Below are 128,196 nucleotides of genomic sequence, written 5' to 3'. Positions count from 1 at the left end.
CAGTTTCTGTTTACTGAAGCTACATGTCTTATATCACAAACCACGCAGTTTAAGAAAGTAAAGGCATGAAGGAGTAAAAAAACTCAACACAGTCTGAAATAATGTTTTTTTATGAAATAAATGCTCGTACACCACACGGAGCATGCCGGTTGAGTATCTAAGCATTAAATGTGTTATCAGCCACTCCGAGCGCTCCCTACGGCATCACCCTCCTGAGCAGCGATGGCTCCTCCTTGACCATCGCCTGGAAGAGTCCCAAACACTGCGGCGGCTCCAAAGTCAACGCTTACTACATCGACAAGAGAAACGCCGACACGTTGGTGTGGAAGGAGGTCAACCTGCAGGCCGTCACCGAGAGGATCTGCACCGTGAGTGGCATCGACCACACACATAGTCTAGGAATCCACACCTTTTAGAGCATACTATTATTCTATTTATCAGCGCAATCTTCACTTTAAATCTCCTTTTCTACACTTTCAGATTGATAATCTGACTGAGGGAAATTTCTACGAGTTTAAGGTCCAGGCCGCTAACATGGCTGGCGTCGGCGTGCCCTCAGCTCCCAGTGCCCCCATGAAATGTGAAGCTTGGACCATGGAGGAACCAGGTAGGGAACCATCTCAGCCTCTGATTCACAAAAAGTGTGGAATACAGAGAATGTTGGGATTTCCTAGTATTTCCCATTTTAAGAGGATTTGCTAGGCTTTTTTGTTCTTAGATTGTTGTGCGGTTCACTGTCTCCTTTTACTATTCCTTCATAAAGACTTTTTAAGCATTACGAACTAAAGTTGAGACATTACTGTTTTCCTCTGGTCCTCATAATACCTGCTCTTTGATTCCATTCCAGGCCCTGCTTATGACCTGAGTTTCAGTGAGGTCAGAAGTCACTCCCTGGTCCTCCTGTGGAAAGCTCCGGTCTACATCGGAGCGAGCGCAGTCACCGGATATCTTGTGGACATGGCCAAGAAGGGCTCATCAGACTTTGTTACTCTGACCCAGGAGGCTGTGAGCCACCGTTACCTGCAGGTACTGGAACAAGATTCTTCAGACTGAATTCACGAGTCAAGTTTTTGATTCATTTTTACACTCTGCAGAAATGAAGATGTTTACATGTTTTCCTCCAGGTGTCCAGTCTTGAAGAAGGAGAAAGCTACGTGTTCAGAGTCCGTGCCGTCAGTGCGAAGGGAGTGGGAAAACCTTCCCAGGTGTCCGAGCCCGTCTGTGCCAGAGCTCTGCCAGGTAACAACATTAACACTTCAGATTTGTGGCCATTAAAGAGTTTCTCGATAGCAATGCAGTGTTCTTTTCCAGTGCATTTAAGTTCTCCACATTTGTACTGGACATAAATGGACACAGCAAAGTGAATCAACAACACATAAGCAGAGACAACAGGACCACATATATCCGGCTTTGAGCAAAAGATAAAAATATTTCCTACTGCTTTTTCTGCCAAGATAAAACCTACTTTTGACACTAGTGTGTGATTAGAGTCTGGGGCCAACTAGATCCAGAAGTGAAGTTAGCCCATCAATGACTCTTCAACAGTTTGGGCACGTCTCCAGAAAGTGGAAAGTCTTTGGCAGCAGACAACAACTTTAGGGCTCTTATTGTCCTTTTAGCGATGGGAGAAGAGTTGTATGTCCTTCTTAAAGTACCGGTGGGCTTTCTGCAGCACTCCTGTACGGACGGCATTAGAGAAAGGAAAGAAAACCCTTTTTACTCGTCCAGCCAGCTGACTGTGCCAAACTTTCAGATCAAGCTGGGACCACAAAGCACACAGTGGGAGATTCTGCTATGGCGGTGGAAAGGCAATTGAAAGTCTGCAGGCGATGAAATGGCCATGGTGTAAGAGTCACAGCAACTTTTATCACCAGAAGGACCCTTTGGTTTTCCCTTTGTCTCCTCCAAAGAGGAAAACGCGTCTTTTTCACACCTTGTGTGAAGTGCTGCAAGGACTACTGGGAAGATGAGCCTCTCAGGCATCATGGCTCTTTGTTCATGATTAGCCTCCAAAATTGGAACAACTCAGGCTTCAGAAGTGTTGTGGAGGCCGAGTCTTTGGATGGTCCCAACAGCATAGACAGCTTTTAACCCCTTAACGCCTGTTGTATCATATTTGATACATACTTTTATGATACCTCTGTCTAATCAATATGATCATAAATGACTAAAAAAAGCTTCTGAATTCAATCTAATAAATGATAAAAATGCCCTCAAGTGGATTATCAGTTACAAAAAAAAACACCTAATGTATCAAATTAGATACAAAAAATATATATGTGTTAAATTTATGGAAACCTTGATTTTTTTGGATTTCATTAGAAAGTGAAATAAACATTTCAAGTACCAAAAAATTAGAATTTTCTGACTTTAATTTGTGTTTTCAGGCTTTAAGGAGTGAAACAAAAATATCTATTATTTTGCAGAAAATGAGTTTGTCCATATCTATGTGTTCCTGTAAAGCGTCCTTGGGATTCTTGAAAGGCGCTATATAAATTCAAGATATTATTATTATTATTATTATTATTATTATTAATGAAGCCAGCAATAAAAGATTGTATGACTTAATTCTTTAATCTCTTTAACTATCATATTTTGCATTACTTAAGGCAAAACACTTTTAAAAATCCAGAGAATGCAAAAGAAAAAAGCCTCTTAAATCAATTGAATGCATGAAGAAATTAGGCAGGAAAACCTCAGGATCGCCTTCCTCCAAGGGAAAATTGAAAATTATTGGGGCGTGCCAATGGCCTAGCGGTTTAAAGGGATATTTCAACATTTTGGCAAATTCGCCCATTGCCATAATCCCTGTAGTCTTACTAATAGGTTTGTTACCTTTTGTTGTCGGTGCAAGCTATTTTTAGATCGGCGGTGCTGAGTTAGAAGCTGCTCTGCCAGCACAATGGATTCTTATGTTATCCTGGCTTTCCCTCCTCAAACTCCTCAAATACACAATCCAACAACTCCAAAACGCTCTTGTGGACCTGCACGTTCACCACGCTATTAGTTAATATAACGTAGAATTATGTAACATTACGACACATGAAGCAAATACTCGGAACTATTTCTTGAGTAAACCACTGGGCGGAGTGACACAGTGCAGCAGCCGTGTCTGGAGTTTAGTTCTGGCTTTGCATTTAACCCTTTACCTACTGAGTCTAAAAATGTTGATTTGGACATATTTTGTTATTTTAGCTGTAAAATAGTCAGGAAATGCCCTAAGTCTGAGAGCTTTGGTCCCTTTTCCCAGGAGTACTTGAACTTGACTTTTCAACATCTGGTTAATGATTATTGCTCATTATATGGAATTGTCAGCAGTTTAAAAGAAGAAAAACACAAAAACAGATTTGTTTCTCATGGCTTTTATGAGAAGAAATGTTGTTATTGCTCATGAAGTTTTGATTTGACATTAGAAATGTGAACCTATACATGTTTAGAACAATCAGCAGTCATTTTTTGAGTCAAGGACTCTGGGTGTGCAGAACACAGTGCAAAAGATAACTATACACATAGGCAACAATTAGTGCAAATGAAGGTGTAAAAATGCATTCTCAACATTCTCAGTAACATATTGTTATTGCACATGACAGACACGCACAAATGCCACTATCTAACACTATTTTTGAAAACTAAACACCACTCTGGCTCGCTCTCCTTTTACTCTCTTCCTTCACTCTCCTTTTTCACTCGTCTTCTGCCAAAGCTGCCATTTTCATGGTGCTGTTTGACATTACCGTAATATATATACCACACATCATATATTGGCGGAAAGCACAGATTCTCAGCTCTCTGTCAGCGTTAGATTTTTTTTTTAGATTGAGCAAACTTTCAAGGAGTTACAGTGTTGAGAATCCATGTAGCGGTCTCGCGATGCTTGGTGTCTTGACATGAATGCCCACGTCATATGGTTGTGAGTACCGTAATGAACCATATATGTGCGCATGCCCACAATTCTCAGCTTTCCAGCACCGTTGGAATTTTTCTGATCGGACAATCTTTAACAGAGTTACGGTAATAATACTCCGGACATATAAAACACAGCGCCGGTGCTGGGTCAGTAGGTAAAGGGTTAACTTTAAAACGCCTCAATCTCGTAATGTTCCATGATTATTTCATAGCGTGCTGAATGTGCAGGTCACAACTTGTCCACCAGAGTGTTTTGGAGTTGTTGGATTGTGTATTTGATGAGTTTGAGGAGGGAAAGCCGGGATACCATAAGAATTCATTGCATTGGCAGAGCAGCTCCTAACTCGGCACCACCGATCTAGAAATAGCTTACACCGACAACGAAAGGTAACGAACCTGTTAGTAAGACTATAAGGATTATGGCAATGGGCGAATTTGCCAAAATGTTGAAGTATCCCTTTAAGGTGTGACCTATGTATGCGGGCAGCTCAGGTTCGAATCCGGACTGTGGCCCTTTGCCACATGTCTCTCCCCATTCTTGACTCTATCCACTGTCCTCCTCTGTCAAATTAAGGCATGAAAAGCCCCCAAATAAATCTTTATTTAAAAAAAAAGAAAAGAAAAATAAAACTGAAAATGTATCTCTGCAAGAATTTATTACAAGAAAATTTCAGAGGTCTTTGAAATTGTTGATGAATCAGAGCCCTATCAAGCTGTGAGCTCTTGTTTTGTATCCCCTCTTTATTTGTATCCTGTTTTTAAATACATCATTGGAAAAATCTAAAGTACAAGGGAATACCGGAATGATCTAACAAAGCATTCCTGCTAAATATGAACCCAAGTGTGATGTGAATTTTATATTTTGGCATCTCTCTCTGGTATAGCTCAGTGGTTTTTTGTCATTCATGTTCCCAGGCACTCAGGAGATCGTTGCTGGCGTGGACGAGGAGACCGGAGACGTCTTCCTGTCTCTGGAGGCCTGTGAGATCAGTGACACATCCAAGTTCATCTGGTCCAAGAACTACAAACCCATCGGAGACTGCCCTAGAGTCGCCGTGACAGCAAAGGGCAGAACGTAAGTGGCAACATGGAGGCCCGAAGTTCATTTCCCTGTAAACGTGCTAGATACTGGTAACCATTTTTCTAATAATTGCATTTCAATTTAGAAAAACATGAGGCCACTGTGGCTTATAGTGGGGTTTTTTAAAGCTATTTTGGCATTGCAGATATGAGCAGAAGAGAACTACAGCAAATATTAAACATGACCCCACCTCTGAGCCACCATGTAGGAAAGAGAACGATGGGAGCATCTAGTTCGGATTAAACCAGGAAAAAAGCAAAAAGCTCACTCCCAAAGAGTTGATGACTACAAAAATGTGAATGGACCTTTGTTTAATATTTTCTCACTGCTTTTGTTTTCCAGTTCCAGACTGACTTTCACCAACCCCGATAAAGATGATTTGGGAAAATACTCTGTGTTCGTCACCGACACAGACGGAGTCTCTGCCAGCCACACGCTGACCGAGGATGGTGGGTTGTTAGATTCACAGACTTCATAAACAGCTAACAGACTGAATCAGTCTGCTGTGTTTTTGTCCTGCACTGATGTTTTTCCTTCTTTCTTCAGCTCTGAACACCATGCTGGAGCTCAGCTACGCCATCAGACATCCCGGTGAGTGTTTCTGTGTTTGTAGCAAAACCTTTAGTCTGAATATAATACACTATTTTTCTACAGATGTAGTTCTTACCTGTCCCTTGTTTCCATGCAGTCGTTCCTCTGAAACACGGCCTTAACTATGAAATCTTGGAGAAGGGTCACGTTCGTTTCTGGCTTCAGGCCGTCAAACTGACACCATCCGTGTCCTACAGGTTCGTCGTCAATGACAAGGAGGTCAAGAGTGGAGAGGTAATCCTTCATTTCATACGTCTAATGTCTTAATTCATACTGAAATTTATCATTCCTTATTTGCTGTAAATTTTTGATAGACTTTTTATATTAATCTGTTATAGAAAACAGCCCTGCCATTTCAGTCTTTCAGTCCACTGGTTGGTGTATTGGTCTGTTGGTTGGTGTATTGGTCTGTTGGTTGGTGTATTGGTCTGTTGGTTGGTTGGTTGGTTGGTTGGTTGGTTGGTTGGTTGGTTGTTTTGGCTGCTAATAATTTTTGGGGGGCTTTTCGTGAAGGAAATGGTAAAGAGAGAGGATGGGGGTATTGACATGCAGGGAGGGAGGCACCAAAACCCTTTTAGTCTGCCTAAAGGAGTCTACAGTAGCCTCCATTCATGCGGAGCAGCTACCCACTTGGCACCCAGATTTCTTGATTTTTTAAAAATTAACTATAAATATTTTCCCTGTTTCTCTGTAGGGGCAAAAGATCAGTCACGACGTGGCCACAGGAATCATCCAGATGACTGTTGATCATTTCACCAGAGCCAACGAGGGCACGTACACCGTCCAGATCACCGACGGAAAAGCCAAAACTCAGAGCTCCTTGGTTCTGGTTGGAGACGGTGAGTGTTTCTGTAATAATACATAAGGTTTCATCTGATGGTCAACAAATCACTAAAAAATCAAACTTTAGAGCAGATAATATGACTTCAGATAAAATATTCTTCAGCCTTGTTGCAAAACCAAAATACAATGTCAGCTACAAGTCTCACTCAGGCAAACATGTTTGAGTCTTAAAATCATTTAGAAATATCAGGATGTCACACCAAATGTTGACCACGTTCTACTTTCATTAACCTCGACTCTGGTTCTGTTTCAGTGTTCAAAGTTGCTCTGAAGGAGGCCGAGTTTCAGAGGAAAGAGCACATCAGGAAGCAAGGTAACAGACTCAAACACTCAGGGTCTTTGGGGTTAAACACTTATTAAAAGAAGAACAAAGAACCACACTTAAGATCTTCTAGGGGGAACAGATGTTTGGTCTGTTATTGTGCCATGTAGTTCACTCCTTGTTAGCAGCACATGCCCACTACTTCATATGTTTTGTCGCTCTGACTAGCCTATAAAGGAATAAGATACATAAAATATTTGTCCAATCACCCTCTGAGTTTTGTTTTTAAAGCTTCTGCCTTTCTCAAACACAGACAGAGAAATATATTATGAGCTATAAATATATAGCTTATAAACTCCAGAAACTGTTTCTCATTATAAATATAGATGGAGTGATGATGTGCTTTGTTGCATTTGTCATTCAGGTCCACATTTCTCTGAGTATCTGTATTTCACTGTCACTGAGGACTGCACTGTCATGCTTGCCTGCAAGGTAACGTTCAAATCACTCACTCTTTTACCCCTTCTTCTGTTTTCTTTCAATAAAAATACCTTTTCTTATGTTTTGTTGGTGTTTTTAGGTGGCTAATGTGAAGAAGGAGACTGTTTTCCACTGGTACAAAGAGGACGATGAGATTGTTCCAGATACTCCTCCAAACGTCATGTCTGGAGCCTGCGCTCTCCCCATCCCTCTGGTAACTATACGAGCATTGGCAAACTAACAGTCATATTCAAGAGTGAACAAAATACCTGAGGAACTAGCATGCAAATGAGAGATAGCATTATTTTGTGATTTATTTTCCATCTTTTTATGCCTTTATTTGAAGAGAAGGGCAGTAGATAGAGTAAGAAACATGGATGAGAGAGCAGGGAAAGGAGCTGCAGGCCAAACCCGGGATGCCTTCATGCATGAGGAAGATTTATTTGAATTTGGTGCTGAATTCGGTGCTGCCCTCTTCAAACTGCTCTTGCAGTTTGAAGAGGGCAGCATGAGAGTGATTGGCCAATAGCGTGCTTAGAGGAAACCAGCTGGCCATCAGCTGATGAGGGCTTGCACTTGATTGGCTTATTTAGACAGAGCTTGACTCCATGGCCTCTCCATGGTCTGTACTAACGCTAAACACTTGATTTAATGGCTGAAACTATGACGTACAATACAGCAAAACACAAGCTCCACATTCAAATGTGGACCATATTTCATTTTATTTCTAGAGGTACATAAAAAAATACACAATTACAGTAATTTGAGTGAAAGTGGTTAGTTACTTTTCACCCCTGCTCCTTAATAGAACCAAACTATTAGCAGCCAAACGTCAACACTGGCAGGTAAGGCGTCCATTAGAGTGATGAGGTGAAGGTCAAGTCAGTCAAAGGTCTATAGAATGCAGACCAGACTGCTGAAATAAGAAAACTTTGTCACAAACCATCCCTCTTTTTAACACTCTCATATATATTTTTATTTGTCCAAAATGATGGTGATATTTTTACGTTCCTGCTGCTTGATGATTCTGTTTGATGTTTTTTAGTTCTCCAGAAAGGATCAGGGCATCTTCAAGGCCACGCTCAGCGACGACAGAGGAAAGGACACGTCTGTGTTCGATGTTTCAGGCCAAGGTTCTTTAACTTTCTTCACTTTCCTCTGAATCTTCAGTGGTATTTTTAATATTTACCATCTTATGACATGTTTTCTGTCTTTATCTGCAGTGTTTGATGACATCATCAACGCCGTCGCTAAGATCGCCGGTAGGTTTGACGCAGCTACTCCTGCTCCTTTGTTCTAACAGAACAGAAACGTCTTGAACACCTTTAAAACGATCCTAGAGATATTCGTTTAAAGGCCTCATATTCTACCCTTTAAGACAAGTTTATATCGTCTCAGAGGTCCCAAAACATGCTTGTGACGTTTGTTGCTGTAAAAACACTCCAGCTTTGGATTTTTGAATGACTAAAACCCCCTCTGTTTCAGCCCTGCGCAGAACCAGCTGTTTCTGTGTCTGTGGCTTTAAATGTTAATGAGCTGTCTGACTCCGCCCCTCTCAGGAAATACATGTTGCTTAATGGATGTGGCTCTCCCGATCTTTTCAGCTATGAGCTGAAGGATCGGGAGAGGAGGGCGGAACTTTCCTCCAAGCGAGGAGGGCCAACCAAACCTGGGGGCGGGGCTAACTCCCAACATGACATCATGAGGGGAAAATCTGAGAATGGCTTGTTTCAGCACACATTTTCTGAAAGGTGGAGAAAGAGAGGGGTGGAGGGAATGGATATTTCTGATCCTTGGGGGGATTGTGGACAGGACAGGGACACATATTTTTGTTAGAAAAAAAGTTTATTTGGCATAATGTGTCCCCTTTAAGTAAAGCCATCAGTGCATAGTCTCCTGGCTAACGTTCATCTCTGATTGGCTTTTATTAACTTTATGTAGTGTAGTGTTTGTGTTTAAAGTCGTGGTTGAACATAAATGTAGTTTGTTGATTTAGCTTAAGTTATGTCTTTGCTAGCCTTTGCTTGCCAGGCCTCAGCAAACTTTCACCTTCCCCTTTTTCTTTTGTTATTCACAGGATGTTATTGAGGCTTTCTGGCGTTTTTTTAGGTGCCAATGATAAAAGCATGTTTCCTTTCGAACTTTATCACCTGGATTTACAGTGAATCCAGTACAAGCGCTCTGCTACGTTCAGCTGTAACATGTTTTAGCCTGCAGGTTTGAGTGTCTTTGAAAAATGTGCAAGATAAAAATGTTATTTAACCTTTAAAGAAGAGCTGAGCTAGGGGAAAATTCAGCCTCAGGGACTCGTTGTGGATTCGTAAAGAAAACATGAGAGCGGAGTGTTTTAGAAAGGTGGCAGAGTTTGTTGAAGGGTGCAGAAAAACTGAATAATAATAGAAAGAGAAAGACTGCACATAGACGGAAACCTTCTGCAGAGAGAATGAAAGATGGAAACGTGTATTTCTCATGTTTTCTGATCCTGTTTGATGTGTTTGTGTCGTTCAGGTGCGTCTGCCTCAGACCTGGTGCTGCAGTGTACTCCAGAGGGCATCAGGCTGCAGTGCTACATGAAATACTACACAGAGGAGATGAAGACCGTCTGGAAACACAAGTACGCTAACACTTAGTGCTCTATCCAGCTCCATCTACTTCCTTTACAGCAAGGGTTTCTCAACGTTGGGGTCAGGACCCCATCTGGGGTCGCGAGACACTGAGAGGGGGTCCCCACATGGCTAAAAAAACTAAGAACAGTTTTGGCTTACACTGTTGCTACTTTACACAAATTTTGCCTGATTGAAACCCATTTTTATCACCTTTTCCCACCAATTTTGCCATTTTTAACATATTTTTGCAACTTAAAACCCATTTTGTAATTTTAAACCCTTTCCACCACTTTTCTTCTGCCTGTTTTTGCCACTTCAAAACCAAATCTTGCAACTCTCTGCCTATTGTTGGCTCTGTTGACACATTATTGCCACTATTAACTACTCTGCCATTTTTGACGCCACATTTTACAATTTTCAATTTGGTATGCCCATTTTTGCCAGTTGAACTAATTTCTGCCCATTTCTGCCTCAGCTAACCCTTTTTTGCCATTAAATTTATCAATTTGCATCCCATTTCACCAAATTTCCACCTATTTTTGCCACTTTAATGTCATTTTAGCCACTTTTGAATCCCTTTTACAACTTAATATGCCCATTTATGCGACTTTTGTCTAGTTTTTGGCATTTCTAACCCATTTCTGCTACTTTTAAAATCTAGTTTCACCACCATTCCCACCATTTTTTGCTATTAATAACCCATTTTACTGATTTTTAACACATTTTAATTCTGTTTTTAACAAAAGGATTGACATTTTACGAGGGCTTCTTACTACACTAATGAATTAAACATTGTTTCTTTGATAAAAGTGGTTACTGTTCAGGTTAAATATAAAATACCCTAGTTTAACTTGCTTTATTGGTCTCAGGATATTTGACTGGACTTCTGTCCTTATCCCAGGGTACAAGCACAAAGAGAATGGCTTTATTTATGGTGGTGGTCAGCTCCACTTTGGTAAATGCCATATGGTCCCTGCCTCCCAGTTTCTTACTATTAGAGCTCAGGCCAGTCTGACCAACCCCAGCCTGTCCCATCCCATTCACTCTATTTACAGGCCCATGTATGATTCAAACCCAGCATTCTTTAATAATCTGGCTTTCATTTTAAAGTTTAAACTATACTTGCATCTGTTTTTAAAGACATAGATCTGTTATGATGAAGCTTTTGTTGCAGAATTGTTCTACTTTATAGTTTATTATAATGAGGATGAGGAGCAGACGCACAGACATTACTGTGCAAGCAGCTCACAGCTTTTTCAGTGGTCTGTCTGGTTTGGTCTATCTGTTCTGGTCTGTCTGTTCTGGTCTATCTGTTCTGGTCTGTCTGTTCTGGTCTACCTGTTCTGGTCTGTCTGTTCTGGTCTACCTGTTCTGGTCTGTCTGTTCTGGTCTATCTATTCTGGTCTGTCTGTTCTGGTCTACCTGTTCTGGTCTGTCTGTTCTGGTCTACCTGTTCTGGTCTGTCTGTTCTGGTCTACCTGTTCTGGTCTACCTGTTCTGGTCTATCTTTTCTGGCCTTCCTGTTCTGGTCTATCTATTCTGGTCTGCCTGTTCTGGTCTACCTGTTCTGGTCTAACTGTTCTGGTCTATCTGTTCTGGTCTGTCTGTTCTGGTCTGTATGTTCTGGTCTACCTGTTCTGGTCTACCTGTTCTGGTCTACCTGTTCTGGTCTATCTATTCTGGTCTGTATGTTCTGGTCTACCTGTTCTGATCTAACTGTTCTGGTCTAACTGTTCTGGTCTATCTATTCTGGTCTGTATGTTCTGGTCTACCTGTTCTGGTCTACCTGTTCTGGTCTATCTATTCTGGTCTGTATGTTCTGGTCTACCTGTTCTGGTCTAACTGTTCTGGTCTAACTGTTCTGGTCTATCTGTTCTGGTCTATCTGTTCTGGTCTAACTGTTCTGGTATAACTGTTCTGGTCTAACTGTTCTGGTCTAACTGTTCTGGTCTATCTATTCTGGTCTGTATGTTCTGGTCTACCTGTTCTGGTCTACCTGTTCTGGTCTATCTATTCTGGTCTGTATGTTCTGGTCTACCTGTTCTGGTCTAACTGTTCTGGTCTATCTGTTCTGGTCTATCTGTTCTGGTCTAACTGTTCTGGTCTAACTGTTCTGGTCTATCTGTTCTGGTCTATCTGTTCTGGTCTAACTGTTCTGGTCTAACTGTTCTGGTCTATCTGTTCTGGTCTATCTGTTCTGGTCTAACTGTTCTGGTCTAACTGTTCTGGTCTAACTGTTCTGGTCTAACTGTTCTGGTCTATCTGTTCTGGTCTATCTGTTCTGGTCTAACTGTTCTGGTCTATCTGTTCTGGTCTATCTGTTCTGGTCTAACTGTTCTGGTCTAACTGTTCTGGTCTATCTGTTCTGGTCTATCTGTTCTGGTCTAACTGTTCTGGTCTAACTGTTCTGGTCTATCTGTTCTGGTCTATCTGTTCTGGTCTATCTGTTCTGGTCTAACTGTTCTGGTCTAACTGTTCTGGTCTATCTGTTCTGGTCTATCTGTTCTGGTCTATCTGTTCTGGTCTAACTGTTCTGGTCTAACTGTTGTGGTCTATCTGTTCTGGTCTATCTTTTCTGGTCTAACTGTTCTGGTCTATCTGTTCTGGTCTATCTATTCTGGTCTAACTGTTCTGGTCTAACTGTTCTGGTCTATCTGTTCTGGTCTGTCTGTTCTGGTCTGTCTGTTCTGGTCTATCTGTTCTGGTCTGTCTGTTCTGGTCTGTCTGTTCTGGCCTGTCTGTTCTGGTCTGGTTTCACTGATCTCTGTCAGAGTTGGTGTGAGGCTGCAGTTTTAAACAGTGCCTAGCATAAAGCCACCAAGGTTCATGTGTCGCCTGCTTGGCCTCTTTCCAGACGTTCTCTGTCATCTGTCAAATGAAGATTCCTTTTGCTGATTTACAGTTTGATGTTTGGGTTAGGAGATGTTGAACTTCCTCATTAGCCTGCAGTAAAACCTGCTAACCTACTAGAATGTTCTACTGCATACACGATCCTCTGGACATGGACAAACATCTGACGTGTTCCAGATGTGACTCTACTGAGATCGACTACCAGAGGGTTTTTAGTTTACCTTAATCTGAATCTTCAGTGAAACCTGAGAGCTAAACTCCGTGTCTTGTGCTGTAAACTCTACAGGGAGAGTAAGATCGCCTCCTCAGAGAAGATGAGGATCGGAGGAACCGCTGAGATGGCCTGGATGCAGATCTGTGACCCATCCGACAAGGAGAAGGGTCACTACTCCATCGAGATCTCAGACGGCGAGACGACCCACACCAGAACCTTCGATCTATCTGGACAGGGTAAAAATACACCACACCTTCTTAATTTCTCACTCTCTCTTATTACTCTTTGGTTTAAATATCTACATATTTAAAAGTATTTTGGCTTTCAGAGGCATTAGATGTTTTTTCCTTCTTAACCTGAGTGATGTTAAAGCTTTGGAAAATTTAAAGGTCACCTATTCTATCCCTTTAAGACAAGTTTATACTGGTCTCAGAGGTCGCCAAAACACGCCTGTGAAGTTTGTTGCATGTCTAAAACTCCTCTGTTTCAGCCCTGCTCAGAACCAGCTGTTTCTGTGTCTGTGGCTTTAAATGTTAAGGAGCTGTTTGACTCCACCCCTGACTCCACCCCTTTCGGGGAAATGGGTGTGGCTTAAAGGAGGGTGGAACTTTCTTCCAAGTACGGCCTGGGGGCGGGGCTAACTCCCCACATGACATCATGAGGGGAAAATCTGAGAACGTCTTGTTTCAGCACACATTTTCTGAAAGGTGGAGAAAAGGAGGGGGGTCGTGAACAGGCCAGGGGCCATTATTGTTAAAAAAGCCTGAGAAAGTGTTTTTGCATTAAACGTGACCGTTAAAAAATAAAGTCCTGACGTTGTTTTTCTCTCTGCAGCCTACACTGATGCCTATGAAGAGTACCTGAGACTGAAGTGAGTTCTCTGACAGCACTTTTAAACATTTATCATAAATATTTTCTAATTTATGTTAACATTACCTTTTTATTCTTTCAGGGCAGCTGCATTTGCTGAGAAGAGTAAGTACATTAATGTCTCTTAGAGATGAGAGTTCACATTTTATTTGAGAAACGTGTGATTTTGAATCAACAGGAATAGTAATAATAGGTCTGTTTGACATCACAGGGGCTAGTGAGCATGCTCAGAACACTTAGGCCAGTTTGAGTCTGATTGAGGTGTTTAAGTTGATCTCCAACCACATTCGTTGGGTGTTTCTGTCTGATTTCAGTCAGACTGATATGTTTAAAAGTCCAGTTTCAGTCAGACTGCGTGTAAACGTCCTGACTGACGGACATATCTGCTGTCAGGGCATCAGCGTGGACGAGCAGGCTGCTGCCTTTTGTTGCACCACACATGCTAGTGATGCTAACGTTAGCAGCTCCGTGTCCTCAGAACAAGCTTCTCTTTGATTCCACTCACAATAAACCAAACTCATCATCGCTAACTACAGATGAACGCCCTCCACTGACTGTTCCTCTGGTCATACGCCTTTACATGTGTTTATGTCATGACAGTGCTTAGCAGATGCAGCCAAATATGCTGACTCATGGATAGTTAGAAGGAATCAAACACTAGAGCTGCTGTTAAACTTTAGTTTTCATGGACCTGGATTCAGAAATAAAGGAACCAGAGCTCTGAGCAGTCATCAGTCATGTTCTATAGCAGTGATACTCAACCTGTGGCTCTTTTATGTCGTACTTTTAAACATTATTCCCAAAGAAAAACTTGAAAAAAGGCCATCTTTTTGCCATTTTTTTCCAATTTTTGCCCTTTTCCACCACTTTTTTTTTTAACCACTTTTCACCCATTACACTTCCTTTTGCCTTTAAATACTACTAGTTTCCTATTTGTTTGCCTATTTTTGCCCTTTTTAGCCACTCTTAGCCCATTTTTGCCCTTTTTACCATTTTTTGCCCATTAAAGTATCCTTTTTCTACTAATTTTCACCCCTTTTCATGAATTTTTGCTGCTTTTTGACCATTTTTGCTATTCCTTTTTGCCACTTTTCCAATTTATGCCCCTTTTTACATTTTTTGCCACTATTTGCCCGTTTAAGCTACCTTTTGCCATTAGATATCACTTGTTTTCTTTTCCCCCACTTTTGCCTCTTCTTTTAGCCATTTGTTCCAATTTATGCCCATTTTTTGCCTCTTTTCGCCCATTATGCTGCCTTTTGCCATGAAATACTACTAGTTTCCTATTTTCTTTGCCCATTTTTGCCACTTCTTTTAGCCATTTTTTGCCCATTAAAGCATCCTTTTGCCACCAAATACCACTTGTTTCCTCTTTTTTGCCCATTTTTGCCTCTTCTTTTTGACATTTTTTCCAATTTTTGCCCTTTTTTAGCAATTTTTTTGCCCATTAAAGCATCCTTTTGCTATTAAATAACACTTGTTTACTATTTTTTGCTTGACTGCTTTTTGACCATTTTAGTAACTTTTCACTCTTTTTTTGCCCTGTTTTTGCCACTTTTGGACCATTTTTTGCCACCTGTAACACACTTTTTTGTAACTTCTCACCCATTTTTGCTACTTCCTGACTATTTTTTAACTTTTTCTACAAATTTTCACCCCTTTTCATCAATTTTTGCTGCTTTTTGACCATTTTTGCCACTTCTTTAACTTATTTCTATAGCTACTTCAAGCCATTTTTTGCCACTTTTGACCACTTAGATTGTGGCTCTTGCAAAGGTATTTTTCAACCATGTGGCTCTTTGGTTGAGCAGGGTTGAGTAACACCGTCCTAGGTTTATTTTAATGAAGTTTCTATGGTTTATAACGTAATAGAGACGTTTTCAACAACCCCTCAGGCAACATTCTGGTCATTATGTGACCTTGAAGGCGAGTTATTTCCTCCCAAGGCGAAGTACAAATCAACATTGTTGTCTGAAAGTTCAAAGATTTAGAGCTTCACATTCCTCCTCTATCTCTGAAAATCTTCACCTCGTAAAATCTGTAGAAGGTGGAGTCTCCTAAGATCTAACAGAGCAAACACTGAGATATTTCCAGTAGGGACACTGTAGTGAGAGCAGGAGTAACCAGAGGTTGTGTTTTGTTTCCTCAGACCGTGGCAGAGTGGTCGGTGGTCTACCTGACGTCGTCACCATCATGGAGGAGAAGGTGAGGACCAGGTTTCACTCTGTTGAGCCCAAACTGGATAATACGAGTCATCTCTATCCATCTAAGACCTAGTCCAAACCCACTTTAAAGACCCCCCCATGTCACCAATAGTCTGCCCCACCAACCTGACCTGGAACTGGTCCAGACCAACAGCAGCCCAGCAGCATTATTATTAGGATTATCACAGGTAGGAAGAACTAGCCCAGGGGTTTAAGGAGCTGCACAGCCCCGGCAGCATTCCTGTGACCCAGAACCACAGTGACAAATGAGCTGTCACTGCCTTTAAAGGTATAATACGTAGAATTATTGCTTTGAAATGCCTACGTTAGCCAAAAACCAAAGTTATTAATCAGCTAGTCGAGTACTTATGTGTCCTGAGACGTTTTCAAACCCAGAGAAACCCTTCATTTGGACCCTGGTAATGGAAATATGTTGTCATGGCAACCATCATGGCAGATATGACATGGACGTCAAAGACAACTACATAACACATGAACGGCCGCTCTGTTGCTGTATCTCATTTATGTTTAGTGCTGCTGGCTTGTTATAGTCGATGATGATTTATGGAGGTGAGCTCAGGCGACAGAACTGCAACTGATGTCAGAATAATCGTGATCCAGCACAAGACAGCTGCACAGAAAAATAAGGAGATTAACTGTGTTAGTGCTGGTCTAAGACTAGAGGATTTTAATAAAACTTTTAAATCTGACACTCACTCACATCTAAAGACAATTTATCAGCAGGTCGCTGAGATTTCAGTCACAGACTAAGATTTTGCTAAGAATAGGGATCTTTAGAGTCTCTACTGCAAGACTAGAATCAGATTTATATACATATATTAGGGCTGTCAAGATTAACCAAGTTGAGCACAGTCAATCAGGGCCCACCATTGGAGCAATAATTTTTCAAATTGCCATTATTGCTTATTTGTCCCTTTCAGTACACTTTAGCATGGGACATCAGCCTCTCCCTGCAGCCGCAGTGATGAATAAGTCCTCCACTGCTCCTGTATGTCTCATATTAGCTGACTAAATTGGCTGTCATGGCCAGGACACTCTTGAAAGAGAGATTTTTAATCTCAATGAGGCTTTCTCCTGGTTAAATAAAGGTTAAATCAAATAAATACATAAATATATTACTTTAAAAACTTTACAGACAGCTCAGTGGAAGTCAGAGTCATCTGAACCTTTTTAACGTTCACTAATTTTATTTTTCAATCCCCTACAGGTTAATTTTTCTGCAGTTAAGTTCATGTTAAAATCAACCAATAAGGGCAGATATGTTTCTAAACAGGAAGTCATTTACCCCTAGTTTAAGACAGTAGAAATAATAAACAATGACACAAAAACAGTTTAAAGTGCAACTAAAAAGGGTGCAATTATTCGTGATTAACTACAGAGATTCTGGGATTAATTGCGATTAAATTGTAAGTGCTACCCATCGGTCTGCAGGGTTGACTTGTGGAGGCAAATGGTGGATTAGGGATTTCTTCTCTGAGCGCTGGTCCTCTTTCTAGGGCACAGGTATCTAGTGTTTAATCAGAATATAAACAGGTTTGGGGAATTCAGCTTTTATAGACGAATCGTACATTAAAACTGGTGCTTGGTTGATATGAGAGGCAGAGAACGAGAAGGAGATCATATGTAAGTTAATATCGGTCATATTTGGGTGTACTTGAGACTGACCTGAAGTAGAAATAAAGGAAAGTTTAGCACAGATGGAGAGAAAAACCGTAGCAACTCTGCAAGTTACTGTAGCAACGTAAGCATTATCGCTTCAGAATAAAAGCACCGTGTGAAAACACACCTAGTCTCACCACAGAAACAAATTAATCAGGCTTTTACTTTGAAAAAAAACTATGGAGGTACCGTTCACATCAGCTTGGAATGAACTGACAGCGGTACAGAGATCTGACTGCATCTCTTCAGGCCTGAGCGGACATTCAGCTTCAGACTGAGCTACGTTCAGGTTTGAAAAGTCCACTGTTCTAACACGCTGATGCACAACACTTGCTCCTATTGGTCGCAGATGATAGTCCCGACATTGAAAACAGGATTTGCATGAGACAAGACTGACGGACTGCCTTAAAACTGCTTAGATCAAGTTCTGTGAACACCTAAGGACTGAGATCTCTCAGAAAGAGAACAGCGACTTTAACAAGACTCACCATTTTACTCCGACTCTGGAGTTTTGTCTGCGACCCCACATAAGTGCATATTTCTTACTCTGGATGTAGAATTTAAACATGCTGAGCTCAGATATAATAATAATAATAATAATAATGTTTATTTATATAGCACTTATCAAAACCAAGTTACAAAGTGCTTTACAAAACGTCAAAGTTCATCAGTGAAAAACAATAAAAAGAAAATAATCATCGATAAAAAAAATTAAAGAATACACCAGCAACAAGTCTGACAGACTAGATATAAGAAGAAAAAGAAAAAGAAAAATTGGATGTAATATTAAAAATCTTGACCAATGAAAAAACAATGACATAAACAAGGGATCATAAGTAAAACACAGTTCACAAGAAGGCTTTCCGATAAAGATATGTTTTTAAAAGGGATTTAAAAGAAGACACTGATGTAGCTAGTCTGAGATCCTCAGATTTTTACCTGAAATCATCAACAACACTAAATATCTCTAACATTTGGTCACTCTTAAAGCCTAAAAATATCTGAGTAATTGCTGACTCATTTCCTGTCCCCCTCCAGTCTCTGAGCCTGACCTGCACCGTGTGGGGCGAGCCGACACCTGAGGTCACCTGGTTCAAGAACGAGCAGGAGGTGGCCTCCACTGAGCACACTAAGGTCACGTTTGACGGCGGCAAGTTCGCCAGCCTCGTCATCAACAAAGTCACCCCGGAGGACTCGGGCAAGTACAGCATCAACGTCAGGAACAAGTACGGCGGCGAGTTCGTGGAGATCACCGTCAGCGTGTACCGGCACGGCGAGAAGATCCCCGAGGCCAAAGTGGGACAAGCCAAAACGCCCGCCGCCACCCCTGCATCCACGCCTGTGCCGCCTAAGTCTCCAGCTCCACCCTCCAAAACCCCGACCCCTACCCCCAAGGCCCAGACCCCGATGTCCATGAAGAGCCCGACCCCGGCATCCACCCCCGCCTCCACCCCCGTCCCTAAATCTCCAACCCCAACCCCCAAGTCTCCAACCCCGACTCCATCCCGCGGTGTCAAGTCTCCAACTCCACCCAGATTCATGAAGTCCCCAACCCCACCCAGGAAGTAGACGGTGGCGTTTGAGGGTTTTTCTGTTAGCATGAGTGTGAAACAAAGTTCATGTAGAGGTAGCCGCTGTGACGTCCTTCTGCAGAAAATCACCTAAAAGACGAGGGGCTTTCACCGCGGCCGCTAACCTTCAGTAGATTTCCTGTCCAGTGGCGTCCTTCGACTTGTCTCTGTGGGAGAAAACTAAAACAGGGATCATAAAGACCAGGGTAGATGCTGATCCTCAGAGTTTTAAAAGCTGCACCTTCCACTGCGGGTGGAACGCCTGTAAACATAACCAGGATGTTAGAGAGGGATTCTGGGTAATCACAGAGTCCGTTAACTGTCCTCCTTTTATGAGACGCTGCTTCAGTCTGGAGTAGCTCCCATCATTTAGAGAATAAGTCTCTTCATACCCTGGTCTCGGTCTGTCTGTGTCCCTAAAGCTTTGAGATGCAATAAACGTTATCACGCTCTTCCTGCTGTCTCTTTGAGTCATCTTTCCTCCCCCGCCTCACCCACCTCACCCCAGCAAGCCGCCGCTCGGCTTCTAGTCCAGAAGAAACTCCAGCTGTAAACCTGTCTGGAGGGATGTGGAGTAGAAGTACTGATACTGAACTCAGGAAGACTTTTAAGGTGAGGGCTTTAGGCCCTGCAGCTTTCTAAAATTAGAAACAAGAATACATCATTAATAAATCCATCCACTTCAGCATAAGAAATATATTTTTACCCTGAGGGAGAATTTGAATATTAAATTACTTTATTACACAACATATCACCACATATTAATAGAAATTAAGCAGTATGGGGTGTATGTGGCCGAGCATGGAGGTCAAACCTGTGGCTCCCTCATCATTGGACACTAACTCAGTGGATAACTTCACTCATGGTGCAAATGTGGCTCACGTCAAAAACATGTCTGTATGTATGTGCTCCAGTGAGAGTAAAAGGATAGTTAGTCTGGTTAAAGCGTATTTAAGCAGAAGTACTGATTTCAAAATGTACTTCAAAGTACCTGAAAAAACTGTTCAATCACAGAAACCAGAGTAAATGTTAATCTGATGAAAAACACAGAAATTCTGCACCACATTTAAATAAATTCATGGATTTTTTCCATAAATGGAAGCATTTTGCAAATGAAAGATTTCTTCATTTTGTTAATCAGGTGAACTCTTAATGAAGATTTTTCATTAGTTTTTTTTTCTGTTGCCACCGTCCCAGGTTTTTTGTAAACATGTTGCAGACATCAAATATGAAAATGTCAAATATTTCACTTCATATGAGTTTTGAGTGTTTAAAATGGTCCTGGAGGTCAGCTGGAAAAATCAAATCAGTGATAACAATGAGGGTAAAATAATTTTCTAATTGCATTAAGAAAATCTGCAAAACTCAAAAATATTTCTAAAATATTTGATGAGGAAAAATTTATCAGATGAAATGTATTCAGAAAAAAACGAAAACATTTTAACAAATATCAAAAAATAGAAAAACACTGCGATTGACATTAAAGAACAGTTTGTGAGGCAAACACTTTTTACAAATGAAAAATAAAAATTTCATGACCAAAAAAAATGTGAAAAATTAAAATTGTAAAACAAGACAACTTAAAATGGTTTAATAAAAAATTCATGAAATGTAAAAGCAACAACATTTTTCAATGCAAAAAACCTGATAAAATACATAAAAAAAAGAATCATTAAAACACAGAAAACAGTCCATGAAATGCAAAAATATTTTTAAAAATTAATAAAACACAAAGGCATTTAATAGTACAGGATTTCCTGAAATGAAAATGCAAAGTGTTCTGTGGGGAAAAAAAAAATCGGCAAAATACAAGAAAAAATTTGGATGAAAAAATATTAAAACAAATTAAGAAAGGTGCCTCTTATAATGTTTCAGTGAAGTAGCAATGTTTTTCTATTTTCTCTAAATGATGTGTAACAGCGGTTTACCAGTGTGAGGCGGGCCTCCCCTGGGGGGCGCCACAGAGCTTCAGGGAGGCCGGAACCATAAACCAGAAAAAAGTGATTTGCTTTTCTAACTTCTGCATGGAATAAAATTATAGACTTATAGTTATTTTAAGGCAGTGATACTCAACGTGTGATTATTGGTGGCTCTTTGGTGTCTTCATTTTGAATATTATTCCCCCAGAAAACCTTAAAAAATGGAAACTTTTTGCCCCTTTAAACCATTTTTGACACGAATCATCCAATACCACTTTTTTCCTATTTTTTGCCTATTTTTGCCACTCTTGACTTCTTTTTATCCAATTTTTTGCCTTGTTTTTGCCATCTTTGGACCATTTTTTCACCACCTGTCACTCATTTTTTTGTTACTTCTCAACCATCTTTTTTCACTTTTTATCCCCATTTTTGCCCATTTTGCGCTTATTGACCATTTTTGCCATCTTTGACTTAATTTTATTGCTACTTTCGGCCGTTTTAGCCACTCTCCACCTCTTAGGTTGTGGCTCTTGCAGAGGTATTTTTCAACAGTTTGGCTCTTTGGTTGAGTAACGCTGCTTTAAGGACTATCAGAGCAGAATAATCAGGTAGTATTGGCAATAAATTCATGACTGAAACCAAATAACTGATTACCTGGTAAAGACGGATGTTTAAGAATATTTGCAGACCAAAATGTCAAAGATATAAAAATGTTAAAAAATATTAAAAATTAGACATAAATGTTTGAAAATATGGTTACGGGGTTTTTTTCAGTCTGAATCTTTATGTGGGTGGGGGTCCACTGAATGAATATTTCACTCTCACACACTTTGAAAACCCCTGATATTTAACTATTTGAAATCTTGTTTACATCAAATTCATTTTACATTTAGTAAAAACTGTTCATTTTCCTCTAATTATTTTCTACATTCTTAACCATTTTAAGCTACATATGAAACAATTTTCTACTTTACAAAAATTTTATTTCAATTGCATAAAAAAGTTTTTGCTTATCACAAAATATTTTCCCTAAATGTACACTGTGCTTTTTTTTTTTTTTTTTTTTGCAGTTTACCTGTTGGGCCACCGTAGTTAACAGTCTCGGCTGAAATCATGTCCTAAGTTAGTCTGCACGTGTTAATCAGTGTAATTTCTTAATGATTGCAGTATAACTGTGGTATCAAATGTCACTGAGTCACTAATCTCTCCCCACGTTTACGTGGTTACGTCATCAGCTCTAGTTTAGGACTACAGTGGACTTCTGTCATCAGGGTTTAACAGATTTGTCCTCATAGTTCCTTTAATCAGGAGATCATTTAAGTTTACGCCACAAATCCTCAGCTGTTTTACTGATTCAGTAGATCTTCTTTGTCCTCCTGAGTAAAGACTGAGTGCAGCTGCTGTTCCCAGCCTCGATCAGGTAAACAAACCTGCTCCTGCACCAGGTGAGCCGAGGTGGGCGGGGCTTCTTACAGTAAGCGGCGCCAACAGGGCAGGTAGGACCAGATCTCCGTTTGCACAGGCAGTTTCACATCCACACCTTCAGCTGCTGCAGCAGGGAGAGTCTGGAGGTTTCTCTCTGGGGGTTCTGGAGTTTCAGGTCCGAGCAGAGGAGGAAAACCACGACATGAGGTGAGTGAGACTCCAGGAGGGTTGAGACCGTTGGGTTCGGTAGAGAGGGGAACAGGTCTAAGGTCTAGATTAGCTGGAGGAGGATCAGGTCTAAGGTCTAGATTAGCTGGAGGAGGATCAGGTCTAAGGTCTAGATTAGCTGGAGGAGGATCAGGATCAGGTCTAAGGTCTAGATTAGCTGGAGGAGGATCAGGATCAGGTCTAAGGTCTAGATTAGCTGGAGGAGGATCAGGATCAGGTCTAAGGTCTAGATTAGCTGGAGGAGGATCAGTCAGGAGTTTGGGTGGGGGGTTAAAGGAAACTTTATCAGCACAGCTGTTTTGAGCAGCTAGGAGGAAAATGAACTACAGGAAAGGCTGGAACACAGATTTGATTGGACCCTGCTGATTAATGCATGTATGAATTAGCATGCTTTTATTAAGCTAATGCGTTTGTTTGGACTTTAAGGGCACATTTAAACAGTTTGATAAACAAGTGTTGAAAATCTTTAGACGTATGCATGAAGTCATTTTGCACAGCCTGAGAAAGTGGGACATGTAAACCTGTAAAACTGGTCCTAAAATCAGAAATTACAACAAAAATAAAGTTCTTAGAGAGTCTGAAGAATACCGGCTCTGTCTGCAGAGATGGAGGCTCGTTGTTTTACTGGCAGCTTTTAAAATTCATGCAAAAACTGCTCTGGATGTATTTCATCCTAATAATACATGCCTTTAACTAAACTGCATTTTATATCTGTTTATTTAAAGATTTCTGATTTAAACTTTAAATGTTAAACTAAACATTCCCCACAGATAAGCTGATGATTCGGTTTCCTCTAATTCACCTCAGAGATAAACCGGTCCTAAAGAAAACAAACCCTGCTGGGCTTTAGAGGGTTAAAACTGTAGGGAGCTCCATATATGCAGCAGCTACACTGGAAACCTACGGTGGCCCTAAGAGTCAAATGCTTAAACATTCAAAACAGCACTGAAATAATTTTGTGGGATATTTCTCCCTTTATGAAACGCTACGGCAGTTCACTGAATCTGCAAACATAATATTCCACAAAAAATAATCTATACAGCACCCACAACAAGTGTTCACCCTTTTATTGATTTTATGAATCAATCATGGTAAATATAATTTTGCTTTTTGGACAAAAAATTATCTTTAATGTCAGAGGGAAATCAGATTTCTCCAGAGTAATGACAATAAAATAAAAATCTGTAATGTCAAATAAGTGAATGCATAATTATTCCCCTTCTTTAAAGTGACTGACCTAATTCAACAGCAGTCCAGTCACTGGTTCATCAGTATTCCTGGCTACCATTACACCATGAAGACAAAAGAACACTCAGAGAAAAGGTTATTGAAAAGTCTAAGTCAGGGGGCATCTCCAAGTCTCTGAACATCCCCCAGAGTTCAGTTAAATCCATCAAGAAGAAATGAAGGAATATGTCACATGTGTAAATCTTCCCAAATCAGACCGTCCTCACAAACTGAGGGGGCGTGCAAGAAGGAGACTAGTGAGAGAGGACACCTAGACTCCTATGACTACTCTGAAGGAGCTCCAAGCTTCAGCAGCTGAGATGGAGAGACTCTGCAGACAACAACTGTTGGCCGGGTTCTTCACCAGTCAGAGCTTTATGGGAGAGTACAATAATACGATACAATACAAGAACGTTACTTATCCTTGAAGGGAAATTTAATCGTCTGGGAGTCTCATCTGTTTAATTTAGAATTATACAGTCTAATAGCTGATGGTATGAAAGATTTTCTAAATCTTTCTGTCCTGCAGCGCAGGGATAGGAGCCGTCCACCACCATTTTCTTTGCTCATCGAGGGAGATATGAAGTGGATGATCCATGTTTCTCAGAATGGCCTCCACCTTGCTCAGTGAGTGTCTCTCCACCTCATCCTCCAATGAGTTCAATTTGATTCCGACCACAAGTGGTGGAGTGGCAAAGAGAAAGACACTGTTGAAGAAAACTCAGATTCAATCTGGACTAGAGTTCACCAGAAGGACTGTGGGAGACTCCATGGTCAAGAGGAAGAAAGTTCTTTAGTCTGATGAGACCAGAATGGAGCTTTGAGACCATCAGACAAGACGCCAAACCAGACATCACCACAAACACACCATCCCCACTGTGGAGCACACTGGTGGCAGCATCATGCTGTGGGGATGCTTCTCAGCAGCATCATGCTGTGGGGATGCTTCTCAGCAGCATCATGCTGTAGGGATGCTTCTCAGCAGCTGGTCCTAGAATGCTTGTAAAGGTAGAGGGAGAAATGAAGGAGGAAAATATAGGAAAATTCCAGAGTCATAAATTAAAGAGTCTAAAATTTACAAGACCAGAATAGCAGTGTTTTTCTCTGAAAGTTGTAAATGTACCATAGCAAAGGTTTTGATATTGTAAAGCCGAAAATCTAACCAATGTTTTCTGTTTGCTTTATTGCTAATTTTTTTTGCATATAAATCCTTAAAACTTTTGAGTTTCTATTGTCAAAATTTACGATTTTTTCACTTTAGAAATTTCACGTTTATTCTCGTAAATTTATTATTTTTTAAACTTTAATACTCTGAGTTTGGTTTCTTGTACATTTATGGCTTTTTTTTAATTTGACTTTTTCCTAAAAAATTAGCAGATGCTCTTTCTTCTTTAACCCTTTAAGTTGGCCCTAATGCCCTGCCATACATTATGTTTCTATTTTTATAAGAATACATGCATCTCTAATTTAGACAACATCAGAGCAGACTGGGACCTGTGCCCAACCTGGGATCTTTAGCCCCCTCCTTGGGGTGCCCAGACCCCAGGTTAGAAGCCACTGCTTTAATGCATTTTAATTTAAACTCTATGAAACGAGCTAACAAGCTCAGTTGAGTGAGGAAAGTGGAAGAAAACTAAGGAAATATTCCTGTCGGGAGTTCCTGGTCCCTTGTCATCTCCCTGCTTCGTTGTTCCTTAATCCTATCAACAGGAGCGGCTGAGGGAAAAACAGGAATGAGGCAACAGAGGGAAGAGGTTGCACAGCATCATGCTGCACCCCTGTGATCTGTCAGGATATTACAGCAGGAATCAGATCAGGTGCTGCTAGCACACGCTGTGAGTCTGGTTCTGCTCCAGGTTTAAGGGAGGTTTTCTCTCACCACTGTTCCTCATTGTGATTATTGTTTTGTCTAGTAGATAAAGACAGTTCTGGGTTATAGCTACCTGATAATGATTGTTTTGATCTGACACCTTCTCTCTATCAGTGGACTGATTCGAGTGGCTGTAGGTGATGGACGGTTTCTCCCTTATCATAAATAAACATGTTCTTCTTCATTTTTATGTTTATAGAAGTTAACGTCAAACTTGTCCTCCTCAGGTGAAGCAGAGATCTGACACCCATGGAGTCCAACCTGTCACTCATGTCCTCCCTCAAAGATGAGGACAACCCCGTTTATGTGCAGCCTCATTATAAGGAGACGTACCGGCTGGCCATCTACGCGCTGCTCTGCGGGGGCCGAGAGGCCTACGAGGAGTTCCTCCGGGCCGAGCAGATCAGCCACTTCCTGTCAGATGAGGAGATCCTGTTCATCCTGGAGAATGGAGAGATTTCTGCTGTCGACGAAGACGAGGACCCGGAGGAGAGGAGGCTCACGGATGAGAACGGAGCACGGACCTCCACGTACTTCCCCACAGAGTCGGACGAGGAGGTGCCAGACCTGGACCTGGGCTGGCCCGAGGTCTCCCTGGAGGGGACAGACACCAGCATCAGCCTGCTGTTCCACCCGCCCCGGGAAAACACGCCGAGCATTAAAGAAGTGGTGCGCAAACAGATCCAGGAGGCGAGGCAGGTGAGGAGGAGCAGACATGAATGAAACAGGAGGAAGTTCTTCTTCTTCTGTGTTTACTGAGCACGTGTTTGAGATTACAGAGACAGGACCATCCACACAATGACAGGCGTTGTTTAGCCTTTCACTGCTGCACATATTTCTGCACACACAGCACATCATGTGTCATACAGGCCGTCTCTAGGCTTTGGCTTTATTTCTCATTAAGGCATTGATCATCAACTGGTGGCCCGGGGGCCACGTCAGGCCCCCCAAAGCTTCCTGTCCAGCCCCCGACAGATCGTTAAATTCAGAAAAGGAGGAGAAGAAGTGTTACGGACCCGTCTAGGGGGAAGGTACCTAACATAATATAGTTAGAAAAAGTAAATGTTTTTTCCCAGTCCCCAAACTAACAGTCAGAATCTAAAGAAGTGTAACAAAGTTTATTTACAGTATTTTAAATTAAACAGGCCACTCAAGAGACTATGAATTCAAACAAAAGACTGGATTCAAACTAAGGAGGCGATCTAGCACTCAAAAGTAAAATTTATCCGAAAAAATAATACAATTACCAGAAGGGGCTAACTAGGAATACAAAACAAAATCAAAGCTACGGCTAAACTATTCTGAAATGCAAAGATACACAGTTAACTCTAAGGTTTTGGAGGCTGGGAGCAAACAACGGGGTGCTGCTGTCACTCAGGCTCTTCGTCAGCTGCAGGCCGCCGTATTTCAAAGAGTGGAGAACCAATCAGCGCCGCGTCTCTTTGCCCCTACCCTAGCAACGAATTACGCATCACCACCTGTAGACAACAAAGATCCACTCACACGACAGACGACACACTCACAAACACATAGGACGGACAGAAGACTTACTCTCACACGAAACAGGACAGAGATCCACACAGCAACAGAGCACTCACTCCCACACAAAAGAACAGAACAAACTACAAAACACAGCAATACAATAACTCTACAGAATACAGCCACAGCCGTAACAAGAAGATTTTAAGAGTATCTTTTGGCTTTGAATGTCTTCAGCTGATAAATCCATCCCACAAAAAATAACATTGAAATAGTTTTAGAATGACTAACATTTGATCTGTTTTTTCAGAGATTTACTGTCATAATTAGTAAGTATTTAAAAAAGGGTTAAGGTTGGCAGAAGTGCTGCAAAAATGACCAGATAAAGTGGTGAAAAGAGGTTAAAATGTGGCAAAAAAAAATGGTAAAGGAGGAAAAAAGGCACAAAGGAAGAGTTTTCTGAAATCTTTTTAGACTCATTTTTTTCACAGATTGGTGAACCTCTGCCCATCTTTCCTTCTGAGAGACTCTGCCTCTCTAAAATGCTTTTAAACCCAGTCATGTGACTGACCTGTTGATAATTAACCTGATTAGTTTTTCATTAGTTCCACTTACTTTTCCAGCCTTTTGTTGCCCTGTCCCGACTTTTTTGAGATGTGTTGCTGCCATCAAATTCAAACTGAGCTAATATTTTCATGAAATGGTAAAATGACTCAGTTTAACATCTGATATGTTGTTTCTGTTCAGTTGTGAATCAAATTTGGGTTTTTTAGATTTGACAATCATTGACTTCTGATTTTATTTGTATTTTACAGCGCCCCAACTTTTTTGGAGTTGGGGTTGTATTTTAGCATTGTCTCCTTATTTCTTCAGAGTGTGATTCTATGACAAAGCAATGCTCTTGTTGCCTCTGTGATACTTCAGGAGGAGATTTAGGAGCAGATATCCTCCATATACCCTCTCTAGACCGCTGCACAGCAGTCGTCTTCTATTCTCAGGGCAGTGTGAGCACAAAGCCCTGAGCAGAAAGATCTGTGATGTTTATGCAAAAAAACCATGTTGCTATGACTCAAAACGACATAAAAAGGCCCTCTGTACCAGTGAGGCTCTGGTTTAGATACACTTTCTCCTGCATCAGAAATCAAAAGTCACAGTTTGTGTGATTTTTCAGCGTGCGTTCTTCATGCAGCATCACTTGAGGCAGCTTCATTCTAGTAAAACATGCAGAAACAGATCTGAACATTAGTCCGGATCTGACTCAGTCCTCATGTGAGGACATGTGCCGCCGTCAGCCAACACGTGAGAGCGAGAGCTGGCTCCGTGGAATAAAATGATAATCTGTAGATAAACCTGATGATGCTGCAGGAGGTTTAATCTGTCAGATGAGAACAAACGAACCAAACGACACGGTTAAAGCCTGTTGACATGAAAACAGCTCCGCTGTGGTTCAACAGAAACAGGGAGCAATTATAGAGTGGTTCTACTGCTGCACAGCAGAGAGAGAGAGAGAGGATAGGTGGTGACCTTTGACCTCCTGTGTCTGTGACTGACATTAACGATGTTGAAGAGTGCTCATAAATGTCTTTTTGTTTTTTTTCTCTACAACACCAAAACGATCATCAGACATGAAAACCAGACGACCTAATGATGACGAGGTTCGTCCGTAAGCGGGAAGCGTCCGTAAACGAGAGTCGTCCGTAAACGAGGAGCGTCCGTAAACGAGGAGCGTCCGTAAACGAGGGTCGATATGACTCTGAGGGTTAAAAAACTGGTGCTGGATCAGTAGCTTTGGTGTTAGCATCCTCGCTAACATGTCCCTCATTCTGGAGCTCAAGTTAGAATCATTTATTCGTGACGTGTTTAACTCCTCTGTTCTGTCCATTCTTGACTTTTTATTTACCACTTATCAAAGTTTTTGCCTCTTTTTATCCGTTTTGCTGCATTTTAACTTTTTTTGTCACTTTTTTTTGCCACTTTCTGCCTATTTCTCCTTCTATTTTATTACTATATCCATTTTTGCCACTTATTAATCCATCTCTTGCCATTTAAACTCATTTTGACACCAGTTAAACAGTTTATGTGTCTTTTTTGCTTTCTTACCATTTTTATGCCACATTTGAGCCATTAAGCTGCTATTTTTAGCCCTTTTCACCATCTTTTCTGCTTTTTTTGCACCGTTTTAATCTTTATTTGCCAATCCGTTTATTGTTGTCCATGTTAACTGAATTTTTGCCACATTTAACCCTTGATTGCAAATTTTAACCTGTTTGCCACTGTTTAGTCCTATTTCACCATCTTTGCTGCACATTTTGCCACTATTCTAGCCTTACCACCACTTTTTCTGCTGGTTTTCTATCTTTTGACCCATTTTTGTTACTTCTTACCAATTTTTTTGCCACTTTTAAGCCATTTAGCCACTATTTCTTGCCCTTTTCTTCACTTTTTCTGCCTTTTTTGCCCCTCTTTAACCAGTACTTGCCAATCCACCAATTGGTATCCATGTTAACCAAGTTTTTTGCCACTGTTTAATCCTATTTCACCATCTTTGCTTCACATTTTACCACCAGGTTTTCTGCTGTTTTTGTATCTTTAGACCCATTTTATTTGTTATCCTATTTCATGACCTTTACTGTCCCTTTTTTCACTTTTTCCCACATTTACAACCTTTTCACAGCTTGTTCTGCCACTCTTGCAATTTTTTAAACCATTTCCACCACTGTTTCTGCCTGATTTTGTAGCTTTTGACCCATTTTTGCTTCTTCTTACCAATTTTTTCGCCATTTTTCAGCCATTTAGCCACTATTTTTTGCTTTTTTCTGCCTTTTTTGCCCCTTTTTAACCAGTACTTGCCAATCCACCTATTGGTATCCATGTTAACAAAGTTTTTTTGCCACATTTAACCCATTTTGCCACTGTTTAATCCTATTTCACCATCTTTGCTTGACATTTCTCCAGTATTCTAACTCTTCCCACTATGTTTTCTGCCAGTTTTTGTATCTTTTGACCCATTTTTGCCACTCTGCCTATGTGTTATCCTATTTCATGACCTTTACTGTCCCTTTTCCACCTTTTGGCGATTTTGTCACATTTAAACCCTTTTCCACAGCTTGTTCTGCCAGTTTTGCACCTCTGTTTCTGCCTGATTTTATATATTTCGACAAATTTTTGCCACTTTCTGCTTCTGTTTTTTACCATTTTTGCTACTTGTTCAATCTAATTCACTTTTCACTCATTTTAACACTGGTTAAACCCTTTCCTCTGCTTTTTCTGCCTTTTATTTATCTTTTGACCCCCTGTTTGCCAAATTGGCACATTTTTCACCACTTGTAATGCCCATTTTCACCAGTTTTAACTTATTTGCCTTGTTTTGAGAAAATGGTGAATTGATTTGAGCTTTTATAGTGCTTTCTTAGTCATCTGACAACTCTGGTCACACCTCCCCATTCACTCACATGTTCACTCACTGATGGCAGAGGTTGCTATGGAGATCTGGCCATCGGTATTAGCTAATCCCACACCACACTACTGAGGCAGCAGTGGGAGCAAACTGGGGTTAAGTGTCTGCCCAAGGACACATGGATATGTGACTGCAGGAACAGGGGATCGAACCCACAACCTTCCAATTATGAGAGGACGTCTCTACCTACTGCTCCACAGCCGCCCCAAGAAATGGGGTTTATATTTAGAAGAAGGGCACAAAAATATTTGCTGCTTCATCAGGAGAGATTACTATTCAGTTTAAAAAAATCTGGTTTTCATAGCTTCACATTAAAATGGACTGTGATCATGTGGACCTCCAGTTCCACCAGGTCCCACAGCGGCCTCCCCTGTGTCCCGCTTACGGACGACCTTGTGATTTCAGTAAAAATATTTCTGATACCGTGGTAAAACTAAATCCTTCCATAAAGATCTGTTTGTTTTACCAGCAGCCTGCAGGGATGGAACAGGACGGTAACGGGACACACACCGACACTTTAGCGGTAAATCACTGGGTCCAGTGGTTATAGGATTTGATAGTCAACCCCTCTTCAGCTTCAGTATTTTTTCTTCTATAAGCAGCAGGATAACAGAGGTTTAGTAACAGATCTGTGAGTTTATGATGACATGAAGGAAAAAGTGAACACCTGAGGCAGGTAACCACTCCTCTGACTGCAGGGACCAATCCTGCCAGTGTTAAAGCTCACATACACACACATGTTCATCTTCAGAGTCCTACTCTGACACATCTTCTAGATCTAAAGGTTATCATGGAGGTGGTGTTTCATGTTCAGTCCACGGAGCGTGTCTCAGCCTGAAACCTCTTCATGTTCTCACAGTAGCGGGGCGTTTCAGAGTCTCTGTCTGAGTGGGAACCAGCTGGAGTCTACACATTAGTGATGTTTAACAAATAAACAGTCTTGATCTGTTTTATAGCCAGTGTTTATTGCAGTCAGCAGCCCAGTCTGATCTGCTTTTCTGCTCTGAGCCATCGTTACAGGGCTGTTTCCCTCAGAGCCACTCCAACAGGTTAAAAATGTAGAGGACAGAGAGTCAGACCAGCATCTGGATCAAAACGGGGAAGCTCACACATTAAATTTAACTCGCTGACAGTGTGACTGTGAATTCTTCTAGAACCTTCAGACCTCCTGTAAAGTTCCTCTGAGGCTGTATCAATATTGTTTTTATGTAAATTCTCTCCAAATGTTGACTATGCCTGCAGGTTGTTGCCATAGCGATGGACGTCTTCACTGACGTGGATATATTCAAAGAGATCATCAGCGCCACGTTGAGAGGAGTGGCGGTCTACATCCTTCTAGATGATTCTCAGTTCAAGAGCTTCCTCACCATGTCGCTGCGAGCCGGCGTCAACATCCAGGACTTCAAGGTAAGACGGGAACAACACCTTTAGATAGTCTAAAGGCTCGGTCTGTCAGGAGACACCTGGAAAATGGACATTTAGTATCAGACCTGAGGGGGTTTCTGCCTCTAGTGAACATTTAATATCAGACCTGAGGGGGTTTCTGCCTCTAGTGGACATTTAATATCAGACCTGAGGGGGTTTCTGCCTCTAGTGAACATTTAATATCAGACCTGAGGGGGTTTCTGCCTCTAGTGAGCATTTAGTATCAGACCTGAGGGGGGTTTCTGCCTCTGGTAAACATTTAATATCAGACCTGAGGAGGGGTTTCTGCCTCAAGTGGACATTTAATATCAGACCTGAGGGGGGTTTCTGCCTCTAGTGAACATTTCATATCAGACCTGAGGGGGGTTTCTGCCTCTAGTGAACATTTAATATCAGACCTGAGGGGGTTTCTGCCTCCAGTGAACATTTAATATCAGACCTGAGGGGGGTTTCTGCCTCTAGTGGACATTTAATATCAGACCTGAGGGGGTTTCTGCCTCCAGTGAACATTTAATATCAGACCTGAGGGGGTTTCTGCCTCTAGTGGAACATTTAATATCAGACCTGGGGGGGTTTCTGCCTACAGTGAACATTTAATATCAGACCTGAGGGGGGTTTCTGCCTCTAGTGGACATTTAATATCAGACCTGAGGGGGTTTCTGCCTCTAGTGAACATTTAGTATCAGACCTGGGGGGGGGTTTCTGCCTCTAGTGGACATTTAATATCAGACCTGGGGGGGGTTTCTGCCTCTAGTGAACATTTAGTATCAGACCTGAGGGGGGGTTTCTGCCTCTAGTGGACATTTAATATCAGACCTGGGGGGGTTTCTGCCTCTAGTGAACATTTAATATCAGACCTGGGGGGTTTCTGCCTCTAGTGAACATTTAATATCAGACCTGGGGGGGTTTCTGCCTCTAGTGAACATTTAATATCAGACCTGGGGGGTTTCTGCCTCTAGTGAACATTTAATATCAGACCTGGGGGGGTTTCTGCCTCTAGTGGACATTTGAGAAGCTGCAGTTTTTTGCACCTTTTATTCTGGATCCCTGACAGACCCTCTTTGATAAGAATAACAGAGGGTTTACAGAGAGCTGTTTGTTGTTTTTTCACAGCGCAGTTCAGTGCTCAGGTACCAGATCTGCTCAGGTACCAGATCTGCTCTGAGTCAGATGGTAAAATGTCACTGGACCAGACGTGGGCTGGATATACTCCAATTTTCAGCCCAAGTTGGGAAAACAGGTCTGCCCCTGTGTCTTTTTGCACTATGGAAACCAAGTGATTTAGGCCCAGATTCAGCTCAGAACTGGTCTAGCCTGTGCCAGCTTTGAGTCTGATCTGGGCCGAATTGTGCCAGCTTTGAACCAGATCTGGGCCGAATTTTGCAGTTAGTGGTAGTTTCAGTAAAATCCAGAAATTCATCATGTTAAGTTTTGGCACCAAACAGACAAGCTGAGTGTCACCGTGCACTAAAACATGGAGCTGGAAGCCTGAAAAACACCTTAATCTCCCTCTAATGCAGGGGTTCTCAACCTTTTCAGCCAACAACCCCCAAAATAAAGGTGCCAGAGACCGGGGACCCCCATTGTACCTGAAGGTGGTTGACCACAGCCATGCACATTCTAGAATAGTCCTGTGGAGACAAGGCCGTCCATTAGGAGGGAAAAACGGAAGAACATTCTGGGGCCCAGCCAAACTGGGGGCCAGCAAAATCATGGTCCATTGTAAAGTTAAGCTGGGGTATTTTATATTTAATCTGAATAGTAACCACTTTTATCAAAGAAACCAAATTTTATTCATTTGTGTAGTAAGAAGCCCTTGTAAAATGTAAATCGTTTTGTTAAAAACAAAATGAAAATACGTTAAAATGGCTAAAATGGATAATAATGGCAAAAATGGTGGGAAAGGTGGTGAAATTAGATTTTTAAGGTAGAAGAAATTGGTTAGAAATGCCAAAACTTAGACAAAAGTGGCAAAAAGAAAACAAAAAATAGCAAAAATGGGTTAAAGTGGCAAAAATAGGTGGAAATTTGGTGAAATGGGATGCAAATTAATAAAACTGATGGCAAAAAAGGGTTAGCTGAGGCAGAAATAGTCAGAAACTGTCAAAATAGGCTTTTCAAATTGTGAAATGTGGCTTAAAAAGTGGTAAAAGGGGTTAATAGAAGCAGTAATGTGTGAACAGAGCCAACAATAGGCAGAGAGTTGCAAGATTTGTTTTAGACGTGGCAAAAACAGGCAGACAAAAGTGGTGGAAAGTATTTAAAATTAACAAAAAAATGGGTTTTAAGTAGCAAAGATGTGTTAAAATTGGTGGGAAAAGGTGATAAAAATGGGTTTCAATCAGGCAAAATTTGTGTAAAGTGGCAACAGTGTATTCAAAACCGTTCTTAGTTTTTAAGGCATCTGGAGACCCCCTCTCAGTGTCTCGCGACCCCAAATGGGGTCCCGACCCCAACGTTGAGAACCCCTGCTCTAATGTGCACCAACAACACCGACTCTAAACAAATCCTCTGCCAGCCACCTGAGGAGGTTTTGTCTGATTGAAGGACCCATGGATCAGCCTTTTGTGTGTGGATAATGCAGAGATGATTACGCAAAAAACACAACAATGCACGAACAATGATGGTGGAAAACCAGCAGACGTAAACGATGCATGATCAATGTCTTATATAAGGATGCACAGTGTGTTTTAGTAAGAAGTGAATGTAAACAGAAACTCTGCCTCGGTATTATTTCAGCTCTCTAACACCTTGTGGACTGACAACACTCCCTTTTTATTCAATTACATGAGTCAGAAAGGTGAGCAGAAACAAAGCAGGCGCTATTTGTCTGCTTATGATCAGGTTTCTTCTTCTTAAAAACACAGAGGGTTTAAAGAGTTCTAGATCACCAGTGAGGGTAGGATTCAAGGCTGCTTCACAGATTCACGCCTCAGCTCCTAAGTGCGATCAGCTGTGAATGATTTCTGCCACTTTTAGAGGACAAAAACAGCCCAATGTTTGCAGATGTTTGGCCGTGGCACGACCTTTCTTCTATTGGCAGAAGCATTTAGTGGATTAAGGCTGACATTTGCTCCACGCCCTGGTGAACTGGCTGTCATTTACCAGCACTCCCCTGCTGCGTCTGGGCCCGTCATTACCATGAGACGAGGCGAGCGCTGCAGCCGTAGGACAGAGCTGTCGGCCCGTCTGGATTTTCCTGTCGAACGGCATGGAGACGACGTTTCAGAGCGTTCAAACAACAAGTCATCAGAGCAAACAGGGACGGCTGTGTCCCGTCTGGGTGAATTATTTAGCCGGTAGCCACATCAAAAACCAGCCCCACATTTTACCACAGACAGGTCTGATCTTGTTCAGTAGAACAGAGCGTGTCTCCATCCTGGGTGTCTGTCAGAGTCAGAGCGATTAACGGAAACGCTACCTCCAATTTCATGTTCCTTATTCTGATGCTGCGCTCTATCAGTGTTTTTCTGTCCTGAAGAACAAAAGACAAGAGGTCAGAAAGACCAGATTTGGATCATTTATAATGGAGACACATGGAAAATAAAACCAACAGTTAAGAGTTAGAATCAGCCTCAACAACACTGCAAAAAAATCAGATCAAAGTTTGTCTGATCTCAGAACAGAATCCCTTATTACACAGGTTAATAGTCTAATACAGCTACTAGCCATTCTAGATTTTCACTAGCCACAGTTTTGTTGTTGGAAAATTACAGCCAATTTAGAGTCACCAATTAACCTAACAGGAATGTCTTTGGTGGTGGGAGGAAGGCGGAGTACCAGGAGAAAACCCAGGCATGCACGGGGAGAACATGCAAACTCCACACAGAAAGGCCCGGACCAGGAAGTGAACCGAGGTTAGGGTTAGACCTTAGGTTAACAAAAATAGATCTGTGATGACTAAAACTAGACTGAAACTAACAAAAATAGATCTGTGATGACTAAAACTAGACTGAAACTAACAAAAATAGATCTGTGATGACAAAAACTAGACTAAGACTAACAAAAATAGATCTGTAATGACTAAAACTAGACTGAAACTAACAAAAATAGATCTGTGGTGAATAAAACTAGACTGAAACTAACAAAAATAGATCTGTGATGAATAAAACTAGACTGAAACTAACAAAAATAGATCTGTGATGACTAAAACTAGACTGAAACTAACAAAAATAGATCTGTGATGACTAAAACTAGACTGAAACTAACAAAAATAGATCTGTGATGACAAAAACTAGACTGAAACTAACAAAAATAGATCTGTGATGACAAAAACTAGACTAAGACTAACAAAAATAGATCTGTAATGACTAAAACTAGACTGAAACTAACAAAAATAGATCTGTGATGACTAAAACTAGACTAAGACTAACAAAAATAGATCTGTGATGACTAAAACTAGACTAAGACTAACAAAAATAGATCTGTGATGACAAAAACTAGACTAAGACTAACAAAAATAGATCTGTAATGACTAAAACTAGACTGAAACTAACAAAAATAGATCTGTGATGATGAAACAGGACTTAGACTAACAAAAATAGATCTGTGATGACTAAAACTAGACTAAGACTAACAAAAATAGATCTGTGATGATGAAACAGGACTTAGACTAACAAAAATAGATCTGTGATGACTAAAACTAGACTGAGACTAACAAAAATAGATCTGTGATGACAAAAACTAGACTGAGACTAACAAAAATAGATCTGTGATGACAAAAACTAGACTGAGACTAACAAAAATAGATCTGTGATGACTAAAACTAGACTGAGACTAACAAAAATAGATCTGTGATGACAAAAACTAGACTGAGACTAACAAAAATAGATCTGTAATGATGAAAACTAGACTGAGACTAACAAAAATAGATCTGTGATGACAAAAACTAGACTGAGACTAACAAAAATAGATCCTTGAGTCACAGGGAACATTTGTGAAAAGTTTGAAAAAAAATCTAATTTGTCCATCCTTAGGCTAGGGTGGATATTTATCTGAAATCTGAAGAAAATTCCTCAAATGCTTTTAATTTATCATGTTTACAAGGTGTAGTTCTTAAAGTGTCCACTCGGGGCTGGGCCCTAAAGCCCAGAGGTTCCATTGACACCCATATTAAAATGTGCACTTTAAAGCAGAAATAAACACGTTTACAGCCTGGGTCAAGAACCCAGTCTGGTCACAGAGTTCATGTCTCTATCAGGACACTCAGTACAGGGAATAATTTATAAAAACTTCTCTTTTTGATTATTTTAATGCCCAGACTTGTGCAGACTTTCTGATCTGACTGGACTGGATTTATCTGTTTATGAGGAGACTCAAGCAAAAAGATCAGGCTGAGGCGAGCTTTGTTTCCATGTTGACTTTGAAACGGCATTTCCAATGTGACCACCGTGGTTTTACGTTATCTTTTGGTTGATGCCACTGAGATACGTCCACGTTTCATACAGGCCGTGGTGTTTCACGCTGTCTAACCAGATCTGGTTACAGCTGATTCTGGAATCAGGAACACCACCCAGTATTCGGGTTATTGTTAGCTTCCAAACTGGTCAAACCTGACACGGTAAATTCAATAATACTCCCACGGTTTACCATTTCATTGAGGTGAGTCGTTCTCTGCTCATTCCTGGGTGGATGTTCAACTGGAAACGTCACATTCCAGTGACATTACATCATCAGCTTGATACGTGTTTGCACATTCAGCACAGTAATGGATGGCCTTTAAAAAACAACATTACAACTTTATCATAATAATGTATTTTTGGACAAGATTTTCCACCTTTTTAGGCCTCCACACTGCTTCATTTCTGTGACAGTAAGCAGACTTTTCATCACCCACTGCTGCTCTCAGGTTGTTGTCTAGGAATAAAGTTCTTGTGCTATGACCCTGGTTGCTGATCTGTTCAAAATATGTTTTTTTATGCTGTCTCTTTTTTCCCCAGCCTTAACTCTGTGATTTTTTGTCTTTATTCTCCATCAGAACATCCGTGTCCGAACGGTTCAGGGGCAGGAGTATCGCTGTCAGTCGGGTGTGAGGTTTCATGGAGGTTTGGAGCAAAAGTTTCTACTGGTGGACTGCAGAACCGTGGTGTACGGGACCTTCAGGTGAGTTGGTCTTCTGATATCCTAATCAGGTGTAGATTAAAGGTGGAAACACGTGCAGAAACAACATTTACTCTAAAAACTAAAGCTGTTAAATGATGGCACAGCACTCAACTACACCTAAATACACAGTGTTTTATATTCGGCCACCAGAGGGCTCTCAATCAAAGCGAGGGGAATAAAGGGGAGAGCATGGGGGTCAGCTAAATGATTTATTTTTAGCCAGAATAAAACCACTCTAATCAAAGCAATGATAAAATATTGTTTTTATTTTATTTATGCAGGAGTACAATATAACCTTTATAAAATGTAAACCCTTCTACTTAAAACAGAATCACCTTTTTATTGATGATGTTAATGGGAACACTGACTAAACTCTTTGGAAGGTAATGTTAGACTTCATAGCAAGGCCACAATGTGCACAAATGTAAGTCAGGATACCAGAGAATAAAGTAGAAGGAACAAACAAAACTCTCAGGGAAAATGCTTTAATCATTATAAAAAGAGACAAAAAGGTGAAAATTGGCAAAAACAAAACAAAACAAAACAAAAAAAAGCATTAAAAGTGGTAATAGAGTGGCAAAAATGGAAATGGGTTCAAAGAAGCCAAAAAATGGGCCAAATGTGACAGGAAAGGCAAAAAAGGGTCAGAAATTGGAGGAAAATTGTGAAAAGCAGTTAAAAAGTGGAAAAATTGATAAAAGGTTTCAACAATGGGCAAAAACAGGTAATAATGGGAACTAACATGAGATAAATGTGGCAAAAAATTGTTTTAAAAGGAAAAAAAGGGCAAAATAGAGCAGAAAATGGTGAAAAGCGGTTAAAAAGTGGCAGAAATAGGTAAAAAGTAACAATGATGTGTTACAGGGGCAAAATGGGCAAAACTAGAAATAATGGGTGAAAAGTGGAGATAAAAATGTCAAATATTTGTAGCTTTAGTGGTGAAAATGTGTTTAAAAGTTTCAAAAATAGTTTAAAAGATTCAAAAACAGTTTCATCCCTTCTGCCATAAGAACACTCAATCAAGCCATGGACTAAATATGCCTTTTGTTGTACTGTTGTATGTCTCATGTTTTTGTCTGTTCTGTGATGACACAGTTCATGTGAGTGTCTGTTTCAACTGCTGTACCAAAAGCAAATTCCACCAAATTGTTTGTGTGGTCATTAATAAAGATTCTGATTCTGATTCTGAAAAGTGGAAGAATGGTTGAAAATGGCAAACAATGGCAAAAATAGCAGCTAAAGTAGTGTAACACTCCATGGCTAAGCCATAATATACATAACATAACAGTGGACAGCTGTGAAAAGGGACAGAAAAGGTAAAAGCTAGCAAAAGTGGGGCAAAAAGGGACAAAGAATTGGTAGAAAAAAAAATATGATAAGTGGTTACAGAGTGGCAAAAATGGGCTGAAAGAGCTAAATATGAATCAAGAAACTCTAAAAATAGAAATTCTGAAGTAGTTAAAATGGGAAAGCAAAAAAGGGCAAAAAGAGGCAAAAATATGGGTGCAGTGGTCAGGTCTGGTAACATGTATCCAGGTAGACTGGGTTCAAGTCTAGCCTTTCACATGCCATTTCCCAGAAGACCATCTGGACCACTTGATCCAACATGTATAATTGGAATCATCAAAAAAAATCACACCTGTGGAAAACCATTCTCTGGGTTTATCAGGGTCCATTCTCTGGATTTATCAGGGTTCATTCTCTGGGTTTATCAGGGTCCATTCTCTGGGTTTATCAGGGTCCATTCTCTGGGTTTATCAGGGTCAATTCTTTGGGTTTATCAGGGGGCCATTTTGGGAGGTTTATCAGGGTCTGTTCTCTGGATTTATCAGGGGCCATTTTCTGGGTTTATCAGGGTCTGTTCTCTGGGTTTATCAGGGTCCATTCTCTGGGTTTATCAGGGTCCATTCTTTGGGTTTATCAGGGTCCATTCTCTGGGTTTATCAGGGTCCATTCTCTGGGTTTATCAGGGTCCATTCTCTGGGTTTATCAGAGTCCATTCTCTGGGTTTATCAGGGTCCATTCTCTGGGTTTATCAGGGTCCATTCTTTGGGTTTATTAGGGTCCATTCTCTGGGTTTATCAGGGTCCATTCTCTGGGTTTATCAGGGTCAATTCTTTGGGTTTATCAGGGGGCCATTTTGGGAGGTTTATCAGGGTCTGTTCTCTGGATTTATCAGGGGCCATTTTCTGGGTTTATCAGGGTCTGTTGTCTGGGTTTATCAGGGTCCATTCTCTGGGTATATCAGGGTCCATTCTTTGGGTTTATCAGGGTCCATTCTCTGGGTTTATCAGGGTCCATTCTCTGGGTTTATCAGGGTCCATTCCCTGGGTTTATCAGGGTCCATTCTCTGGGTTTATCAGGGTCAATTCTTTGGGTTTATCAGGGGGCCATTTTGGGAGGTTTATCAGGGTCTGTTCTCTGGGTTTATCAGGGTCCATTCTCTGGGTTTATCAGGGTCCATTCTCTGGGTTTATCAGGGTCAATTCTTTGGGTTTATCAGGGGGCCAGGTGGGGAGGTTTATCAGGGTCCATTCTCTGGGTTTATCAGGGTCCATTTTCTGGGTTTATCAGGGTCCATTCTTTGGGTTTATCAGGGTCCATTCTCTGGGTTTATCAGGGTCCATTCTCTGGGTTTATCAGGGTCCATTCCCTGGGTTTATCAGGGGCCATTCTCTGGGTTTATCAGGGTCCATTCTCTGGGTTTATCAGGGTCCATTCCCTGGGTTTATCAGGGGCCATTCTCTGGGTTTATCAGGGTCCATTCTCTGGGTTTATCAGGGTCCATTCTCTGGGTTTATCAGGGTCAATTCTCTGGGTTTATCAGGGTCGTGTCTCTGGGTTTATCAGGGTCCATTCTCTGGGTTTATCAGGGTCCATTCTCTGGGTTTATCAGGGTCCATTCTCTGGGTTTATCAGGGTCCATTCTCTGGGTTTATCAGGGTCCATTCTCTGGGTTTATCAGGGTCCATTCTCTGGGTTTATCAGGGTCCATTCTCTGGGTTTATCAGGGTCAATTCTCTGGGTTTATCAGGGTCCATTCTCTGGGTTTATCAGGGTCCATTCTCTGGGTTTATCAGGGTCCATTCTCTGGGTTTATCAGGGTCCATTCTCTGGGTTTATCAGGGTCCATTCTCTGGGTTTATCAGGGTCCCTTCTCTGGGTTTATCAGGGTCCAGTCTCTGGGTTTATCAGGGTCCATTCTCTGGGTTTATCAGGGTCCATTCTCTGGGTTTATCAGGGTCCATTCTCTGGGTTTATCAGGGTCCATTCTCTGGGTTTATCAGGGTCCATTCTTTGGGTTTATCAGGGTCCATTCTCTGGGTTTATCAGGGTCCATTCTCTGGGTTTATCAGGGTCAATTCTTTGGGTTTATCAGGGGGCCATTTTGGGAGGTTTATCAGGGTCTGTTCTCTGGATTTATCAGGGGCCATTTTCTGGGTTTATCAGGGTCTGTTCTCTGGGTTTATCAGGGTCCATTCTCTGGGTTTATCAGGGTCCATTCTTTGGGTTTATCAGGGTCCATTCTCTGGGTTTATCAGGGTCCATTCTCTGGGTTTATCAGGGTCCATTCCCTGGGTTTATCAGGGTCCATTCTCTGGGTTTATCAGGGTCAATTCTTTGGGTTTATCAGGGGGCCATTTTGGGAGGTTTATCAGGGTCTGTTCTCTGGGTTTATCAGGGTCCATTCTCTGGGTTTATCAGGGTCCATTCTCTGGGTTTATCAGGGTCAATTCTTTGGGTTTATCAGGGGGCCATTTTGGGAGGTTTATCAGGGTCTGTTCTCTGGATTTATCAGGGGCCATTTTCTGGGTTTATCAGGGTCCATTCTTTGGGTTTATCAGGGTCCATTCTCTGGGTTTATCAGGGTCCATTCTCTGGGTTTATCAGGGTCCATTCTCTGGGTTTATCAGGGTCCATTCTCTGGGTTTATCAGGGTCCATTCTCTGGGTTTATCAGGGTCCATTCACTGGGTTTATCAGGGGCCATTCTCTGGGTTTATCACGGGCCATTTTCTGGGTTTATCAGGGTCCATTCTCTGGGTTTATCAGGGTCCATTCTCTGGGTTTATCAGGGTCCATTCTCTGGGTTTATCAGGGTCCATTCTCTGGGTTTATCAGGGTCCATTCTTTGGGTTTATCAGGGTCCATTCTCTGGGTTTATCAGGGTCCATTCTCTGGGTTTATCAGGGTCCATTCTCTGGGTTTATCAGGGTCCATTCTCTGGGTTTATCAGGGTCCATTCTCTGGGTTTATCAGGGTCAATTCTTTGGGTTTATCAGGGGGCCATTTTGGGAGGTTTATCAGGGTCTGTTCTCTGGATTTATCAGGGGCCATTTTCTGGATTTATCAGGGTCTGTTCTCTGGGTTTATCAGGGTCTGTTCTCTGGGTTTATCAGGGTCCATTCCCTGGGTTTATCAGGGTCCAATCTCTGGTTTATCAGGGGCCGTTCTCTGGGTTTATCAGGGGGCCATTTTTGGGGGTTTATCAGGGGCCATTCTCTGGATTTATCAGAGGCCATTCTCTGGGTTTATCAGGGTCTGTTCTCTGGATTTATCAGGGGCCATTCTCTGGGTTTATCAGGGTCCATTCTCTGGGTTTATCAGGGTCCATTCCCTGGGTTTATCAGGGGCCATTCTCTGGGTTTATCAGGGTCCATTCCCTGGATTTATCACGGGCCATTTTCTGGGTTTATCAGGGTCTGTTCTCTGGGTTTATCAGGGGCCATTTTCTGGGTTTATCAGGGTCTGTTCTCTGGGTTTATCAGGGGCCATTCTCTGGGTTTATCAGGGTCTGTTCTCTGGATTTATCAGGGGCCATTCTCTGGGTTTATCAGGGTCTGTTCTCTGGATTTATCAGGGGCCATTTTCTGGGTTTATCAGGGTCTGTTCTCTGGGTTATCAGGGTCCATTCTCTGGGTTTGACAGGGTCCATTCTCTGGGTTTATCAGGGTCCAGTCTCTGGGTTTATCAGGGTCCAATCTCTGGTTTATCAGGGGCCGTTCTCTGGGTTTATCAGGGGGCCATTTTTGGGGGTTTATCAGGGGCCATTCTCTGGGTTTATCAGGGTCAATTCTTTGGGTTTATCAGGGGGCCATTTTGGGAGGTTTATCAGGGTCTGTTCTCTGGATTTATCAGGGTCCATTCTCTGGGTTTATCAGGGTCCATTCTTTGGGTTTATCAGGGTCCATTCTCTGGGTTTATCAGGGTCCATTCTCTGGGTTTATCAGGGTCCATTCTCTGGGTTTATCAGAGTCCATTCTCTGGGTTTATCAGGGTCCATTCTCTGGGTTTATCAGGGTCCATTCTTTGGGTTTATCAGGGTCCATTCCCTGGGTTTATCAGGGTCCATTCTCTGGGTTTATCAGGGTCAATTCTTTGGGTTTATCAGGGGGCCATTTTGGGAGGTTTATCAGGGTCTGTTCTCTGGATTTATCAGGGGCCATTTTCTGGATTTATCAGGGTCTGTTCTCTGGGTTTATCAGGGTCTGTTCTCTGGGTTTATCAGGGTCCATTCCCTGGGTTTATCAAGGTCCAATCTCTGGTTTATCAGGGGCCGTTCTCTGGGTTTATCAGGGGGCCTTTTTTGGGGGTTTATCAGGGTCTGTTCTCTGGATTTATGAGGGGCCATTTTCTGGGTTTATCAGGGTCTGTTCTCTGGGTTTATCAGGGTCCATTCTCTGGGTTTATCAGGGTCCATTCTTTGGGTTTATCAGGGTCCATTCTCTGGGTTTATCAGGGTCCATTCTCTGGGTTTATCAGGGTCCATTCTCTGGGTTTATCAGAGTCCATTCTCTGGGTTTATCAGGGTCCATTCTCTGGGTTTATCAGGGTCCATTCTTTGGGTTTATCAGGGTCCATTCTCTGGGTTTATCAGGGTCCATTCTCTGGGTTTATCAGGGTCCATTCTCTGGGTTTATCAGGGTCAATTCTTTGGGTTTATCAGGGGGCCATTTTGGGAGGTTTATCAGGGTCTGTTCTCTGGATTTATCAGGGGCCATTTTCTGGGTTTATCAGGGTCTGTTCTCTGGGTTTATCAGGGTCCATTCTCTGGGTTTATCAGGGTCCATTCTTTGGGTTTATCAGGGTCCATTCTCTGGGTTTATCAGGGTCCATTCTCTGGGTTTATCAGGGTCCATTCCCTGGGTTTATCAGGGTCCATTCTCTGGGTTTATCAGGGTCAATTCTTTGGGTTTATCAGGGGGCCATTTTGGAAGGTTTATCAGGGTCTGTTCTCTGGATTTATCAGGGGCCATTCTCTGGGTTTATCAGGGTCCATTCTCTGGGTTTATCAGGGTCCATTCCCTGGGTTTATCAGGGGCCATTCTCTGGGTTTATCAGGGTCCATTCCCTGGATTTATCACGGGCCATTTTCTGGGTTTATCAGGGTCCATTCTCTGGGTTTATCAGGGTCCATTCTCTGGGTTTATCAGGGTCCATTCTCTGGGTTTATCAGGGTCCATTCTCTGGGTTTATCAGGGTCCATTCTTTGGGTTCATCAGGGTCCATTCTCTGGGTTTATCAGGGTCCATTCTTTGGGTTTATCAGGGTCCATTCTCTGGGTTTATCAGGGTCCATTCTCTGGGTTTATCAGGGTCCATTCTCTGGGTTTATCAGGGTCAATTCTTTGGGTTTATCAGGGGGCCATTTTGGGAGGTTTATCAGGGTCTGTTCTCTGGATTTATCAGGGGCCATTTTCTGGGTTTATCAGGGTCTGTTCTCTGGGTTTATCAGGGTCCATTCTCTGGGTTTATCAGGGTCCATTCTTTGGGTTTATCAGGGTCCATTCTCTGGGTTTATCAGGGTCCATTCTCTGGGTTTATCAGGGTCCATTCTCTGGGTTTATCAGGGTCCATTCTCTGGGTTTATCAGGGTCTGTTCTCTGGGTTTATCAGGGGCCATTTTCTGGGTTTATCAGGGTCTGTTCTCTGGATTTATCAGGGGCCATTCTCTGGGTTTATCAGGGTCCATTCTCTGGGTTTATCAGGGTCCATTCCCTGGGTTTATCAGGGGCCATTCTCTGGGTTTATCAGGGTCCATTCCCTGGATTTATCACGGGCCATTTTCTGGGTTTATCAGGGTCCATTCTCTGGGTTTATCAGGGTCCATTCTCTGGGTTTATCAGGGTCCATTCTCTGGGTTTATCAGGGTCCATTCTCTGGGTTTATCAGGGTCCATTCTTTGGGTTTATCAGGGTCCATTCTCTGGGTTTATCAGGGTCCATTCTCTGGGTTTATCAGGGTCCATTCTCTGGGTTTATCAGGGTCCATTCTCTGGGTTTATCAGGGTCCATTCTCTGGGTTTATCAGGGTCAATTCTTTGTGTTTATCAGGGGGCCATTTTGGGAGGTTTATCAGGGTCTGTTCTCTGGATTTATCAGGGGCCATTTTCTGGATTTATCAGGGTCTGTTCTCTGGGTTTATCAGGGTCTGTTCTCTGGGTTTATCAGGGTCCATTCCCTGGGTTTATCAGGGTCCAATCTCTGGTTTATCAGGGGCCGTTCTCTGGGTTTATCAGGGGGCCATTTTTGGGGGTTTATCAGGGGCCATTCTCTGGGTTTATCAGGGTCTGTTCTCTGGATTTATCAGAGGCCATTCTCTGGGTTTATCAGGGTCTGTTCTCTGGATTTATCAGGGGCCATTCTCTGGGTTTATCAGGGTCCATTCTCTGGGTTTATCAGGGTCCATTCCCTGGGTTTATCAGGGGCCATTCTCTGGGTTTATCAGGGTCCATTCCCTGGATTTATCACGGGCCATTTTCTGGGTTTATCAGGGTCTGTTCTCTGGGTTTATCAGGGGCCATTTTCTGGGTTTATCAGGGTCTGTTCTCTGGGTTTATCAGGGGCCATTCTCTGGGTTTATCAGGGTCTGTTCTCTGGATTTATCAGGGGCCATTCTCTGGGTTTATCAGGGTCTGTTCTCTGGATTTATCAGGGGCCATTTTCTGGGTTTATCAGGGTCTGTTCTCTGGGTTATCAGGGTCCATTCTCTGGGTTTGACAGGGTCCATTCTCTGGGTTTATCAGGGTCCAGTCTCTGGGTTTATCAGGGTCCAATCTCTGGTTTATCAGGGGCCGTTCTCTGGGTTTATCAGGGGGCCATTTTTGGGGGTTTATCAGGGGCCATTCTCCGGGTTTATCAGGGTCTGTTCTCTGGATTTATCAGGGGCCATTCTCTGGGTTTATCAGGGTCCATTCTCTGGGTTTATCAGGGTCCATTCTCTGGGTTTATCAGGGTCAATTCTTTGGGTTTATCAGGGGGCCATTTTGGGACGTTTATCAGGGCCTGTTCTCTGGATTTATCAGGGGCCATTTTCTGGGTTTATCAGTGTCTGTTCTCTGGATTTATCAGGGGCCATTTTCTGGGTTTATCAGTGTCTGTTCTCTGGATTTATCAGGGGCCATTTTCTGGGTTTATCAGGGTCTGTTCTCTGGGTTATCAGGGTCCATTCTCTGGGTTTGACAGGGTCCATTCTCTGGGTTTATCAGGGTCCAGTCTCTGGGTTTGTCAGGGTCCAATCTCTGGTTAATCAGGGGCCGTTCTCTGGGTTTATCAGGGGGCCATTTTTGGGGGTTTATCAGGGGCCATTCTCCGGGTTTATCAGGGTCTGTTCTCTGGATTTATCAGGGGCCATTCTCTGGGTTTATCAGGGTCCATTCTCTGGGTTTATCAGGGTCCATTCTCTGGGTTTATCAGGGTCTGTTCTCTGGATTTATAAGGGGCCATATCATGTCACCCAAAACATCACTGTCTAGTAGCATGAAAATGCAGCATAAAGATGCCATTATGTGGTCAAATCGTTGTCATGTAAACCTGGACTTACCTTTGCAGCACTGATTTATTGATGTCCTTTTTTATTTCAGCTACACGTGGACGTTTGAGAAGATCAACCTCAGCATGGTCATGGTGATCACAGGTCAGCTGGTCTGCACATATGACGAGGAGTTTCGGAGGCTGTATGCCCGCTCTGTAGTCCCTGTGGTACAGCCCAGGAACAAGTTTACAATCCAGTACCTGAGAGACATCGCAGCAATGCAGAGCCCAAACTCCAGTCAACTCAACCTCAACCAGATCCAAATGAGGTCCAGGGTGATGCAAGGCACCAGAGGTGCTCCAGATGAGAGGTTTAGCAATCCTGCCATGTTAACGCGGGGACTGAGCATGCAGGAAAGACTGCATCAGTCCCACTGTGTGGACATGGGGAACCTGGTGAGGGGGCACAGCTATGGAGGAGAACTCCAGAAATTAAACTCCATGACCCGGCTCAGGATGGGGACCAAAGACTTCCCTCTCCCTCATGAAAGGACTAATCTGAGGGTTGGCGGCGACATGCTAACTAACAGGTTGTCTCAGCAGCACCTAAGGCACCGTAATCTCTATGGAGCGGACCAGAATCTGATCCCGTTCAACTCGGAGACATCCCTGCACAGGTGGAAGATGGACACATACCTCAACAACAGCGACATGCCTCTAGATGCTTCATGTGACGCAATATCCCCGATGGCATCGCCATACAGCAGCCACACGGGCTTGAACGAGTACCAGTCACAAATGATCCACAGCAGGTCCCGGGACATCAAGACCAGGATGGAAGAGATGAGGCAGAAGAGGCTCAGCTTGCAGGAATATACCAATCTGAGACAGAGTCAAGAGTCTTTAAGGTCTATGTATCCGCCTCTAGACCGACATAAACCGCTGACTTCACTACGAGGTCTGGACATGAGGCAGAGCATGATAGATCTAGAGCCGAATATGCAAAACGGTTGGGGCCTTGACCCAAGTGAGTCAAAGAAAGAAGTTGACAAAAGAGAGCAAATTCTCGACGATGGACACCGCTCTGCTTCTCATAGTGATGTCAAAATGGCTCCAGATCGAAGGACGATGCAGGCCTACGACTGGCGTGAGCCTCTTTCCAGGACTACCTCTGCTGCAGACATAGATATGAAACTAAATGATCTGTCACTGAAGCTCCCTCACATGCAGCCCGGCGGTCTCAGTCTCAGAACGATGGAGTCTTTGACTGAGATCCCTGAAGAGAAGGAGGGTTCAAATTCACGTGTCAACAGCTCAGACTCTGCATTTAAAGAAGGAAATGAAGAGATTCAAAAAGAGGAGAAGGTGGTCCAAAAAGAGAGCCCTGGGAAGTCCGGCTTACCTCCAGAACCACAGCGTCAGGAGCAACGTAGAGGCAGCCACGGTTCTGTAGGGAAAGTAACAAAAAGCACTGGCTCGACTACTCCTAAAGAAGTCAAGAGATCGGTGTCCAATGAGATGAAAACTTCCAGAAAGAACTCGAGCACTTCTTCAGGATCTCAGCTCACAATAGACGGTAAGATCAGCCCATCAGAAACGGGATCAACAAATCCAGAGGAACCCAGCCTGCAGCGGAAGAACTCCATGAGAAAAAAAGTGCACTCACTGCTTACATCCGATGACAAGAAAGCCTCCAAAAAAGAGGAGAAGTCACTCCAAAGAAAGGCCTCGCTGAGATCATCGCATCCTTCAGCCAAAGATCCAGCATCTTCAGAGGGGAAATCCTCAAAGAAGGGCTACTCGCCGAGTCTGCCCAGGTTGCAGAGCTCTGCCACCAGTCCAACAGAGCCAGAGAAGCCTAAATCTCCATTCCCGAGGTTATCTCCTCAGCGTTCAAGCAAAAGGAAGACGGGTCATTCGTCCGAGGAGGAACGAAGCGGAAGGAGCATTCCGGACAAGGATGGCGCGGCCGTCTACCAAAGGGAGAAGGTCTACAGTCGGTTTGAGTACTTGCTCAGCACTGAGAGTATTCCTCGAGATAAAGACAAATACAGAAGTGCTTCTCTGAGCAGACAGGACGCTAACTCTCAAGGATTCCAGACTCAAAGTGGCGCTGAAAACAAACTGGGGAAATTCATGCAGCGAGTGGGAAATCTGATCAACAAGAACAAGTAGAGCTGCAGAAGAAAAGGTGATAGGATTGACTTAATCAGGTATGAAGGCACAGATAAAATGGGTTTGGCATGGGGCTTTTCATCAGGGACGACATTAATCACTCAGGCCTAAACACAAAGATGTAAATCAGGGGTTTTCAAAGTGTGTGAGAGTGAGCCTCCCCTAAGAGAAAATCATTCAGTTGACCCCCACCGACAAGAAGATTCAGATTTTAAAAAAAATCTTAACCATGTTTTCAAACATGTATGTCTAATTTTAAATATTTTTTAACATTTTTTATCTTTGACATTTTGGTCTGCAAATGTTCTTAAACATCCGTCTTTACCAGGTTATCAGTTATTTGGTTTCAGTAATTAATTTATTGCCAATACTACCTGATTATTCTGCTCTGATAATCCTTAAAGCAGCGTTACTCAACCAAAGAGCCAAACTGTTGAAAAAATACCTCTGCAAGAGCCACAATCTAAGAGGTGGAGAGTGGCTAAAACAGCTCAAAGTAGCAATAAAAGATCAAAGATGGCAAAAATGGTCAAAAAGCAGCAAAAAATGGGTGAAAATGGGCAAAAATTGGGATTAAAATTGGAAAAAAGATGGTTGAGAAGTAACAAAAAAATGAGTAACAGGTGGTAAAAAAAAAAGGTCCAAAGGTGGCAAAAACTAGGCAAAAAATTAGTAAAAAAAAAAAAAGCAGTCAAGATTGAAAAAATGGGCAAAAAGTAGGAAAAAAGTGGTATTTAATGACAAAAGGATGCCTAAATGGGCGATAAATGGTAAAAAAAAACATTAAAAAGGGCAAACATTGGAAAAAGTGGCGAAAAGAAGTGGGAAATGGGCAAAAATAGGAAAAAAGTGGTATTTAGTGACAAAAGGATGCTTAAATGGACGATAGGTATAAAAAAAATGGTTTAAAGGGGCAAAAAAGTTTCCCTGTTTAAGGTTTTCTGGGGGAATAATATTTAAAATGAAGACATCGAAGAGCCACTAATAATCACAAGTGGAGTATCACTGCCTTAAAGTAACTATAGTCTATTCATTTTCCTCCATGCACAGCAGAAGTTAGCAAAGAAAAACACTTTTTTTCTGGTTTATGGTTCCGTGCCTCCCCTGAAGCTCTGTGGCGCCCCCCAGGGGAGGCCTGCCTCACACTTTGAAAACCGCTGATGTAAATCATCAGGTATCTATTCTTAACGAAGCCTTATTCACATGGGACCAGTAGTTCCTGAAGATCTCTGGTTATATGGGAACAGCCCATCAGTGTCAGCATTTCATACGCCACATTCTCACTGGGACAGAAAAGTCTAAAATTTACTGAAACATTCTGACATTATGGTTAAAAACATCATGGTGTGGCATGACACCACCTGGTCTCTGGACAGCAACTGGAAGAGCTTAAATCGGGCTTAAAATGTCCATCCCAACCCTACCTGAGCCTCTGCACATTCTCTCTAAACCCATTCAACTAATCTATCATGCAGTTATTGCTGTTATCAATATTTGGTGGTATGACTGTTCTGGGATCTCCCTGCCCTTTCAAAACCTTAAGTGGAAAGCTTCAAGCAAGAGCAGAGCGGGCATAAATGACAACAGAACGACACTGATAAGTCACATGTATAATAAATGAGGAGCTGGGGTGGAGGAGGATTGCAGAAGTAGCTTTCAGAAGGAGAAGCAAAGAAAAGGCAAACGAAAGCAGCTTGAATAAGAAGGCATGATGGCATTTAGTCAGCTGGACACTTAGCCTCATCCACATGGAGACGAATTCAGGAGTATATGCAAAAGTTTTTGTTGTATTGGCATTTCATCCACATGGAAACGGCGTTTTGGAAGGTCGTAAACACTGCTTTTTTAAACTGGGTCCCAGAGTGAACAAATCTGTAAACGCTTACCGTTTCGTCTCCGTGTGGACAGCCAGCTGCATCTTTCTCAAAATGATTACGTCACACTTAGCGTAGCCCACTTATCCCTCGTGCACAAATCGAACCAAAAGAACAACGGCGGACTACAGGGCTGTGTTTGTGCTGCCGAAGCTACTGAGATTATTGTGGCTTTGACAGCAAAATCTGATGCTCCTTTACCACCACTGAGAACAGCAGACACCAGACGTTCTAAAATCCACCGCGGAGAACAACCAGAAAGGCACCTAGAAGAAAGTTTGTGGCAGTTTTCTGTGATCTTCTTCTCTTTTGGTGCATTTCCGTGGCAGCGGTACAGCGCCACATACAGACTTGGCATACAGCGTTTCAGAGGTTCCGTGGTTATATGGATATTTCCTGAAACGGTCCCTGAAACAGGGATATATTGTTTCATCCCCGTGTGGACAAGGCCTTAGATTTGAACATTTTCTGTTTATAGAATTAGCACATGGGGGTAAATACTTCGAGTCTCATTCTATGGCTGTATGAGACTTCTGCAAGGGATGAAATACAGCAACGCTGGATCAGCGTGTCAGTCAGAGATTCATGGTTGTAAGGCAGAAAACCCTCCAGGATATGAGTATCCTTCTCCTTAGGAATTAGGGACAATCTCAGTGTCCAGGTTGTTAATAATGCAGTTATACTTCTCAAACTTTACCTTACTATACTTTTTTTCTTCTTTACAAAATACAAACATGTTGATTTGGACAGACGTCCTGTGCAAATTCAGAGGCCTCCAGGAAATACTGACCCCATGCGAGTAAGGTTAATTTCATCTGTCACCTTGAACTGGGATGCAGGGCTGATGTGGAATTACTGGAAGTCATTATTTTTATCAATGCAGTAAGCTCAGCCTCAGTGTTACATAAAGCACTTGTAGATAGGAACACAGTCAGCATGCAGAGTCCTTCATTGTGTTGAATATGTTTTGTTTTTTCAAGGTTATGCAAAAGAAAAATTCAACTGCTAATGCCAAATCCAACAGAAAGACCAACAATAACTGAAACCAACCAATAATGAATGTCTTTTTATTTACTGAACATCTTTTCTACATCACGGAGCTCTGTTGTCCTAAAACTACATGAATTAATAAAATAACCAAATTATTGTGATTATTCTGACTGTAGTACCATCCTACTGCCCCAGACTCACTACAGCACTAAATATGGATTAATCCGCCATTTAAAATAGTCCCTGACAAAAGCACTACTCCTCTGTTTCTGGTAAATTTAATGGACTCGATAACCATGAGCTGTTTTAGGACAACAAACCCAACTCTTCTGTAAAATAAGACTCTGTTGTATTTTTAACAATCAGCCTGTTTATGAGGAATGAGTGGGTTTAGAAATGGAAGTACTGCTGTTTTTGCTCATTTTCTGTTGGTATAAAACTACCAAAAAAGATAGAATATCTCCTTCTGTAATTATTTTTTTCTCTTTTCTTATTTGTACAGCTTTTATTATGACTTAATGTACTTTTAACATTTGTCTCCTGTGTTTTCTTGTAAATCATTGAAGACATTTATGTGTGAAGACCTTCAGGCTGTAAATCTGGGAAAATCTGACGTTTATTAAAACAGTTTTACCGTATGAATGATGAAGAATCGTTTCATTAGCTCTGCTCACAGTGAAGTCAAAGGTAACGTGAGCTGAAGCTGCTCGAATTCATGCATTTGTAGGTGCAAATGAAAAAAAAACAGAGTTACTTTAAAGCTGTAAAAACATGTCAGACAGGTATATTTATGATTTCATTTCTACATTTTCTGAGGAGTAGGGAGGTTGAAATGAAAACTTTAGGAGGATGGTATTAAAGGCGCCCCCTAGAGGTTGGTATTTCTAATATTATCATCAAGCACTGATAAGTTTTTACAGAGCCCCAGACGTTACATGGTCAAAAAAAATTAGTTGGGGCCACAATATGGCTAGAACGTGCACGAAACACTAATTTGTGGACAAAATGCACTGTTCCACATTATTAAGCACAAAAGAGTTAAAAAAAAAAACATTTTATAGGTTGTAAAGAAGTGAAAATGGTCATTTGTTGAATTTGCAGCATTAGGAGATCATATTTACTGAAATCAAAGCTATTTCAATCAAAAACATCTTAACAGGACAAGTTCCATGTTAACATAGGAGCCCTTCTCTGATATCACCTTCACTATTCTTGCATCCATTGAACTTGTGAGTTTTTGGAGAGTTTCTGCTTGAATTTGTCAGAATATCCTCCCAGAGCTGCTGTTTTGATGTGAACTGCCTCCCACCCTCATAGATCTTTAGCTTGAGGATGCTCCAAAGGTTCTCAGTAGGGTTAAAGGTCAGGGCAGGATGGGGGCCACACCATGAGTTTCTCTCCTTTTATGCCCATAGCAGCCAATGACACAGAGGGATTCTATGCAGCATGAGATGGAGCATTGTCATGCACGAAGATCATTTTGATACAGAAGGCACGGTTCTTCTTTTTGTACCATGGAAGAAAGTGGTCAGTCAGAAACTCTAGATACTTTGCCGAGGTCATTTTCACACCTTCAGGGACCCTAAAGGGGCCTACCAGCTCTCTCCTCATGAATCCGGCCCAGAACATGACTCCGCCCCCTCCTTGCTGACGTCACAGCCTCATTGGGACATGGTGGCCATCCACCAACCATCCACTACTCCTCCATCTGGACCATCCAGGGTTGCACGGCACTCATCAGTCAACAAGACTGTTTGAAAATGAGTCTTCATGTATTTCTGGGCCCACTGTAACCGTTTCTGCTTGTGAGCATTTCACTTACAGCATTTTGTTCGGCCTTAAATGACAGACATCGTGAGACCTCAGAACAGTTCCTGTGTTTATAGATTTGTTTCTGAGTCATTTTCCAGCACTTTATCTGCAAATACCTATGCACTTTCTATAGTACTGTTTGTTTTTAACTTATTGTTGTGATCTGACACTGAAATGTATCATTTATTGTGACGTGTGCTGCTGACCTCTTGGCCAGGTCGCCCTTGTAAAAGAGATCTCAATCTCAATGGGAATTATCTGGTTAAATAAAGGTGAAATAAAAATAAATAAATGGGGGGCTGAATAGTAGGTTTATACACGACTGCAAGCCTCTGGAGGATCCTACACCTTGAGGTTGGTGGGACTCCAGAGGCACCAGCAGCTTCAAATACCTGTTTGCTGCTTTGTAATGGCATTTTAGCATCTGCTCTCTTAATCTGATGAATTTGTCCGTCAGAAACCTTCCTCATTATGCCTTTATCTGCAGGAACCCGTCTGTGCTCTGAATCAGACACTAATGTCTTCACAGTATGATGATCATACTTAAGTTTTCCTTAAATATCTCATGTTTTCATTCCTTGTCCAGACATTGCACTATTTGAGGCTTTTCAGCAGCAGAGGTCCTTTCTCTTTGCTGTATTGCTGAAACCTGTGGCTTGCTTAATAATGTGGAACGTCTTTCTTAAGGAGTTTTCCTTTAATTGGGCTCACCTGGTAAACTAATGATCACAGGTGTCTGAGATTGATTTCAGCGATCCAGAGAGCCCTGAGACACAAAACCATCCATGAGTTTAACCTCCTGAGACCCGAGCTCTGGTTTGGAATGCAATTTCCTTTAAAATTCTGATAGATTTCCAAAACAGGAAACAGACTGCCTCAAATTTCCTAACAAAAAATTCAGTGAAAATTATTTAAAGGTTTTTTTTTTTGTTGTTGTTGTTTTTTAAATCACATAAACTATCCTAAATATCCTAAAACATTCCTGAAACATTCCAGTAAACCTTTCTGGGGAAAAAGCCTTCACATTCAGAGATTTTCCCCCAAATTTCAGGACAATTCCAGAAATGTAAATTACCACAGAATGTCAGCAACAATGATGGAAAATTTGCAAACAAATTCCCCCAAATTTCCCTAAAACTTCAGGAGATTTTTAATGGGAATCCCTCCCCCCAACCCTCCCAAATTTCTGTAAAAGTACCTCAAAAATGTTTAAGCTCATGTAAATCTCTCCAGTTCATGTCCCCAAAAAGTTAGAGGAAAAATTTGTGAAGATTAAAAGCAACATTTCTGAAAATTCCCATAAAAGTACCTCAAATTTCCTAAAATCTCAAAACAACCTCTCTAAAATTAACAAGCATATCCCCAATCTTTTTAGGAAAAAATCCTGAAATTTAAAGCAAAATTTCCCCAACATTCAAAGCACATTACTTTAGTGTCTGTGGACCCCTGGTTGATCATCTAAAATATTCTTACAGCAGAATTTATTAGTTGTAATAAAGCCAGAATGTGATGTCCTTGTGTGTACAGGATCAGGAGGTTAATTGAAAAACAAAAAATGAATGCGTATGACACTAAAATCCAATTTGCATAATAATTTGGAATGCGGTGTAGGTCGAGTGTTGCAGAGCGGCGAGAACACAGCTGTTCTTTATGTCACCAAAGAAATACATGTAGACAAAAACACTCTTCTGCACATCTTAGATGAAGTTTATTTAAAGTTTTATTTGAAATGAATGAAAAATACTAATTTCTATGAAAATATATCAGCAGGATGTATAAAACAAAAAGGCTGTTTTTGACATTTTCATGATTTTATTAATTTGTCTCATATAAAAAACAAACAGATTTTAAATGAAGTACTCGAGGCATTTGTTCCTCTCATCATCCAGTTCTTGGGTTTCAATCTCAAACTTCTTCATGGCGATAAAATACTGAACAAACGGCTCTCCCAGGGCGCTGCGGATGACGTGATCATCTCCCAGCGCCTCCAGAGCGTCGTCGAGCTTCACGGGGATGGCGAACTCCTTCTGCTGACTGGGCGCTTTGTTCAGACTGCTGTCGACATTCAGGTTCCGTCTGATGCCGTCCAGCCCGGCGGCCACGGTGGCGGCCAGAACGATGTACGGGTTAGCCATGGCTGAGCCCAGCTTGTTGTCGATGTGCGTCTCCCTCCCGCCGTGACACTTGATGTTGAAGGAGCTGCTGTTGTCGTTGCTGCCACAGGTGGCACACAGCACTCGTTTGGGGTCTTTGACGGTCTTGGCGATGTGGCTTCTGCAGCCCAGGCCCGGTGACATCAAGCAGCTCAGCGCGGCAGAGTGGGTCAGGAGCCCAGCCAACCATTTCTTACCAATCTCAGACAACTCGCCTGCTTTCTCACCACTGTGGAAGAGGCTGCGCCGCCCGTTAGCATCCCACAAACTGTGAGAGAGCACGCCAGCATTGTACAGGCCGTCGTCAGTAAAGAAGCTAGCAATGTAGCTGTGTTTACGAGCCATTTCTTTGATGCCGGTGCGGAAGGTGAAGGCGCTGTCTGCAGCCGCAATCCCAAACTCCGGCCTCAGGTTGATCTCCATTTGTCCGGGGCCGCTGGCAGAGGCGATGCTGTCGATGTCTGCACCCATGCAGTACATGCTGTCCACCAGCTGCTGGAAGAACGGCAGGTCATGGTTACTGAGCAGGGTAGTGGCCGGGAACATGAGAGTCTTTGGCCCGATCCGGTCCGGTGCTCCGAGGACGCAGCATTCATACGTAAAAGACGAATGCAGAGAGAATCCCATGGTTTGAAGCTGGCCGAGGAGCTGCTTGGCGATGAGGCGAGGGGAGGTGCGAAGGGGGCTTCCTGTCACTGTGCAGGGGTCACAAATGACCCGTGCTGTCTGCTCAGCCCAGGGTAGGACCCTGAAGGTGGACAGATCAGGGATCAGGAGGACATCACTGCTGAAGTTGGCGGTGTTGGCGTGGTCCACTTCGTTGCTCTTTGGACTGAGTGTCAGCTCCAAGTAGCTTCTCGGCATCGGTATCCCATAAACTGCTTTCTCCTGTGGACACAACATTGTCAGTTTAACAATAGTTCAACACTTTGGGGAATTCTCTCTGGTGCTAAGAATTAAACAGATATTACATGTCTCAAAAACTGAGGAATAAATTATTTTAAGAAGCTCAGCATGACACAAGAACAGTGTGCATAAAAAAGCAGTATGTTGGCTGGTGGTTTCAAACAGTCATATTCTTCTTGCCATTTACTCCTTAGCAAATTAATTATGAGCTGATGTTAGCATTTAGTCTAAAGCATGTCTTTGATAAACAACAGACTTCTTTAACTTGGTCTGTCAGAGTTCTGCAAGGGATTAACCCCAAATACACAGCAGCTATGAACCATGATCGGAACCAGAGGCCCTCCTTGATGGATGGATGGATGGATGATGGATGGATGGATGGACGAATGATGGATGCATGGATGGACGGATGGATGGATGGATGATACATGGATGGGTGGCTGCATGGATGGATGGATGGATGGATGGATGGATGGCTGGCTGGCTGCATGGATGGTTGGATAGATAGATAGATGGGTGGATGGATGGATAGATGGATGGGTGCATGGATGGATTGATGGATGGATGGATGGATAGACAGATAGATGGGTGCATGGATGGATGGATGGATGGCTGCATAGATGGATGGATAGATGGATGGCTAGATGGATGGCTAGATGGATGCATGGATGGATGGATGGATAGATGGATGGATGGATAGATGGATGGATGGATGGATGGATGGATGGATGGCTGGCTGCATGGATGGATGGATAGATAGATGGATGGATGGATGATAGATGGATGGGTGCATGGATGGATGGATGGATAGATGGATGGATGGATGGATGGCTGCATGGATGGATGGATGGATGGCTGCATGGATGGATGGATAGATGGATGAATGGCTGCATGGATGGATGGATGGATGGCTGCATGGATGGATGGATAGATGGATGGATGGATGGATGGCTGCATGGATGGATGGATGGATGGATGGATGGACGGATGGCTGCATGGATGCATGGATGGATGGATGGATGGATGGATGGATGGATGGATGGATGGATGGCTGCATGGATGGATGGATGGATGGCTGCATGGATGGATGGATAGATGGATGGATGGATGGATGGCTGCATGGATGGATGGATGGATGGATGGATGGACGGATGGCTGCATGGATGCATGGATGGATGGATGGATGGATGGATGGATGGACGGATGGCTGCATGGATGCATGGATGGATGGATGGATGGATGGATGGATAGATAGATGGATGGATGGATGATAGATGGATGGATGGATGGATGGCTGCATGGATGGATGGATAGATGGATGGATGGATGGATAGATGGATGGATGGATGGATGGCTGCATGGATGGATGGATAGATGGATGGATGGATGGATGGATGCATGGATGGATGGATGGATGGCTGCATGGATGGATGGATAGATGGATGAATGGCTGCATGGATGGATGATGGATGGATGGATGGATGGGTGCATGGATGGATGGATGGATAGATGGATGGATGGATGGATGGCTGCATGGATGGATGGATAGATGGATGGATGGATGGATGGATGCATGGATGGATGGATGGATGGCTGCATGGATGGATGGATAGATGGATGAATGGCTGCATGGATGGATGATGGATGGATGGATGGATGGCTGCATGGATGGATGGATGGATGGACGGATGGCTGCATGGATGCATGGATGGATGGATGGATGGATGGATGCATGGATGGATGGCTGCATGGATGGATGGATAATTACATGGAAGAAGCGGACAGGTACTGTCTTGGACCTGGACACCCCGTGGAGGTCTGTGGCCTCAAACCGCACAGGCACATAAGGTGAGTTTGATCTGCTCCATGGCAGGAACTACATACAGATCTTGAGTTTCTCATTTGTTACCTGTTAACTGGTAGATAGCCATTAGAGTTTTATTTCAAACACCAACTTCAGGGATGGTCTAACTCTTGGAGGGCCATAAACTCAGAAGTTTAGTCCTTCGGAGTGGAGCTAAAAGCAGGAACTACATACAGGGACTTGGTTTCTCATTTGTTACCTGTTAACTGGTAGTTTGTCAGTTATTTGTTACCAGGTAGCTGTGCTGATATCTATGTAGGTTCATTAGCTGTTAAGGCAGAAATCATTTCCTGGTTACTAGCTGTTACAGGTCCAATCATGCTAAGGTTAACTAGCTAGTTAATGCATACATTTCCTGGTTAACTGGTAGTTAAAGGCTCTTTCAGTCCCAAGTTAACTTTCAGTTAGTTACACATTCATTTCCCAGTTATCTAGCTGTTAGTGACCCAGTAGACTCAGTCATTGCCTGGTTAGCTAGCAGTTAGGTATACATCTGTTCACTGGATATCAAGCAGTTCTCCATGTTGTCCATGTTTGGCCACCAGGGAGCGCTGCATGGGATCTATTTAACTGTCCCTACTCACTCAGGATGAACCCACATCACAGTTTAAGAAAACTTTGTGAACACAAAACATTAAAAAAAAAAAACAGAACTCTTTTAAGACTGCCATGTAGGGTTTTTTCCACAACTCTGCATTGTCAAACAGGGAACAATACTGAGTGAAAGCAAGCCAAAAACAAGCAGGAACCCTTTGTTCTTTATGCTGATAAGAGTCATAGAGATCAACTTTTGTAGGTACGAGAATCGACACCAAGTTAATCTGACCAGATGAGAGAAGACCACATAATAAAATGGTCAATGTTCTAGTCAAACACTGAGTCTACATCCAGGAAACACATGGAACTGAATGATTGAAGATCAAGATTTCAAATCAATAAAAAGGAGGTGAAACAGAAGCGATAGAGCCCCATCCCAGCGACTTCTAGGAGTCTAGGTCTGTGATGGATTTTAGCCTTAAGCCCTTTCCCTTGTCACATTTTTACCATCAAACCAGAGCGTCACTAACCTGTGTGAGAAGCTCCACTCTCTCCCCAGGAGCCGCTGATCGTGTGTGTGTGAGCTCGAACTCCAGGCTGCCTATTTGTGTTGGCCTCAGACCTGAACGAGCTGGATGAATCCATGTTGGGTGGCTGCTGAATAGACGTGCTATCACTGGGCCTGGGCCCCCCTCTTCTGGAAGCTTCATGGTGGGGTTTGAAGGTGCTGAACGCCCTGTTGGGGTTGGCATCATCCTGGCGTCCGTCGGGCCTGCCACCTCCGCCTCCTCCTCCACCTCCACCTCCACTTCCACTGCTGCTGCCTCCATGGAGATACGTGTACGGACTCCCCGGCTTCCCATCATCTCTTCCTCGGATGCTGAGCAGAGGACTCTCCCTTAGGATGGTCTTCAGCTCCTCCATGGTCTGACGGGGGACTCGGCCCATGCCCATCTCGCCGTATGACATCCTTCTTTTCGTGGGCGTCTCTGTGGTCCAGTCCTCTGTGACGGATGCTTCGTCCATCCTCAGATCGTCCACCCGCTCGTGTGACCTGTGAGGCAGGGGGCCGATGGGGATCACAGTGGGGGCGTCTGGAGGCAAAGTGGTGCTGGGTGGGGAGTGGATGATGCACGGACCTCCTGCTCTGCTGCCCCAGTCCAACGGAGGTACATACTTCCCCGTCACCCTCACTCCCTTTCTGTTGTTCAGGCTCATTCCCGTCCCGTCTATCTGGTCTTTGCTCCGGCTCTGAACTCCCTCCTGGAAAACACACAAGGACTCTATCACAAGGATGGTAAGAGAGGGTCAATCTGCATGAAAAGAGTGCAAGAAATCAATCCAACAAAGCTTGAAAAGTCATAGAAAATGAAGATAGACATTGTTACCTTGAAATCTTCCGAGTCATTCATGTCTTTGTTTACACTCTTTCATAAATTTTCATTTGGAGTTTCATAGCCCTCATGTGAAGGCAAAGCTTCACCGGCACATTAATTTTTATAGACAATTGGTACAATGGTGATCGATTAGAAAGTTCTCCAGCAGCCACGGGAGTCCGACTGGAAACTGGCAGCGACCAGGCGCTGCTAGACTCTGAGCGTCTGCTGCTGCTTCCAGCTCATTGGCTGCTCGTCCAGGACAATTCAGAGCTGCTTTTGTGTCGGAACGTGCAGAGCTCAGCAGCTGCTGGTGCTTCCAGAAAGATATGTGAGCAAAAGTATTTATTCCAGAGAGATGAGAACACACAACTATGAGGACAGACAATGGCTGAGCTTGGTTAGGGGTGGTGTGTGCATGAAATAACTGAAATAACTCTGCAATCAGTAAAAAAGGAGATGCATGAATGTTCATCAGATCAGGTCATTTCTGGACTAAAACAGGATGACATCCTGCAGGATTTCCTCAGCAGATCCATGAATAAAACTGTAGGAGACACTGAAACAACTGAAAACACTCTACCACAGAGGAGCCGTTGATGTTTAAGTCTGATATAATGAAGCAGAGCCCTGTAGACCAACATCACTGAGACTTTTCTGTCCCAATCCACAGCTTCCATGTGACGTCACAAACTCCACATCTGTTTTCACGCTGCAAACTGCTTTGACATACATGCCCTAGTTCCAAAATAGTTGGGACAATGTGTAAACATGAATAAACAAATATTTGTAAATCATTCTCAGACTTTATTCAACTGAATACAGCACAAAGACAAGAACTTCAACAGTCAAAATCATACAATTTCTTTCTTTTTTATATATATAAATATGTTCTGAATTTGAGTCCTGCAAAACATTTCAGTAAAGTTGGGACAGGAGCATGTTTACCACTCACCTTTCCTCTTAACAACACGTTTTAGTTTAAGTATGAAAAGTGGAAAAAAGGTGGGAGATTTGGATGAAAAGCAGCAAAGAGTAGCAAACATCTGACAAAATGGGAAAAAGTGGCATTTAATGGCAAAAGTCAGCTTCAATGGACAAAAAATGGCAAAAATTGTCAAAAAGTGCCAATAATGTAGCAAAAAAATACTCAGGGGAAGTAGGGGGAAAATAGGCATAACATGACAAAAAGTGGGTGAAAAGTGGCAAAAAATGAGAAGTTCCCCCAAAATGAGTTAGAGGTGGCAAAAAAAGCCTAAAAACAGCAAAAATGTGGCAAAACATGAGTGTAAAAGTGTAATAGGCAAAAATGCTGAAAACAATGGCATTTAATGGCAAAATGCAACTTAAATGGGCAAAAAGTGGCAAAAAAGGGAAAAAATTGCAAATGGCAAAAAGCAGAATAAAAGAGGCCAAAAACTGGTGGCAAAAATGGGATAGAAGTAGTAAAAATGGGCAAAAAGTGGCAAAAAGAAATGGCAAAAGTGGGCTTAAAGCAGTAAAAATGGATTAAAGTGGCAAAAAAATAATAATAAAGGAAATTGGACAAAATAGTAAATAAGGATTTAAACTGATAAATGTGACTTGCAATGGATAACTTCTGAGGTTATAGTTTCCCTTAATAATGACACTAATAAGAAAGAAAAATAAATAAAACACACTTTAGGGGCCCTCCCTACTGTGGGCCCAGGTAATCAGTACCCTTTTCCCCACTTGCTATGACCCTGCCCACACCACCGCAGATGTGACAGTGACCCATGCCATGGGCACTAATACACCCCCACACCATCACAGATGTGTATGTGACCCATGCCAAAGACACTAATACACCCCCACACCATCACAGATGTACTAGTGACCCATGCCAAAGACACTAATACACCCCCACACCATCACAGATGTGTATGTGACCCATGCCAAAGACACTAATACACCCCCACACCATCACAGATGTGTATGTGACCCATGCCAAAGACACTAATACACCCCCACACCATCACAGATGTACTAGTGACCCATGCCAAAGACACTAATACACCCCCACACCATCACAGATGTACTAGTGACCCATGCCAAAGACACTAATACACCCCCACACCATCACAGATGTGTATGTGACCCATGCCAAAGACACTAATACACCCCCACACCATCACAGATGTGACAGTGACCCATGCCATAGACACTAATACACCCCCACACCATCACAGATGTGACAGTGACCCATGCCATAGACACTAATACACCCCCACACCATCACAGATGTGACAGTGACCCATGCCATGGGCACTAATACACCCCCACAGCATCACAGATGTGACAGTGACCCATGCCATGGGCACTAATACACCCCCACACCATCACAGATGTGACAGTGACCCATGCCATGGACACTAATACACCCCCACACCATCACAGATGTGACAGTGACCTGTGCCATGGGCACTTATACACCCCCACACCATCACAGTTGTGACAGTGGCCCATGCCATGGGCACTTATACACCCCCACACCATCACAGATGTGACAGTGACCCATGCCATGGGCACTAATACACCCCCACACCATCACAGATGTGACAGTGACCCATGCCATAGACACTAATACACCCCCCACACCATCACAGATGTGACAATGACCCATGCCATAGACACTAATATACCCCCACACCATCACAGATGTGACAGTGACCTATGCCATAGACACTAATACATCCCCACACCATCGCAGATGTGACAGTGACCCATGCCATAGACACTAATACACCCCCACACCATCACAGATGTGACAGTGACCTATGCCATAGACACTAATACATCCCCACACCATCGCAGATGTGACAGTGACCCATGCCATGGGCACTAATACACCCCCACACCATCACAGATGTGACAGTGACCCATGCCATAGACACTAATACACCCCCACACCATCACAGATGTGACAGTGACCTGTGCCATGGGCACTTATACACCCCCACACCATCACAGTTGTGACAGTGGCCCATGCCATGGGCACTTATACACCCCCACACCATCACAGATGTGACAGTGACCCATGCCATGGGCACTAATACACCCCCACACCATCACAGATGTGACAGTGACCCATGCCATGGGCACTTATACACCCCCCACACCATCACAGATGTGACAATGACCCATGCCATAGACACTAATATACCCCCACACCATCACAGATGTGACAGTGACCTATGCCATAGACAGTAATACATCCCCACACCATCGCAGATGTGACAGTGACCCATGCCATGGGCACTAATACACCCCCACACCATTGCAGATGTGACAGTGACCCATGCCATGGGCACTAATACACCCCCACACCATCACAGATGTGACAGTGACCCATGCCATAGACACTAATACACCCCCACACCATCACAGATGTGACAGTGACCTGTGCCATGGGCACTTATACACCCCCACACCATCACAGATGTGACAGTGACCCATGCCATGGGCACTTATACACCCCCACACCATCACAGATGTGACAGTGACCCATGCCATGGGCACTTATACACCCCCACACCATTGCAGATGTGACAGTGACCCATGCCATAGACACTAATACACCCCCACACCATCACAGATGTGACAGTGACCTGTGCCATGGGCACTTATACACCCCCACACCATCACAGATGTGACAGTGACCCATGCCATGGGCACTAATACACCCCCACACCATTGCAGATGTGACAGTGACCCATGCCATAGACACTTATACACCCCCACACCATCACAGATGTGACAGTGACCCATGCCATGGGCACTTATACACCCCCACACCATCGCAGATATGACAGTGACCCATGCCATAGACACTAACACACCCCCACACCATCGCAGATGTGACAGTGACCCATGCCATAGACACTAATACACCCCCACACCATCACAGATGTGACAGTGACCTATGCCATAGACACTAATACACCCCCACACCATCACAGATGTGACAGTGACCCATGCCATGGGCACTAATACACCCCCACACCATTGCAGATGTGACAGTGACCCATGCCATGGGCACTAATACACCCCCACAGCATCACAGATGTGACAGTGACCCATGCCATGGGCACTAATACACCCCCACACCATCACAGATGTGACAGTGACCCATGCCATGGGTACTTATACACCCCCACACCATCACAGATGTGACAGTGACCCATGCCATAGACACTAATACACCCCCACACCATCGCAGATGTGACAGTGACCCATGCCATAGACACTAATACACCCCCCACACCATCACAGATGTGACAATGACCCATGCCATAGACACTAATATACCCCCACACCATCACAGATGTGACAGTGACCTGTGCCATGGGCACTTATACACCCCCACACCATCACAGATGTGACAGTGACCTGTGCCATGGGCACTTATACACCCCCACACCATCACAGATGTGACAGTGACCTGTGCCATGGGCACTTATACACCCCCACACCATCACAGATGTGACAGTGACCCATGCCATGGGCACTTATACACCCCCACACCATCACAGATGTGACAGTGACCCATGCCATGGGCACTAATACACCCCCACACCATCACAGATGTGACAGTGACCTGTGCCATGGGCACTTATACACCCCCACACCATCACAGATGTGACAGTGACCTATGCCATGGGCACTAATACACCCCAACACCATCACAGATGCCTGCTTTAGACCTGTGCATTGATAACAGTCTGGATGGTCCTTTTCCTCTTTAGTCTGGAGGACTCCATGGCCCTTATTTCAAAAACAATCTGAAATGTGCACAGCACACTTTCCCACTTTAGGTCAGTCCCCCTCAGATGAGCTCAGAACCAGAGAAGTGGGCGGGGCTTCTGAATGTATAGCTTTCTCTGGACTTCCACTGGGTCCATCTCCAATTTGTCAGGACTGCGCTGCAGTCATCCGTCAGCACCCACCTACTCCTTTTTCAGTTCATGTTACTACACTAGAACAGTTGAGATATTTCTATTAGAAACAGGCATGGTAGTTATCCTATGAGACAGAATATAGAGACAAGCTAAATGATATTTGTGTGAAATGACCCTTTAAAACAACCTTTATTAGGATTTTCCCCCTTATTTGACTGTATGTTCTATCAACCACGGATAATACACCAGTTTCATCGCTAATGATTTGTTTGATGGTTTTCTGTGTCCTCTGCCCGCACGTGGTCCCGGGGTCCAGCCAGTCCAGCGCAGCCTCAGCAGTGACACCACCGCCCGACCTGTGCAGCATGGAGGGAGAGATGTCTGGGCAGAACACCTCACATTTTTCAGGGTGGGGTTTTAAACCGCTGCGTCAAGCTTGTCATACATCAGTATCGGAGGTTCCGGGGACTTCCTGCGGTTCTCTTCAAAATAAAGCTCAATCTGTCTTCATGGTAAATGTATAATAAGCTCAGCCAGGCTAGATAATAAAAAGTAAAAACAAAGAGAACCTTTGTGCATCATAAGCAAAGCTGAGTTTTGTGAGATGACTCCAAGGTAAATATGAAGCTAACAATGAATCTACAGCAGACTACACAACCATTGTAAAACATCTAAATAAACAGTAGGGCTGTCAAGATCAACCACATTAACTGCAATTAACTAAACACTGTGATTGGTGCATTCAAATGTTTACATCCTGATTAACCTTTAGGTCAGTGGCTAATAAGAAACATTGTTAAGAGCATGAGCAGAGGCACAAACTGTTGAAAACATAACTGTTAATAACCTGCGATTCTGGTTTTGTGACATGTTAGTGATTTTTAGAAGGAATTCCTGTGTTTTAACTTCACTCATATTTCATTTTGCTTTGACAGGATTCACCTGCAGGGCCATTAAACTGGTCGGACATGCATGACTCAAACGCAAGCTCAGAAGAAATCCAGATGAGTCTTTCAGTTGTTGACTATAAACATCTTACCTGTCATGCCCATGTGGTCCAAAATTGTATATAATTATGAAGATTGAAGGGTGTTTTACTCAGAAACTGAGGGAAATACTTTGTTGATTGCTCATAAACAGCAAGGACAATGCAGATAAATAAGTATAAGTATTGGTTGACATAAACATAATCATATGCAATGATTAAAAAAGAACAAATAAGTTTGTACTCTCATGCAATAATTCTCTTAGCTCTGTCTGCACTGCAGCACATAAAGAAAACATCAAAATTTGACTTAATGAATACAGATCTTAAAGAGTAAACATTTACATTCATACCTTAGCAAGATTAGACTTATTCCATCCACCAATTAGCTCCAGTCCCATTAGAGTACCATGCATCCATCCATCTTTCTATACCACTTATCCTATTCGAGGTTGCGGGGGCGCTGGAGCCTATCCCACCTGTCATGGGGCGAAAGGCGGGGTACACCCTGGACTGGTTGCCAGTCAATCGCAGGGCTGACATAGACAGACCAAGCATGCTCCAATTAGAGTACATCCCCTTAATCTATTCTGCAACTGCACTTTAACCGTTCACTTCCTATTGCACATAACTGTTTATGACAGAGATGCTATATTTTTAGGAACTTAATTGATTTTTAAAATATTCATATTTCTATATTAAAACAAATTAAAGGCATCTGTACAAAAATGCTGCAAAAAATATTGTGTTTTTAAATAAAGTACAGTAAAGTACCCATTCTATTTTAAATTTTTTCCCTTTTAAAACCTATTTTGGTCTCAATATAAATAACTTGTATTTAGACAGAACAGTCAATTTTAAGATTAAATCTAAAATTCGGACGTTTTTCTTCTAATAAATCTGAATTTTTAGAGGTAAAACAACATTGGGCGTAATCTTCCACATTGTGCTAAGTGTGCGTTTTATTTTGAAAGTGCGACCGGAAGTGGCCTCGTCTTTCTTTCCAGCCGTTCGGCTTCGTCTCAGCGGCTTCAGGAGACTTCGGCTCCGCTCGGAGAAACAGCAGCGGACTTTATGGTGGAGAGCCGTTTTACCTTTTTACCTTTTTCTGGGGACCGGCTGTATGATTAAGCTACAATCTTCAATGAGTAAGCATATCCCAGTAAGTAACGTGTTACATGTGGCTGCCATTTTGTTTTCTGTCTTTTATTCCTTCGTCTTGTGCTCTTAAATCAGTACGTTATGGTGAACCAGCTGGCCTTCACGTATCTTCAGTGAAATCACGGCCTCCTCGGCACAACCCTGATCAGTTACCGCCATTGTTCTAGTGTCTACAGTATAACCTCATTTTTTAAAGCTCACAGGCAGCGATCATAGACGGATTTGTGGTGGTTAGGCAAGGTTAGCTAACGGTTTGTGTGGTCTTCGTCATGAGAAGGAAGCGGCTGTCGGATGCGCTGCTTCCAGCTAGCTACTCGAAGTTTCTGTCGGTTAAATCGACGTGTTTTTCGGTCAAATAACTCGAAAATGTCAGCCACATTTTCTGCGTGGTTTCTGACCCAGACAGGACTGTCAGTGCTCTAACGAAGCGTCGTATTTGTCGCCTTAAAGGGACGAGCGTTGGTCCAGCTCTCGGCTCCTGACAGGGCCTCTAACGGTAGATGATGGCGCCCAGTCTGCTCACACAAAGGACACTTTACAGCAGGCCTGCTAGATTACTTTTTAACAAGGGCCAGGCTGAGAATTAAACACTGAAAATATAAGCCATGTCGACGGACATTTGCATCCGTTTAACTGGACAGCTAGGCTTTAATAGTGAGCGTTTTCCATCCTGAACAAAAGGCTGATTAAGGTTAATATAAACACATTATAACTAGGGCTGGGCAGTTAATCGAAATGTAGATGAAATCGTAATAAAATGTGTTTTGAAATACCAGTTTAAAACATTTTTTAAGCAGAGGTGTTTTGCTCTACACATGATGAAAAAATGAAGTGCCAATATTTTCTAGAATAATTTACAAAAGTTCCTTCTTTCCTTGTGTTTGTATTATTATTATTATTATTATTATTTTGTCTTCTTCAAAATAAGAAATCCAACAAATCATCATTCCCTTCACTAAAATTCATATCATATTGGTAATATAGGACAAAATAATTGCAATAAGACATTTCTGTTAGATTGATTTGAATTTTGGGGGATTTTTGCTTAGAAATTTTGAGATGTTTTTGTTGAAATTTGAGAAATTTATTTTGACATTTTTAGGAATTTGATTTTAATTTTCTGAGGGAGGATTTGCTTTTAAAATTTAAAGTATCTTCTTAAAAATTGAATATATCCATTGTAATTTCTGGGAATTTGGTTTGCTTTTTTTGGGTGGTGGGTTTTTCTAATTTCAGTTATTTTCTTAGAATTTTTGAACATTTATTTGTAGATTTTGGGAGATTCTATATAAATATTGAGGGGAAATAGCTTTGTGTGTTATAATATAGAATGATTTATAAGATGAGGAACCTGAAGAATTATTACATCTTAAATTGCAATCGCAATATTGGGTAGCAATTCAATTATTTTCCCAAATCGTTCAGGCCTAATTATAACAGGAAAAACAAGTTTTAGAGGAGGAAAGACTCTTATATTTTCTCTTTTAACTCCACCTTAACACCCACTTTATCCTGCAAGAATGTCAAATCTTTTAAGGCGTATTTGTCTAATTTCCTGCCCTTATCAAATCAAAGTGATTATTTCTCTTAATATCAAATTACGCCCCATATATAAGCTACATTTTCAAGATAAACATAAAAAGGCCTGTCTTGCTTGTAATGAGTAATAAAGCCTAATTACCTCGATGTGTTTCTTAAAATAAAATGAAATACCTCACATGTAGTGAGATAATCTCGTTGCATATTTCTTATTTAAAGTGCACTGAGATATTTTGATGGTAAATCAGGCTAATATTCCTGGTAAGATTTGAGATTTTGTGTTAAAAACACCCCAAAGCTGGTCAACATCTTTGTGTCTGACTCCAGTCATGATCCTGTCATTAAATATGAATCATCATCAGTCAGTCTGTAAATTAAACAGACCGTAGTCCTGGAAAACAAGTACATTAGAAGGCCTTGACTGTCATATTCTGTGGTTTTATCATGTCTTGGATGTTTGTTTTTGTATGTTGTCTTTAATTTGACAATAATTCAAAAGATATTGAAGTATCAGCTCATTTCACTGATAATAAATGTGGTTTATGCCCAGAAAAGCTGAGGGAGTATGCTCTAAAATGTACATGGCATAGGATCAAACATGGAGCTTTGGTCTTTGTTTTGTGTAGGGGGAGAGAGAATTTGCGTTGCCTCAGTTGACCTCAGGATTTCTTTAATCCGCCCGTTTTACTGTCATAGTTACACACTTTATCATTTTCTGCTCTGGATTACAGGAGAATTAGACATCTTCTAGTAACATCCACAAACAAGAGGACGACATCTTATAGAACATTAGTAACAAGTAGGGCTGGGTAATTCCCACAGCCTCACAGTCCCATACATTCATGATACAGAGGCCATGATCCGATAGGTACCATGTTATGGCCCCTGCAAACATGTCCTTAATAGAATTCACCACAGCAGCTGTTCTTTATCGTAGAGGTTCACAGAAAAAGGTGAAATTCTAAAGATCTCTCACATTAACCACTTCATTTAAGATCTTCAGTGATCCGAGGCAATTAAAACAGTCTGTTTACTAAGTTATTAATAAATATAAACCCAGAAATATTTAGCTTTTTAGACTTAAAATGGCCCTCTTGCTGTTTTTTTTTCTTATTTTTTTCATATATTTAGATTTCACTTTCCTATCCACCTTATTCCTAGTCCCCATGATTCTTTGCGTGAAATATGGGCGCAACTTCCGGTCCCTTCTGTCTAAATGGGACTTTGCATTGAACACGAGATTTGAAACGTGATTTTTAGAGCAATTTGGACATTAAAATATGTAACTTTCGACTGCTTCACCTCAATCGGGACAATATTATTATTTCTCTGCCCTCTACTAAAGAGAACAGAGTGACGACATTACCTGGGATAACCTAGAGGAGCATATTTAGCTAACTTTATTAGCTTCATATCAGTATAGTAATAAATGATCACGTTTTGTTTAATGAGTTTGGACACCACCTTCAGATAACATTTCTAGTTTGTGGGGTTGCTGAAATCCTTATTCCACCGACTAATCCCTCTTAAAATGTGGGAATTATGATAATAAAATTATCCATGACTGAAGTGGTCAGCTCTTCAGCTTAGTAAATGTCAAGTTTTAAATTAATATTGAAAGAATTACATCCCAAATGCATTTAAACAGTGAACAGCATGTTTAAAACACTGTTGTTAAAGACATATATTTAACATTGTTACATAATTAGTACCACAACCAAAGCAACAGGTACTGAGCATTACAGAAAATATTATTTAAACATTCAGCTCATTTAACTTCATTGAGTTAACAAAAATGAAGCAGTATTTATTGCAGCAAATATTTATTTCAGAACAACCACTGTTGATGCTAAATCACTTTAGTAGTCCCTTGGAAGAATGGTGTTTTACTATTATTGCTACTGTACAGGAAGTTCCAACCACATTTATAGCAGTAGACCCCCAGGAATAATGTAGTATCCTCCTTATTTACTTATTTACAGCTTGTAAAACAATGTGAACATGTGATTTTAAAAATATATCAGTATTTACAAATTCGTGGTGAATTTCTTTAAAACAACTGTCGTTCGTAGTTAGCATTTATCATTAATAATTACATGTAGTTATGTACTTCTGCCTTAGCTCCAGGAGTTTCGCCCATATTCAGATTTACAGTAGCAGCCCCAGGAATAAGGTGGATAGGCTAAACCCACTTGAATTTGAATGTGACTTTTTGCTTTAGTTGCGTGTAAAGCTGTACTGCAGTGCTCTGTTTCAGTGCTGCTGTTCAGCTGAAGTGAGCATAAAGTGATCTCCAGATCCTGTTAAGAAGTTGAGGAAAATTTTGACTCTAGCTGTCGTTGCTAGCTGCTAATTTGCCTGGTGTTATGTGTCATTGAAGATTGGTGTTGCTGCAGTGTTTTACCTTGTTTATCGCACAGATGGCATGACTCCTGTCCAACTCCAGATTTTCTTGTGTTAATGAAACCCAAATAATTTTGGGATCTTTGCTTTTAGCCCTGTTGGTAGTAGACGATGGGATGTGTATTTAAAAACTGCCATTACAGCATTTACAGTCCCATGGATTCTGTAACATCTGCATCAATACTCGCATCAGTAAAGCTCTTTAATACAACAAATCATCCAAATTGCATCAAATTGTTCAGCCTTATTTTAAATGTATTGTGATGAAATGAATTTCTGATAATAATTACACAGCCAGGTGATAGTGAAAACAACAGGAGAGATGTTTTTTTTTCCAAAAACACGACCCATCTCTACAGAAAGGCCTTTAAAATGAGTTTGTTAGACTTAAACATTGTGTGCTAAGTAGCATATCAAAAATAAAAACTTGTGTCAACTCCCTTTAACCATTAGATGGCTTGCTAAGAAATATTTAATATCATAATACTGTGTTTTAGCAGGAAAATACCAGATTAACTAAACATGCCTTAACAGCTCTCAGTAATTCAAACATAATCTGGAGGGAGATATTTCCAGTAAGTGAGGCCTACAGGTTGTAACTCCCTCTTCTTCTTCTTCAGGGGGCAAAGGGCAGAAATGTTAAGATCTAAATGGCAGTGAAAGCGTTTGTGAGTCAGATTTATGAGGATGGTAATAACTGTGTGCATGTGAGTGTGTTTAAAGCCCCCGTCTAAGGCCTCATGGTGAGCTCAGCTCTCACTGATATGACCTAGATGTCAGAAATGACACGTCCCTCCTATGGTACGCCAGCGGCCATTAGGTGGGACCGCGGCGTGGCTTTGTAGAACAAACTCCGAGGAGTCATTTCATTGTCCTCCTTTTCAGCTGTGATCACATTCTACAGGATCTGTAAATATGGCTGTTGACTGAGGCTAATGCTCAATAATAGTTTAAAATAAGAGCCACTTTAAGTCATATGATTATTGAACGTGAGATGGAATCTTCAAAGTATTTAGTCTAAACTAGTAATCATCATTTTGTGATTTTAGCTTAATTAAAGAAAATCTGGTCAGTTTGATTCAACGTCATCAAAAACAGCAGTGCATTATTTTCAATTTATTGTTTCATCAATCATCAAAAACTGTAGGTAAACTCCTAAATTCTGTCAGAATAGCAAAAATGCATGTACAACTTTTCAAGAAAGAGTGGAATTGTAAAAGAACAGAAGTGTTAGAGCTTTTGGAATTGCACACATTTGTTGGCAACTTTTGAAAATGAGGGCAGAGAAAGGCAATTGCTGTCGGTATTGAAGCTTTTAAAATTACACAGATTTATTGGCAACATTTGGGAAAGAGGCTGGAACTGGAGAAGAGCAAAAGTTGCTACCATAAGAGCATTTAAAATTCCCAAAATGCATTGGCCACTTTTCAAGCGTGGGTGGATCTGGAGAAGAGCAAGAGTTGCCAATATTATAACATTGCACAAGTTTGTTAACATTTCAAATAGAGAGTGCAAATGGAGAAGAGCAAGGGAGCAGTTGAAATTCTGCAGATTCATTGGCAGCATTGTAAAGTGGGTGGAATTGGTGAAGAGCAATGGCTACCAGTAAAAGAGCTCTTAAAATTGAACAAATTCATTGACAGCATGGAGAAACACGGAAACGGGCAGATCCATCTGCTTTGCAGAGTTCAGGGTTTCCTGCCCTGGTTGCTAATCTTATCCAGTTGCTAAATGTTGCAAACATACTCGTGCAACTAAGACAACGCTCTGTCTCTCTGGTAATTCATTAAAATCGTGAAAACTGATGTCGAACTCCTCCCTAACGCTGTTTTTTACAGCTGTCAGCAGCATTTGGAAAAGTGGATTGACCGACGGCTTTCCTTGCTCCTTACGTTTGCAAATGTATTTGTGGATATTTTTTTTTCCAGCACTCTCTCTCACTATTGGCTAAAATTATGAGGATGAACTATGAAGAACAGATAGTTCCTGTACTTCTTGGTCCTTCTGGTAATAAGAATAATGCTGATTGATTTGAAACACTTGGTATTTAAGAGTTTAGAAAACTTTGACAGCCTAAATGTATTGAAAAGTTCTCACTGTTTTTATAAGATTCAGAAAGTATGTGTGAGTTGGTGTGATATTTTTGATCTTAGAAATGAAAAATGGCCACATATAGAGTGCTGCAGGAAGGATTTATTTTGTAGACCTACCCTGGAAGAAAGCATAGTTCCTGTTCCTCTAAAGTTGTGTTATCAGAGCCAGTGTTACATCAGTGTTGCTCGTGTGTGTCTGATGCAACGGTGTGACAGTCTCGAATGTCAACAAACCCGTTTCACTCTAAATCTGCTGTATTGCAGAAGTAGGCCTGTAGGCTTGTTGAACCCATTGTTTCTCACTTAATCCCTTGTGTTTAAAATATGAAAAACAATGGCACGCAACGTTGTAAGTTAGAGTGCTGGAGTAACTATTCGGCTTATCAGGATGAAGGATTATGGGAAAAAACAGCTATTGTACACATTTCTAAAGCTGTGATAAGGACAGTAAAGAATTACACATTAAAATAATCGAGCTACAAGAGTTTAGACTTGTAGAAATTGAATTCATAACTGGAATAATCAATATTTATTCTCTTAATATTTTATCTCCCATTTAAAATGAAACTTAATTGGTTCTAGAGTCTCAAAGGTGAACAGGTTCAGGGTTTTTCTCACTCATCTAAGATAGTGGACTGAGTATTTGTGTGTCTTGGACTGTTTGAAGACTAAAGCTGCAGGGAATCTTTGATAAAGATGAAATCAGTGGTTCTAAACTAGTAGGTTGGGACTCAAAAGTGGGTCAAAGAGCTGTTTTCAATGGGAAAAAAATGTGGCAACAGTTATGATGTATGGAGGCTCAAAGTGGATCAATACAGTTTAGTTTTACCCCATTCTGCTAATATAACACGTATTTTTTGGTTGTTTACTCAAGAATTCTTGTCATCTTTGGACAAGATAAGCTGGTTCTCCTGAGAAACAGCTAAACTTGGTGTATTATGACAGGAAATTGAGTAACTAAATGCCTGCATGCTTGTCCTCTGCAATGAAGTGCTGCTTAAATGTTTGTTTTGTCCTTTCTCTTTGTCCAGTCATGCTAATTTCAGTCTCAGTTTCTAATTTAAGAGGTTGTGGTTGGTCCCGAGGTTAGACCAATTTAAGATCACTGTTTAAAGAACAGCTAGCTCCAGCTTTTTTGGTGATATAGTAGTTGTTTTTGTCATTTTTGATGTAGATATCTTTAGTCATTCTTGCAGACATTCAAAGCTCAACTTTAAACTCTGCTGAATTATGGTAATATATTACAACAAAGTACTAAAAAACTTGTCAAACTGGAAAAAGCCCAGAAACAGTTGCGGTTAGAGTAGACCAGGCGTGTCCAAACTTTTTCCATTGCGGGCCACATACAGAAATATACGACAGTGGGGCAACTTTCATCTACCTCATCTGATACTAAAGTTAGCAAAACAAATCTAATACAGGTTAAGCTATGCTCAGTGATTGGGCATGCTTAAATGGCTAGCTGATGGCTGACAATGCAAATATCTAGTCATTTTTAGTATTTTAGGGAGACCAATCAGATTTCAGGGGGCCCTGGTCAGCTCTGGCTCCGGCCCTGAAACATCACCGGTGCTGCTATTTGCTGCTGTAATCCATTAGGGTGTTATAAATCAAGATATCTTTATTATTTAGGTCGCCAGTATGTTTACTATTTGAAGTGTCTCAATTTAGTCCTTAAAAAATCAGCATAAAAATTGTTGTCAGAATGTTTGTTTACAGTGTTAGTATGGTAGCAATGCCTTTTGCTGAAACTAAGGATAATAATACAGTCTAGCACAAGCTCCATGCTCTTTTGAGGGCCGTATTTCATTTCATTTCATTTAAAGAATTTTGGGGGGGGCATGGGCCACCTTTGGCCCCTGGGCCATAGTTTGGACACCCCTGGAGTAGACCCTCTGAATAGTGGACCAATCAGAGCCAACATAGGGTCAAATTAATCAGGCAAGATTTAAATAAGATACCAATACTGCTTTCAGTGTAAGCCTTTCGTTTGAGCTCCACTTCGTAGTCTTTTTGAGGGTGAACCAGTGGACTTTGTTCTGAAATAATCAGTTTGATTTTGACACTAGTAAACATGGAAAGCTAAAGCCAGACTTCGAAGAAAACTCCTAGCTAAAACAAAATATCATCTCATGAAAAACAACCTCCTCTCACAGAATCTTTCTGCAGTTGTTCCTGTTTTAAACCCATGTCTTCGTCTTTGTCCCCCTGTGTTTCCTGCAGCAGTTCTGTGGTGTTCTGGGTCACACATTTATGGAGTTTCTGAAGGGCAGTGGGGACTACTGCCAGGCTCAGCACGCTGCCTATGCAGACGAGTGAACAGCCAAACTCGCCATCGATCCGACGCACTTGAGCCACAGGAGGGACCCCGGAGAGTTGGCAGGACCGGGACGCCTCCCAGAACCAGCGACAACTCGGCCTGGATGGGGTAACTTCACCCGCTGCACACTGCCCTCGTCGGCTTCCGCCTGGCCAGAATCAAGGTGGAACCAGCCTTGTTTTTTTTTCCTTCCTTTTCTTTTGTTTTATTCCAAAGGAGAGGGTTTTGAGTTGTTTCTCTGATTGTCCGCCCTTTTTATCGGCCGCCAACCACCCAAATTTCCCCATTTTTGCCCGTCGCAGCCTTCGTATTTTTGTTTAGCCTTGCCAACCTCAACGGAGGGAAGAGCGGAGGATTTCTGTTTCTGGGTTTCTAGAAGCGAGTTTTTGTTTGACATTCCCTCCGAGTTCTAACTCCGTGTTTACATCAGTGTTTTTACTCTGTGGAAGACTTTTATTTTTTTTACATTGTCACGATGGCTCGTATGAACAGACCCGCCCCTGTGGAGATCACCTACAAAAACATGAGGTTCCTCATTACCCACAATCCCACCAACGCCACCCTGAACAAGTTCATTGAGGTGAGCAGAGTGCCTTTATTCTTAAGTGATCACTCATTTGGTCAGATGATGGGGATTTGCATTTTCACAGATTTAAAAGTGGGAAACAAAAGAAAAAAAATCTGGAACAATTAACATTTAATCTAATGTTGATTTCAGGGGGTGTTTGAGGCTTGCGTTAACTTTATAGTTTGTTATTTTGCTCCTGTGTAGTTGGTTTTCTCCTATAATTTTGTTGTGTGTTTCTGCAGGAGCTGAAGAAGTATGGAGTAACCACCGTTGTGAGAGTTTGCGAGGCCACCTATGATGCCACCTTGGTCGTGAAAGAAGGAATCCAAGTTCTGGTGAGATTCAAAAGTCAAATTTCTACCCCTAGCCCTCGATTTCCTGCGCACCCTTGAAACAGAGTTATAAGAGGCAGTGGTGAAATCTTCCCCTATCATCATGAGACGACCTTGAAGATTCTGGTACATCATCAGCAGTCATCGACAGCATTTACACAAACAGACAAGACGACACAACCGGACATTTCTGCGATGAGGGATCGTTTTTCAAATACTTGTGTAACACCAATAGGACCACAATGCATCTAAAACCGCATACAATTATCATCTTAAATGCTCTCATAACTTCTAAATATTGCCATTGCATTCTGGGAGATTTCCCATAACGCTCAGTTTGGAGCATGCACCTGGAAAATCTCAGTTTGATAGACTATACCCCTCCATTCCAACTAAAATCAGACCCTAGATGCCAAATGTAAGGGCAGGGTGAAGCAGGAAGGGCAAAGGGAGCATTGGGATCAAGCCTTAGTGATATCTATGCATCTTAGCAAATATAAAGTAGTTATTCAGGATCTTTTTTCATCTTTAGCCCTGACTTTCATGGCCATACATGATATTTGACATTTGCACGTGTCAGATATGCTGATGATTGGTGCCTTGGGATAGAATTTTGCAGTATCACTGAAGTGCATGTGCTGCATTGTGCACAAACAAGATTTGAACAATGCACAGGTAGCATATCAGAATGATATGTGATAGACAGCAGCTCAGTCTGAGACCAGTTAGTACGTTTCACTACGACACTAAAGAGGAGCAAGCCGAACGTCACCTCTTTTTCTCAGTGCGATTACTGTGAAGAACAGCAGTGAAGTTTTAAAGTTTGCTGTCTGTAATAACAAACATGCAGCAAGTGTGCTAACTTCGCAAAGCGTCTCCTTCAGCCTATCTGGGACTTCAACACAAACTATAAGCTGCAACCTATTGACTCAGTTTGACTTTGGCCCAGTGCTGCAGCAGTTTATTTCATGATGGGTCAAAAAAATGTTGATTTCTAATTGGCCACTTGCTTGTAGGCGTGCTCATTTTTGCAGATAACTGATATGCTTTTATCAGGTATTAAAACATGGTTTAGACCAGTGGTTCTCAACTGGTCTAGCATCAGGACCCACCATCATATCCTTAAAGGCAAATCGTGACCCAAAGTTTTGCAGTCATATCTAAATGCTTTAAATGAATAAATGGTGCCAGATGGATTATGAATGGAACAAAAGATGTAATGAAACAAAGGGGCTGAGGCATATCCTTCAAAATAAAAGCACATCTCAGGTTTTTTTTTTTTGAAAATGGCTTAATTGCCATGCAGTTAAGAATCAACATGTTCAATTTGAGAATTAACAAATAAGCAAATTTCAGTCCTTAAAACACTTCAAAGTTTAAAGAATGATGATGAATAAAGTAAAAGACTTCAGATGACATAAAACTTCAGACATATTTGGCATACATGTGGGGGAAGATGACCGATATTTATAGCCAATGTATGAGCTGTAAATATAGCCGGAAATGTTAGTATCTGCTGATAACATGCTGATTATATCGTTCCTGCTGATTTCTTCTTTTAGAAAAATTCATAATAATTAAGCCATGAGCATGAGCTCAAAGCCTGACCCTTCCCCCGGCTGCCAGCATGTGTTTCTGTTTTATTCAGAATTCCCACTGAGATACAAAGATCTCTTGATGAGAGCTCCGGCCCAGAAAGCAGCACAAGACGTACCTCTGATATAACGGACCATAACAAACAAAGATCACATCAGTAAACAAATCAGCAGGGAGACATGTGCTAACGCTGGCCAGATGATCTGGAATCTGCTCTGAAATCTCCCCAACTAATGCAAGGCTCTGAAATTTGAACTGTGATGGAGGAACAGAAACATAAAAAGCTCTTTAGAGGAAAATAGATCTCACATATGATGACTACATGAAGCCAAAGGTTTCTGATGTAGAAATGGCATGTAGCATAAATACTTAGCATTGACTTTTCCAATGCTGCATGCAAAAACTGCTCTAAAAAACCCAAACTAACCTGGGTAAATGGTGTTAATGTTGTAATTTTCACAATGGAAGACATCAGTCACATTCACTGTTTGTGTTTATGTTCTTTAATTGTGTTAATTTATGCCATTTGTCAAAGCTGGAATTAGCAACGCAATGATTTTTTTCTTTCCTTCATCTATCAATTCCCAGTTGACTATTGTCTGTGCAACAGACAACTAAAAAAAACAGTTTGAAAATCTACCAGGAAATGATACAAAATTCTGGTAATGGTCTCTAAAAATTATATTTTTTTAAGTTCAGATATGTTTGTATGGTGCATCAAGGATTTCAGAACAAAGATGTTTTATTTTTAATAATACGTAGCAGATTAAATCGGTTTAGTCTCATTTTTCAGAAGCTGAACTGATTAAATAATCTGTATTTTTGACTGAAAATTAATTTAAATGATTAATATAAGTTTTTTCATTTACATTGCTTATTTTTACAATAAATGTTCCATGTGTGCCACAAACATTAAAAATAAATCTTAAAACCTTCACTGTTTTTTTTTTTTTTTGGTAGCTTTAAGAGTAAAGGTTTTGCCTCCAGGCTATTTCTTTTTCAACCCTGTATTTATTAAACTCCATTAATCAGGTCATTTTCATGAAAACTTGATGTCTAACCACTAAAACATACAGACAAAGATAAAGAAATGCATCCTCCCCCACCTTCCCTCCCCCACAACAGCATTCTCGTCCCCCTGCAGCCGCTCTCAGCCAACACTCCTCTTTTGTTTTGGTTTTTCTGAGAAACCGGGCAGATGACATCATTTCCCTCTTTCTTCCCCCTTCTTCTCGTCCAGGATTGGCCGTTCGACGACGGAGCTCCTCCCTCCAACCAGATTGTTGATGATTGGCTGAACCTGTTGAAGCTGAAGTTCAGGGAGGAGCCTGGCTGCTGCATCGCTGTTCACTGTGTGGCAGGGCTGGGGAGGTGAGCACTGGCAGTGGACGAGGATTAAAGTATTATGTTCTTATCACACGGGATCATATTTTTACACGTGATTCCTGAGGGTCAGGGTTTGGCAGAGGAAACTATGACACTGCTGCTGTTTGAGTGTTTTTGATGTAGAATTCAGACACAGCTGAAACAAATGCAAATTCTAACAACCATCACTGAGATATTTAGCATGCATGACCAAACCTGCAGATAAAACAGAAACAACACTGCTGCATTCTTAACCCTTGTTTCTATTCAAATGAACCCAGGGCTCATATGTGTGGATTCATTCCTGCATAATCACTATGAAATCCGACAGTCCTGTGGGGTTCCTCCTCTCTGTAAAACTTTCATTCAGAGTGCTGCAAGCACGTAAACTCACTGGCCTTTTGCTGAAGATATCTGAGAAACAGTATGATGATCTACAAGCTAATAGAATTAAATCAGTTTATAAAATAAATAAGATGGTGAAAGTTCAGAAGAGCTGAGTGCTGATTGTTTCAAACTGCAATCTTGCCGAGTTCTTAAATTAAAAAAAAACATGAAAATGACCTGTTGTGGTTTCAGTAGAGCTCTAAAGGAGGCAGCAGTCACGTGGATTCCTCTCATGTTTTCTCCATGACTCATAAAATCGCTCACATTTGTCCCACTTGTGCGTTTGCTCGGTTTGACAACCTGCCAAACTCGTTCTGTTTTCATGTTTTCACTCCAAAATTCAGAAATAGCTCAACATCAGCTCCATTATCTGGAAATCTGACTGTTGTCCTACATTTAAAGGGGGGTTCTGGGTTTTTTTTAACCTGAACTCTGGTTTTAACACCAAACACTACCAGATTAAAGCGAAAGTGGAGCAAAAACTTCGGCTTATTTAACATGTTAGATTATTCCTGGTCTTGGTTAAAGGAAGGCTGACTGCAGGCGATCAGAGCAAACAAAGCAACAGAAAAGTCCTTTCACTGTCTGGGAAGTTAGCAGATGCTTACCTGCCGTTTCCACAGGGTACAGGTCTTCAGTGTTCAAACCACCATTTTGCTCCAACAGCGTTCATCCTCGCCTGCCGGGTCTGTTTCTGAAGCAAAGTCGAGTGGATCCCAAGACCAGACCACAATAAAAAACTCCAGCCCAAAAAACTCCACTAATTTCTCAGTATATATGGACAAATTATACAGTCGATATATGCTGATATTCATGGCCAAAATCTTGGCAGAAATTTTGATATCTATGAACACCGATATCAGGCCGATAATATTGTGCATCCCTAGTTTATACTTGCTGAATTTATTCCTCTTCATCTCTCCATCAACAAATCTTCCAACCTGAAATTTTTACTCTTGTTCCCCTGCAGAGCTCCTGTTCTGGTGGCACTCGCCTTGATCGAATGTGGGATGAAATACGAAGATGCTGTCCAGTTCATTCGACAGTAAGTTCACATAATCAAGAAAAGGTTGGGTTTTATTTTGAAGGCTGACTTAGCCTCCGCAGTGGGACAGCATGTTATAACTGTTATGATGTCAGGTATGAAGCATCGCACATTTACCATCCATGCTGCATCCTTAACATGTTTAACTCTCTGTCCTGTATTTTATTTTCCCTTATGAGCCCTTTGACATCTAGTACTTTTATTTTAAATGCAGAGAAACAGAGGAGTGGTGCTTTGTACTGACATGGTGAGCCAAACAGTTTTTCCTCCACATTAACCAAAAAATACGAAAGAAAATCTGGACTTTTTCCTGTGGACCGTCTCAGCACCTTTAGAATCTCCCTTTTTACTAAGCTAACACAAAGACAGAGAAAGTAGAAAAGGATCATTGATTACAGGCTGCTAGGACAGTCCAGAAGAAAACGGTTGGATTAAGCTAATTTCGTCACAGACGCTCACCCGCCTCGCATGCTGCTAGGACACGCTGGTATATTCTTATAATAACAACCAGACAGAAACTGGATTTTTCAGCTTCTTTCTTTGGCATTTCAAGTACCTGTCTATCTTTTTACTAACACATAGACAAACATTTATCATCTATGATTCTGATACCAGTGGAAGTGTAGAGCTGTGAACATTTTTCAGTGTAAATTCAGTCTTCATTGCTCCCTGATGGACAGACTTTATGAATGTCTCTGGTTCATATATGCAGCAGATTATTTGTATTTTTCTCAAACCAGAACATAAAACTTAACTCTGATACTCCGGGCCACAGCGGTGAGCTGAATGTGACAGGATCTGAGTGTTTTAGGTCCATAAAGGAGGCAGGGATGACTCACACCTGTAAATAGCCGAGGTATCAGATCAGAGTGACTCAGTGGGAGGGAGTGATTGAGAGTGATGTGTCATGCCTTGTAATGTTTTCAGCTCTCACGTGTTGCTTTGAAAGAGCTTGTAAATGCTTTTTACTTTGCTTTATAAGGCTGAATGTACTGAGTTTGGTCAGAGCTGAGCCATAAGGATGCTATCTTTTATTTAAAGTGCCAGAGGAGGGCTTCAGTTTAGAATGAATATGACAAATGTTTATTAGTTGTTCTTTAAAGATGATAACAAGAAATACCAAGAAAGTATTCCATGCAATTGCCCTTACACCGGTCATTTCATCTAAGAACTTGGCTGTATCTCGTAGCTTAGTGCTACCAACGTCAGAATAAAATGCTGACATATGTGCTGCCATTACAGCAGCCACAGTCATAAAAGCTAACAGCACTTAAAATTTGCCCTCACTTTGGGTTGTTTGGGCTGGTGATTTTTAACCTTTTATGCCCAAGACAGACCCAAGATCAAACCATACCCATATCAATATAAACAGCCTCTTAAGCCGTGTTTCCGTCTGGGGGTCCAGTTTGATTCAGTATGGTTTGGTACACTAAACCCCAAAATAGTTTGTGTTTCCACAGACACCCGTGCCCTCACCTGGTGGGCGGCTGTAAAGGCATGCATGTGACGTCACATGAAGCGTGAGTCAGCTGGTCCAGCTGCAGAGTTCCAGAAAGGATGAGTGACAGAAATCAGTAGGGAATAACCATTAAACAGCTTTATTTTAGCTGAAAGTGCTTTTTAAAAAATAACTACATGTTAATGATGTTAACCGCTGTCAGTACAGATACTCAGCTGATAGAATACGTGTACAGAAATGTTTAGAGTCGTAACTGTATGTTAATATGTGAATATATCTAGTCTGGAACAGTTTATATGACAGAAAATAACAGTTCAGAGCTGTACTGTGAGAATTCACCACATTAGAAATAAAGTAAAAGTTCAGTTGGTGTTAAAATCAAACTAGATTAAGTCAGAAATCCAGGGTTTGCTGATCTCGTTTTAAAAAAAGCTGCAGCCCGAAGTTTTACAAACACGTCCAACAACCACAGAGTGATGTTTCACATGTTACCTAAATGAGGAAGTAGATTAATAACTAAAGTTACAGTACAGAGAATCCACTGTTCTGAGGCTTCATATTCACAAAACTTCAGCATTAATTTAGTTTCACCTCCATCACAGATAGACCAGGCTGATGTGAGCCTTCAGGCTCTGCTTTGTGTTTTTAAAATCAGGTCCAGATAAACGTCAGGAAACTTGACTTGTGGTCAGATACCAACATCCACAGACTAGGAAACAGTTTGGATCTCTGTCGAGTCAAAATATCCCAGATTTAAACAGACATTAGTCCGTTTTTCTCCTGTTTTCACTGCTCCTCACAGAGCAGACTTGCGTGTTTTGCAGCCCGGAGCCAAGCCAGACAGTGATTTTTATCCTCCCAAAAACGTAACTAATTCCTGCAAATTTAAAAAAGTAATCTAATCTGCAGTAGTCCACTTCGATCATGTTTTTGGGATGCTGCAGATCCATATCATGTGTGCAGGCATCTATTACATGTGTAGGTGTTAGCATAAAAAGGTTTATCAGAGCAGGTTCACCTCTCCAAACATCTTCAGTATTCTTCGTCTTCTTTCCGTGATAGAAGAGTCAAACTATTGTTTTTGTGTCTCTTCGTTTCCTTCAGGAAGCGCCGGGGAGCGTTCAACAGCAAGCAGCTGTTCTACCTGGAGAAATATCGTCCAAAGATGCGCCTGCGCTTCAAAGATTCCAACGGCCATCGCAATAACTGCTGCATCCAGTAGAGCCAAACCGTGAGCCACGCCAACCCCTACATCATCCATGAGAAGAGCTGAATCCAACCTCGCTGGCTTCTTACCTGGCAGGCTTGTTCTTTTAGTCATTGTGTTGAAGTATTTTATTTTTTTAAATGTCCCCTTTTCCTGCTCCCGGTTCAAACCAAGTGTCATAAAAAAAGAAAGTAATCGATTTGTGTGAGCCGGAGTCGCCGTGTTTCTCTTTATGTGCCCAGAAAAAAAAAAAAATACGATGAGAGAGGGCAGCGCAGAGTCGTGTATCGTGTAAGATGTTGGATTAGTTGTTTTCTGCATCCCAAAGATTCTGATTGGCCAGTTTACATCTACTGAGAATGTGCTCAAAATTAAAAACGTTCCTTTCCCATTAGAAACCGTTACTTCCCCGTTCCACTAAAGGTTTCTGTTTCCGACTGACTGGACAGAGGTTTGCCTTCTTCACATGCGATGGTTCATCCATAAATGCCTTACAATCGAAGTGGAACAAAGGCAATCGAGGCGGGCGTCGACCCCCGCCTGCGTTCAGAAAAAGGTGTTTCATTTTTCTACTCGGAACAAAAAAACAATCGTTGCCTTTGTCTGTGCAGGAAGTCTTACACTCACTTATGCCCTTTCAGTACCTATTTTTAATATGAAACGCTTAATCGTTGCAATATTTATTTGTCAATTGAAAGTCTAGGAACTTCTTTTCTCTATCAAACCTTCTGTTTACTAATTAACTGCCATGTCCAAAATGTGATTTATTTTTCTGTTTTTAATTTTTCTTTATTATTTTGCTTCAGACTGGACTTCCAACGTCTGCGATATTTTGTATGCCTTTTTATTTGATGTCCGTAACTTAAAACTTGGATACTTGATGATTTTATGTATTTGAAAATGTGTACTATTATTATTAGGTTGGCTATTTATACTATCAATGGATGTGTGATTTAGTACCGTGAGAGACAAAGTTGTACCTGTTCACCAACTTGTGAGAGTACATTAAATGATACACTGAAAAACATCAAGAACAAGAGTCCACCAGTGATTTTATTATTATAAAGGAGGGAAAAATACAGCAGGAAGCTGCTATTATTTATTTAGCAATAATGGGAGACGTTTGGAGCCAACGATGGAGCGAAACGTGTCTGCTTAAATCAACATGAAAGTTGAATTTAAAGAACTATAGGTGGAAAATATGAAACAGTCTTGGTTTCCTTTGATAAAACTGAACTACAGATCGATAATTCTCATCTGCTCTGGCCTCAGGATCCACAACCACCTCCCTAACCATGAACAGGACACAAAGATCTGAGATTTTTCAGTCATAACCGGTCAATAAGAATGCACAATACTGGATTTTTGCTGACACTGATATTTAACAAGATCTGAAACGTAGGTCCCCTAAAGCAGTGATTCTCAACCTTATGGTCGGGACCCCCTTTGGGGTCAAGAGACACTGAGATGGGGTTTCCAGATGCCTTAAAAAAAAACTAAGAATATTTTTAAATTACACTGTTGCCACTTTACAACAATTTGATCAAATATCACCAATTTTAGCACATTTTTGCCACTTAAAACTCATTTTTGTCCATTCCCATCCCTTTTGTCTGCCTGTTTTTGACACATCTAAACCAATTCTTGCCACTCTCTGCCTATTATTGCCTCTACCAACCCCCTTTTATGCCCATTTTTGCCCATTTTAACCACGTTAACCTTTTTTTTTTGCCAGTTTATTTCAATTTTTCATCCCAGTCCACCTAATTTACACCAATTTTTGCACTTAAAATCCATTTCAGCCACATTTAATCCCCTTTTACAGCCCATTGATTTTAAGATTTATTTCTGGGCTTTTCATGTCTTTATTCCATAGAGGGGAACAGTGGATAGTGTCGGAAACAGGAGAGAGAGTGGGGAGAGACATGCGGTAGCAGGCCATAGGTCGGATTTGAACCTGGGCTGCCCGCGCACATGGATAGCGCCTTCGACTGGTAGGCCATCTGTGTGCCCTTTTTGTGCCCATTTTTGCCACTTTTATCGCAATTGTGTTCTTTAGATATCCCATTTCATCACCTTTTCTATATTTTTTTGCAATTATCAACCAATTTTAGCAATTTTTAACCCATTTTAATTATATTTTTCACATTTACTACATAAATGAATAAATAAAGATATTTGTTTCTTTTATAAGAGTGGTTATTATTCAGGTCAAAGATAAAATATGGTTTTGACAGCTTAACTTCACAATGGGGCATGGTTTTGCTGACCTCCCAGTTTGGCTGGGTCTCAGAAACCTCCCCCTTTATCCCCCCTTGTAGACGGCCTTGTCTGCACATGACTATTGTTGATTGTGCATGGCGGTTCAGCCACCTTCAGGTAGAGCAGGGTCCCCGGTCTCTTGGCACCTTAATTTTGGAGCTGAAAACGTTGAGAACCACTGCCTTAAAGTTTAAAGAATGAGAAAGAAGACTTCAGCTGATCTAGATCTGCTCTCTGGCTTAAAACTCCACAAATATGCAGAAACACAACTGATACTAACACCCGTTATTGATAGCTGATCGATCAGTGGTAAATACTGGCAGAAATGTTCACATCTATGCTGATAATATCATGCATCCCTGCTATTTAATAAAAGATGTGGCAGTTTGGACCAGAGGAGGAACTAAAGATATGATGGAGCAGACATGGAGGCATATCCTTCAAAATAAAAGCCCCTATAGAGCTTTTTGCACACATCTGCAACCCATCGAAAATGGCTTCACAGCCCATTTTTGGGTCCCGACCCACCAGTTGAGAACCAAGGCTGTAAAGGACTGCCAGCATTGTCAGAAGTGCTCTGACTTATTTGTCTGTGTTTGTTCTCATTCACCCAGGCGTTAAAAGGGCAACTGGACTTGCTGGAGGTTCTTGAAGACACTTAGCCTCTCTTCCAAAAGGCTTCTTCAGTTCTGATGTGACAAGGACCAAAGCCACTGGAGCTTAAATTCCAACTTTGGCCCCAGTCACATTAGAACTGAAGAAGCCTTTTGGAAAAGAAGTGAGACGTGTTCAAGAATCTAACTTATTTGGTTCAAAAACATGTTTAACGTCTCTGACATCCAGCAGTAAAATCAGGCTTAAAATCACTGAAATGAAGGCGGGCATCCTGGATCACAGTTGAGGATGAAAGGATTCCTATTGGTTGGAAAAACATGTAACATGTTTGCCCCATGTTTCTCTAGAAATTTCTGGCTTAAAGAGCAGAATAGAGAGACTCTTCATGCTGAGTCCATCTTGTGAATATAAACCTAATTGTCTTCTATGGTACAGTGCCCTCTTGTGGCAGTTTCTTATATTGCACCCACAGTAATATACTTCCTTAACGAACCTCTCCTTTACTGTGATAGTTAAAGGTTTTAGAGACTAAAATCCACCAGAAATATCACTAGAAAATCCCCTCCCCCTCCTCCTCTCTACCTCTGGCTGTTACCTGTATGGGCGGGGCTTCCGCCAGCTCACCTGCAGCACTCAACAATGGAACTGGCCGGGACATGGATGTGTCTCCAACCAAATCTTATACACGGAGCGATTAAGATACAAACCAGTCAAACTTTTGTCTGAACAAAAATACTGATGTACTTATTTGTTCATACTGACAACCACTGAGTTGGTATACAGCATCTTAGTCAGCAGTCACTCTAATATTTTTTCAGTCATAAACCACGCCCATGGCCATGGTTTTCAGTCAGACTCACCGCTCTGATTAAAGCTAAAAACACAAACATGTCCATCACATGACTCAGTCTGATCACTGAGCTACAGCTCAGAAAATAATTCTGCATCCTGCTTGTTTCAGGCAGCACTCCTTTATCAAAGATCTGAGCATGTTTGGTAATCGGTGACCAGCTGTAAGTCTGCTCAGTGAAGCTGCTCACTAGTGATGGGAATTCCAGCTCTCTTTGGTGATCCGGGTCATTTGGCTCAGCTCACCATAGAAGAGTCAGCTCATTTGGATCTCAAACTGTTCCTCAGTTGGGTTCCAGTTTGGCTTCATTTAACCCAGTGTTTCTCAACCTTTTCAGTCCGCGACCTCCAAAATAAAGGTGCCAGAAACCAGGGACCCCCACTGTCCCTGAAGGTGGCTGAACACAGCCATGAACATTCCTCCTGTAAACAGGACAACAAACCACGCACAATTAGACTGGAAACTGGCGTGACTCCCAGGTGAGTCATGCAGCTCAAACTGGATGAAATCCACACAGTGTACGCTCGGCTTTAGGTTGGCCTTTAGACATTTTGTTCATAATCCCGATTTTTAAAAATTCTCTACATCTAATTTGGCGATGTCCGAGCAGGCAGGGCCCCTTTAAGATCTTTGGCGCCCTCCAAGGAGTGCCCGGACCTCTGGTTGGCAACCAATGTTTTAGACTCTAGAGAAGGTCTGATTTTGTTTGAGGGTAATTTAGTTGGCCTGTAGAGTAAGGATTTTGCCTCAAAGCTCATAAAAACTGGTGCAAAACTCCCCCAAAGTACAGGAAATAAAGGTTTTGAAGACTACAGTTTCCTGTGGGACTATCTCCATACCCTTTAAAAGAGTCTAGTCTAAATTAATACCATTATAGATGAGTGAGATGCGAGGGTAAATGTAAATAATGTCTACATTTGTACATGCCTTCTGCAGTATGGTGGGCACTACTCACCTCCATGGACCGTGGGGGTCCTCTATTATTTTGGGGGTTTATGCTCTAGCTCTGATTTTAAAAATGTGCTCTTTAAAATAAAGTTTATTCTGACCGTTTTTGTCATTTAAAACACCTCGTTCAGTTTAACAGAGACCCTGAGAGTTAATCTAAGCTGAAGCACAGTCCTGGTCATTTTGTCCTTCATACAAAACATGCGAGACGTTATCAAAACGTGTTTATTTCCTCCTTTGTACAACTCGAAGATGCCACCTTGAACGTTGATATAATAAATAAGAGTCATATAAAACTGCCAGCTCCCTCCCATCACAAACACAGAATCATCAAACATTTCCTACATTTGGAGGAAAAAGGGATTTTAGTGGATAAACAGGAAAGATACAAACAGCATGAGCGTGGTCCAGCAGTATAATTGACACGTTTACAGAAACATACTCTCTCAGACTCGTCTGGTTGTTTGGAGAGGAAAAAGGCTGCTAGGGTTGTGTATTAACAGTTTATATTTTCTGTTTTACAGTACAGAGATGGAACATCGAGGTAAAATCAGACTTTAAAGGGTTAAGGACTTTCAGGAGACGAGGTGTGCTGTTCAGTGTCCACCTTTAAACCGCAAAGATGGCTTCAGTAAATCCGAATTATTCAAAATCAGAGGACCCAATTTTTAAACAACATACAAACCAAGTGACAAAAACCCAAAAGGACAAATCTCCTGCTGCTTCCTCCTCCAGTCTCTCAGTTTTCTGCTCCCAGTCCTCCTCACATGTCGCTGGGGCCCTTCATGCCGGAGTCTTTAGGGCTCGGTGACTCCACCATGGCCAGGATGCACTGTGACGACTCGCAGTATCCGTTCAGACCTGGGGGACCAGGAGGTCCGGGAACGCCCACCGCTCCGGGAACACCACGAGGTCCTCGCTCTCCGTCACGACCGTTTCTGCCGTAAGCTGCACGGCCAGAATCGCCTGGAAAAAAGCGTGACAGTTCAGACAGAGGAAACTTAAAAGGCTCTGTCTATTTGTATCAGGTGGTATCGATGTATGCCTCTGAGAACGGCGGCAGACTTCTGGGTTACTCTGCTGTGGCCAACCAAGACTTCCCTCCTCATGCCCTGCAATGTTGACAACGATCAGCAACCTTGGGTTCAGATCTCCACAAGGGTGTCCCTGACTAACATAGTCCATGTCTGCAGCGCTGAGTGATCCAAATCCCCTCAAAATATTCTAGCCAATTTCTGAAACTGGATTTGCTTAAAACAGTGATACTCAAGGTGTGGCTCTTTTATGTCTTCATTTAAAATATTATTACCCCAGAAGACCTTAAAAAGGGAAACTTTTTTGCCCTTTTTCACCATTTTTTGCCACTTTTCACCCATTTAAGCTACCTTTTAGCATTTAATATCATTTTTTTCCTAGTTTTTTGCCCATTTGACACTCCTTTTTGCAACTTTTTACCCATTTATGCTACTCTGTTCCCATTTTTGCCCTTTTCACAATTTTTCTCCCCATTTTCACCAATCTAAGCTACCTTTTGTCATTAAATACCATTTTTTTTCCTAGTTTTGCCAATTTTAGCCACTTTTATCCCATTTTTGGCCATTTAGGCTATCTTTTGCCATTTCATCCCACTTTTTTCCCTACTTTTTTGCCCATTTAGACACTCTTTTCTTTTTTGCATATATTTACCCATTTTCGGCCCTTTTCCTCCCCATTTTTACCCATTCAAGTTGCCTTTTGTCAGTAAATACCACTTTTTCCCCACTCTCATCCCACTTTTGCCCTTTTTTACTATTTTTGCCACTTCTCGCCCATTTCATCTACCTTATGCCACTAAATACCATTTGTTTCCTCTTTTTGCCCAATTTATCCACTTCTTTTTGCCACTTTTATCCCATTGTTGCCCTTTTTCACAACTTTTCATCCATTCCATCAACCTTATGCCACTATATATCACTTGTTTCCTCTTTTTTTGCCCATTTTTGCCACTCTTGACTGCTTTTTGCCCATTGTAGTCACTTTTCACTCATTTTTTTTGCCACAGTTTGCCATTTTTGGACCATTTTTGCCACCTGTAACTCATTTTTTTGCAACTTCTCACCCATTTATTCTACTTCCTGACCATTTTTCCACTTTTCCTTCCCAGTTTTAGCCTTTTTTGTTGCTTTTTGACCATTTTTGCCACCTTTAACTTACTGTTTTTGCTACTTTTAGCAGTTTTTTCCACTTTTCACCACTTAGATTGTGGTTCTTGCAAAGGTGTTTTTTAACTATTTGGCTCTTTGGTTGAGCAGGGTTGAGTTGCAGTGGCCTAAAAGAGTCAAACAACCAGCTCTACTGAGCTGAGCCAAATGATCTGGATCTCTAAAAAGAAACAGATTTCCCATCCCAAGAGACTGGATAGACATCAGCTGAGGAAACACAGGTAAGATCAAGGTTTAATGAGCGAAACCTTGAATTCCTGCCTGCTGACATGTCTCTCTGAGTTTTTAAACTTTTTTTCATGAATATTTCTCTACTTAAGGGACACAAAGTAGCTTAAGAATAAAGAATGTTTTTAACTGGGCACTTTGAGCGCTTGGCCTAGTCATAAATAGCCCAAAACGTGGCTTTTTGGTAGTTTCTCAATGCAGAAATCACTACCTGCCCCCCAACAGCAGTCCTCCACTGCTGCGTGTCATCTGCAAAGATCCTATTGAGTCTTACCACCAACTGTTCCATATTAGTCCTCATGGACTGATGATCTCGACTGTAACCTCTGCTAAACAGTATATCCATCCATCGTGATTTACTTGGAGTAGTAACCAAAAGCGTCCACTGCGGATAGTTCAGTCCAGTCCTCCTCTCCTTGATGGCTCCTCCCACACTGCTGCTACTAAAGGCTAAATTAGCCAGGACGTCCCGAGCAGGAACACCCAGCTACAGGGAAGTACTATGGTGCTCTCGCCATCAGCCCTAATGATCCATGCCTTTCTGCGTGACACAGTTCCACTTTATCTCACAGCTGGTCCCAGGGAGATTTACCCACTCATCGAGGTCCACCATAACTCTCTCTCTGGCCCAGGCCCGTCCTCGTCCAGGCCCCTGCATCGGTGTTTGTACCACCCAGCTAAAAGCAGTTCCCTTTTCAGCTTCTTTATTCCCGACAGCAATGACTAACTGAGAATCCTTCCATGCCCCTGATGTCCCTGCATAGTTTTCAGAAGCTCTAAAGTTTCTCTAAGATCAGCTTTTTTGGACATCATCCACATTGATCTTATGATTATTCAACTTCTAAATTAGCCATGTGCTGTGTTATGTAGATAAAAACCCCAGCACCATACAGGAAGTAGAATTACTTTGCAGTTATATTGAGATTTTCTAGGTAACACAATATGTAATATGTATGTATTCACTGTTTGCTTATAAGGTTATTGGCATATTTTTCAGCTGAACATTTTGGCCATGATGGGTCCCTTCCTGTTTAACATGGCCCCATTTGAAGACACAGCTGACAACATCGCTGTCATTTAACCTGGATCTCATTTAACTGCTCTGAATTGATCTTACAACCAGAGCTGCATTCACAGTCTTGCAAGTATCAGAGTCATAAATCTGTATATATGTCATCAAATCAGATTTCTCTGAGTCACCCGTCATCATTTACCTGGTAGACCAGGGGCACCAGGCGCTCCTTTGGCTCCTCTGGCTGTGGGTCCTCTGTCGCCTTTGTCGCCCTGATCGCCTGCAGAGAGGAGACGTGTTAATCAGGACCAAACGAGGGTAGGGTCTAATTGAAGTTACCACATTTAGCTGCGACTTCACACCTTATCTGTTCCTTCATTAACATCAGGATGAACCTGATTGGTCCGTGAGGACGGAGAGAGTCACTGCAGCATCAAAGAAAGAGGAGTTTAATCAAAAAGGTCTACTAGATCTGAGGCTGCAGACCCGAGGAGACTCATGTTTGACGTGTTCAGAGCTGTTTGGAGCCTGTAGACATTTGTCTGCAGATGTTCAGATTAACACATTCATTGCCGGATTACTTACCTCCATGTCCTAAACTCTAGGGGTGTGGCAGGCTAACCGTGAATATATCGGGCTGTGGTATTTTTTGATGATAAGCGTGAACTATTGTTTTTTACTGATCATGGACAGAGAGAGAGAGGAAAAGCGAGACAGGGAGAGAGAATGTAAAAAACAGCAGCTTGCAGCGCTGTCATAGTTTAATTTTTTTGCTTTAAAACCATGTAAAGTCATTCAGACCAAAAAGTGTAGAGAGATTGAGGAGGGCTCAAAACACTCATCAGCTCCAGACACACCCTCAAATGGGTAGCTCGGTTATGGTGGAAAAGCAAGCCCCCTGCTGCGCTGGGCTGCCGTGCCGAGTCAAGCCGAATCAAGCCGAGCCGCACCATGTAATGGAAAAGTCCCATTTGAGTAGTTGCTGTGAGAGGCCTTTAATGGCAGAGCTGCACAGTTTTACCTCCATGTAGACACAAATCTGAGCTCAATGTTTCAGACATGAGTATGGATTATTAACGCATCACTGTCTCCACTTTAGAACAAGCTAGCACGCGCTGTGAGACAGGAAATAACCTTCCTGTCTGACACTCCTGGTGCCTGATCATCTCCCACTTTTCTTGCTCCTCATCCGTGTCAACACGGGTTACGGAGAGGAAAATAAAGAGCGGGGCCACAGAAGAAAATCATGGACCAGGGTGCACCAAGTCGACTTTGATTGGTCCCCTGTATCTTGTTCATAAGGAGAATGTTCGTTTGTTCTTGAATGTTTTCTAACCTCAGCGTGGAGCGCAGTAACCAGTAATGATTCATTAGTAGGAACGATTGCTCTTAAAGTTAAACTGCTCTGAGCCTCACCTTTGGGTCCTTTGCGACCCATCACCCCCGGTGGACCCTTCAGACCGGGCAGACCTCGGGATCCGGTGTGTCCTGGGAAACCGTTCTCTCCGGTGGGTCCTGGAGGTCCAGGTGGGCCGGGGGGACCGGGTAGACCGGCGATACCTGACTCAGGTCTGCTGAGGCTAGCTGCTAGCTGGGCCAGCTGCTCTGTGACACAGGAGGACATGTCAGACATTTAGATTTATGAGACCAAGACTTTAAAAGACAAACGTTCACAGATTTAACCGTCAGTGACAAAAACACTTCACCGAAAACCAGGGTGGCTTATTTTGACTTTTCACACATCCAAAGGTATTCATCTTCTGATCTAAATTTTGGGTTTATGAGGGTAAAATCATAGAATTAGGAATTAAACAAAGCCCTAAAAATGTAGAAATCATGGCCATCACAGCGTTATTAGAAGAGAACACTTACCTTGCATTACTCTCATGCAGACTTGTTTGATATGAGTGTCTGTGGGTGATTTTCCCTGAAAACAAAGAAATAAAACGTCACAGTTAGACAATAATGTGCATAATACATTTTTACTGTTTTTGATTGTTTAATCATTTTTAATGCTGTCACTTCTTTTTCTTGTTTGAGAGCTATAAAGTTTATAAAACTTTATTTTAACTCCATCAAACTAAAACTTTTAAAAAATGTACTGCTGTAATGATCTGTGTTTAATGCATTATTATGCTTCAGTGCAAAAAGCTAATTATAGCGGCGCAGATGGTTGAGCGGTTTAAGGCGCGCCCCATGTACCCGGCGGCCCGGGTTTGAATCCGGCCTTTACCGCATGTCTCTCCCCACTCTTTTCCCTGTTTCATAGTTTATCCACTGTCCTCCTCTATCTAATAAAGGCACAAAAATAAATCTTAAAAAAAGAAAAACACATTATTTATATAGAGGCCCAAAGGGTCAACTACAAAAACATTGCAATGATTAAAAACAAAAAAAAAAATGAACCCATGAAATTTAAAACACAGAAATATTTTACAAAATGTAGAAACTACTTCATGAAAAACAAAAATGGCCATTGAGTGCAAAATTATTTCATTAAAATCGGGACAAATATACATTAAAGTATGACACAAAAACATTTAGAGACAAGAATTTTGTGAAATACATAAATAAATAAATAAATAAATAAGACATCAAAATTCAGGAAAAAAATCCTCACACAAAAATATTTAATTTAAAGGCAAAGAAATGTTTTAGAATGTACTTTTTTTGCATGTAATTATCTAATTATGAATAATATTGTTTTTATTACTATTATTATTTTTTATTGTTTCCTTTCACATAATGTAAAGTATTTCATTAAAAAACATTTCACTTTCAATGCAATTTATTTCATGCAAAGAAAATAACATTTTACAAAATTAAAAAATATTTTGTGTAACAAAAATATTTTGAGAAAAAAAAATTATTCCTGAAATGTTTTTAAAACTTTTTTCTGAAGCATGAAATGAAAAAAAAAACAGTTAAAAAACATTTTGTGTAGTTATAGTTCAAAGTTATTTCTTTACATTTTATTACAGTTTTCTGCTTTTCACATTTTTTTGTTTGATGAAACATTTTTGCATTTCTCTGTTTTTTTGTCCGTAATAAAATAGTTTTGCTCTTTGATCTTTTTTGGTGTTTTGTGAAATGTTTTAATGTTCATTGATAGATTTTTTTTTTTTTTTTTTAGAAAAGTTGAGTTTCACAAATTTAATGTCACATTTGAAGTTTCAATTTCCTAGTGCAGTAATTCTGTGGGTTTGCATTTCATCATCATATCATCATCATCATCATCATCATCTATGCATAGAGTTGATTTTTGTATGACACTGATTTATTTCGATATTAATTTTATAATTTTTTAAATACTAGATGTAAACACCCCTGATATTTCCTCAGTAAAGCAGATAAACTCTACCTCAAACTTCATTTATCATTAAACTCTATGGTATAATTTTCTTTAATCTCTGTATGACTTTTAAACAGCGGCTTAGTTTTCAGCTTTAATGTGATTATTTAGAACCAGCTGCTCTGATGGAGCTGAAACCGTCACACTCTGGTTTAAAGATGAACCGTCTCACCGCTGCTCCCTGGACCCCCGGCAGGCCCGGTGCCCCCATGTCTCCCTGCATGCCGCGGGGTCCCGGCTGGCCCTCTTTGCCCTCTTTGCCCTGCTGTCCTCGACCGCCCTCTGGTCCTTTGTTCCCCGTCTCTCCTGGTGGGCCGGCCTGAAATCAGCAGCAGGTAAACAAAGATTTAGGAGGATTAGAGCGGTCAGGAACCTGTGAGAGGGCAGCAGAGGCTCTGGTGTGGGTGAACGTACCGCTCCTTTCTCTCCTGGTTCTCCTTGATCGCCCTGTAAAAGAAGAGATTATATAGTTATGGACGTGTGCAGAAAGATGCATGCAAAGTTTGTGATAGTGTTGCTGCAAACTAGGAAAAGTAGATCTATTTTTAAACGTCAGCCAAGGTTAGACAGTTTAGTTTCTGTTGATATAAATTAGGTTTAAATCTGTTGATTTAAAAATGTCTGCCTGTTCTAATGCTCCAGAAAAGACTGTTTACAATAAAAACCACCACCAACAACAGCTTGGTGATCACATGATGATCTATCTGAACTGTCTGGGATAGATGGGTAACCATCATTTATTCTAATGTAGAAGCATTTATGATAATTGTAAAAATCAAATTGTGTTTGCAGGGGCATAGCCAGTGATTTTGGCCCCCAGAAACAATATTACACTGGGCCCCCTAACCTGCTAGCTAAGAAATGAATGATGCATCATTTTTACACATATCTATGCATTTTAAAGTATTTTTAACCATAACAACAATATTTTTACTATGGTTAAATTAAATTTACATGCATTATTTTGCAGCGCTGGACTAAACCATTTGGACATGTTTAAGGGAGGAGCAGGCCCCCCAGGATTGTATTTTACTGGATTTTATTTGATAGAAATTTCAGTCTGTTGACTGATTCATTCAGTCACTTTTGATTCAATGATGACACTAATTACTAAGAAAAATGAAAATGCAAACACACTTTTCATTGCAGGCTTCTCCAGGGCCCCTCCGCACTGTGGGCCCCTCCCCACTGTGGGCCCCTCCCCACTGTGCTACACCCATGCGTGTTTGAGACCACAGCAGCAGATACGTTCTTCCTAAACACCTGATATTGTGGAAGTTTGTTGTTTTTAACTGCAGACAAACGTCTGCACACTGTCCTGACTGCACAAATATGTTGGCAGCACACTAGAAGAATGGGATCCTAAGTTTGATCCAAAGGAGAAACTGGACTTATTTAAGGGTCTCGGGGACGTTTCACCTTCTTCAGTTCTGCTTGCATCGAGCCTTAGATAGCCATGACCTGGGTGAACGAGAACCTGAACAGCTAACCTGGAGAATAAGCCTGTATCTGAGCCTTATTGACCCTTTGAGTTTCTTGTTAATCTCACGGTTTCCCTGAAAAGGAGAAAAACTCCTTGTTGACTCACCAGCTCTCCTTTGTCTCCTGGTGTTCCTTCAGCTCCTGGAGGTCCCTGAAATAAAGATGGAGGGTGTTTTATGAGCTTAGACTCGGCACTGAGAGATCTGAAATACACAGCAGTGTGATGTTACGTCTAAGGAAACAAACCTGTTCTCCTTTTGGCCCATCTAGACCCACCGCACCCTGAAAACAGCACGACAGAGAGAGGATTTCACGTTAAAATAATTAATGTGTTAAAAATATCAGACCAAAGATAGACTCATACGTACTTTATGCCACATAAATCTTATTTTGATTCAACCCATTCTGTTCTCTCAGTCTTGAACCAAATGAAGGTTATTTGAATTAAATGTAGTTTTCAGTCTTCAGCTCCACAGAGATCTGCTGAAACTGTCTGATTTTTCCACGTTGGTGCAGCAAATGTTTTCAATCTCATTTAAATTTTGGATCATGTTAAGGCAGCGGTTCTCAAATGGTGTGGAAAGGCACACTGGTGTGCCTTAAGGCAAGTCAAGGTGTGCCTTGGGGATCTGGCTGGACCCCTGAAACCCCCCAGAGTATGGGACCTCCCCAGTAGTGAGTGTGTGTGTGTTGGATCAGTAGCATTGGTGCTAGCATCCTGGCTAACAGTTACCTCACTTGGCAAGCTATTATTGAGCTGAAATTGGTGCTCCAATAATTAATCCATGCGTCTTTTAACCAAGTTAACCAATTTTTCTACCCATTCTGCCACTTATTTTGACAACTTAAACCATTTTTGCTGCTCTTTTGCAATTTTGCAACTTTTTAAAAAAATAGTTTTGATGCATTTTTGCAACCTTTTTTGGAAATTGGTGCCACATTTAACCAATTGTTGTTACTTTGTTGCCTACTTCTGCTATTATTTGGATATTTTTGCCATCGTTTTCCGTCACTTTTAACCTTTTTACCAACTTTTAGCAACTCTAAACCTTTTTGTCCTCTTCTTCCACTTGTACCCTATTTTGTCACCTTTTTGACACTTTCAACCCATTTTTGCCACTGTCTTGCCAATTTTTGCTCACTATGCCTTTGTTTGGCCACCTTTTTATCAATTTTGCCCATTTTTTAGTCACCTTTAACCCATAATTACCACTTTTTCTTACAACAGTTAATGTGGTGATTGCACATTCTTTGTTTTATTTTGAAAAGTTCCTGCGGGCGCACCTGCACTGATTGGGCACTGGCAGCTCCGCACCACCGCACCTGTGCGTCATCACTGCAATCACCGCACTCTCTTAAGCTCCCCTCTGAGAAGAAGCAGACGCCAGAAGATTCCCGCTCTGTGTGTGCCTCCACGTGCCCTCAGTGATCGCCCAGTCTCTGCCACACTGCCTCACTCTCGCACCGAACTCAAGCTCACGGATCCACTCGCTCACCTCCCCCCTCAAGCCTCAGTCTCACTGGAAACCTCTCACTCCCCGGACCTGGATTCCCCCCTCCCTCACTCCTGTGTGCCTTCATTAAACCTTTTAAAACTGCTTCGTTGTCTCCGGCTCTGCTCCTAGGTTCACACACAAAACCTTCAGATTAATACAATCATTACAGTTAATCCTTTTTGGCCACTTGTAACCCATTTTTGCCCCCTTTTTTGACACTTTCAACATGTTTTTGCCACTTTTAACCAATTTTTGGCCCCTTATGTCGATTGTTAACCATTTTTCATTTCATTTCATTCATTTGTTCTAGTCATGACAAATCCACATTCCCTCACAAAGCGACGTTCAACCTCACTCCACTCCATGGCTAGAAAGGAGCAGGGAGAAGAAAAATTCTTATTTTGCCTGCCCCACACTCAAAACACAAATGTTCAACAGCTGGTCTGCCAAATTTACAATAACTAAGAGAATAATTATTACAGCAACATTCAAGAAAGATACAGAAACATTTTCAAGACTAACAACACCTGCCCTCAGCAGTAAAACAGGAAAACAAAACACCCTATTCCCCATGTTCATAATGTCTAATGAGTCTCTCTTTAAACATTTTCTTGAACTCAGATATATTCAGGCAGCTCTTCATATCACTCTGTAAGGAATTCCACATTTTAACTCCAACCACAGAAATACACATATGTTTTAAAGTCGTCCGTGCAAGTTGATGCTTAAAACTAAATTTCCATCTATGGTTCTCATCTTCTGAACTAAAAACAAAAAACTTTTGTAAACTTTCTGGTAATGCTCTACTTTTAGCTCTGAACATAACTGTGGGTGTCTGCAGCTCAGTCAAATCTTTAAGTTTTAACAATCCTGCCTTAATAAACAGACTGTTGCTGTGCTCTCTGTAACCTGCTTTGTGAATAATTCTTACTGCTCTCTTCTGTAATAAAAATAATGGATTTATGTTGCTTATATATGTATTTCCCCAAACTTCCACACAATGACAAAGATATGGCAGAATAAGAGAGCAATACAGCATTCTCATAACTTTACAGTTCAACACAAACTTCACTTTGTTCAGGATAAAAATATTTTTAGACACTTTTGTTTTTGCGTGAGCGATATGAGCTTTCCATGTCCGTTTATCATCATTAATCACACCCAAAAAACGAAATTCAGACACTCTTTCAATGTTTACACCATCTCTGGTCATTGAAATATTTTCCTCTTTTATTTGTAAAAACCATAAACTTTGTTTTATTTAGATTTAAAGACAACTTGTTTTCATCAAACCATTGTTTCACTTTCACCATTTCATTTTCTACTCTTATTACCAACGTTTGTAAATCATCTCTGGAACAGAAAAAGTTGGTGTCCTCTGCAGACAACACTGACTGCCGTGACTTTGAGACTTCAAATAAATCATTTATGTATAAATTAAAAAGTTTAGGTCCCAATACTGAACCTTGTGGAGCTCCACATTCTATACTGAGACACTCAGAATTAAAAACAGAAAAGTGAACATATTGTTGTCTTTTATCTAAATAACTACGTAACCAGTTCAAAACGACATGTATGTCATTTTGAAATTAAAATATCACGATCAATGGTGTCAAACGCTTTTTTAAAATCAATAAATACACCGATAGTATATTTCTTTTTTTCTATTGCTGCAGTAATTTCTTCAGTAATTTTCATTAATGCTAAAGAAGTTGATCTGTTGCTTCTGAAACCAAACTGACTCTCACCTAATAGTTTTTTCTTTTCTATGAAATAATCTAACTTATTTGCAAATGTTTTTCCAGCACTTTAGAGAACTGTGATAGCAATGACACCGGTCTGTTATTAGTAAAGCTGTGTTTGTTTCCTGTTTTAAACAGTGGTATAACCTTTGCTGTTTTCATTCTGTCTGGAAAAACACCTGTATAAACAGAAAGATTAAAATGTAACATAAAGGTTTAATTATGCAGTCAATCGTCTTTTTAACAATAATCATGTCGATCCCATCACTATCAACTGATGTCTTATTTTTAAGCTTCCCTACAACAGAAACTATTTCATTATCAGTCACTTCTCCTAGAAACACAGACTGCAACATTTTACATCCTTCAATTCTGCCAGCTCTGCCTGCCATCCCCTTTTTCATTGATTTTGCAAGGTTAGGTCCAACACTGCCAAAAAAGAGTTGAATTCATCAACCACATCCTGCATGGTTTCAAAGATCCTGTTATTATCATCAGTAAAATAACCAGGTGCATTAGTTAACACAGGCTTGTTTCTCAAAATATCATTCAAAATTTTCCAAGTACCTTTGGTATCACTCTTATTTTCCTGCAACGTTTTATTATAATAATCTTTCCTGGCTTGTCTCATTATTACCGTCAGCTTATTTTTGTAAACCTTATATTGCTTCTCTGATTTTTGACTCTGTCTTGCCGCTTTTGCCCAATTTTGCCACCCCCACTTGTCTGGGTCCCAGAACCCTCTCCCCTCTCTCCCCCTTACGGGCCACCTTGACTGTTATATAAAAGTCTGTTTTGTATTGATGTGAATGTGGTGTGCCTTTGGTGAAAACAGTTTGAAAACCACTGTGGTGAGGAATCTGTTTGACTAGACACCCAGTATTTCATGGGCATGATCAGCTCTCATTTGAAGACTTTTCTAATCCAACCTCAATTCCAAAAAAGTTAGGGCGCTGTGTCAAATTTGATTAAAAACAGAAGCCGGTGATTGTCAAATCTCATAAACCCACATTTGATTCACAATAACAGAAACAAGATATCAGACGATAAACTGAGACATTTGAACATTTCATGAAATTATTAGCTCATTTGAATTTTATGATAATATAATTATATGATAATTTTAATTATCAACAGGTCAGTCACATGACTGGGTATGAAAGGAGCATTTTAGAAAGGCAGAGTCTCTCAGAAGGAAAGATGGGCAGAGGTTCACTAATCTGTGAAAAACTGAGTCTAAAAATTGTGGAACAATTTCAGAAAATAGTTCCTCAACATAAAACTGTGAAGACTTTGAATCTCTCTCCATCTACAGTCCATAAAATCATCAACAGATTCAGAGAATGTGGAGAAATCTCTGAGAGCAAGGACATTAGAAACAGGCATGATTCTGTACATGGGCTCAGGAAGATTCCAGAAATCATCGTCTGTCAACACAGTCGGCCGTGCCGTCCACCAATGACAGTTAAAGCTGGATCATGGAGAGAAGAAGCCAGAACAGGATCCAGAAACACCGTGGTCTGTCTTCTCTGGACCAAAGCTCATTTAACATGGACTGAGGAAACATGGAAAACTGTTCTGTGGTCAGAGGAAACCACAGACGCCGTGTCCTGTGGACTAAAGAGGATTTGGAGCATCCAGCTTGTTCTCCTGGCTCAGGTCTAAAGCCTGCATCTCTGATGGTATGGGGTTGCGTTAGTGCCTATGTGGGCAGCTCTAACATCTGGAGAGGAACTATCAATGCTGGAAAGTAGAGAGAGCTTTTAGAGACACATATGCTCCCATCCAGACAACGTCTCTGTCAGGGAAGCCCAACAGCATGGCTTCACAAGAGAAGAGTCCAGGTCCTGATCTGGTCTGCCACCAATAGAAAACATTTGGATCATCATTTGGAGTTAGATTCCTACATCAGATGAGAATGGGACAACATTCCTCTCCATCAGCTGGTCTCCTCACTGCTCAGACGTTTACAGACTGTTAAAGAAGAGGGGATGCCACACAGTGGTAAACATGGTCCTGTCCATACTTTTTTAGATGTTTTGCTGCCGTGATGAGCTAATATTTTCCTGAAATGTTCAAATGTCTCAGTTTATCATCTGATCTGTTTCTGTTCTTGTGAGTTAAAAACAGGTTTATGAGATTTAACAATCATTGACTTCTGTTTTCCATTGTCACACTGTGTCCCAACTTTTTTGCAATTATTGTTTTATTAATAAAAGAGACGATTTTCCGTCATTTTAGCCTCTGAGTTTGGACGGTTTGGTTAAATTGGTGCGTTTGTTGATTTTTCTGTTTTCCTTTTGTTCCTGTGGACTACAGAGAAACTGTTTAGACTCTTAGAGTTTCACAGCACCGTTGTCATCTCTCCATCACTCACCCTGTCGCCATTCTGGCCACGGTACCCAGCAGGACCAGGCAGTCCTGGAAGGCCTGGATCCCCTTTGCTTCCCTGTAAACACACAAAAAAACAAACCGTTAATAGACAGCGAGCACGCTCTCGTGCACTCTTTGGAGTCATAACACGTCTGAGCGTCAGAAAACGTGACCTGACCCAACCACGGGAAAATAAAAACATCATCTGAAGGGCCGGCCTCGGCCTGGCCCCCCTCCCTCACACGGTTCTGGGTGTGTGTGGGTCCTGATTGTAGCGTACGGTGGGCCGACGGCGTTCAGGCATTCCTGGGGAACAGAGCACTCTTTCAGGGCTTCTCAGCTCCTTTTCCTGCCCTGAATCCCCCCCGATCTGCAGAAACCCCCCCAGGGCCCTCAGGTTTCTCTAACAAGGGCTCATTCATGCCCGCTCGCCGTCAGATTAGAGACTTAGCTGTAACGACAGGAGTTCATAAAGACGCTGAAATAAAAGCAGGGCAGAGTTTGTCTTAGAGATTGATCCTGGTGTGGGACGGTAGTCCCAGGATAGGAGGGAGTGTTTGTGGTCTGATATCAGAGTCTGATGTAGGAGCAGGAAGGCTGATCTGGCTCTCTCTGGTCCTTTTTCCATGAATCTGTTTCCATAACAGCCTTAGAATAATCCGGTTGTTTTTCCCATACTTTAGATCTGTCTCAGTCGTTTTAGCTTGTTAGTCTGCCAGCAGAGTTTCACAAACTCAGAAACCTCAGAGAAAGATCTGATTGACCAACGAGAGAGAAAAAAGCTTTAATTATGAGAAAATGACTTCTTCATGGTTTAGATCCAGCTGTTCAAGCCTTTAAAGAGAGAGCAGACAAATGTTTCCTGAATCTAAACGTTAGTTTATACACATTTAACTCTGTGAAGAATCCCTGATCTTTTATTTTCCTGCTCAGTTTAAAAACAACAGAATCAGAGATGGCCATGGAGCGGTCTGACCTAAAGTTTCCCAGGATTCCTTTGGCATGGATCAGCTAAAACCAGGTATAAGGCAGTCCAAGACAGAGAGAGGACAAATGAGACTTACTGAACTTAAACATGAGTTTGAAGGAGCGTCAGACCTCCAGCTTTAGTATTTAATATAAAATGTGACATTTCAAAGCTATAAGGCATCAGTGACCTCTTTTTTATACCTATGTGGTTTTAAAACATTCACTGGTACTGATGCAGGACTCTGGACCAAAGTCTGGAGAACCACAGGGTTCTGCTGGGACTGTACTTTTTCTCTGTTTTTCTTACTTTGCACATTTTTGCTGTTTGCATAAATGTGCAAGTTTTCTCCCTTCTTTGCCTGCTGAGGTCGGCCCTAAACATGGGTCTGTGTCGGGCTGCTTCCACTGAGTGGTCCAGTTCAGTTCTGTACGGCACGGCACGCATCTTTTGGCCAAAAAAACGGCCCGTACCATCCCACTTTTCGGCACCGTTTCGTAGAGTACTATTTTACCTATCCGTCCCAAAAAGGTGGAGCTACACACAACAATAGGGAGTTGTACTGACGTCACGTCACAGCCGCTCAGCTCTGTGCTGCAAAACACGGAAGTCTCTGTGAGGGTTGGCCGGAAAAAGGGGGACAAACAGAGTAATATCTGCTTAAATCAGGATATTTGGACTCAGCATAGATCCATACTGTCTCCTGGTCTGTGGATGTTGGCATCTGGCCACAAATCGAGTTTCCTGATGTTTATCTGGACCTGATTTTGAGAACACAATGCAGAGCCTGAAGGCTCACATCAGCCTGGTCTATCTGTGATGATGTGAAACTAAATTCATGCTGAAGTTTTGTGAAGCTTTAGCTCTGTTAGGTCTCTGGACTGTAGGTAGTTATACGGGTGTCTGTGGAAACGTGAATGATTTTGGTGTTCAGCATACCGAACTCATTCAAACTGGACCACCTGGTGGAAATGTGGCTTATATGACTGACTGAGTGAGTGACTCTACTTTCAGAGCCATAAATACAGAGTTGCCCCATGGGCGGGGCTTAGCTGTACTCTAGGACATCAGTAATGGCTGCCTCCACTGCTGTAAATACCTTAGATGTAGCTGTAGCATTGTGCCCTTTTACTAGAACTGGACCACGTTTCTGTCTGACATAAAGAATAAAAAGAACCCTAAAAGCTTTTCATGTCGGGGCGCAGGTGGCCTAGTGGTTTAAGGTGCGCCCCACATACGCAGACGGCCCAGGTTCCACTCTTCACCACGTCTCTCCCCCGCTCTCGTCCCTGTTTCTGACTCTATCCACTGTCCTCCTCTATCAAATAAAGGCATGAAATGCTCAAAAATAAATCTTTAAAATATAAATAAATAAAACTTTTATGTTGGGAAAGACGTTTTGGCTCTTCTGCCAACGTGCTTCAACATGACGATGTGATAGTTACAGAGAAAGGATCAGCTGTTAGGAGCGGTTTGGCCTGCTAGTGTAGCGATTAGCTCGGACTTAGCCACAGTGGCAGCTTGGTCAGAGCTGGACAATGTCTCTTTATAAAAACAAGCAACACTGAAAGCTTTCTATGACAGAGAAGATGTTTTCGCTCTTCTCCCGCTCTATTTCGACAAGGATGTGCGATCGTTACGGTTTTCTGGTGTATCTAGGGGCTGCTACCGCAGTAGCCGTTAGCTCGGATGTAGCTCTAGGGAAGCGGACCACATTTCTTTTTAAAACAAGCACAAAGAGTAGCACTGAAAGCTTGTCTTGGCACAGCCGTTGTTTTTGCACGTCTCCCATCAATTCAACATAAAGCTCCGCCATTCATGATCTGAGGCAGCGGTGGCCTGCAAGAGTAGCGCATGTGTGCTACGTCATAAGTCGCTCTGATATCTCGTCATAAATGTGACGGGCAGATCATTCCTCCAATCACCTTCTGAAGAATTTCTGATAAGTCCCGCCCTTCAAACACATTCTAGGGGAGCTTTCCCAGATAAGTGTGGAATATATTCACTGGTCAGGTTAGCTGTTTCCTGCTGACAGGGCTGTTTCAGGTCTTAACCTAAAGACATTAGGGCCCGCACACTTACACCCCAAACACTAATCACTGCCAGAACACAATTCAGTCCGCAGCCATCCCAGATAGATGTGGTCAGCCTTATACCAGGGTCTAACCTAGTCTTGTTATCTGTGTATATCCAGATTTTAAACGTTAATTCTGAATAAGAAACACAGGCTTTTAGTCCTTCTATGCAGAATAAATCACGTCAATAATATTTTTGCTGCTTTCAGAAACTCTCTGACTTGGGGGAAAATCCTGTTTCACATCCATATCTGCTTTAAAATTGATCTAAATGTCTGTGACCCTCATTCTTGTGTGGCTCAGCTTCCAGCTGAGTGTGCAATAACTAAATGATCTGGAAGTTAAAGTAAAGTTTGACAGGAATTTCAAAAAGGAAATACATTTTCCACATTTTTGACTGTATAATATCACAGTCTCTTCTTAATACTGACGTGGTTTAACAATAACATTAGAATAATCAAACATGATGATACAGGGAGTCTGGGGTACCACAGGGTCCTGCACCGGGGCCACTTTCCTTACTTTTTCACCCCGTTTAGTGTGCTTGATTCTTAATGCAGATGTCGCATCATTGTTGGTCTAGGGGAGATATTGTTCCGTTTATGCAGAATAAAATAAAAAGTACAACTTCTTTAGTTTCCTCTTCTCTTGGTTTAACTCGTATCTTTTCTTTCTGTCTGATATCATAGTTCGCTCTCTCCCCATGTGTAGAGGTCAAGAATATATCTGACCTTCATCAGACCGTTTCAACTTTGACCTCTAAACATCCTGCTCTATCTGCTCATGCGTCATAGTTGTGGGTTTTTATTCTTGTTGTTGGGTAAATTTTCATTCTTCAGACTCTCTCTCATCTTACCCTGGCTCCTGGTAATCCTGCAGGCCCCTCATGTCCCCTTGGTCCTCGTTCGCCCTGAAAGAGAGAAAATAAAGGGGGTCCAGTCTTGACAGGAAGTAAACACAATTCAGACACGGCACTATGGGCAGGCCTTATGGGTCCTCCACTAGTCGAATTTTCCCAGCTTACCTGACCGGGGGATGATAATCTTCTCCTACCTTTGCTATTAATGATTCATACAGTACCTATGATGAGGATTTACTATTTTATTGATTTTATAAATCAAAGATGGTCAAAATAATTTAGATAGCTAGTTGGATGGATGCTTAACCTTAAAGGAAATTCATGTAGGGTAAAGTCAGTCTTTAGTAGAGTCTCCTCTGTCTGCAGTCTCAGCTCTGAGTCTGTGTGGATAGGTCTCAGTCAGGATCAAACATCTGGACTCTGAATTTTACTCCATTCTTCTTTGATAAACTGCTCAAGCTCTGTCAGGATGATCAGGGATCAGGAGTGAACAGACCTTAGAAAGTCCAGACACTAATCCTCTATTGGACTGAGGTCTGGGCTCTGACTCGGCCACTCCAGAACATTCCCCTTGTTGTCTTTAAACCATTTCTGTGTAGCTTTCTCTGGATGCTTCGGCTCATTGTCTGACAGGAAATACATTTTCTCCCAAGCCGTAGTTCTCTGTCAGACTGAAGAAGATAGTCCTCCAGGATTCATTTTACCCTCTACCTTTAAAGCCTTCCAGGGCCGGCTGCTGAGAAGCATCCCCACAGCATGATGCTGCTGAGAAGCATCCCCACAGCATGATGCTGCTGAGAAGCATCCCCACAGCATGATGCTGCTGAGAAGCATCCCCACAGCATGATGCTGCTGAGAAGCATCCCCACAGCATGATGCTGCCACCAGCATGCTCCACAGTGGGGATGGTGTGTTTGTGCTGATGTCAGTGTTTGGCGTCTTGTCTGATGGTCTAAAAGCTCCATTCTGGTCTCATCAGACCAAAGACCTTTCTTCCTCTTGACCATGGAGTCTCCCACAGTCCTTCTGGTGAACTCTAGTCCAGATTGAATCTGAGTTTTCTTCAACAGTGTCTTTCTCTTTGCCACTCTCCCATAAAGCTCTGACTGGTGAAGAACCCGGCCAACAGTTGTTGTCTGCAGAGTCTCTCCATCTCAGCTGCTGAAGCTTGGAGCTCCTTCAGAGTAGTCATAGGTGTCTTGGTGTCCTCTCTCACTAGTCTCCTTCTTGCACGCCCACTCAGTGTGTGAGGACGGTCTGATCTAAGCAGATTTACACGTGTGACATATTCCTTCATGTCTTCATGATGGATTTAACTGAACTCTGGGGGATGTTCAGAGACTTGGAGATGATCCTTGACTTAGACTTTTCAATAACCTTTTCTCTGAATATTCTTTTGTCTTCATGGTGTAATGGTAGCCAGGAATACTGATGAACCAGTGACTGGAGCTCTGTTAGATTAAGTCAGTTACTTTAAAGGAGGTGAATATTTATGCAGTCACTTATTTTACATCACAGATTTATATTTATAGAAATCTGTTTTCACTTTGACATTAAAGAGTTTTGTTGTGATTTTTTTTTGTCATTAAAGCTAAATTTTATTGACTGACTCGTTTACTGATTTTATAAATCACTCAAACATCCATCAGGGTGAATATTAAACATATATTATATATAATGGCTGTATGCTGGTGTGTGCTGTGTGAGATGTAGCTGACTCACTGGTCCTCCTCGCGGCCCATCAGGCCCTACTTCTCCCTGTTCGCCTCGCTCGCCCTGGAAACAAAAGAAATTCAAACCTTATCAGGGCAGAGGAACGAGGTAAAATGAACTGCATGGAGGAAAACAGTCCATTTTTTTAGATTTGTCAAACAAATGACTCAAACTCATGCCAAGAATCAGTCAGTCAGTATTCCAAAGCCCCTGAATTAAAGAGTGATGTTTTTAACCCGTACCTGTTTTCCTGAAGACCCCATCAGTCCGACAACACCTGGATCACCTGCAGCACCCTGGGACAAGAAACAGAAACTGAGTATACATTTGATTTTGCTCCATTTTGTTGTTATTATGAGTAAATTTCAGTTTTTCTCTGGAGGTCTTTACTTATTTATTTCTTTATCTAGAGATAAAGAAGCTGTTTTTTCCCATGGTAATATGTTAATTTGTTAAATTCTCTAGAAACATTCAAATCCCAAACTATTTCATCAAATAAACTAAAGTGGTTGAACTGTTCTGGTAAATCTGAGTTTCTCCTGGGGGGGTTGGTCCTGAGGTCCGTCCCGTAGAGAACCACTGGTAGAAACACAAATTAAAATCCTACCTTTGGACCTGCATGGCCTTTTTGTCCAAAAGCTCCTGGCAAACCCTGCATGAAGACAAAGCATCAAATATCAACACCACAGCTGAAATCTCACGCCGTCAAAGACTCATCAGGGATCTTTTGGTGTCAGAAGTCTGAATTACAGGAAGTCCTTGTGGGCCGGCATCACCTGGAGCCCCACTTTTTCCAGGAAGACCCTAAAACAACAAAAACAGGCTGTCAGGGACATTTATCGACACAAGCTGCTGATTTTCTGTCCTTGAATTCACCTCACTAATCCTGCAGTTAGTAGAAACGACACTGTTTACATCTACAAGAGTTTATTTTTATAACAGAGCAGAGATTTTTACCTTTGAGGCTGGAAGTCCAGGTATTCCCTCACGACCATCCGGACCAGGGAGGCCCTGAAGACACATGAGAGCTTTATATGTCTGATGGCACTAAAATGTGTCTGTCTACCAGAAAAGAAGGCGTTTAAACCACTAACATGTATTTTTATTAGTCTGTTAGCTATGGAAGCTCATTTCTGCCACTTACAAAAGAAAAAAATAGAGCAAGGTAATTATTTTAAAACAATTCTTAAGTCAAAATGATGAGAAAATAATGATGAGACAGAGGGTCAAAATAATGAGAGAGCCAAGATAAGAGAAAGTTAAAGTTAGAAGAGTCAAAATTAGGACAGAAAAGGTCGAATCTATTAGATAAACAAGAATAATGATTCTGTAAGTTGGAGTTATGACATAAAAAGTCACTTATGATGAGAAAAAGTTGAAATTACTAAAAAGTCTGCAAAAGAAAAAAAAAAGTCAAAATTCTGACAGAAAAAGTCAAAGTCACGACCTTAAAGGTCAAAATTATAAGGAAAAATTCATAACAGATAAGAAGTGAATCATTGGATAAAAAGCTGAAATTATAAGAAAAACACAGAAAAACAGAAAAATTCAAAGGTTTGAAATACAAAGTCAAAATGAAGAGATAAAAGTTATGTTTAGGAGATAAAAGTCCTAAATTATGATATAAAAAGTCAAAAATATGAGATATTTAAGATGAAATTCTAAGTAATGAAACTGTGGGGAGAAAAAAAGCAGAAGTTATGAGATAGTTGTAAGTCTAAAATTTAAAAAGTCAAACATCTGAGATAAAAAAAAAAATTTAAAAAAGCCAAAATGATGACACAGAAAGAAAAAGATAGTTGTAATTATGAGATAAAAGTCAACATTTAAAAAAAGATATGAAGTCAAAGTTCTGACACAAAAAGTAGCAAAAAATAAATAAATAAAAAGTTGTGTTTTGGAAAATAAATGTAAAACTGATGAGATAGTCAGAGTTATGATTATGACATGAAAAGGCAAAACTGTGACTTAAAAAGTCAGAATTCTGAGGTGAAAGTCAAAGCTGTCAGATAGCAGACATTTTTAGATAATAAAAAACAGAAAATTCCAAAGTTATGATAAAATTCATTAGTATGAGACGGAAAAAGTCAAAATTATGGGGAAAAAATCTGAATTTTAAGACACTAAGTCATAGTCATGAGTTGAAAAGTCAAGGTCAAAGGCCAAAGATACAAAAAGTCTAAATCATTACATAAAAAGACAGAAATTATTAGATAAAAAGAAAATGTTTGCTATTAAGTTGACCTCTCGTTGTTTTTGAGATGAGAGGTCTAAAGTATGAGATATAAAATAAATGTTGAAATAAAGTCATGATTATGAGATAATGGGTCAAAATGATGAGAAAAAAGACCAAAATTATTTTTAAAAATCTTGATTGATTGAATAAAAATGGAGATTATTGGATAAAAAATTGAAATGTTGAAAACAAAATCATCAGATTAAATTAAAATATGAGATTAAAAGTTTATTGTTAGATTAAAAAAAATCAGTTCTGAGATAAAATGCTGAAATAATCAGATCATAAGTCTAAACTATGGAACAAGTGTTTTATATGAGCTAGAACGTTAAAATTATGACTTTAAAAGTCAATTATGATATCAATGTTGAAATCATGAGAAAGTAGGTTATAATGACGGGAAAGGCCAAAAATATAAGTTTTACCTAACTTTTTTAATTTTGACTTTTTATCCACTTATTTTGAGGGGTTTTTTTAATAATCCCAAACTTTTACATATTTTCTCTTCTGTAATGAACTTTCACGGTTGAAGCTCTAAAGACGAGCAGATATAAACCTCTAAGCCAATAAGAACATTAGAATTTACCAGAGCAGAGATAGAAAGGTGGTTAGACTTAATAAATCTTGTTTCAGTGTTTTTAAATGAAGTTCTTTAATAAGTCATGAAAACTTTCACACATAAAAAGGACCTTCTGGGCCTTTTCTGTCCAAATATGTGCTCAAACTTTAGTCCTGGCCCTTAATCCCAGCCTGGTTTGTGTCGATTATACACCTCTGTCTAAATCAGTGGTTCTCAACGTTGGGGTCTGGCCCCCATTGGGGGTCGCGAGGCACTGAGAAGGGGTCTCCAGATGCCTTAAAAAACAGAATATTTTCAAATGTTTCTTTCCTGCCTGGTCTTGTTACTAGTATTTGCCACTTTTCATCAATTTCTGCACAGTTTGGATCCATTTTTGCCTCTTTTTCACTCAGTTTTGCCATTTCACACTAATTTTGCCTAATTTAACCCATTTTCATCACTTTTTCCAACCAATTTTGCCAATTTTAGCACATTTTTGCCACTCTTAACCAATTGTTGCCATTTTTACAATCTTTTCACCATATTTTTAAGCCTTTTTTTGTTTAAAACACTTTCTCACTTTTAAATCCTATTTCACCAAATTTTCTATGCATTTTTGCCACTTTTAATCTATTTCTGCCACTTATTAATCCCCTTTAACCAGTTTTCATGCCTGATTGTTGCCACTCTAACCCTTTGTTGCAATTTTTTGCAAATTTTGCCAATCATTTTTAACACTTCTAGCCCCTTTCTGCTACTTTTACACTCCATTTCACCACCTATTCCAACACCTTTTTTTTTTTTTTTTTTTTTTTACATTTTTACCCATTTTCATTGGATTTAGATTTTTTTCAGATGGCACAAAAAAGATATTTGTTGCTTTGATAAGTGGTTATTATTCAGGTTCAGTGTAAAACATGGATATCACAGCTTAACTTTACAATGGATCATGGTTTTGCTGACTCCACGGGCCCCCAGTTTGGCATGGCCCCAGAAAGCTCTCCCTTTTATCCCCCCTAATGGGCGGCCTTGTCTGGACTTGACTGTTCTTAATTGTGCATGGCTGTTCAGCCACCTTCAGGTACTGTGGGGGTCTCCAGTCCCTTTATTTTTGGGGTCATTGGCTGAAAAGGTTGAGAAACTCTGGTCTAAAGCTAGTCAACTCAAAGCATGGAAGTAGACTCCTTTTTTATAAACATCTATACCAAAAGAACGTTTCTGTTTAAAGACATACATTAAAACTAAACTGTAGAAATATGACAGCTAATAGATTTAGGGATTACTTTAGATCAGATTAACCTGTTTAATCCTGACTCTTTTAAATAAAGAACGATGAGACAGCAACAAACCCATGAGATAAGTGTCCTCTCTAAGGGTTGTCGATCCATTAAAGGTGTTAGACATGCAGGAGTGGGTCAGTAAAGAGGACAGAGGATAGACAGATTTAGAGAATGAACATTGGCTCACAGGCTCTCCTTTTGGCCCCGGTACTCCTCTGATTCCTGCTGGACCCAGTTCCCCCTGTGACGACACAAAACAATGACAAAGTTACAGCAAAGCCAAAGGAATAAAAATAAAGCCAGAAGTCACTTCCTTCTGGCCACAGGGGGCGCTGTGGTGAAATGAAAACATATAATCTGACTGTGGGTCCGGGTTCAGGCTGGGAGTGTTATCTCGCCTGTGAGGTTTGATGGTGGCTGGAATAACCAGAGCAGAGTTATGAGGAGTTATATTTTCGGCACAGTGCTGAGATTTGTCGTCTAACTTTGCCGGCTGACTACAGACTTCCTCTTTGACCAGCAGTCACAGTAAGCACAGATTAACACGTCCACGCTGTCTAGAATGAGGAATAAGCTTAGTGGAGGCCATCATGTTAAATCCCTCTGTGGAGATACATCAGATGTGACACCTGTAGAACGTCCAAAAAAAAAAAACAACTAAAGTTTGACCTTTACCCTTTATCACGTCACTTCCTGTCAATATTTTTAAAGGACAGTAAATTAGTTTTTTGTTTGTGTGGACATGATGCACATGTGTGCTGATTTTCATGCATGTAGCTCAAACTATGTCGAGGGGCCCTCCAGGAAAATGTCTTGGGCCCCTAAAGATTTTGAAGCAGCGATTTCAGGATGTTGAAATTCACTTCCTGTGTCTTGATTTTACCTGGACTCCTGCTGGGCCGGACTCCCCGATGGCTCCTCTCTGGCCTCGATCTCCCTGAAAAACATCCCCAGCTTTTATTGGTGTTTTGGTCTGAATAACTCAGAGGGTTTAAGGGCGACAGAGATGAGCACTTACTGGACCTCCCTGGATTCCCTGAGGTCCAACGTCTCCAGGTTTTCCACGAGGTCCCTGTTAGTGAGAGCCATGAAAGTTTAACTGAAGATTTTCTCTCAAAGCACAAAAAAACTGGTGAAATGAGGCTTAAATATAAAACAGTCAAATATATTGTACATAAAAACACAACCAATAGTGAGGTTTGAGAGATAAACTGCTCTGTTAGAGGCTTAAAAAGGATTTATTTGGAAAGTCTGAAATGTCTGGTAGCATATAAACAACTGAAGGGTTTATTGTTAAGTCTATTTCTCATTTGAATAATTTGACAGACGTCAGTGGTATTTTTCATGTTTTAGATGAGCTCCTGTCTCTAACAGCCTTCAGCAATGCCTTTGCCTGTAATTACTCATAAGGACCAGCAGCAGATTGGATATGATGGTTAATATGATGTAATGTAAATTAATGTTTCACGTTTGTTATTAGTCAGCTGAAATAAACACTCCCTCTTTAGAGTAAATCACTGCTCTTCCTGTTAAAACTTGAACTCAGTTTTCTAAAAACATTTCTCATTTAAGAACCTTTCATCTGGAGGTTTATGTTTTTTCCTCAATCACAGTTTGGTGGTCATGGTTTCGGTAGTCACAGTTTGGTGGTCATGGTTTTGGTAGTCACAGTTTGGTGGTCATGGTTTCAGTAGTCACAGTTTGGTGGTCATGGTTTTGGTAGTCACAGTTTGGTGGTCATGGTTTTGGAAATCACAGTTTGGTGGTCATGGTTTCTGTAGTCACAGTTTGGTGGTCATGGTTTTGGTAGTCACAGTTTGGTGGTCATGGTTTTGGTAGTCAGTGTTTGGTGGTCATGGTTTTGGTAGTCACAGTTTGGTGGTCATGGTTTTGGTAGTCACAGTTTGGTGTTCATGGTTTCAGTAATCACAGTTTGGTGGTCATGGTTTCGGTAATCACAGTTTGGTGGTCATGGTTTTGGTAGTCACAGTTTGGTGGTCATGGTTTCGGTAATCACAGTTTGGTGGTCATGGTTTTGGTAGTCACAGTTTGGTGGTCATGGTTTTGGTAATCACAGTTTGGTGGTAATGGTTTCGGTAATCACAGTTTGGTGGTCATGGTTTTGGTAATCACAGTTTGGTGGTCATGGTTTTGGTAGTCACAGTTTGGTGGTCATGGTTTTGGTAGTCACAGTTTGGTGGAAATGGTTTTGGTAACCACAGTTTGGTGGTAATGCTTCAGTGGTCTTGTATTTGGCAGTTTTGTTTTGGAAGTCACAGAAACAAGACCATTGTGTCACAGTCACAGTGGTCTTGTTTCGCTGGTCATGTTTCGTTAATTGCAGTTTGGTGGTCCTGTGTCGGAAGTCACAGTCCTGTGGTCATTGGTTTCTGTGGTCATTGTTTCTGTGGTCACTTGTTTCTGTGGTCATTGGTTTCTGTGGTCATTGGTTTCTGTGGTCATTGTTTCTGTGGTCACTTGTTTCTGTGGTCATTGGTTTCTGTGGTCATTGGTTTCTGTGGTCATTGGTTTCTGTGGTCATTGTTTCTGTGGTCACTTGTTTCTGTGGTCATTGGTTTCTGTGGTCATTGGTTTCTGTGGTCATTGGTTTCTGTGGTCATTGGTTTCTGTGGTCATGGTTGCTGTGGTCATGGGTTTGGTGGTCACCTTCTAGTCTGGTCACAGGTCTGTGCTAACAGGTCTGGTCCCATGACAAATAGGTCCTAATCTTTTCTACAGTCCTGGTCTGAATGGAGAAAAACGACCACCATAGATGACACTGTTACCCACTCATGTAGTGTCAGTGATGCTCATTACTGTTTGCTAATCACTTTCAGACAAACAAATCTCAGGTCTCAAGCACTACAAATAATCAGTATCGATATCAGCCCTGTAAAACCAGAATCAGTATCCCTTAGTCCTGACAGTGTCTCTCCCACTATGTCGAAGAACTGAGGCGCCTGGATGGACTACAGAGGTCACAATACTCTGCCACCGATGATGGCGGCATTGGTCAAGGTTCAGGTTGGTGGGACAGCTTTGATGGTTATTAGAGAGGAGTGGTCAGGTCAATGACATCAGTGCTGTCTATTAGTGAGATGCTTTACCTGTAAACTGAAACACAGACTCCTGTTGACATGGCGTGATCTTTACAGCAGGAGGCCAATGCTAGGCCTCTGCTGCTGCATGTCTTTACATTTTCATGATAGGGATGTGTCTCACTCTTACTGGATATTTAAAAGGTTGTGCAGTGAAAATCAGGGATTACATTAATTTTTACTTCATTTACAAACCCGTTAGAGTAAACCTCTGTAGTGTCGGGCTTGGTGATCTCTTACCCGGTCTCCTTTGGCGCCTAATATTCCTGGGAGGCCTCTTGTTCCACCGGGGCCCTAAAAGTACTCAGCGAATAGAAAGAAGGGACAAAAATGGCTCATGTTAACATGTTTGACTGTAGAAGGCTGATTTCGTTTAGATCACATGTTCTCTATGGACAGTATTTAATGTAGAGACAGGTGAAATATTTTACTGGTAATCCTTGAGCTCCAACTTCACCCGGCAGTCCTTGGTCGCCCTCTTCTCCCTAATAGAGAACAAAAAAAATAGAAGTTTTAGTGGAAATATTTCAAAGCAGATACCATGTAGTAGGTGTGAATTTTCTCTAATTTGAGCAATCTTCAGAGAAAACATCTTTCATCTGCTCTACATGGGTTTATGTGTTTCAGCAGAGGTCTCTGATGAAATCTTAACTGGAGCAGAATGTAGCCGATCCTCCGGCATGCTCCAAAGAAGCTCTGGAGTGAGCTACGTGTGCAACTATGCAGACAGAGTATGTGGAATGTAAGGGTCAGAGCCATGAAAAGGATGTCAGGGTTATTTTCATATGGTTGCAGGTCATCAGTGGAGTTATGTTGTTGATTGGGGGACTCTCTCACTAAAGTGCAGTCAACTTGTCATCAGATTACTCCACATGGATGTTAATTTACAGTGTAAACAGGGTCTCACTGAAGATACTGTGTATGGTTTCTGTTACAGGAATAGATCTCTACCTTGTGCCCTTGTTTTCCAGGCTCACCAGATTCACCTTTAACTCCTTTGTGGCCCTACAGGAGAGAGAAAAAAGTAATTTAATCAACAAAATTGCACCTAGAAAAACAGGTGAATGCTAATGCTAAAGCTAATATGTAAAGACCTCAAATAGTGAAACGGACTGTAAAAGCACACTTACTTTCATTCCAGGGAGTCCAGAGTGTCCGTGCAGACCAGAGGGGCACGCGTTGGGACACTGAAAAACACAACAACCTATTTGAGGTCATGGGAGAGCTCTGCCACTAGGGGGCTCCACTGACAGTGAACGAGGAAAATCAATACATTAATACATCAATACATATATAAATTGCCACTGTCAGACTTTGAGAACAAGAGAGATTCTAGGATTTAAGGTGGTCTGGTTCAAACTGTGATGAAAAACTGCAGTTTCCTGAGTGTCCACCATAGCAGTGGTTTTCAAACTTTTTCGCCCAAGGCACACCTAAGGTTAAATCAAGGCACACCATATTCATATCAATACAAAATAGACTTTTTAAATAATATAACAGTCAAGGTGGTCTATAAGGGGGGATAAAGGGGAGAGGTTTCTGGGGCCCAGACAACTGGGAGTGGCAAAAGTGGGAAAAGGTGGCTGAAAGGTGGAAAAAAATGGCTAAAGTGATGATAAAACATGGCAAAATTGGGTAAAAAGTGGCAAGACAAAGTCAAAAATGGTTAACAACTGGCATAAGGGGCCAAAAAATTGTTTAATAGTTGCATGTAGCGCCACATTATGTAATAACCCCCCATTATATAACCCTAGCCATAGGACTAGGCTCCAAGGTATGCCCTACCCAATTACCTTGCCCTAACCCTTACCATTTAGTAACTTATGCCTAAACCTAACCCCTCTTCAGGGCTCTAGACTAAACACCTAACCTTAACCCTGGGACTTAAGGTGGGCTCCAGGGTATACCCTACTACCTTGCCCTAACCTAACCCTAATCGCTTAGTGGCTTACAAAATGTGGCGTTATTACATAATGAATTGAAAATTTATTACATTATTACATAATGGAGATTATTACATAATGTGGGACTACATTGCAAGACATGTTGAAAGTGTCAAAAAGGTGGCAAAAATGGGTTACAAGTGGACAAAAGGGTTGAATGTTGTAAAAGGTGGTTAAAATGGTTTAAAAGTGATTAAAAAATGGGCAAAATTAGACAAAAAAGTGGCCAAACAAAGGCAAAGTGAGTGAAAATTAGCAAGAAGGTGGCAAAAATGGGTTGAAAGTGTCAAAAAGGTGACAAAATAGGTTACAAGTGGCAAAAAAGGGTTAAAGTTGCTAAAACATGGTGAAAAGTGATGAAAAAATTAGCAAAAAATGTCCAAATAATAGCAAAAGTAGGGAAAACCATCAAAAAGGTAGCAAAAATGGGTTAATGTGGCAAATAGTTCCAAAAAAGCAGCAAAAAATTGGTTAAAAGTATTTTTAAAAAGTTGCAAAACAAGCAGCAAAAATGGTTTAAGCAGACAACATTAGTAGCAAATTGGGTAGAAAAATTTGTTAACTTGGTTAAAAGTAGCATGAATAATGATCATTGCAACACCAATGTCAACTCAATAATAGCTCACCAAATGCTGCAAAGGCAAATGGAATCCAGCCTGATTCCCACGGCACACCGAGACTTGTCCTAAGGTACACTAGTGGGCCTTGCCACACCATCTGAGAACCACTGCACTAGAGGCTGGTTCCAAAAGTGAGTCAGCACCAATAACACTCTGTTCTAAAAGTAGGGGCACATCAAGTATCGATTTACATCAAGGATTGGATGTTTTCTATCCAAACTTAAACAGCTAAAATTTTGATTTTCAGCCTCATTAAAGTCATTTTTTCCCCAGAAACAGCAAACATCTGTATTTTACTTTGAACATGGAAATATTGAAGTACGCTGCTCTTTATTGACAAGCATTTGACAGCAGGGAGCTGCATAGTTTTGCTTCTGTGTTTAAACAAGTTAGAGTTTAGTATTGGTGTGTATGTGAATATTATCTATTAACATACAGTACTTAACACATTTATATGACCACCACCCAAAGTAACGTTTATGCCACAGCTGCATCATGAAGTGCTTTAATGCGGACTCTTTCATTTTCAGTCAGCTCTCCACATTTTACCATTTTGAACAGGAATGAGGAATTTCAAACTGAATTCATTCAAATCTGAGCCGGCTCACTGGGCTTCTCTGAGAAGTCAGAAATGAATCAAGCATAACATTCAACCACTAAAACTCATTTTTCTCTTCAGGAATGACAGTAAATAACTATAATTTGACATATTAATCATAAATATTAATGTGCTTTACTATTTTTTCAGTTTTTTTATAAATCAGTAAATTTGAAAATTCATGGATAACAATAATAATTCTATTTTAGCATTAAACATATCATCTGGGTTAAAGAGCTTCTACATATTGGTGTATTAACCATTGCAGAAACATCAAAATGATTTTGGTAATTACCAATGCTGTTAATTTAGAGCAGCTGTGGCAGAAACCTGACTTTGGGTAGGGTTAGGGTGCTCTAATACATTTGTTAAGCTCTGTAGAACTGCTTTTTTGTAAAGGAAGCTGACAAACTCTGTGAGTGAGAAACATAAAAGAAAATCAAGGAAATATCCCCATCCCATGCCTGGAGGGCTGGAGCCTATCCTAGCTGTTATTGGGTGAGAGGCGGGGTTCACCAGCGCCCAGTCGCCAGTCAATCACAGGGCTGACATATAGAGGCAAACAACCTGGAACGCTCACAGCCACACCTACGGTCAATTTGTTGCATGTTTTTGGTGGTGGGAGGAAGCCGGAGGACCCAGAGAGAACCCACACATGCACGGGGAGAACATGCAAACTCTGCACAGAAAGGCCCGGACCAGGAGGCCAACCAGGGACCTTCTTGCTGTGAGGCTAACCCCGGCGCCGCTGTGCAGCCCAAGGAAATATCTGAATGAAAAGTAGAGAAACTTGACTCTAACTTACCAGGTCCTCGCCTTGGTACACGCCTGGTGGACCCTAGATAAGAAAAACCACAGTGTGGTCACATGTCAATAATATAGTTTAGTGATCGTTAAACAGCAGTGGAATCAGGGGCAGAGACACTCACCCTTGGTCCTGCAACGCCAGGTAGACCCACAGGACCTCTCTTCCCTCTCACTCCCTGAGAGACACAGGCGAATATTAAAACCATTTTTACATTTATTTATTTTTATTTTCTTTGCATAACTAAAATCATAATGTACTCACTGGTGCTCCAACTTTTCCCAGTTCACCAGGCAGCCCGTCTGTTCCAGGAATACCCTGTTAACAACGCAGCAGAAACGAAATCTGACTTTCTTCATTAATAAACCTCCAATAAGAAAATGAATGTCTTTAACCTCCTGAGACCTGAGCTTTTATTTAGTTTCCCCCTTTCTTACGGGGGGTTAGGGAAAGAACTGATTAGTGTGAAAGCTCAGCCTTATCTTTAAACAGATATTAATTTTCACCAATAATTTTGTCAAATATCAAACCAAACTCCCTAAACTTTCGGAGAAACTACCTAAAATGACTGTGAAAAAAATATTTTTCCAATAAGTTTCCCATAAAAAGTACCCCAAAATTCCTCAAATATTCCTCAAATATTTCATTGAAACCTGATCAGAAAGCCTAGATTTTAATACAGTTTTCCCCAAAAGTTCCTGGAAAATTCCTGATTTGTTAACTCCCCCAAAATCTCAAGCAAATTACCAAAAACTTACATATTTATTTCCTAGGTTCCATGAAATGAATGGAAAATTTCCCATAAACGTCCTCACAAATTCCCTGAAATCTACAGAGAAATCTCGAAATCTCAACCTGCCTCCTAATTCCAAATCAAATTTCCAAAATTAAAAAATAAACCTTCCAAGTTTCCTTGAGAATTCCTCAAAATGTCAAAGCAAATCCAAATAAAATTCCCAGACAATTGCATATACATTTCACAAATTCATGAAAAAATGCATAAAAATTTTAAAACTTCTTCAAACATCCCAAAAATACCAAAATTCCCATTAAAAAAAAAAAATCACTTCAAAAGGTTCTCAGTGAAACTCTCCAAAATATACTCCAAACTTCCACGAAAATACTTGAAAATTTCCAAGTTATATTCTCAAAAATATTCCTGAAATTTATGAATTCATGCAAATTCTGCCAGTTTTCAAGTGAATGGCTTCACCTCCTGAGACCTGAGCTTTAGTTTTGGATGCATTTTATTTTCTCCCATTATTTGGGATAAGTAGGACCTGATAGTTTCAAACATCAGCCTGGTCTCTGAGCAGGAATTTCTTTCCAAAATCCACGCAAATTCCCCCAAAATTCGAAGAAATTACCTTAAATTTTGGTTAAAATGCTCAAACGTATTCAAAAATTATCCCATAAAAAGCACCTTAAAGGTTCTCTGAAAGTTCCCCAAATGTTTCAGTGAAACTTTATCATGAAGGTTTTTTTAACAGTGGAAAAGTAAAAAAAAAAAAAAAGTGAATTCCTAAAAACAAAAACATTTACAATACAAAATCATTCTCCAAATTTTCATGACAAAGACAAAACATCCAAATATTCAAACAAATCCTTTAAAATTTCCATGGGAATTCTTCAGCATTGTAAGGAACAGCCCCCATCTCCAAATTCCCAATCAAATTCCTAAAAAAAATTCAAATTAATTTACTCAGTTTTTATAAAAAGGCCTGAAAATTTCCAAACAAATTTTCCCAAACATCCCCACAATCTTCCCATGTTCCCATGAATACACCAAAAGAAAAATCCAAAGCAAATTCCCCCAAAACTTCCAATCCATCTCTCTAAAATGTTAAAACATTTACTCTGAATTTCCATGAGAATACTTGAAAATTTCCAAGCAAAGTCCCTGAAAGATCCAAATGGCATATTGTCCCAAATTTTAAGCAAATTCCTTAAACTTTAGTGTACGTTCTGGACAAATACCTCCAAAAAATTGAAGCATAAATCATGAGTTTGTTAAGAAAGTTAGAGTGCATGCACATATGGGACATAACAGGGTTTTAGGAGGTTAAACTTCAGTGGACGTCCAGACAGTTCTATAAAGAGTAGAAATGCTGCTATGTTGAAGGACAGCCAGAACGTCACATCCTCATACATGTATGCAGGTCTTAGGGGGTTAATGCTCAGACTAATGAAAAATAAAAACATCCAGGCAGAATGTTTTGCACTGAGCTAGAAAAGGAACTTTTGAACTGCTTGAATTAATTTGCTAAAACGCTGCCACCATATCTCTGGTGTTAGATTAACTTATCAGACACTTTTTGTGCATGAAACTCAAATAAAGTACATTCAGTTAATCAGCCGGTACGGCTGTCAGCTCTTCATCAGTCTGGGATTATTCCATGTGAATTTTCTCACTAATCTGAGTCTGAATCGTTTTCATGAGTTTGCCCTGAGCTTCACTCAGCTACAGGTGTGTATAGTATCTTTAATATCATCAGTAATAAAGTGATATTTTTAACGGTGAGCAGCCTAAATCCCAGCTGATGAAACTCAACAGAAAAAAACATTCTGAATTACGCTTTAACCATAAAAGCACAGTTCAGATGAGCGTGGTGTTTACTGTACTCACATCCAGGCCGTCCGGTCCTACACCCTGTCAGAGAGAAACCATTAAAGTGTCAGAATAATCTGATCAATAGGAATCAATACAAAAAACAGGTGTGTCATGTTTGTAATACAAAAGAGGGAGGGTCTCATAGAGCTCAACAGTGTCTGCCTCTTTTTCAGCAGCTTTGGTTCATGATGAAGTAAATTTCCTTGTTCAAATCCTCCTGAAAATCCTTTTATCCCTCATTTTAATCCAGTAACCATGCCAACCAGCCACCTGAACACTCACAGTGATGAAATATTCAATTCTGTGGTATTGGGGTGGGAAAACAGAGAAAAAAGCAAAGGTGCAAGACTGATGGTTAGGGAACTACACATCCCATAATCCATCGTGATCCCCTTAAACCAGCTGCATTGTAATGCTTCTATGATAATGTGCTGTAGCTTGTGTACTTTAGTAATAGTGGGCTATGACATTTAGAGATACTGATGCAGCATGTGGAATTGTGGGTAGTGTAGTTCTTTTCCACAAGTTCATGAAAATACAATATCTTTGTCAAAACAAGGTTGAGATCCTAGGACCTTCTACAGCGCTGTTCTCAGCTGCTGGTAGCCAATGATTGAGGAGTTTTTAATCACATTTGATTGGTTCATTCTCTTCTTTATTGAAGTCAATACACCTTTTGCACTGTTTTCTTTAAACCTGATTGGTTGAATAATATCAGCTTTTTTTTTTTAAGTTTTCTCCTTTATGGGCAAGTGGTGGCTCCTTATACCAAAGGCTGAGGAGCATTGTTCTAGTGCAGTGTTAGTCCACCCTGCTCAACCAAAGAGCCTCATTTTTGAAAAATATCTCTGCAAGAGCCACGATCTAAGCGGTGAAAAATGGCAAAAACAGCTTGAAGTAGCAATAAAACTAAGTTAAAGATGGCGAAAATGGGGACAAAAAGGTGGAAAAAGATGGGTGAGCAGTTATATAAAAAAATAAATAAGTAACAGGTTGCAAAAAATGGTCTAAAAGTGCCAAAAAAAAGCAAAAGAAATGAGTGAAAAGTGACTAAATGGGTAAAAAGCAGTCAAGAGTGGCAAAAATGGGCAAAACAATAGGAAACAAGTGGTTTTTAATGGCACAAGGATGCTTACATGGGCAAAAACATGGTAAAAGGGCAAAAATGGGGTAGAAGTTTCTGAAAGAAGTGGCAAAAATGGGCATAAAATAGGAAACTAGTAGTATTCAATTGCAAAAGGCAGCTTATATTGGCAAAAGGCAAAAAATTGTCAAAAAGCAGCAAAAAATGGGTAAAAATGGGCAAATGGGGATAACTGGTGGAAAAAGATGGGTGAGAAGTTACAAAAAATGAGTTACAGGTGGCAAAAATGGTCCAAAAGTGGCAAAAGAAGGCAAAAGAAATGTGTGAAAAGTGACTACAATGGGTAAAAAGCAGTCAAGAGACGCAAAAATGGGCAAAACAATAGAAAACAAGTGGTTTTTAATGGCACAAGGATGCTTAAACAGGCAAAAAAAAAAAGGTGAAAAGGGTAAAAATGGGATAGAAGTGGCTGAAAGAAGTGGCAAAAATGGGTGAAAAATAGGAAACTGGTGGTATTTAATGGCAAAAAGTAGCTTAAATGCGCGAAAAGTGGCAAAAAATGTGGAAAAGGGCAGAGAAAAGTGATAAAGTAGGAAAAAAAGTGGTATATAATGACAAAAGGTAGCTTAATATGTGAAAAGTGGCAGAAAATGGTATAAAGGTGCAAAAGAGTTTCCCTTTTTTAAGTTTTTCTGGGGGAATATTTGAAATTAAAACATTAAAGAGCCACAAATCATCACAAAAGAGCCTCATGTTGAGTAGCACTGTTCCAGCGTATACCATGGATCCACATCCAGGGAGTCCCGCGTGAGTCTAACTCAGATGTTTACAACATTAAGGATGAAGATCAAATCCACAGAGTGGTGGGATGTTTGACTTCCTGTGAACCTCACTGTTGAGCTCTATGAGTTACTCTGACTGTAGTATTACTTCAGACATTGTTTTGTTAAAACTGGTGATGTTAACATTAAGGTACAGTCATGGACCAAAGTATAGGAACCCCTGGAATTTTTCCAGAAAATACACCATTTCTCCCTGAAATTGTTTCAATTACAAATGTTACAAACAGCAGTTCTGAGATCTCTCCATAGGTGTTCAATGGGATTTAGATCTGGACTCATTGCTGGCCACTTCAGAACTCTCCAGCTTTGTCTCCAACCATTTCTTGGTGCTTTCTGAGGTATGTTTGGGGGTCATTGTCCTGCTGGAACACCCATGACCTCTGACCCAGACCCAGCTTTCTGACACTAGGCCCTACATTGTGACCCAAAATCTTTTGATAGTCTCAGATTTCATGATTCCTTGCACACAGTCAAGGCACCCAGTGCCAGAGGCAGCAAAACAACCCCAAAACATCCTTGAAGCTCCTCCATGTTTGACTGTAGGTACTGTGTTCTTTTCTTTGTAGGCCTCATTCTGTTTTCTGTAAACAGTAGAATGACGTGCTTTTCCAAAAAGCTCTACCTTAGTCTCATCTGTCCACTAAATGTTCTCCCAGAAGGATTGAGGCTTACTCAGGTACAGTTTTGCAAACTCCAGTCTGGCTTTTTTATGTCTCTTTGTCAGCAGTGGGGAAATAAACATGTATACCAAAACATTTGTAATTGCAACAATTTCTGGGAGAAATGGTGTATTTTCTGGAAAACTTCCAGGGGTGCCAATACTTTCCTCCATGACTGTAAATGAAGTGGTTTCCTTAAAAACAGTTACAGATAGTTTTAATACTTACAGGCTCCCCGGGTGGTCCACGAGCACCAACATCTCCCTGAAACAGACAAACAGACATAAAAACTCAGATATAAAGATCAGACGAGAGCAGCTGGACCTGATGGTACAGTTGTACATTTTGCAGATATTCAAGGCTGATACATGATTTATCCGTCTGATCTGCATGACTGCTCTTTCAGCTATAAATATTGTCAGAAAATTTCATAGCTGCTGATACTGATATTTATCTTTTAAGGTAATATCTGCAGATACCGATCGTACCAATTCTGATATGCATCCCTAAGAAGTACCTTTTTCATTTAAAGAACTTAACATGAACTTACTTTGGGCCCCTGAGGGCCATCTGCTCCAGGATCTCCAGGAGGTCCAACGGGTCCCTAAAAGATGACATCAACATGATCAACGTCACAAGATTCTGCTACAGTAAATTTTGTTCCATGTTCTAGTTGACAAACAGCATCTAAATGACAAAATGAGCCTCAGTGTTTCCCTGTTCCCTGGTCTGGTCTCACTTTAGTCCAGGTCTGAGCACAGTTACCTACATGTACATCTATCACACTGGTCTAGGACACATGCACGGCTTTGTTAACACACTGGAGAGAATCAGAGAACATGACTGCAGCTTTTCTGATGATGTGGCTACTTTTGACTCATTTTGGTCAGATACAGCCGTCTAACAATGTTAGTGGGGATGCTGAGTAAGCATGCACACTATTGACATTCACGTCGGCCATTTTGTTTATTGTTTTTCTTCTTCTGTGTCCGCTATCTCCTCCTTCATACTTTGTCGTATCGACACTGTTTGAACTTTAAAAAATTCATTTTCTTTGTCATTCGACAGCTATGACTTCTCTCATTTCTAACTTTTATCTTTTTTAAGAACAGCTGTTTTCATGTTATTTTCAGCTATTTCTATGCTTTTCAGCCACTGAATGCAATATTCAGCTAATTTTATGCTAATTCAGCTATTTTTGGGCTATTTTCAGCTATTTTTGGCTATTTTCAGCTATTTTCATGCTTTTTTCAGCTATTTCTATGCTTTTTTCAGCCATTGAATGCAATTTTCAGCAAATTTTAGGCCAAATCATTTTTATTCTATTCTCAGCTGTTTTTAGGCTACTTTCAGTTTTTTTAGGCTACTTTCAGCCTTTTTTTTTCCTTTTTTGAGCTATTTCTATGCTTTTTTTCAGCTACTTTTATGCCATTTATGCTATTTTTATGCTATTTTCATCTATTTTTGTGCTCTTGGCTACTTTCAGCTGTTCTTCCACAATTCAGCTCTCAGCATCCCCACGCGATTCCAGCTGAAATGACAATTTTGATCTAGTTTACACTTCATATAAACAATCTAGGTCAGGATATTCCCAGTGCAAATTGTCAAAAACATGCTGATGATGCTGTCATTTATTGCTGCTCAGCATCAGGCTCTCTGTCGCCTACATGAAGCCTTCAGGTCTGTATTTGGTTTTTGATTGCTTCATATTGAGAAACTTCTAGAGACGTTAAAGCTGCAGCTGGGTTTTATTTCAGGTAGTAGTCTTGTTGTTCCTTTATTCAAAGAATAGACTGGTTTATTCCACTTTTTCTGCCTCTGATTGATCACGGTGATGTTCTGAACATGCATGCATCTTCTCAGTGCCTTAAATCTTTGGATACTGTGGATGATACATCTGGTTGTAGACGTTCTGACTGATGACTTATAGCTCTGGGACATGGATTTGACTGGTCTGTGTCTGTAATAGTTTCTCTGTTCTCTGTCTGGTCGTGCTGTTGCCTGTCTCAGCCAGGACACTCTTCTTCACGTCAGTGAGGTTTCTCCTGATTAAATACATTTAAATAAATAACACTCCACCATTGTTGGAAACAACTGTCAAGAGAAAAGATCATAACTATTTTAAACCACATCCACATTGTCCACCTGTGCAGGTGTGCCATGACAGAGCGTTAGTCAAATGACCTGGACTTTAGAGGTCAGACATGCTTTAGTGAAGAACTCTGAGCGCGAGAACTTTAGATGAGTGCTTATTTCTGTTCTTCTGACCCTCTGTTCCAACTTTTCTGGCAGCGCCCTTCAGAAATTATCCACTGGAAGTACCATGAATCCGTTTGTTTCCCACTCTTATACTGTTGTCAACCTTTATGTTTTTGTTCGAATATTTCCGTTGCCCTTATTTGAAAATTTTCCCTCTTTTTGCCACTTTTAATCTATTTTTACAGCTTTTCAGCCCAGATTTGCCCCTTTTTTACCAGGTTTTTTCTTTTTTGTCCTGCTTTTTGCTATTTGTAATTTTTTTCCACTATTTGTCATGTTTTGTCATTTCTCACCCATTTAAGCTGCCTTTTCCATTGAATGCCACTTTTTTCCCATTTTTGCCACTTTTGCCCTTTTTAGTCTCTTTTCGCTCATTTTTTGCCACATTTTTACAGTTTTGTGGAAACTTTTGCCATCTGTAACTCTCTTCTGTTGTCATTTTTTTTGCCAATTTTCACGAGTTTTTGCCTCCTTTAATTTGCTTTTTGCAAATTTCAATTTTTTACCCCTTTTTGCCACCTGTTACTCTCTTTTTGTTATAATTTTTTGCCATTTTTCACCAGTTTTTGCCTAATTTTTTTGTTTTTTGCTATTTTCAAATTTTTTTACCCCTTTAAGCCATTTTATGCCCCTTCTTACAGATTTAAGCTGCCTTTTGCCATTTAATGCCACTTGTTCCCAGCAAACTCATGGTCCATTGTAAAGTTAAACTGTGGTATTTTATATTTTACCTGAATAATAACCACTTTTTCTTTTCATTCATTTTTGTATTAAGAAGTCCTTGTAAAATGTAGATTGTTTTGTTAAAAACAGATTTAAAATGCATTAAAAATAACTGAAATAGTTAATAATGGCAAAAAATTGTGGGAAAGGTGGTGAAATTGGATTTTAAAAGTAGCAGAAATGGGTTAGAAATGCCAAAATTTAGATAAAAGGGGCCAAGAAATAACCAAAAAATGGCACAAATGGGCCTATTAAGTGGTTAAAGGGGATTCAAAAGTGGCAAAAATGACGTTAAAGTGCCAAAAATAGGTGGAAATTTGGTGAAATGGGATGAAAATTTATATAAATGAATTTCACACATTTCAAATCGTGAAATGTGTCTTAAAAAGTCATGAAAGGGATTAATAGTGTCAATAATGTGTCAACAGAGCCAACAATAGGCAGAGAGTAGCAAGATTTGGTTAAGAAGTGGCAAAAACAGGCAGAACAAAGTGGTGGAAAGGGTTTAAAATTGACCAAAAAAAATGGGTTTTAAGTTGCAAAAATATTTTAAAATTGATCAAATTGGTGGGAAAAAATGATTAAATGGGTTAAAAT

At 41.2% G+C, this 128,196-nt stretch overlaps 5 protein-coding genes across 8 annotated transcripts in view; 3 read left to right on the top strand and 2 right to left on the bottom strand.

The window, feature by feature from the left end:
* Positions 1–19,612, top strand: part of LOC121508725 (myomesin-2-like) — a 52,272-nt gene extending 32,660 nt beyond the window's left edge. For both annotated transcript variants that reach the window (XM_041785763.1, XM_041785762.1), the window contains exons 15-34: positions 181–368; positions 481–607; positions 848–1,026; positions 1,125–1,239; positions 4,822–4,981; positions 5,330–5,436; positions 5,534–5,578; positions 5,676–5,812; positions 6,273–6,417; positions 6,675–6,734; positions 7,108–7,175; positions 7,264–7,377; positions 8,209–8,296; positions 8,387–8,425; positions 9,672–9,777; positions 12,906–13,069; positions 13,668–13,704; positions 13,786–13,808; positions 15,853–15,908; positions 18,626–19,612. In XM_041785763.1, coding sequence (XP_041641697.1) covers positions 181–368; positions 481–607; positions 848–1,026; positions 1,125–1,239; positions 4,822–4,981; positions 5,330–5,436; positions 5,534–5,578; positions 5,676–5,812; positions 6,273–6,417; positions 6,675–6,734; positions 7,108–7,175; positions 7,264–7,377; positions 8,209–8,296; positions 8,387–8,425; positions 9,672–9,777; positions 12,906–13,069; positions 13,668–13,704; positions 13,786–13,808; positions 15,853–15,908; positions 18,626–19,156 — 2,489 coding nt within the window. In that variant the 3' untranslated portion in view covers positions 19,157–19,612. The remainder of the gene's footprint in view (positions 1–180; positions 369–480; positions 608–847; positions 1,027–1,124; positions 1,240–4,821; positions 4,982–5,329; positions 5,437–5,533; positions 5,579–5,675; positions 5,813–6,272; positions 6,418–6,674; positions 6,735–7,107; positions 7,176–7,263; positions 7,378–8,208; positions 8,297–8,386; positions 8,426–9,671; positions 9,778–12,905; positions 13,070–13,667; positions 13,705–13,785; positions 13,809–15,852; positions 15,909–18,625) is intronic.
* Positions 19,613–26,076: 6,464 nt separating this feature from the next.
* On the top strand, positions 26,077–49,216 carry LOC121507873 (protein FAM83B-like). Its single transcript, XM_041784242.1, has 5 exons — positions 26,077–26,526; positions 32,006–32,170; positions 38,166–38,290; positions 47,152–48,406; positions 48,458–49,216. Exons 1-5 carry the CDS (start codon positions 26,077–26,079, stop codon positions 49,214–49,216), a joined length of 2,754 nt encoding a protein of 917 aa, XP_041640176.1.
* A 6,523-nt stretch (positions 49,217–55,739) lies between these two features.
* Positions 55,740–60,378, bottom strand: lgsn (lengsin, lens protein with glutamine synthetase domain). Its single transcript, XM_041786389.1, is given in 4 exon segments — positions 55,740–56,933; positions 58,720–58,789; positions 58,791–58,860; positions 59,883–60,378. Coding segments are annotated over 4 exon segments (1,830 nt in total).
* Positions 60,379–67,649: 7,271 nt separating this feature from the next.
* Positions 67,650–85,138, top strand: ptp4a1 (protein tyrosine phosphatase 4A1). 3 transcript variants are annotated; one of them, XM_041785238.1, is made up of 6 exons: positions 67,650–67,794; positions 76,052–76,728; positions 76,959–77,051; positions 79,885–80,015; positions 81,367–81,441; positions 84,005–85,138. In XM_041785238.1, the coding sequence occupies exons 2-6, from the start codon at positions 76,624–76,626 to the stop codon at positions 84,120–84,122; spliced, it is 522 nt and encodes a 173-aa protein (XP_041641172.1). In that variant the 5' UTR covers positions 67,650–67,794; positions 76,052–76,623; the 3' UTR covers positions 84,123–85,138. The 3 variants fall into 3 exon arrangements, with proteins under 3 accessions (XP_041641172.1, XP_041641174.1, XP_041641173.1); XM_041785240.1 differs by having other exon boundaries at positions 67,660–67,794; positions 76,055–76,728; XM_041785239.1 differs by having other exon boundaries at positions 67,661–67,780.
* A 2,565-nt stretch (positions 85,139–87,703) lies between these two features.
* On the bottom strand, positions 87,704–109,305 carry col9a1a (collagen, type IX, alpha 1a). Its single transcript, XM_041784162.1, has 15 exons — positions 109,240–109,305; positions 109,033–109,086; positions 108,890–108,934; positions 108,525–108,578; positions 108,292–108,345; positions 106,567–106,620; positions 102,673–102,744; positions 97,304–97,339; positions 97,164–97,208; positions 95,990–96,022; positions 95,748–95,894; positions 94,096–94,150; positions 93,640–93,828; positions 92,426–92,503; positions 87,704–89,748 (listed from the first exon to the last, which is right to left on the bottom strand). Exons 1-15 carry the CDS (start codon positions 109,303–109,305, stop codon positions 89,546–89,548), a joined length of 1,185 nt encoding a protein of 394 aa, XP_041640096.1. The 3' UTR covers positions 87,704–89,545.
* Positions 109,306–128,196: the final 18,891 nt, after the last annotated feature.

This window comes from Cheilinus undulatus, linkage group 4 (genome assembly GCF_018320785.1).
Source record: "Cheilinus undulatus linkage group 4, ASM1832078v1, whole genome shotgun sequence".
In the NCBI taxonomy this organism is placed as follows: domain Eukaryota; kingdom Metazoa; phylum Chordata; class Actinopteri; order Labriformes; family Labridae; genus Cheilinus; species Cheilinus undulatus.
Note: the sequence above shows the minus strand (reverse complement) of the source record. Positions and strands in the feature narration are given on the sequence as shown.

What these genes read in the sequence shown, in the direction of transcription:
- LOC121507873 (XM_041784242.1), top strand. Translation starts at nt 26,077, where the DNA reads ATGGAGTCCAACCTGTCACTCATGTCCTCCCTCAAAGATGAGGACAAC. An exon ending in AGATCCAGGAGGCGAGGCAG is followed by an intron (nt 26,527 to 32,005) that starts GTGAGGAGGAGC and finishes CTATGCCTGCAG; the next exon opens with GTTGTTGCCATAGCGATGGA. An exon ending in TCAACATCCAGGACTTCAAG is followed by an intron (nt 32,171 to 38,165) that starts GTAAGACGGGAA and finishes ATTCTCCATCAG; the next exon opens with AACATCCGTGTCCGAACGGT.
- ptp4a1 (XM_041785238.1), top strand. Translation starts at nt 76,624, where the DNA reads ATGGCTCGTATGAACAGACCCGCCCCTGTGGAGATCACCTACAAAAAC. An exon ending in CCCTGAACAAGTTCATTGAG is followed by an intron (nt 76,729 to 76,958) that starts GTGAGCAGAGTG and finishes GTGTTTCTGCAG; the next exon opens with GAGCTGAAGAAGTATGGAGT. An exon ending in TGTGTGGCAGGGCTGGGGAG is followed by an intron (nt 80,016 to 81,366) that starts GTGAGCACTGGC and finishes GTTCCCCTGCAG; the next exon opens with AGCTCCTGTTCTGGTGGCAC.
- col9a1a (XM_041784162.1), bottom strand. Translation starts at nt 109,305, where the DNA reads ATGTGTCTTCAGGGCCTCCCTGGTCCGGATGGTCGTGAGGGAATACCT. An exon ending in AACCAGGAGAGAAAGGAGCG is followed by an intron (nt 95,895 to 95,989) that starts GTACGTTCACCC and finishes TGCTGATTTCAG; the next exon opens with GCCGGCCCACCAGGAGAGAC. An exon ending in TGGTGCCCCTGGTCTACCAG is followed by an intron (nt 89,749 to 92,425) that starts GTAAATGATGAC and finishes GCTTTTTTCCAG; the next exon opens with GCGATTCTGGCCGTGCAGCT.